This window comes from Canis lupus, chromosome 7 (assembly GCF_048164855.1).
Source record: "Canis lupus baileyi chromosome 7, mCanLup2.hap1, whole genome shotgun sequence".
NCBI lineage: Eukaryota > Metazoa > Chordata > Mammalia > Carnivora > Canidae > Canis > Canis lupus.
In genome coordinates this window covers 22,813,334-22,957,512 of record NC_132844.1, presented here as the reverse complement: position 1 = coordinate 22,957,512, position 144,179 = coordinate 22,813,334, and the positions used below count along the sequence as shown (strand labels likewise).

Sequence of the window (144,179 nt, the reverse complement as noted above, 5' to 3'; positions counted from 1 at the left end):
ACACTTCAGAGTATATACCTGTTAGCAAGTTACAGACCGCCTGCTTGTGCACGGGTGTCCAGAACCTGAATTCCCCTGGCTCATTTTAGGACAACTCAGGTGAGTTACAGAGCACCATATGGCTTAAAGCTTTTTTTGGACAAGGTCATCTGGATTTCAGAAGGGCTGTGCAGATGTAGTAGGACTCCTAAGGATCCAGTGGCCGTTGCCTGTCTGGCTTAGGCTTGGGGCTTTTTGCATCTCTCCCATTTCCCCCTTCTCTCTCTCTCTCTGGCAGTCTGAAAGGGAGTCCACTCTGTCTAGTGGATAAGCAGCAGGCTCAGAGGAGGCAGTCAATGAGAGGCTGAAGACAGAGAACTCCGGAGGCTGCAAGCAGCCACAGAGGACAGGAATGGGAGAAGCCGGCTGCTGGAGGACAGGCCAGGTCTAAATGCAGGTCCCTCAGAAGATGAAGACTGTCTGATGTTTGCAAGCCCACATCCCCCCCCCCCTCCTGAAGACATTGGGCTCTTGCAGAAATACATACTTACCCATTTTTGAAAGGTTGATGGGTCTTCCCAGAGTTTGAAGGGATGTCTCTGTTGTTCAAAAGGTATGAGTTAAATTGTGAACACATTTGGTTCAAGTTTAGTCTTGAAAACGTTTCCTCTACAGCTTCTCATGTCCTATTAGCTGATAGCACTCCTGAGCACAAACATTTCTGTGCTGCTGCCCTTTCAGTGGTGGATGTTGGAAAAAATACAGAGTGCTAATCCCACACACCTGCTTTCAATTCTGCCCACATGGGTTTGGAGTAGGAGGTCTGTTCACTCCGAATATTTCTACAGTTTTCAAAACCTGCATTTTTCCATGCTAACACATCTCTGCTTGTCGGCACCTAATTGAACACACACACCCACCCACCCCATGTGTTCACATGCCTACCATTTAGGTCCTCAGGGAGGAGTCTGTGCGTGTGTGCCAGGATGACCACTGGGTGGCAGTATATGACGCACTCCCGTGTGCTCAGGGGAAGGAAGTTTTAGGACTACCCAGAACTGGGGTTCCCAGATTTTAATCTGTAAATTTTTTTTTCAAAAGAAAAAGAAAAGGGGAGCGCTGGATAGGCTTGTTAAATTATTTTTCTAGGAACATCATTAAGATACAAATCAATTTCCATTGTTTCCTATGAGAAACATTTTAACCATAAAGAAATAGGGGTGCCTGGGTGGCTCAGCAGGTTAAGCGTCTGCCTTTGGCTCAGGTCATGATCTTGGGATCCTGGGATTGAGCCCTGCGTCAGGCGGTCTGCTAGGCAGAGTCTGCTTCTCCCTCCCACTGTTTTCTGTGTCTCTCATATAAATAAAATCTAAGAAAAAAAAAAAAAAGGAAAGAATCTAAACATTAGGGATCATAAATCTAATAGGATCTAAATCTAATAAATGTAGCTACATGAAAACTGACCATATGGTCTTTTTGTTTTCATTTTGATGCCAATCAAGGAAAGAGTCATCATGGACAAACGTTTGGGAAATCAACCTTGAGGGAGATTCGCAATTCCAGGATTGTTTCCATGAGTGAAATCACGATACTTGGGCTTGCACTATCTTATCTCCAAATTGACCCTAAGACTTAAGGATTTCCATCCAGGGCCACAAAAGAGAAGTGGTGACTGCCACTTGATCAAACTGGATTTCATAAAACCCACTAAGACGCGTGCATCCAGATGAGTACATGGGAATACCTGTGCACATGCTGGCTGTGTTGTGGAACCACCAGCCCGAGCATCTGGACTACCTCAGTCTTCCTGTGCTGGTCAGGATCAAAATGGATCACTGCTAAGCCTCCCTGGCCTATGGGATGAGCCCAGTTACGTGAACCTCTGCTGAGATTGGCCTGCGGAAACTTCACGCCTGTCCCAGGTTGCTGAGTGGGGCAGTCCCAGTCCGGGCCCTCTATCCTGGCATCTTGCTCTTACTCACCAAAGGATTTAGCACTAGAACACGGGGCCCCACTGGCATGCCTCCATTCTGTGGCAGAGGCAGGGTGAGACACCATGTGCTGCTAAAGGATGTGCTAAACACAACTCTGGGGAGACAGAGCATAGGCTTTCAATCAGAGAGACCTAGATTCTAACTCTAGGGCGTGGGCAACTCACTTCACTTCTCTGACCCTCATGGTCCTGGAGCTCGGGTAGTAATAGTGTACACCTCTTAGTCACAGATTAAGTGTGTAATACAGTCCTTACCATGTGCTCAATATGCATTAATAAATATTAATCATATAATTAATTTTAGTGCTGAGCGCTCCTTTCTAGAGGCAGACAGGCTGGTTCACCCCAAAAGATGCCCTTCTTTGCCATGTGAGTGCTACACACAATGTGTTGGAAGAAATTTGCTCCCAGTAAATTGCCACTGCTGAGTCTCTGATTCCTTTCAACAGCGCTTCGTCTGTAGCTGGTCACGTCACTGAAAGTGGCTGGGACGTTAAGAAGTCTGAGGGTTTGGTTCTGCAGCGCAGTGCAGGAGACCTGGGGTGTCTTCCAGGATCCCAGGCAGCCCTGCTTACTCACAGGGATGGCAACTACTGGGTATTCAAAGGGTGGGGAGCCTGCTGAAGCTTTTCCCTCATTCACTGTACTTAATCCAGTAGAAAGTCCCATAGCTGGTGTCACCCCCAGCAAAACTATGCAGCCTCTAGTAAGGTTAGAGAGCTCAGAGAAAACTCCAGATAACCAAACACACTGAAACTGATACCACGACACTGGAGTTGTGGGTTGACTAAGCAGAGCCGACTAGGAAAGCCCTCGCTTGCCATTGCTGCAGATAGTGGATGCTGAGGGGTCCCTGGAAGGCTGTGCTTGTATTGCCACCTAGTGGTTACAAAAAACTAGACCCTGGTCTGGGGAGGACTCGGGACCTAAATGTCACCCAGCTGTGCAGTTACTCCCAAGAACCGGTATCTTCCTCACGGAAATTTTGTAAGATGAACACAGTACTCACAGCTTTGCAAGCTATTCCCCTGATTTACTTTAATGACATCAACCCCCCCCCCACCCCGGCCCAAGCACTGAAACATTGAGATTCAAGGTAGAACCAAAAGACCAGCCTGGGAGTCTAGAGGTTCATTTGTCACTAGCTCATCGTACAGCTTTGGAGAAGTGGCTTAAACCTTCCATTTTCTCTTATAAAAATGAAAATTAACAATACCAGGGTCTGGGGGGCTGTGAAGTTCAAGTATGAAGCCCCTTTACAAACAGCATGATGTTTTCCTGTAACATCTGGGTCCTCGACTTCACCTGGATTCTCTCTGAGCCCAGATGCCCACACCCATCCTTCAGTGAAACCAACCAGCCAACCTCCTCTTCTCTCCCAGGAAGTGGAGATCCCTCCACCTTGGTACTGGAAATAGAATATAAAAACCAAATAAAAAGTGGGGAACAGCCAGTCCAGGATGTGCTCTGGGAGAGAGTTAACAATAAAAAGAGTCAAGGGGTACACCTGCCAGTCACCCATTTCCCAGGACAAAACTTAATTTAGAGGACAAAACACATTGAGGTGGGTTGATAACAGACAGGACATACCGAGTTTATACCAAATGATGCTCCCCACCCCAAGCAGAGACGAAGGGCTCTGCTTGTCTTCCCCAGGCTCAGCCCTGGGCATTCCTGCATGACCTGGGTAGAGACATCCTCAGAACAGTTTCCTGCCTGGCTCAGCTCCTGTTTGATCTCTGAAATCTTCCCAGGATCTGAGATTCTGCAAACCTTTCAGTGCTCCCCTAAGGTCAGACCCTGCCTTTTATTCTCCGTGGGGCTGGTTGTGTTTGTGAGTCCTGTGTCCCCAGCTGACCTCCAGGGCAGAGGTCTCCCAAATTGTTTGCCTCTGCACCCCTATCTGTAAAATCATTTTAAGCAAATGCCTCACTACAAATATTTGTGTGTGTGTATCATGTATATTATAGGACATCTGCAAAAAAGATCATCTAAAAGGGTGAGAAATTTATACATAACGTTTCATCATGCATATGCTCTAGAGTGAATGCAACCCCCTTTGGGCATCAAGGGTCTGGGGTGGGCGTGGACCCTTCCTCTGTCTGTAAGAGCTACAGTCCAGGCATAGAGAGGTTATATCTCAAGAGCTGGCATTAGATAAGAGAAGCTGGACAGACAAAGCAGATCTTTTCCTGAGGCTGCCATATAAGCTCAAATTTGAGGGAGATATTTGCCAGAAAAGTGTGGGGAGGAACCACAATTCCTCTAAAATACACCCACTGTGGGGTGTCTCAGAAAAGTGTGGCCATGCATGATGGAGAACCTCAGACACAGGCCATTAACTTTCTTGCCCTGTATTACAGGATTTCCTGATTCTCCTGAAAGGACTCTTGTCATGATTCGCTGAAGTAGAGATAAACAGCTCTCCAGCATCTACTGGATATAAGCATTAATGGTTCACTTACATACATTGTATAGTTTAATCTCCAAGGCCATCCTGAGAGGTCAGTGAGCACCCTATTGCATACTGAAGTTGAGGTTGGGAGAGGGTAAGTAATGCCCTCAAGGGGCATCATCCCATGAGAAATAGGGTCTGCCTATTTGTAAACCCCCAGACTCATCATACAAGTTCAGAATAGTCAACTTTGCTAATAATATTAATATAAAATCAGTTAACATTTATGGATTGCTTAATCTTTATAAAGCCTTCACTGTTGCATTTGTTGCATAAAAGCATTATGAGTTGATTTTATTATTTATAAAGGAAACTCAAGCTTAGTGAGGTAATTTGTTCAGAGTTGCCAGTTCTAGAAGTTGTGAAAATGTGATGTCTGACCTCAAAGCTGGACATTGTAGCTTTTACTTCCTTCTCCAAGTCAGTCTGGCTCTGCTGACTGGGAAATGGGAATGTTGGACCCCAAAAGCAGCATTCAGAACTTGTTGAAAAGTTTCTCCTACCCCTGAGTATTGCCTGTACTGGGAAGGGTTTACTGGAAGGGGTTTCTGTTAAATAGAATTAGTTCTGTTTGATTCGAAGAAGGCAGGGCAGAGCCAGGACCTCAGAGTCCATGTGAATCTCTCAACTTGTTGTCTTGCTGTGACATGGAAGAGCTGGATAAAATACTCTCCAAGATCCCCTTTACTCCTGATTTCTAGAAGACAGAAAATGGACATTTTTGTGTGGATAAGGGAAAGGTCTGAGTACAAAGAAAGATACTCCTGCCATTTAACATGGAATCAATTCTGCCCCTTGCCTGGAGGGACATTACCCACCAACTGTGTTCTCCAACTTCTAAACACATACTGTTTGTTCTTTTTAATTTAACTATCATGTAAAAAAAAAAAATCAGTCCTTCATGTAACTCCTAAATTTCAAGGAAATATAAATATTTATTTATTAATACTAATATTAATAAATATTCTTTATCTCTGGAGACTTGTTAGCTTCAGAATGTGAATTAGTGGGATGCCTGGGTGGCTCAGGGGTTGAGCGTCTGCCTTCGGCTCAGGGTGTGATCCTGGGATCCAGGATGGAGTCCCACATCGGGCTTCCTGCATGGAGCCTGCTTCTCCTTCTGCCTGTGTCTCTGACTCTCTCTCTCTCTCTCTGTGTCTCTCATGAATAAATAAATAAATAAAATCTTTTTTTTTAAAAGAATGTGGATTAGCTACCTTAAGAATATCAAACAATATTCACATGGCCTTGCCACTCTGTGGGTGGTTTTCTTTTTAATTCAGCAACAATTAAACCAGAGTTTTACCCCAGAATGTGCCGAGTCCCTGAAACACAAAATTTGAAAGGTGTATTGAAGTTATAGGTTCAAAAATCCTTCCTAAGAGTCAATCTGTAAACATACTTTCAGCTAATTTTCAAAACTTATTTGTTGCGCGCTCTGCAGCAACACGATCAGGGTCCCGAGGGTAAGGGGATGAGAAAAATAAAAGAAAAGTAAAGACATGGGGACAAGAGGGACACAGTGGATGATGTCTAAGCAGTGTCAACTTTATTCAAGGTTCTTACGGTATTATATAGCACAAGCAGAACAAAAATAAAGGAATACCCACATGCATGACAGACCCTACTGACACAGGAGGGTCCTAGTTAATAGACAAACATGCTATTCTAGGTGCATACACTTTCAAAAGGACAATAGATATGATTAACAGACCAGTAAGAATAGCACAGACCCCTATTTAACTTTACCACCAGGCTAGAACACATTATATCAATTGTATTATGTGGGCGATCACGTAAAAGCGAGCTCCGGAAACCATTGCTCAAGCCCTTTCTCAAGCGTCAACCAACTATTTACCCTTTGGGCTCCCGAGCCTTATGAGTAAATGAGGGACGCAAGTCCGAGCTTGGTTTGGTTTAGTAACTCTAGCTAGTCCATGACCGTCCACATTTCCCCCTTTTTTGTTTTAAGATTGAGGAAATGTAATTGTGCATCCATGTTGAACCTGTGTTGTCTTGCCTTGGCCTGAACCACACACCATGCAAAAAATAGAATCATCACAATAGTAAATATAATTATAAACATCCAGAATGAATGTTTCAATAGATTGCCTGGATTAAATCCGTGCAGGCCATCCAAGATATGAGCCATTATTTCAGCTGGGTTTGTCATACCTCTCTGAGAATGACTGATACTGGAGATTTCCTTTTGCAATTCCAACAAATCAAGACTCATATTACTATGAAACCATATTCCTTGTAGATGTTTTTTAACTTGTCCCCATGTTACATTAGTGGCTTTCATAGGGGTGACACATATATGCTGAAACCCACCATGGCAAACCAAGGACATCTGGGTTTTCAACTGGGATAGTTGATTCCCCAGAAATTTTACCTCTTCTTCAAGCCCATCAAGACAACTGAGAATTTTTTGATCTATACGCTCCTGAGTAGACAGCGCGTAAGAGACGTTTTTTGCTAAGTTGTTAACGTATTGTGCTGTCTGTATGCCCTGGGATAAGGCCACAGAGGCTGCAGCTGCAGTAGCTATCAGAGCAACCAATGCAGCAATACCGGCTATCAACAGCCCAAGGAAGCGTTTCAATCTTTTTAATTGTAGCTGCAATTCCACAGCAAACTGATAACCATAATTAGCATACCAAGGGCCTTCAATCTCAACAGGTAATAGTAAATAAGGCGGTTGCATAGTCAAAAAGATAGTGATAGGACCTGTTTGAGGTGAGGGCAAGTGCACAGGCAAACAATTGGTTAATACACAATTTTTACATCCTAGTTCAAATAACATATCAGTTCCATTATTTTGCATAAAGGAAAAATTTGTCGTTCCATATCCTACCACCAATAGGAACGGCTTAGGGACACAGGCCTGTATAGTAAGATTGAAGTCCTTTGTGTTCGTGTAGCCGCTCTTAGCCATCTGCCTCTTGGCTGGTCCCATAGCGGTGACCAATTTCCAGAGTTCTGCGTGGTACATTTCTCCGACGGTGGAAAAAACTCCTCCGGGTATAGTCACATTATGCATTGGTCGACCAGGTGGATATGCAATATAGCGCAGAGGCTCCTTTCTTGTCATTCTCGACCAGTCTGTGATAGAAAATTCAGGGATGCCGTGAGGAGAGATGACCAAAGGTGTCTTCTGAAGGCACTCTGTCCAAATAGGACCTGAAATAGCATAGGTTAAGTTTTGAGGACAATTGGGGTACCCGGGAGGGCGCCTACCTTGTTGAGGGTCACTGGGAGGGGTGTCACCAGTGATCTCATAGACAATCCACCTTTCTAACATTATGTTAAGTCGGGATGGAGGGTTTTCATTCTTTTCCATTTCTGAGAGATATGTTACTATGTGAGGTACTGGCTGAACTACCAAGCAACCATTAACTGGTTTTTGGTCACATAGTGGTAATTGGAAGCACATGGGTACCTGAGCTGCCAGGCCCGTCCAATTGATAGAATGGTTTGCAACCTCCATGTCATCAGAACTACTCCCTCCAAAATATTCTGTCATATTGGTGTGTATTTGGGGAGTAGGATCATCCCAAGTAACCGGCCTTATAGTAGGTGGGTCGGGTAGATAGGCCCAATATACAGCCGCTTCACCAACGGGAGGGGTGGTAATAGCTAATACAGTAAGAAGGATAGTAAGTAAGGACTCATTAGGCTGTGTCTGTTCAGCCAGACTTATCGCTTGATTGATCAGTTCCCTTATCCGGGCCCAACAGTAGGATGGGAGACGTCTCCTTCTTCTTTTTTGTTGGCGAGTTATGGTTAGGTTGGCTAGTCTCCGGCGTAGGGGTGAGGAGTCGACACCATCACTCCGGGAGCCAGCGCGGGGTGTCCTCATCCTGGGGGAAAATACAAACCCACGCCCCTTGCGAAGGACAGGGTCAGGGCCCTTCCAAATGCCAGTCAGTGGATCTTTCCACCTAGCGTAAGGGAGAGGAGAAAAATCTAGATGCCAAAACCGTTCAGCTGTCGTCCGTCCTATATCATCAACATTCAAAAAATTTAAAACAAAGAGTTAGAGTTAAATGCATATGGGGAGAATATTTCACTGTGCCCTGTAGTACCTCCCCCTTTTTTAATTTTTTAAGGTAGGATTTGAGAGTACTGTTAGCTCTTTCAACTATGGCTTGACCTTGTGAGTTGTAGGGAATTCCTGTAGAGTGCTTACTTTGAAAGGTAGCACAAAGGTTCTGGAAGGCTTTGGAACTATAAGCTGAGCCATTATCAGTTTTTATGGCCTTAGGGGTTCCCTTTCGGGAGAAGGCTGAAAATAAATGATTTTGAACATCAGTAAAGGCTTCTCCAGACTGTGCAGTAGCGTGGATATACCGAGAGAAAGTATCGATAGAGACATGTATATATTGTAAGCGGCCGAAAGCAGGAAAGAGGGTAATATCCATTTGCCAAAGATGATTAGGCACCAATCCTCTGGGATTAACTGAATAAGAACAGGATGGTGGATTGGACAGGCCGGACAGTTTTTTACTATTTGGCAGGCCTCTTCTCTAGTGATGCGAAATTGTCAACGAAGAGCTGAGGCATTTTGATGAAAACTAGCATGACTCTGCGTGGCCAATTGTTTGTTGTTTATGTTTGTTATATAAGTGTGAGTAATGGTGTCAGCAATGTGGTTGCCTTCAGAGAGGGCACCAGGCAGATTAGTAAGGGCCCATATATGGGATATAAAAATAGGAGCTCGCTTGGCCCTTAATAATTGTTGAATACTAGAGAATAAGTGATATAACTCCTCATCATTTGTGAGTATATAAGCGCGTGGCAAGGCTGGAACAGCTCGAGCCACGTAGTGGCTGTCAGTGAACAGATTGCAGGGTTCAGGAAACATTCGCAAAGCCAGTTGGACAGCCTTTAGTTCAGCTCTCTGTACTGACTTAGTGGGATAATGACTTTGATAAGTTGTTTTAGCCTTAGAGGATTTCTCGTAAATTTTTTTTTGAACAAAAATATATTCCCATTCCTTACATTTTTCTTACATATCTCCTTTTCTACATACAGAGTTGCTTTCCTTATCAGTCATCAGTCTTATTTTAGCAGAGTTTTTTCATTTTTAGGAACCTTAGTGTCCAGTGAAAACTAAGGAGTAACCGATTTTTGAACACCAGAACTCTTTAGACGGCAAATTTATGAAACAGTTAACTACAAAGCATGTTCACCAATAGATTCAAATCAACGTTTTAGCACTTTTTCCTGTTCGGAAAAGACCTGGATGTCCGATGAATTTAATTCCATTTATTATCAACGTGTGACTAAGGTTTCAGGTTACCAAGGACTTTGAAAGGTATCTTAACAATTACTTATGAAAACTTGGAAACAGACAGCCATCAGTTTAGTAAATTTTTTTTTTTTTTACTAACATTGCAAAAAGATAACAGAGTTTATGTGACCTTTAGTAAACTTCAGTAGAATAAAAGTTTCAGGTTTAGTAGTGATAATTTTCAAGACCTGTTTACTATGTTCCATCTGGATTCACTTAAAGTTAATCAATTTGCTCCCCTTCGTCAATTTTTATCTGAGACACTGGTGGGGGAATCTGGAGGGGGCAGTGTTAAGTAATTGGTGGTCTTTTTGCTATCCGTTTTCTAAACTCAGGACAAGCACCTGAATTGGGTGCCCCTCCTTATTTAGGACTTTTGCTCCTTCGGGGTGGAAGCGAATTTGTGCCCCCATCTTGGTGAGCAAATCCCGACCTCCTGGTGGTGATGGTGACTCAATCATCGAATTATTTTTCTCTTTTTGTTCCTCTGAAGAGGTCTGAACATCATTTTCAGGGAGGGATTCATGAGAGGCTATAGAGATTAATGTGAAAGTATGTTGTGGATCTAAAGCCTCCCTTATTTCCTCCCAAATTTGCATGGTGCCTGGAGGACAGGCCATAGGACCACGTTTTTTAAGTTGATTTTTAATTTCCTGTCCTACCCTTTGCCAGGTGTCCAAACTGACAGTCCCTTCTTTTGGAAACCAGGGACACAAGTCTGATACAGTACAAAAGAATTGCTGCAAGGCCTTTTTAGAGACCTTGGACCCTTCTAGCTTCATAAGGGCCTACAAAGCGGTCATAAAAAAGACCTGTTCCATAGACTGCCACTGCCCCATATTTTTTTACTCCTGTTGTGGCCCTAAGTAACCGGGCTCCCCTTACCTAATTGTCAGCGACTACTCACCTATATGTGCACCTTCTCTTGCATGTGCTCAGGTCCCTGTTCGGGCGCCACTTGTTGCACGCTCTGCAGCAACACGATCAGGGGCCTGAGAGTAAGGGTGAGGAAAATAAAAGTAAAGAGTTGGGGACAGGAGGGACACAGTGGATGATGTCCAAGCAGTGACCACTTTATTCAAGGTTCTTACGGTATTATATAGCACAAGCAGAACAAAAATAAAGGAATACCCACATGCATGACAGACCCTACTGACACAGGAGGGTCCTAGTTAATAGACAAACATGCTATTCTAGGTGCATACACTTTCAAAAGGACAATAGATATGATTAACAGACCAGTAAGAATAGCACAGACCCCTATTTAACTTTACCACCAGGCTAGAACACATTATATCAATTGTATTATGTGGGCGATCACGTAAAAGCGAGCTCCGGAAACCATTGCTCAAGCCCTTTCTCAAGCGTCAACCAACTATTTACCCTTTGGGCTCCCGAGCCTTATGAGTAAATGAGGGACGCAAGTCCGAGCTTGGTTTGGTTTAGTAACTCTAGCTAGTCCACAGCCGTCCACACTTATTAAGTATTGTATATGCTCACAAGGGAATATTTACAAATACAAAAATCTAACCTGGTTCATAAACTCCCCATGATAGTTTGCTGCCTCTAACCCAGCACGGACAGTGTATTTGCATTCACCCTCTGAATGGCCCTGCCTGAAGGTTGGAGGGCACACCTCATACATCTTGTTTTTCTACAGCTATGGTTCAGTGCTGTCCCCACTTGTTGAATTGCGTGGATTTTTAGGAAAAAGGAGTTCGTAAGTTTGTTTAGTCTATCTGTTGCTGGAAAGCTTTAATAGAATGTAATTCTCCAGCACAGCTAAGACATATTTCCATGTAATGTGCTCCTCATAGGTGGGTGGATATTAGGAGAGCTCACTAAATCTTCACTCACAGACAGCAGGAGGAAAGACCAAGATTACTGGGAGCCTCTGCAAGCAAAGACTAGTTTGGTTTTGGAGACTACTCCCTCTTGCTTTTTTGGTATTACAGCAGATGCCCAAATCACACCAGCAATATGCTATAGGAACCAGCCGTACAAGAACATGTATATGCTTCCCTGACCCCATTCCATTGGTAAATGAAGTCTTTTTACACCATCTTCCACCTTTAAAGCAGGATTCATCCTGCATTTAGTCTCTGGGAGCTTGTGGTTTTCCATCTGGCAGGATATAATGGTCATTACTAGGTCCCACCGACTCTGCCATCTTTCCCACTAATCCCCTATCATATGAACTAGAAGTTTCTGCCTTTAGATTGTATTTTATACAGAGCATGTTTTAAAATGCATCATCACAAGGTAACGATAGGACCATCTATTCCTCCCTGAATGAAGTCGGGGTGGACAATGTAGAGAGCCAGGTAGGATGAGTCACGGGACAGGAGGGTTCATTGTGACTCAGGACATGGGACAGGCAAGCTCAGAAGCAGGGTGTATATCATCCATGTCTGCACTCCCAGGGCTTGGACTAGAGCTGGGACTTCACTGTGCCAAAGGAAATGGGATCCAGAGGGTGCGGTGTGCAGAGGCAGCACTCATTGCTGGGTATCAAGCAAAGAGACAGTAAAGAAAGACTGGAGAACTCTAACCAAGCTCTCCAATGAGAAGTAGAGCATCTCTGTGCCAGTTTTTCACTTTGTCTCGTCCTGGCCTTCCAAATTTATGCTGTACTTGCTGGAATGCATGACACCATTCTGGAACAGTTAACCTTTGCCCTAGTTCCTATTATATGAGGCTTAGTAATGACTTTCAACCCATTGTGAAAACATAGGCCAGCCATAGGTTAAAAGTTTTGTTTTGTTGAGTAGTCATACAGCTGGGCCATTGGAGTGTAGGATTAGAACTGGGTCTAATCTCCAGCACTTTTTGATCCTGGGTACCTCACTTAATATAAGTACCCTCATCTGTGAAATGGGACAACAGTAAGGATTCCTTGTCAGGATTGTCAAGGAGATCAAGTGAAGTAATATTTAAGACAATATGCAAAGCAGAGAGCTCCGTACAAGTGTCTGTCATTATCTTTATTGTTGTTCCTTCATTTGGCACCTCTTTCTTTTTTTTTTTAATTTTTAAAAAAAATTTATTTATGATAGTCACACAGAGAGAGAGAGAGAGTGAGAGAGGCAGAGACACAGGCAGAGGGAGAAGCAGGCTCCATGCACCAGGAGCCCGACATGGGATTCGATCCCAGGTCTCCAGGATCACGTCCTGGGCCAAAGGCAGGTGCCAAACCGCTGCGCCACCCAGGGATCCCTTGGCACCTCTTTCATAGCAATTACGGTACTGAATTCTGGGTGGCCTTCATTACCTTAGGTTCACCAGATGTATGTGTTTCCCCCCCTAGATTTATTGTGTTTAAACAATTGATGGATCTACCTAATACCCTTATTTGAAGATGATGTAGTCACAGTCTATGTGGTTTTTGTGAGCCAGCGAAGAATAGTTTAATGGTTCAATTAGCTCCTTGAGGAGATACATGGTGCTTGAGATATGCCAAATAAGCAGCATGCAACCTCTGTGGGGAGAAAAGAAGTCAGCCGACTTCTTGTGAAGACACAGCTTCCTGCAGAGCCAGATGTAGTTCGCATTTTCCTCTTGCTTTTTCCCAATAGCAGTGCTCAGGGGGGATAAACTTTACTTAACCTAATTAATTTTAATCACAGCTTTCAAATCTCATACTGTGAAAAGAATTACAAATTGGAATACATTAATAGAAGCCATAGTTTATGCTGTAAGCTAATCATGAAATGTGCATTTACATTTTCTGCATGAGTTTGCAATTACCATTAAAATAAAATTCCGTTATGTCCTTTTAAATTACCAAAATGTGAAGAGCAGGTTGAGCCAGGCCCACTTTTGTGCTAAATTACTAGCAGAATGTCTAAATTTCCAAGAATTAGACAGCTTCCTTCATTGGAGTTGCAGCAAGAAATGATTTCCAGACATCAGCTTCAAGCTATTCCTGTTTTTTTTTTAAATTTCTGTTTTTAAATAATAATCTTTTAGACTAATTGTGCAAATGTCTCACCTGCTTCAACAAATGGTCCTCTGAGTTGAGTACAGAGGAGAAACTACATATCTATACCTAGATATAGAAACATATGTGTCTGTATGCACACATACATGTATCTATTAATACCTATAGGTGTATTTAGATCTATACGTGTAATTTTGCTTTTAGGTTCCACGTAGACTTTTATTGTATGGACATATGTATGCAAGTAAATGCTTTCTGGTTCCGCAAAGGATCTGAGGCAGTTTAGAGGAAACTCAGAGGGTATAGTAATAAGATTTTAATAAAGAATAAGTTCCCAAATTAAAATAGAATGGCAAGACATCTGTGGACTAATGTCATTGCTTCTGTGTGTGGAGGGCTCAGCAGGTTTTTTTAGCTCCTTTCACAGATTTCCTCCCACTTGGTCCAAAGGTAGAAAGTATGAGGGGGAGGGGGCTGGTTCCATTTTACACGTGAGGAGACTGAACACGGAAATGAGGAGCAGAGAGGGTCTTCCAACTCCAGTCTGAGGCTGTTTGTATAGGAAGGCTCCTGGCATCTAGAAACACAACTTTTGAACTGCGAGATGGAGGAGGAACAAGCGGGCGTAAGCAGCAACCAAGTGTCAACGGCATCCTGATTTCTGCATGTTAGTGATGCACGACGTGGTGAGGCACATGCTCCTCCAGAGTACTTTATGAAGGTTCCGGTGGTTTGTTTGGCCACTTTGCTGGACTCATTTAGGCTTTGGTTTCCTGAGAATATTTTATATTGAATTATGCCTGGGAATGTTCCAAGAATGTTGCTGGCTGGTTCTCTAGCAAGGCATGGGCATAGCACCCCATGACAACAACAATAATAGTAATAGCAGCTCCCAATCACTGATTGCTTACTATGTTCAAGGCACTTTGTCATATTATATAGTCTTCCCATTTAGTGCTCTGTCTCCTTTTTTTCTCAGGGAGATATTCCATTTCTGCCAAAGTTTCTGTTGGAGATGGCTTTAAGATGCCCACCAACCAGTTTGTCTACCTGGGCACATGCTCAGACCATGAGAGTTCTTACCCTTGGCTGGTCTACATGGAGGCAGGTGAACTTCAGGACCAAGAGGGCCAGGACTCTTTTTCCAAGAGTAGTCCAGTTCCAGATACCAGGTGTCCTTCAGATGACAGCTTCTCCTGACCCACTTCCTCGTGGCCTAGTGCTTCCTTTATTCGTGGCTGACATTACTTGCTTTGGATTCAAGTATCAAGAGTCCCTACCCTAGGATACCTCAGGCCCAGGCCCAGAGCCTGGCTATCATTCCTCATTATAAAGGACAGTGGACAGTGTGTGGTACTGGAAAGCCTTGGGCTTTCAGATCATGCAGACTTGGATGTGACTGTGGCTCTACTGTGTGTCTGCTGCGACGCTGGGTGATTTACTGAATTGTTCTGCACTTCAAGCTCCTCATTTGTTAGCAGGGATTTATAGTCTGTTTTGCAAAGACTTTGGATGAAGATGAAATGTGACTTCTGTGTAAAGCATAAATTCAGTCCCTGGCACACAGTTAGTGCTAAGCACCCCGACTCTGAGGCTCCACCTGGGCCCTTGCCTGAGCTCTTGGTTCCTTTTTTGTGCCCGTTAGTATCTCACTTAATCCCTGTCACACGAGGTATCTGGGCCCATTTCTAAGCACGTGTCAGCCCCAAACCACCATTTCTACCTCTTTCTTCCCCAAGACCCCCCTTCACTTCTAGGAGTGTGGAGCCAAACCTGAGGGCCTGGACTCCGGCTGGAGGGGACCCTGTGTCCCAGGTGTGTGGAGGATCCAAACACGGTTCTCTGGCAGACTCTGTACCATTGACTAGTGATTCAAGGGTAGTGAATCCCCTATGGTCTGTCTGGGTTGGCAAGTGATCAAGACTGTGACAAGTGCATTGAATCTTGATACTCAAAAGTGCTCTGTGGATGGCAGCATTGGCATCACCTGGGAGCTTGTTACAAATGCAGAATCCTAGGCCATGAACCAGAATCTGCATCTTAACAAGATCTCCAGTGATTCATAGGGACATCAAGCCTTGAGAAGTCCTGGATGGGCCACCAGAAGACAAAGGCCCCACACATCATTTCTGCAGGAGGCCTTAGGTTCTTCATTCCGAGGGTGAGCACTGGTTTCCACAGAGCCTCCAATAAGTGTGTTCAAAACATCCATTAAAGTCAAATTGGTCTGTGTAGGAGTCAGTTTTGTCTTCTTTCTAGGTTATCTAAAGCAAACCTTTAAATCCCTCCATGATAGGAAAGGCTGAAGTAGGTATGGTCTGGGGACCTAACAGAAAGGCAATGAGGACAAGCATGTTGATCTGAAGCAAGCTAGCAGCACCCTGGATTTTTTGTGGGTCTTGGAAACTCGATCACACACAAAGAGGCAGGCACACATACATGGATGCATACATGAACATACATCACACACATGCATACACACACACCGGGTGCCATGCCATTTCCTACTCCTGGATCTGAGCTTGTGCAGTTCTTTCTGCCTGGGATGGCTTCATGCATTGATTTTTCTGGATTTTAGTCTTCCTTTAAGTTTCATTTAAAGTGGCAGCTCAGGGGTGCCTGGCTGACTCAGTTGGTGGAGGAGCACTTAACCCTTGGTCCTGGGGTTGTGAGTTTGAGCCCCACATTAGGTATAGAGATTACTTAAAAATAAAATCTTTAAAAATAAAAAAGTGCCAGTTCAGCTAGTGCCGCCATTTTGCTCTCAAAAGGCCCTTTATACAATAGCTATGTGATGACATCTCTATTGTCAACTGTTTATGGTTTGATCATGTCCTGGAAACACTGAACCCAGCGAGCACAGTATCTCCAACACCTAACACAACGTCATGTACATTGCAGATGCCCTGAAAATGCTTATTGCATAAGAGAAGTGGTAAAAGGATTGTTCTAGCAGCTTAGCATTTTGTCCTTTGAAGTTTAATCAGAATGAAATAAAATTACTGCAGACTCAAAGCGTTTGGGGAAAATTCTGTAAAACCTTGCAACCCAAGTGGAAAAAGCAGATCAAAGGGAAATTAGATGGCAATTTGTTTTTTAAAAAATTCTGCAGCGGCGTTTTAATTAGAGAATATTCTTCTCATTGAAATTAAGAACTCCCAGGGAAATACTTGGTATGTTCGAGCATCCCTCCTCATACTTTTACACCTGCTACTGCAGGACCTGCTGAGCTGCCTTTGTGAGGGAGAGCTCCGAGGAGGACAGGACGCAGCACAATAACATGCTCAGCACTGACACAGCATTCTGCACTTAACACAATTAAGCCTTTCACCACTCCATGCACTGTGGGGAGAATGTGGAAGAACTGACAGGATTTGATGGCTGAGATAAGAGACTCTGAGCATAAGTGACCTGCTTGATGCATACAACTGGACTGTCACAGGCAGGATTCAGCGTTCTGGATCCTCCTCTCATGTCAGTCTTTCCCCCTAGTTCAGCATGTCATACCTTTTGACAAACATATGTCAAAACACAAGGTTCTTTGTAAGGAGGCAGTCGGGGCTAGATCAGTGTTTCCTAGACTTTGGGACATCACAGATCAGTAAAATTGTTGAATCTAAGGTTAAGGACGACTAAGTTTAGAATTGCCAGATTTGTTTTGCTCATTAGAAACGCTAAGAAAAAAAAAAAGAAAGAAAGAAAGAAACGCTAAGAAAATCTATGATCAGGGCAGCCCGGGTGGCTCAAGCAGTTTAGCGCCGCCATCTGCCCAGGGCCTGATCCTGGAGACCCGGGATCAAGTCCCACGTCAGGCTCCTTGCATGGTGCCTGCTTCTCCCTCTGCCTTTGTCTCTGCTTCTCTCTCTCCTCTCTGTGTATTCTCAGAAATAAATAAAATCTTAAAAAAAAAAAAAAGAAAATCTATGGTCAGAATTATGTCATAAAAGAAAATAAATGTTGACATTTAAAAAATGATCCCAGAAGAAAGTCTAGCTTTTAAAAAATTAAATACATTTAACTTTATGAAACACTCATCACCTTTTCACTATTTTTTTTTTTTCTCATTTCACAGCAGGCCAGTGACAACAAGTGATAGTTTGGAGCAGTGTTTGGGAGATATGGGTTTGCCAATCTTTAATATACTAGCTCCATGTATTTGTCGAAATCCCAAAGCCAAGTTTTTGTAGCAGGAAAGTGAGTGAAAGCTTGCATGCTGGCATTCTACACCTGGCCAGTCACTGGCTTGATCCTTTTATAACTGTGGCCAGAAGCACAGCTCACTCATGCCATTACTTTTCCAGGGTCAGTGTGTTATGTCTCTGCTTTATGTTCATTAAAAAAGATGGAGGACTTGAAACTCTGGTGTGATTTGTCTAGGGAGTTCGAGGTAGGATTAGGCTAAGCTAAAGTTTTGAGCTGAGCACAAGAAAAATAAAGAAGATAACTTATTTTGGGGATGTGAACTTGGGGGCTTATATGCTAAGGGAAAATAAAAAAGAACACAAAACTCTGTGTACATTATAAGAAAACTATGGAGTAAAAAAGATGAAAAAATAGTAACAGTGATTGGTTGAAGGAGGGGGATTGTGGATAGATTTTTCTGTCATGTTTTCCAAGTTCTATATTTATATTATTTTTAGAATTTAAAGTAATTTTGTAATTATAAATAAGTGAGAAAAATTGAAGAATTACATCTTTAGGGACTTTTAGAGATGCCACGGAAATGCTGTAAAAGCAAGTTGCAAACTAATGAATGTGTTGTGGCAGACTGTATTTTTCAAAGATGGCCACAACAACACTGTCCCTCCACAGACTCCTCTTTCAAAGGACCTAACATTTCTCCCACTGAGCAGTTCCCCTTGAACCTGGCCAGATTTTTGTAATGTCCTCAACCAACTGAGGACAGTATAGTAGGGGATGTAATGTGACGTTTGAAGCTAGATTATAAAAATATCATATAGGGGATCCCTGAGTGGCTCAGTGGTTTAGCGCCTGCCTTCAGCCCAGGGTGTGATTCTGGGGTCCTGGGACTGAGTACTCCATCGGGCTCCCTGCATGGAGTCTGCTTCTCCCTCTGCCTGTGTCTCTGCCTCTCTCTGTGTGTGTCTCTCATGAATAAAGAAATAAAATCTTAAAAAAAATTAAAATATTATATACTTACTCTGTTTTCTTGGGATAGATACCATCCCTTGAATTCAGTAGCCATGTTATGATGAAGTTCAAGGAAGCAACCCACATAGAGAGTCCCCATGTAGATGCTTTGGATAACAATCCAAATGAGGACCCAATATCAACTGCCAGATATGTAAGTGAAGAAGCCTCCAGATGATCCAATCTTCAGGCTTTGACTCTTTCCAGAGGCCTCAGATACCATGGAGAAGAGATGGCTGTCCCTTCTGTGCATGGGTTAAATTCCTGATATTCATTGCATCCCTAAATCTAAGCACAATTAAATGACCACTTTATATTATTAAGGTTTGGGGTTTGTTACATAAAGAATACGTGTGTAGTATAATTCTTTTTTAGGAAAAGTAAGCAATCAAGAGCAAAAATGAAATTTCTGTATTCCCATATCTCTCCGTATAAAACATCTATACAGTTGACCTTTTGAACAATGTAGGGAGTTAGGGATGCGACCTCACCCGCTACACAGTTGAAAATCCATATATAATTTTTGCCTCCCTCAAAACTTAACTACTTAGATATTAATAGCCTACTGATGATCAGAAGTCTTACCGATAACACAGTTGATTAACACATACTTTTTATGTTTTATATATATATAATATACTGTATTCTTATAAAAAATTCTTATAAAAAATTAAGCTAGAGAAAGGAAGTGTTAAGAAAAATCATAAAAAAGAGAAAATACATTTACAGGACTGTATTGATTGAACCATTTTAACCATTTTTAAATGTATAGTTCTATGGCATTAAATATATTCACATTGCGTTACAATCATTACCACCATCCATCTCCAAAACTTTTTCCATCTTCCCAAACTGGAACTGTACTCAGTTAACACTAACTTCCACTCCCACCTCCCCTCAGCCCCTAACAGCCACCTTTCTACATTCTGTCTCTATTAATTTAACTATTCTGGGCACCACCCATAAGTGGAACCATATAATACAGGTCCTCTTATGACTGACTCACATCACTTAGAATAATTTCTTATAGGTTCAACCATACTGTAGCATGTGTCAGCATTTCCTTCCTTTTTTTTTTTTTAAGATTTATTTATTTATTTATTTATTTATTTATTTATTTATTTATTTATTATGATAGACATAGAGAGAGAGAGAAGCAGAGACACAGGAGGGAGGAGCAGGCTCCAAGCTGGGAGCCCGATGCGGGACTCAATCCCGGGACTCCAGGATCGCGCCCTGGGCCAAAGGCAGGCACCAAACCGCTGAACCCAGGGATCCCCAGCATTTCCTTCCTTTTAAGGGGTATGTTTTGTTTATCTATTCATCTGTCAGTGGACACTTGGGTTGCTTCTACCTATTGTAAATAATGCCATTGTAGTGTAATATGGACTTGTTGAATCACTATGATGTACACCTGAAACTAAGGTAACACTGTGTCAGGTACATTTCAATTAAAAAAAAAAAAGATAATAATGTGATTGTAAATAATGTTCCTAAGAACATAAGTGTGCAAATATCTATTCAAATTCCTGTTTTCAATTCTTTGGGGTACATACACAGAAGTGGAATCTGGGGATCATATGGTAATTGTTGCTAATTTTTGTTCTTGTTGTTAATTTTCTGAGGAAGTATCATACTCTTTTTCATAGAGACTGTACCATTTTACATTCCCACCAACAGTGCATAAGTGTTCCAATATCTCCACATCAATACTTATTTTGTAATTTTTTTATATATAACAGCTATCCTAACAGGTATAAAGTGGTATATCTCATTATGATTACTCATTTTCATTTTCCTAATTATTAATATTGTTGGAGCACCTTTTCATGTGCTTGTCATTTGTATATTTTCTTTGGAGAAATAAATATTTAAGTTCTTTGTCCATTTTTAATGGGTTATTTGGGCCTTTTGTTTGTATATAATCTTTTAAATGTATTTATACATGAACAAGGCAGAGGCAGAGAAAAATGGCCAAATAAGAGTGTTACCTTAGAGTCTGTGTGGAGAATAAGGGAACCAGGAAAAGGGAAGCCTCTTTGCCTTTTGTGTTATGTATTGCCAGTTTCCACTTGTCACCAACATGTGTCACTAATTGAAGAAAGAAAAAAATGTAAAGAAACTATCAATAAAATGTCATTTTGCTTATGTATCTTAAAATATCTAACCCGAGTATTTTTTGAGGATTTTTTTTTTTAATAGTACAGCCAAGAAAATGAAATAGTCTTGAGCTGACTGACCCTCCAAGCAAATTTCATAGGTAAGATTTCAATAATGAGAAGAAAACTTCATTGTTCTCGTTGAAGATCCTTGGCCTGCCTTTCCCTCCTCTCTCCCCTCCTCCCTTCTGGAAAGAGCTCAGACTAAGAGAGGAGCCTGTCTCTCTTTAAAGAGAGTATTTGTTTCCATGGTAACTTGCCTTCTTCATCTTCAGAGTTGTAAAGTGGGAAATTCTATTACAGGCTTATCCAGGCAGTTGCTTTTGAAATGGTGTCTGATATTAGCTGTTTGTTTCATTCACCTTTGCTGCTCAGGAGTCTTTTGAATTTGGTGATTCTGTTTTGATCAAATGGAGGAAGTAAAATAAAACAATATGAAGCTGATTATAATCAGTCTGATTGGGCCTGCTGTGCACTTTTGCCAGGAACTGTTGTGGGCTGTTGGAGCCCCCCAGGTGATGGAGTGATGTGTGAGGTCCAGTCCCACCTCTGCACTGATCCAAGGCAGTGGAGCCCAGCACACAGAGCTGCTTGGAGATGCCATGTGAGGTCAGCTGAAGAGGAAACAGAAACTACTTCTGCTGTCAAAAATGACTTATTGTTAATAGATTTCATGCCTTATCTATGAGATTCTGATGTGGGCAGGTGGAGTTATTATATCCCTGCTGTGAAAGCAACTGTAGTTCAAATAGGTGCAAATAAAGCAAGCAACCAAATTACCAGAGGCTGGTGATTTTCATTTTCCCACTAGCATCTATGCTTGTAAAAGCTTCATTTATTGACTCTTGGAATAAAAGGTTTTGAAAGTTTTTATTGACCACAGTGATTGGTATGCATGAAATCTATATGGTTTTTAATCCTTCTGAACCCTCAAACAAATGACATTTAAATCAATTTATATATATAGAAAATCTCTCAAAAGTACCTTTTCTACTCAAGAAATTTGGCTACTTTATTTCATATGAAAGCAACTTCATGTGATCATAGTGGAAAAATAAAATTCTATTGGTTTTCTTTTTTTAAAAAAAGCTAATTGCTAATCAACAGTTTACCTTCAAATTCTAAACAGATTTCTTAGGCAAAATATTAGTATTTAAAAATATTTAGATTGGGTTGATGAAAAAGTTCTGGAGCTGGATGGTGGTAAGTTTGTTTAACAATGTGAATGTACTTAATGGTACTGACTGTAGGCTTAAAAGTGGTAAAACGGTTAAAATGGTAGACTTCACGTTATATGTATTTTACCACAATGAAAATAGTACTTAGAATTTTCCAATTGGAAAATACAAAAGTTTCTGCAATTGCTAAAGAAAAGCATATTAAGCAAAACACAATTATCAAAGAATCTTAGGCTCCTAGCTTTTTTCCCCAACTTTTTTGAGTATAATTGAAAGATAAAAAAAATTGTATATATTTAAGGAATAAAACTTGAGGTTTTGATACATGTGTATATTGTGAAATGATTAGCATAATCAAGCTAATTAAGATATCTACCACCACATAGTTGTCATCTCCTTTTATTGGTGTGGTGAGAACTCTTAAGATCTACCCTCTTAGTAAATTTTAAGTACCTGAGAGATGTACCCTTTAACCCAACTCTCCTCATTTCCTCCATTTCTCCTAAGGTGCTGGCAACCACAGTCCTACTTTCTGCATCTATGAGTTTGACTATTTTAGATTCCACATACAAGTGAGATCATGAAGTATTTGTCAGTGTCTTGCTTATTCTACTTAGCATAATGTTCTTCAGGTTCATCTATGTTGTTGCAAGTGGTAATTTCCTTCTTTTTCAAGGCTGAATAATATTCAATTTTACATATACACTCCCCCACCCCCCTATTTTCTTTATCCATTCATCTGTCCACAGACATTTAGGTTGTCTCCATGCTTTGGTTACTGTGAATAATGATGTGATGCAATGAACATGTGAGTACAGATATCTTTTTGAGTATCGGGCTCCTAGCTTTCTATGAAGCTTTCCTTCATCCTTAGACTCTCAAGAAAATTCCAAATTTCACTTTCATCAGCTTCAGTTTTGAAGCATTTAAAATGCTTCCCTTTCCCCATGAAAGATGATACAAGTACTGTGTTCAATAACCGTTACCTTTAGAGATGTACTTGTATTACTTCGTTCCCAATTTGTGCCTTGGAGGAGTTTGCTGTCTCACAAGGATAAGCAAAGAACACAAATTATCCCGGAATTGCAAGGGATCTCTGTGGCCGACTCCTTTGTTGTCCTACCAAAGTAGGTTCCCCTCTCTAGTATCTCCGACAGGTGGACATTCAGTGTTTGCCTGATTAATTCCAGTGATGAGTAGCTCTCCACCTTCCAGGTTGCCCACACCACCTTTGTTCAGTCTCATACTACACATTCAGTCAATAGTGTGTCTTGGCTCTGTGTCCAGCACTGGAGATGCCAAAGGAACAATATGGATGTGGTCCTGCTCTCCTAATGTCTATGTTAGGATGTTGTTCTTTTAGGCCAAAATCTTCTTTCTTTACCTTACGCTCATTTGTTCTAATTATGCCTGCAGTCATAAAGAGTGCATGATGCCATTAGTGCATGCCTGCCACGGGCAGCCTGGTGCCAAGAACCTTAATGGCTTCATTTCTTTTCCTCTTCACAGGAATCCTATGAGGCAGAGACCATCACTGTCTCCATTTAACCATTGAAACTAAGACTTTAAGTATCTTGCCTAAGATCATATAGTTACTATTTGCTTCTCCATTCATATTCATCCATTCATTTATCAAACGCTGGTGGAGAATCTACTGTGTAACTAATTGGCAATGGAGAAAAACGTGGTGATGGCTGTCGTAAAGAACTCACCAACAAATGAGTTTGTTGGTGACAGACAAGTATAATGCAGTGTGCTGGGCTGTGCTCTGGCAGTGATGACAACTTGGAGGAAGGTCTCTCATCTGGTCTGTGGGTCCAGTCAGGCTCCTGATTATGCAGCCAGCTCCAGCTGCTTTCTGTCACACATCTGATCCCTCTCATCCATCCATTACCTGCATCCTGAGTGGTCTTGTCACATTCATGCATTTCCTTGTTCAGCCAACAAATATCTTTTGAGTGCGTACTTTGCAAGCCTTTGGGGACACAACAGTACATAAATCAGATGTGGTCAGGACATTTACAGAGTTTGTAAGGTAGGTAAGAAAAAGACACAGAGAGATAAACAGCGTCTTAAAAAAAAAAGCACACAGCCACTGTGGAAAACAGTTTGACAGTTTCTCAAAAAGTTAAGCATAGGAGCACCAGAGTGGCACAGTGTTTGAGTGACTGCCTTTGGCTCAGGGCATGATCTCAGGGTTGTGGGATCGAGTCCCACATCAGGCTCCCTTTGGGGAGCCTGCTTCTCCCTCTGCCTGTGTCTCTGCCTCTCTCTCTCTTTTTCTCTCTCTCTCTCTCTCTGCGTCACTCATGAATAAATAAAATTAAAAAAGAAAAGTTAAACACAAAATTACCACATGACCAGCAACTCCACTCATTAGATATATATCCAAAGGAATTGAAAACAGGTACTCAAATACCTGTACACAACTGTTCATAGCAGCATTAATCACAATAGCCAAAAGACAGAAACAACTGAAACATTCATCAGTGGAGGAATGGAGAAATGAAACTTGGTGGTATCTATGCAGTAGAAAGTTATTTAGTCATACAAAGGAGCTGAACGGAAGCAAGGCACAAAATGTTACATATCATACAATTCTTTTTATGTGAAAAATCTAGAATAGATAAATGGATAGTCAGAAAACGGATGGTTGCCTGCAGTCAGGAGGGAAGAATAGGGAGTAACTGATGGGTTCAGGATTTCCTTGTGGGATGATGAAGATTTTGAAACTAGAGGTGAAAAAAAAAAAAAAGAAACTAGAGGTGGTGGTTGTGCAACATTGTGAATGTAAATGCCACTGAACTGTGTACTTAAAAATTATTAATTTTCTGTTATGTGAATTTCATCTAAAAAAACCCCCAAAAGGCATAGCAAAGGAGCCTATTTTAAAATGAGATCAAGCAAGGATTCTCTGAGGAAGCACAGTTTAAGCTGAAACCTAAAGGTTAGCGAAAGTTAGCTAGGAGTAGGTTGTTGAGAACATGCCATTGACAAGAAGTGGCTGTGGATGAAGTTGAAGGAGAAGGCAGTGGCAGGATGAGGTAAGGATTTGTAAGCATGTAAAGTATCTCAGATTTTATCACAAATGCCATGGGAAATCTGAAGAGTTTCCAGCCAGGTATAGTCATAGTAGCCTACAGGTTATCACTTTTGTTTTGTTTTAAAGATTTATTTATTTATTTATGAGAGACACAGAGAGAGAGGCAGAGACATAGGCAGAGGGAGATGCTGGCTCCCTGCGGGGAGTCTGATATGGGACTTGCTCCTGGATCCTGGCATCATGCCCTGAGCTGAAGGCAGACGCTCAACCGCTGAGCCACCCAGGCGTCCCAACATTATCACTTTTGAATTCTGCAGGAATGGATGGCAGAGGAAAGAGAGCAGAGCAGGGACGCAGGAAGAATGCAATGCACAACAGTGACTTGGACTAAAGTCCCTGAGACAGGCAATTTGGTTCATACCCTCCAGGGTCACACCTGTCATCATGACCTTGTCCCCTCCCAGTTCCCCTGGCTCACGTCAACTTCCTCAGCTCTTAGCCTCTGCTCCAGCCATAAGGAATGGCAGGCACTCAGTACTCAGGAGTTCAAGAGGTACCGCAGTCTCTTTCACTCCAGGCCACTGGACATTGTGCTCCTATCCTGAAACATTTCCACATAATATTTGCCTGGCCAACTTCTCTTCAACCTGTGACATGCAGCTAAGGCTGATGTGGCTCTGGCCCCAGGCTCCTATAGGGCTCCCCTTAGGAGCTCCCTCCAGCACTCTGGAGGGATTGGGTGGCCTTTGCTGTTTTACCCCCTTGGTTTTTTCCATTAACTCATAAATGCCTCCAGGCAGGAATTCCTTTGTCTTGCTGCCTTGCATTATACACCGAGGTAGATGAATTCCTTCAAGAGACGGAGTCAGAACTCAAGGTGCCTTTCTTTGAAATCTGCTTTGAGTTCTTGGTTAGCATCATTTCTTTTGGGATGCCTGGGTGGCGCAGTGGTTGAGTGCCTGCCTTTGGCTGAGGGCATGATCCTAGGGCCCAAGATCGAGTCCCACATTGGGCTCCTTGTGGGGAGCTTGCTTCTCCTTCTGCCTATGTCTCTGCCTCTCTCTCTCTCTCATGAATAAATAAATAAAATCTTAAAAAAAACCAAACCTGAGTAACTCAGTTGGTTGAGCGTCTGCCTTTCGCTCAGGTCATGATCCCGGGGGCCTGGGATTGAGCCCCATGTCTGGCTCCCTGCTCAGCAGAGTTTGCTTCTCCCTCTCCCTCCGCCTCTCCCCATGCTTGTGCTCTCTCTCTCAATAAATAAATAAAATCTTAAAAAAACCCAACCCACATCATTTCTTTTTTCACTGAAGATCTCCATTCCACCCTCCCACAGATACTGTCCCTTATTGAAATGCTTGGCTCTTTCCACCTTTCAGTGTCTCCATCCTTCGACAATATTAATCACATTTAGTTCTGCCGTCTTCTCATGGTGAACGACCCTCTCACTGTTCCTTTTGTTCATAATGCCAACAATACTTTTCAGTAGGTTATTTTCCTTCCTTTTTCATGACACTTCTAGCTCTTTAATCTGAAGACTAGCAATTCATAAATGATTAATAAATAAAGACCTATTGTTCTAATGGCCATTTAACCCTTGAGTTGCAAGTATTGGTCAAGTTTTTACTCTTGAAGACCCAATTTTAAAAATATATTCATTTCATTGTTATTCAGGACATTATCCATTTCCCGAAGACATTCATCTATTATCACCCAGATGGTGTTTAGGCTTCAGCATAGTGTTGGAGCCCAAGCAGCTTATACTGAATGCCACCTCTGCCATGCACTAGCAGGGTAACCTCAAGCAGATTATTCCTCATCCCCATGCTTTTGTGCTCTCCTTTGTAAACTGGAGATGATAATGGTACCCACCTTGGAGCTTTTGTGAACACTGGACAAGTTAATATTTATAATACTCTCAGAGCAGTGGCTGGAGTTGGCAACAGCCACAAATACCTTCTGAGGAAGGGGAAACAGAGGGGAGTTGCTGTGTGTGCTAAAGCAGCTGGGACTCCTGTCCCCACAATTCCACCTGCACCTTTCTCCTTTATGTAGAGTGATGACAGGCTGCAGACAGCTGGCTTGGGAAGACTGCTGCCGCCTGCGTAGCAATACATCCAGCAATATACCCAACGGCAAAACACATCTTCCTGAAGCCACAACAGCCTAAGGACTTTGGTCTGGTTGTCATGGTACCCTCCTCCTATTTATCAAACTGATAAAAAAAAAATTCTTTTCAGTGCCTGGACTGAAAGATCATCCCCTACCAAAAGAAAAAAGAAATAACATTCCTGACAACATAGCTTTAACTTAATTTTCATATTAAAGACTTTACTGATAAGAAAAAGCTAAAATCTAAGACAGTGTAAGGAAAACTGAAATGGAAAATACTTCTTTGCTTAGCTAAAGAAAAATGACTTTTTTTCTTTGAGCAAAATCAACGTGACTGAGCCATTGCTACATTTTGACTCTATCAACTTTCTGAATAACCTTTAGTGAGCGTTTATCTGCTGTTTGCCTCAAAAAGTAGAAGTAGTTCATAACTTCAATACCATGGGTAACAGAATCAATGATTAAAATGCAAAGTAGCCACCATGCGGAGGATGTGTAGATGGCCTAGATGTCATCTACTTGGCACATGTGATACTCAGGGGCAGGACATGGAACCAGACACCCCCTTGGGGTTGGGCAAGGATTGGGAGAGGAAGGATCAGCAAACTCCAGTGAATGTCCGAAAGGTGTTTCAATCAGGTAGGTAAAGCTTGGTGCCCAGAGAGGAAGGTGATCAGTGAAGGTAACTGGCCATTCAGGTAAGTAGCTGACCTTTGAAAGTTCTAGCAGGGTATCATGGGCTACAAAATAGGACATCTGGGAACAGACCATATTTGGATGTCAGATAGCCAGGGAATTGCACAATCTGAGTTAGATCACCTGCTAACATATTTGATGATGATATTAATGGAATTAGGGCCTACAATGGGCAAGATCAAGGTAGAACCCAGCCCTAAAGGGAAGCTGTCATCCTGTGAGGGCATAAGCTCAGCCAGATGAGTAGTAAGGGGAACGTTATGTTTCTGAGTGGCCCACACTCCCAGTGTCTGGACAGGGTTGAGTCAAGTCACATGGAGCATCATGACAGGGATGTGGTAGTAGGAAAAGGCTCTCCTTGACTGGTTCTATCAGTTAGGTAAGCTATCTGCTGCAAGTGGCTGAAAATCCAAGTTGCTGTGGCTTTCTGTGTAGGAACACTTACTGGTTATTAATAAGAAGTCTGGAAATTGTGATCTCAGGGTTGGTGGGGCAGCTTGTCAAGGTCATTCCCATCCTTTGCCCCAACACCCTTACCTGTGGGCTTTTTGTCACCATCATCATATGAAGGTTCCACGTACTAGTGGAGGGGTCTTAAGCAGGAAGGACAGATGGGAGCAAAAGCCTGCTTCCTTTTAGGCCAGTCTGGAAAAAAGGCTTTTTCAGGAGCCCTCCCAGCAGTCTTCCCCCTACTAACAATATGTAGGTTATTCAGCCACTCCAGCCTGTAACAGAAGCTCGAAATGCAAATCTCTTGTTTCCAGCCTCCACAGAGGCAAGACAGAAGGTGGTAAAGATAATGACTGCTGGAAATCTAGTTTTTATTTTTTTTTTATTTTTTTAATTTTTTTTTAAATTTATTTATGATAGTCACAGAGAGAGAGAGAGAGAGAGAGAGAGGCAGAGACACAGGCAGAGGGAGAAGCAGGCTCCATGCACCGGGAGCCCGACGTGGGATTCAATCCCGGGTCTCCAGGATCGCGCCCTGGGCCAAAGGCAGGCGCCAAACCGCTGCGCCACTCAGGGATCCCTAAATCTTCCCCCACCCCGCCCTTTTCCCCTTAATTTGAGCACCCCAGATGCCCCTTCCCTCTCCCTTTTCAGAAGAATATTAAATTGCTTTGGCTCCTTTTAGGAAAAAAATGGTATTGGTTTTCTCAAAGACAGTTTATTCTTCTCTGTAAAACTGATCAATCCTTATCCTTCACAGTGAGGTGTTAGAGCACATAAGTCTTGCACCACAACTCATGGTACTAACAGCTGGACAGATGGCAGCCAGAGAAAATACTACCCTATGTTGCTTGTCTTGTAATACTGCCAAACTCTTACGGGCCAAGGAGAGTCAACTTTGAGGCAGTTGAGTTTTCACTTAGGACTTCTGCCTCTCCTCATCCCAATCTATGTCCTTGGACAGAAAAGGCCTAAGGATAGAATAATTTAAAATAAACATATAGAGTTGCCTGGGTGGCTCAGGGCATGGCCCTGGAGTCCTGGATTGAGTCCCATATTGGGCTCCCTGCATGGAGCCTGCTTCTCCCTCTGCCTGTGTGTCTGCTTCTCTCTCTCTCTCTGTGTCTCTCATGAATGAACAAAATCTTAAAAAAAAAAGAAAAAGAAAAAAGAAAAAAATATATAGCAGGTATTTCCTTATATGATAAAAGGGAAGAGACTTGAAAACTGAAAAGATCAGTTTTCTTAGTCTAAAATGGTCTAGAAAACAGTTGAGCAAGGCCATTTTAGGATCCTCTGAGGTGGTGGTGCTCGGGCTTCAGGGGACAAACATATGACAGAACTGAGTACACCTCTGGGAGAAGTGTAGGGGTCACTAGGCATCTAGAGTAGAATAAAGATATGTTCAGACAAAGTAATGTATCAAAAAGTTTACCACACTGGTGCCTTTTCTGAAGAAGCTGCTGGATGACACACTTTAGCAAAATGAGTAAACCACAAAAGAAGACATGAAGTCCAGGAAGTAAGGATCTGGCCCAAGAAAGCAGCAAAGGTAAGTCACTGGATGACAGCTCAGCAATGGCCTGAGAGTACCAAGTCTGTATGGGAGCTCAGGGAATTGTAGTGGATATCTGCAGAATGATGGCTCCAGAAATGGATCCACAACAGTGTTTGAGAATATGAAAAATTAATAGGTGTGGGTGATAAATCTGTTGGAGCATTTTTTTTAAAGGTTATAAATCTAGCTCTTCCTTGGCACTGCCTGCGGAGGTGGCAGCCATCTCCTACCTGGCATAATGGCTGCCTTCAGACCTCTGGTGAAGCCCAAAGTTGTTAAAGAGGACCAAGAAGTTCATCCAGCACCAGTGAGTATTATATCAGAATCAAGCACAAATGACAGAAATCCAGAGGCAGAAGATTCAAGAGCCAGATTGTGATGCCCAACATTGGTTATGGGAGCTATAAGAAAACAAGCACATGCTGCCCAGTGGCTTCTGGGACTCCCTAGTCCATGATGTCAAGGAGCCTGAAATGCTGCTGATGTGCAAAAGTCTTACTGTACAGAGACTGCTCACAATGTCCCCTCCAAGAACCCTAAAGCTACTGGGGAAAGAACAGCTCAGCTGGCCATCAGTCCTCAATCCCAATACCAGGTTTCTAGTGAAGAAAATGAATAGACAGCTTCTGTGCATGTCATATCTGTGTTAATAAAATCATAAAATGCCGAAAAAAGGTGATAAATCTATAGACAAATGAGAAAGGTACTAGGAGAAACAAATGGTTTTAAGAGAAAGACCATATAATGATAGTCATACATCACTTGGCTCACCTGTGAACACTAGTTATATAGTCATAATAATGCAATATGGACTGATTTAATCTAAAAATGTGATCTAACTATATTGGGATGAAAGGGTAGAGAAAATGGGACAGGTAACTGGTTAAATCCTCTACTACCATAATATGAAGTCAAAATTTTGGTATGCAAAATTCATAAATAAATAGCAGTATAAACATATTATTTACAAGTATGGAGATAAAAAGAAACAACAGGCCCCAAATGGAGTCACCTGTGCTAATCCCCATTCCAGCAGACTAAGATCTAATACCTAACCTAATCAAAGTTTCAGTCTCTCCCAGGAATGCCATTTGGAACTATCTGTCTGAAATTTCATGATCAACATTATTGAGTTAATCAGCATGATAGACTCCTGCTCTTCCCCCAAAGGAAAGCAGCTGGGGTGCCTGGGATGCTCAGTCACCTGAGCATCCAACTCTTGATTTTGACTCAGGTCATGATCTCAGGGTCCTGGGATTGAGCCCTGAGTCAGACTCCCTGCTTGTCAGGGAGTCCGCTTGAGAATTTCTCTCCTCCCCATGCCCCTCCCACGGCTTATGCTCTAAAATAGATAAATAAACCTTAAAAAAAAGAGGGAAAAAAAGGAAAGTGACCTTGCCTGAAATAATCCCCCTCCCCCCTTTTTAAAATGACTTCCTTGCCCATACCCCCTTCTGGCTATAAAAGCCTTCCATTTTGTACAGTTCCTCAGAGCTCCTTTCTACTTCTAGATGTGATGTTGCTCAATTCATGAATTGCTGAATAAAGCCAATTAGATCTTCAAACCTACTCAGTTGAAAATGGTTTATAACAGGGTAAATAGAAGAAGTGGTCTGAGAGCAAGAGGCAGGGCATAAATTGCTCATTTTGCTAGAAGATACATTGATTTTAAAACTAGGTGCAAATATCACCTTAAAAAATCAAAATGGATCTTTAAAATGCATATAAAAAGTCAGGCAAATTGTTAATTTACTTACTGAGGTGTATTCTCCTCCTTTGCTCTGAAACTTCTCCCCACCAGCCTGTGATCAGGCCATCATGGATGTGCTATACAATCAAGACCCCTAATGAGCTGATCCAGCAGGCAGAAGTAGAGGAGGCATCAGCATTTCAGGGTTTGGCCACTCTAGATTCATCCATGTTGTTCCAAATGACAAGACTTCATTCTTTTTTATGGCTGAGTAATGTTCCATTATATATTTATAACATTTATAACATATATAATGGAATGGAATATATATACACACACGCACACCCCCCCTCACATCTTTTTTATCCATTCATATCAATGGACACTTAGGTTGCTTCTGTATCTTGGCTATTGCAAATAATGATGCATTAAACACAGGGTGCATATTATCTTTTTGAATTAATGTTTTCATTTTCTCTGGGTAAATACCCAGTAGTAGAATTACTGAATTATAGGGGCATTCTATTTTTAATTTTTTAAGGAACCTCCATACTGTTTTCCATAGTAGCTGTATCAGTTTGCATTCTCACTAACTGTGCACAAGGGTTCCTTTTTCTCCATATCCTCAATACTTGTTATTTCTTGTTTTGTTATACTTATTCCAGAGCATTCTGGGAGTGTCTATGAAAAGTGAAATCATGTTCTTAGATAGAACATTCCCACTTTGAGGAATCTACAGGATTAAGAGCACCTGTATAGAAGGATATAAGGGCCAAGAAGTTAAATACTGCATTATAACCAAAAAATATATTTTTAAAATTTTATTTATTTACTCATGAGAGACATAGAAAGAGAGAGACAGAGACATAGGCAGAGGGAGAAGCAGGCCCCATGAGGAAGCCTGATGTGGGACTTGATCCCGGAACTCCAGGATCATGCCCTGAGCTGAAGGCAGATGCTCAATCGCTGGGACACCCAGGCGTCCCCCCAAAATATTTTTTAATTAAAAAAATATACTCTAAATCTCAAAAATGTCTATTGATAGGGAAAAGATTAAATTATGGTAAATGATGCAGTTTTTTTTTAAAGGACTGAATTAAGTCTATATATGTTGATCTTGATTGATTCTGTGATCTACTATGACATGAAAATAGGACACTGAAGAGTAGATATATGATGCTGTTTTGGTAAAAAAAAAAAAAAAAGTTAAACCAAACAAAAAGCCTGCATGTATAATATGACATGCATATGAATATTGAAAATAGTCAGGAAGGATACTCTTAACAAATTATTACCTTTTTAAATGTAATTGTGAATTGTTTGGCATGTTTGATGAGCACAGATAACTGTGCAATTTAAAAATCTACGTTTGAAGAAGGAGGGAGAAGCAGAGAAGGAACAGTGAGAAGTCAGGTATTGAAGGTGTGGTGGTCTATGGGGACACAGGTTGCTGTTGGAGAGTGGGAATTACAGGAGATTTCTATTTGTGTATTTTGTAATCGATTCTGCAACAAGAATATGAATTTCTTGGTTTACAAAAAAAGTGATTTACATTTTTGAAATAAATGTTTTAAATTATAGTAATTTAAAAGTAGTTGTATCAGATGAATAAAGCTTCATAAAATGTATTTATAGGGATTTATAACATATATAATGTAATCAACCTAATGAAGGCCTGCAAAGATAATGGTTTTTAGATAATCAAGAATATTCTTTTCTTTTTAAAAGTGATCTTCTGTAATAACCAGTCTGTAAATAGTGACAGACTCTAATAATAAATGAGGTGAGAAGGAGGGAAAATACAAGAGCACAGCATAATGAACTGGCCTATAACCATCTAGAAGAGAACAAATTGCAACTAGCAGCTTTTCAGAGTACATCTGCAGCCACATATATCATGAATCATAAATCTCTCTGCACCCCAATGTTTTTGATCTGAAGCACCCAAGGAAAGCTTCAAGAAGTTGAATTGTCTCCCTTCTGGGAAAGAAATGAAGGTGAATTCATAAGTCAATGACAAACAAATTCCAATCTCACTGAAACCCTCAGCTTATATAGAGTTGCGAGCAGATTCCCATGGACAGAATATACGTGCAGACAGAAAATTTGCATAGACAAAGCAAAACCCCTTTGCGTCTATGTGACCAGATCTGAAACCAGGAACCAAAGAAGCAGGGTCCTTTTCATGAACACATACCTTTACTAGCACCGAAATGTCCTTTAACTTTGGTTACTCATTCTTTTTAAGAGGATGGGGGTGCGGGGGTAGGTTTCCTGCTGTGCTTCCGCGGAGGCCCTGCCAATATTGTCAACCATTTGGGGGCTGACAAAAGACTAGAGAAAAATACTGAAGAGAGATACTTTAGTTTTAAAGCTACTTTAGTTTATTCTCAGAAAGCATTAGATGGGTCTCCTTTTTCCAATATTAGCTAGGCCAACTATCACAGTTAAAACAACATGCTAACAAAAGTGACTTTTTCTTTCTTTCTTTCTCTTTTTCTTTCTTTCTAGAGGGGGAGAGAGAGATAGGAGAGGGGAGGAGGGCAGAGGGAGAAGGAGAGAGAGAATCTTAAGGCAGGCTCCATGCCCAGTGCAGAGCCAGACGCGGGCTTGACTTCACAACTCTGAGAACATGACCTGAGCTGAAATCAAGAGTCAGACACTTAACCGACTGAGCCACCCAGGTACCCCCATAAGTGACTATTTGAAAAGAACAGAAAGAAAGCATGTACTCTTTGGGTAGGTTGATAAATTGAAAAATACAAGAAATCAGCTTTTATATTTTTCCTTGCCTCAACAAGCTAGTACCTGAGCCAGTTTTGCTGCCTGAAATGTTTAAACATTGCTATAATTGTTCCTTAGAACTTCATTTAGGATCTGAACAACCTGCCATTTCCCTTAAATAACAACCTGTCATAGTGACATATGCGGAGGTGGTTGGTCCGCAATGCAAAAGTAGTGTGTTTCAGCAGACTGTTCCACGTATGAACAAGAGGCAGGTTCATTAAAATGAAAGAATAAAATTTGCCCCTACTGAGACACAGTGCTTTGGTTATTTTGGGGGAAAATGTCTTATTTTATACTTAAAAATAGTCAAATGGGGGCTTAGAAGTATTAAATATTTGTTACTTAAAAGATTTCCTTTACTACCTTTGTTCCAAGTTCTCTTATTCTGTTGGCTGGCAGGAATGGAGCATTTTATTATCTATTAGAATGTGACATTTCATAAGACTGTCCCCTACAAACTGATTTCAAGAACATATGGAAATACTTCACGTTTTCTTTGGTGAATAGCCGTCTTTTTAGTGATTTTTTTTTTTTAATATAAAGAAAAAGAAAGGAACCATACTAGTGAGGACAAGGTCAGACTATTCACTGACATGACAATCTCCAGTTTTTATTATTTGTAATTCCAAGCTAGGCATGCCATCTACAGATGTAATGGTAACAAGTACATTTCCGTTTTCCCCTAGATTGGCATTCATTAAATTGCTCCTGGCTGTGGGGAAGGAGGTGCAGTCATCAAATGAGCTTTGCTTGGAGTCTGAAAACGAGAGGGTTATAGCTGACTGGTGAAGGAACAGTAATTTCCTGGAGGAAAAAGACCTTGGAGGCAGACTGGTTCTGGGCCTGGCTAGATGCCACCTTGCTGTTGGGAGTCAGGAGGCCTAGCCAGTTTCCACGCCAAGGACACAGGGTGGCCTGGAGCCAATCCTAAATGCTTGTAATCTCAGTGTTGTTAATTTACCCTCCCCATTTTCTACTATGGCAAATTCATTTCTTCTGTTACAGATATACTTAAGGTGTTGATGAGCAAGAATGTATCAAAATGCTGGGAGGGGAAACCGAATTGAATGTCTATTTGTTGATTCCTCATTTCAGAAAAGATTCTAAGTCCTTTCATTTACACTAACACCGTTAACATAAATTCTTTATATAGTGCCTTTAAAAATGTTACCTTGATTTAGGAATCTGTAAATGTTCTGTGAACGAATATAATAGTCAAACTCCCCATAGATCTTTAGGTCTGTCAGAAGAGTCTGGATTTGGGCCAGATTATTGCTCCTCTGCACAAGGGATGTACTTGCAAGACCAGCATAATGGAAAGAGCCTTTCTCTGGTAAAATGGCAGGGTAGCATTCCCAGATACAACAACATATGACCCATTCTACGTCTTGCTGTGTTAAACCTGAGGGACACCGAGAGAAACAGCTGCTTCCAAACATAAGTGGAAAGTGAACTTAATACTTTAATCACCATAAATTGTAGTGATTATTTGTGTAAAACCGTAAGTGTATGCTATGACTAAATGAGTCATTTACAGAATATCCTTTCAGTTGTTAACTTGGCATAAATACTAATCCCTGAAGATTAAGTTGAACGCTAATCACTTTGAACATTCAAAGACCTTTCTTAATCCCGAGTTTCTTATTTACATATGATAATTTCCCTGGTGGTAGCTGAGTATGGCTGATCATTGCTATGTAAGCAGTAATGTATGACAAGGCAAGCTGGGACAAGGGATGGGGTTTTCTTCTCTCAATCCCTCCCAGTTCTTCATTCCCAATTTGAGTTTAATTAAAACTCCTCAGAACTTGGCTCTGATAACTAGAGGGCCAAACAAACCCTGAAATGCTGACGCCTCCTCTACTTCTGCCTGCTGGGTCAGCTCATTAGGGGTCTTGATTGTAGAGCATCCTTGGTGGCCTGACCACAGGCTGGGTGGGGAGAAGTTTCAGAGCAAAGGAGAATACACCTCAGCAAGTAAATTAACAATTTGTCTGACTTTTTATATGCATTTTAAAGATCCACTTTAATCTTTTAAAGTAATATTTGCACCTAGTCTTATTTTAAAGATGCTATTTATTTATTCATGAGAGACAGAGAGAGGCAATGACACAGGCAGAGGGAGAAGCAGGCTCCATGCGGGGAGCCTGATCTGGGACTCGATCCAGGGACTCCAGGATCACACACTGAGCCGAAGGCAGATGCTTAACCTAAGCTGAGCCACCCAGGGGTCCCTGCACCTAGTTTTAAAATCAAATGTATCGTCTAGCAAAATGAGCAACGTACGCTGTACCTCTTGCTCTCAGACCACTTCTATTTACCCTGTTATAAACCATTTTCAACTGAGTAGATTTGAAGACCTAATTGACTTTACTCACTAGATGTGATTGAGCAACATCACATCTAGTAAGTAGAAAGGAACTCTGAGGAACTGTACAAAATGGAAGGCTTTGATAGCCAGAAGGGTGTATGGAGAAGAAAGTCATTAAAAAAAGGGATTATTTCAGGCAAGGTCACTTTCCTTTGGGGGAAGGGAAGGGGTCTATCATGCAGATTAGATTTCACCTAGAAAGTGTTATGCTAAGTGAAATTAAGTCACAGAAAGACAAATACCCTATGATTTTACTCATATGTGGAATTTAAGAAACAAAATAAATGAATAAAGAAAAATAAAGACAACAAAAAGACTCTTAAATATAGAAAATAACTGGTGGTTGCCAGAGGGGAGACGGGAGACAGAATGAGTGAAATAGGTAAAGGGGATTAGGAGTACACTTATCTTGATGAGCACTAAGGAATGTACAGAATTGTTCAATCATTATATCGTACACCTGAAACTAAAATGTAACATTGTATGTTAATTACACTTAAATAAAGACTATTAAAAAAAGAATTTCATAGGAAAAAATAAAAGCTTTTTCTCTTTGACAAATATGATTAAGAAAATGAAAAAGGCAAGCCAGACTGGGACAAAACATTAACAAAAATATCACAAAAAAACTGTAACAAGAGTATATAGAAATCTTACAGCTCAATATTAAGAGAAATAGCCCAATTAAAAAATGGGCAAAGGGGCAGCCCCGGTGGCTCAGCGGTTTAGTGCCATCTTCTGCTCAGGGCGTGATCCTGGAGACTGGGGATCGAGTCCCACGTTGGGCTCCATGTGTGGAGCCTGCTCCCTCTGCCGGTGTCTCTGCCTCTCTCTCTCGAATAAATAAATAAAATCTTTTAAAAAAAATGGGCAAAGGATTTTTAACAGACACTATACAAAATATATTATATGAAAGCCCAATAAGCACATGCCAATACACTGGAAATCATTAGTTGTCAGGGAAATACTCAAATTAAAGCCGCTGTAGGTTACCACTACACATCTATAAGGGTAGCTAAAATTAAAAAGACTGATCATCCCAAATGTTGACAAGGATGTGGAGAAACTGTAAATTCTGATACTGCTCTAGTACTGCTGTTGGGAACATAGAATTAGCTACTCTGGAGAAGTCTGGCAGTTTCTTAACAAGTTAAATATATACCTACCATAAAACTCAGCTGTTCCACTTCTAAGTACCCCACAGAAATGAAAACACACGTCTATGTGAAGACTTGTACACCAATGTTCATAGGAGCATTATTTGTTAAGAGTCCAAACTGGAAACCCAAGGCAGCCTGGGTGGCTCAGTTTAGCGCCGCCTTCAGCCCAGGGAGTGATCCTGGGGACCCGGGATCCAGTCCCACGTTGGGCTCCCTGCATGGAGCCTGCTTCTCCCTCTGCCTGTGTCTCTGCCTCTCTCTCTCTCTTTGTGTTTCTCATGAATAAATAAAATCTTAAAACAAAAAAACTAGAAACCCAAAATATCCATCAGTAGTTGTGTGTATGAACAAACTGCTGCATCTATACAAGGAACCCTGCTGAAAAATAATAAAGGGACAAACTAGTCATATATGCAGCTACTTAGGTGAATAGCAAAACATTATGCTGAGTGACAAGCCAGCCAAAAGAGACTATATTCCTTTTTTTTTTTTAAGATTTTATTTATTTATTCATGAGAGACAGAGAGAGAGAGAGAGAGAGAGAGAGAGAGGGGCAGAGACAGGCAGAGAGAGAAGCAGGCTCCATGCAGGGAGCCCGACGTGGAACTCGATCCCAGGTCTCCAGGATCACACCCTGGGCTGCAGGCAGCGCTAAACCGCTGCGCCACTGGGGCTGCCCATGAGACTATATTCCATAGGATTAAATTCTAGAAAATAATTAGTTATAGGAAGCAGATTAGTGGTTGTCTGGGAAAGAGGGAAGAGGAGGGATGGATTATCAAGGGGTACAAGGAAGCTTTTGGAATTGGGGAAATTCTCAGTATCTTGACTGTGGTGGTTTCACAGATGTATACATGTTGTAAAACTTATCAAATTGTACACCTAAATATTTGCAATTTGTATGAAAATTATACCTTAACTATTGAGCATTTGTTTCCTAAATCACTTTCTCCAGTTTAAAACAAATCTATTCCCAACTCCACTGGGCTTCTGACTGAAATTACATTAAACAAAAAATCTATACAATTTTTATGATATCGTTTTCTCATTTAGGAAAATGCTAAGTTCATGTCTTATTTTATATTATTTATTAAGGCTATAGTGTTCATCAGTCCTATTTCCTGTTAGATGTTTTCTCTGATATTTTATAGTGTTATTGCCATTGGCAGTAGGAGTAAGAGAAAAATCTCATTTCTACTTCTGATTATTGTTATTATAGAGAAAAAACTAATTTTGATACATACCAGATATAGTTACTCTAGCAAAGTCTCAAATTTTTAGAATTTAAGTAGAGTCTTGTGGGCTTTCAATATAATTTTATATCCTGCAAGTAATGATAATCTTCCCATTGTTTACACTAATTATTTTATTTTGGGGTCTTTTCATTAGCTAAAACTTAAAAAAAAATGCCGAATGGCAGTGTATCTTTGCTTTGTTTCAGATTTAATGAAAATAATAGTTATTTAATCAGTATGCTGTTGGTCTAGATGTGTGATCTTTATCAAGTTTGGGAAACTCCACTTTAATCCTTCTTTTATTGTAAATATTATCAAATGTCCCCTAGGCATCTCTTTATTTAAATGATGAATGACACTGAGGATTTAAAAAAAAATGTTGCAGTTTTGTTATAAATACTTCTTCATATGTCAATCTTTTAATATTTTGAAGCACTCAACTTGGACAGATTTGTCCATTGCAGAACTATATCACATTGTCAACCTTAAAAAAGTTATTTTAACAGCAAAACGGATTTGGAAATAGCAGAGGAATTACAATCTGAAACATATAAACTATGGCAAACCATAACCAAGTCAGATAGAAGGAGAGGAATGGTACTTGATGGAGAAAAGGAGGAAGTTGGGAGGGGCTTTTTTGAACCAAAGTCTATTGAATCAAAGTGAGAGGTCAGGGTGGTGAGGGTTTCTCATTGGCTGAGTGTGGTATTTTCTTATTGGTTGCGCTAATTGCACGCAGAAATTCTTCCTGTTGGAGTAGTTTAGGAGGCTTCTTTCTATTGGAAAAGCAAGGTATGTCTCTTCCTGCTGGGGTCTGCATTAATGATGAGTGGTAGTACACAAAAACTGCCCCCTCTGGCCTCCCAACTCCATTTTATTTTATTTTTTTAAAGATTTTTATTTGCAGTAATCTCTACACCCAACATGGGGCTCAAACTCACAACCCTGAGATCAAGAGTTGCATGCTCCACCGACTGAACCTGCCAAGTGCCCCTCCCATTTTAAATAAGGTTTCCTTTATTCAGTTTTACAATACTTGGTGTAGAGCTACTATAATTTACTTAACACCGATCAATGGCTATTTAGATTGCTTTTCAAAAACTCAATGCTGGGACATCTGGGTGGCTCGGTTGAATGTCTGACTCTTGGCTTTGACTCTGGTCATCATCTTGGGGTCTTGGGATCAAGCCCTGTGTCAAGCCCACTGGGCTCCACACTCAGCTAGGAGTCTGCTTGTCCCTTACCCTCTGCTCCTCCCCTGACTGGCTTTCAAATAAATAAAATCTTGAAACAAAACAAAACAGTGAAATGCTGTGATAAACACAATTGTGTAACAATGTACCTCTAAATGATTTCTGATTTCACCTTTATTTTCTATGCTTCCTCCATAGAGATGGAAGTGGTAGAAAAGACAAGGTTCATATATTCAAAACTTCTTGAATTTCTGATGTTCAGGCATCACTACTTATACAGAAAGGTGGATTTCTCCCCCAGGCTCCACTTACCTAAAGACATTCTGAGTTGCCCTTCTATATTTTTGAAGCTCTATCTCTGCATCTTCTCGAATCTTACCTCCATGGTCCTATGTTTGGTGAATATCAGGGACACAGCAGGTTTTATCTTTCACTGACTCATTCAAGCATTCATGACCCTGACTCCAAGTATGTGTGGGCGTTTCCCCCATACCAAATCATTCGACACCAGCTGGGTGTCTTATAGTTCAACTCAATTCCAACATTATCTACTCAGTGTAAGATTCCACAGGTTAAGGGTTCAGTCCTACAAGACTACCTCCTGCCCCCATTTCAGGAACTAATTGCAAGTCCAAGTTGTAATCTGTGCCTCTGACCTCACTGGCTATATAAATCAGAGGTCCCAACAATCTTTTCCTTGGATTTGATTAATTTGCTGGAGTGGCTCAGAGATCTTAGAGAAACATTTTACTTACTAGATCATCAGTTTGTTATAAAAAGATATAAACCAGGAACAGCCAGATGGAGATGTACAGGGTAAGGTATTTGGAAATGGTGTAGAGCTTCCATGCTTTCTGTGTGCATCATTCTCCTCCAACCTTTGAGTGTTTACCAACCCAGGAGCAGTCTGAACCCTGGTCTTTTGGGGTTTTTATGGGGGCGCCATTACACAGGCACGACTAATTAAAATACTGGCTTTTGGTGACTGAATTGCATCTCTAACCTTCTTCCTTCCCTGAAGTGGAGGAGGGAATAAGAATTCCTATCTTCTAATCCAGTGGTTGGTCTTCCAGACAACTAGCTCCTATACCCACCTAGGGGCTTTCCAAAAAACTGCCTCATTAACAAAGCAAGACCTCTTTATTGTTCTCACCAACTAATAAATTTCAGCTGTGTGCCAGAACACTTGAAAGAAGACCAAATATAGATTTCTTATTATACATCACAATATCATACTCCTCCTCTTAGTTTATACAACACTGGATGGGTTAGAATATAGAAAATTTACAATGGCAATAGCCCTGTCTGCTCTATGGTGTTAGGTAATTCTCAAAACTGTCAATGTAAAGGAATTACTTTGGGAAAAAAGTTTATATGCCTGAATAATAGCCTGTCATGTAAAGCAGGAATTAAGAGGCTGGGGTCCCTAGAATGTGCGGTAATAATAATAACCATCATCATCATCATCTTCAAGACATTAAAGTTCTGATTTAGGGTAGCTCCGGTGGCGCAGCGGTTTAGCGCTGCCTGCAGCCCAGGGCGTGATCCTGGAAACCCTGGATCGAGTCCCGCGTCGGGCTCTCTGCATGGAGCCTGCTTCTCCTTCTGCCTGTGTCTCTGCCTCTCTCTCTCTGTCTCTATGAGTAAATAAATAAAAAATCTTAAAAAAAAAAAGTTCTGATTTATGTTTTTTTGCTCCTCTTGTTGAGACTGTGCTTCATCCTCACCAAAATCCATGGGAGGACCTTTGCCATCCCCTCCCTTTGGGTCTACCTCTACCTGCAGGGATCCAGGCTGGGACCAGCAGCAGAAGGGAAGTTCTTGCCCCTGTGGGATTCGTGCAAGGGCTCCAATGGTTATGCCCAAGGCAAAGGGCCCCGAGTTCCTGCCAAAGAAACATGGTTAGAGTGATATGTAAGGTTGTGTTCTCCTGATTTTAATTTTTACTGTGCAGAAAACAATAAAAAGGTAAAGAACTTTTAAAAAGGAAAAATTACTACAGTGTCTATACCCGAAGACAACAACCACGTCATTTTTCCATTTTCTCTCACACCTTTGTTGGAACTGTTCCATTCAATGGCATTATTTCATTTCCATTAAGGACTAAATACACTTCTATAAATAGACTTAGGAACCTAGTTCTCCCATTTATTAAGTCTGTAAGAAAATGTATTCCAAATTCTAAACTAATTAAAAATGAATTTTTCTGAGCCTTGAAGCTAAGAAAGACCTGGATGTGAACTGCAGTTCATTATTTACTAGCTGGGCAAGTTTTTGAACACCTCTGTTCTTCATTTTATTTCTAAAACAAGAGTAAAAAGTACAAAATGCCTAATACATGGTATATACTTAGTAAATACCAGTTCTTTTTTTTCTTTACAATATCTCCGAGTCTGTTAAAATTTTTTTTCCTTTTATGGCTATTTTTTATTTTCTCATCAATAATGATTTGTTCTGACATTTCTATTTTCTTTCTTTCTTTCTCTTTCTTTCTTTCTTTCTTTCTTTCTTTCTTTCTTTCTTTCTTTCTTTCTTAAGATTTTGTTTATTTGAGAGAAAGAGAGAGAGAGAGAGAGAGAGAGAGGCAGAGACACAGGCAGAGGGAGAAGCAGGCTTCATGCAGGAAGACCCATGTGGGACTCGATCCTGGGACTCTAGGATCATGCCCTGGGCCGAAGGCAGACGCTGAACCGTTTGGCCACTCAGGCGTCCCTCTATTTACTCTTTCATTCGAGATACAACTTAACGTTTCTTTTCTAAGGTGGATTGTCTGTTATCAAATATCTAAATTACTTCAAGTCTGATTTCCAATTAGTGTTCCAACTAAAGTGCTCTAATTTCACATTTTGAAGTTTTATTTTTCTAAGCTGCACCAATTAAAAAATACAGGGAACTCTTTTAAATATTGTACACCATACTGGTTGGATTCTGACACTACTATGCATTCTTCTGCTTTGCCTACTTTCCATATGGAGAGAGGGGACAGAGGAAGTAGAGGCGGCAGTGGTCTAGTTTCCTTTCCAAGACTGTGGTGAAGGGTACTCATTGTCCTCTGAATCTTTTTGATCCTTCTGTTAGGCATTGGCTGCCCATTTGTACAGACATTTCCAGCCTCCCTGCAGGTAAGGTAAATGCATATAACTAAGTTCTGGCAAATGGATGTGAGCATAAGTGACCTGCACCTTTGCTGCTCTTGCCCTTTTTCTCTCCTCTTTGGCTAGGATGCAAATGAGCAAAACTACCACATTACTTTAGACTTTTTCTGGTAGAAAGAAAAAAAGTGCTATCTTGTTTAAACTATTATTTTGGGCAGCAGCCAAACTCGTGTTCTTATGAATCACAGGGTACATGGGGCACAGAGACTAGAGAATTTGCTGATATGGCTGCCAAAGAAAGTGAAATGGGAAGAAATACTCAGCTTAGGCCAAGGAACTTTGTACCACTTCCTCAAGTCTCTTGTATATAAGGTGTGGAATCATGAATGGGAAGACAGAATTATGTAGTCAGATATTGAGTTTTAGTATGAATTTTTAAGTAAGACTATTGTCCAACAGCAATGTACTAATATGTAATCGCCCAAGTGTACTGAAACAGATCACTTGTTCAGCATATAAATTATCATTTCCATATTTATCTAGGGGAATAAAGACATATTTCCAATCCTCAAAGAAATCTGTTAAAAGGCTCTCATGGAGGGCACCTGGGTGGCTTGGTGGTTGAGCGTCTACCTTCCACTCAGGTCACGATCCCGGGGTCCTGGGATCGAGTCCCACATCAGGCTCCCCTCAGGGAGCCTGCTTCTCTCTCTGCCTATGTCTCTGCCTCTCTGTGTGTTTCATGAATAAATAAATAAAATCTTAAAAAAAAAAAAAAAGGTTCTCATGGTACATTCAAAGGAAAGAAGTGTGGTACAGATTTTTCCAAGTAATATGCTCATGACATTTTACACGGATTTTAAGTAGTATCTTTACAGGTAATGGATTAAAAGTCAAAAAGGCATGTGAGGTAATATTACCATTTTTTCTTCAACCATAAAAAAGTTACACCCATTTTCAGATTTCTTCAGTCTCTAATTTGAATTTAGCAAATTTATCATCAATGATCAATGCAGATTTTCCTATAATAACTTAAAGAAGAGGTACCCACAAGGAGAAACAAAAAAGTCTGAGCAGGAACTGCATTTTGTACATTACTTTTGCTTTTCAGAAGATAAATATCCAGCATTTGCTCAGTGATTTCTGGTATTCAAAGCAATTATCTTGATAATGCCATATGGCATCTATAAGGTATCACTGACCATTAAACTACAGGATAAAAAATACATTTCATTACTTGGAAATATAAAAAGCACCATGGAGGTGACTGGGTGGGTCAGTCGGTTAAGCCTCTGCCTTTGGCTCAGGTCATGATCCCAAGGTTCTGGGATTGAGGTCTGCAGTGGGCTCTCTGCTCAGCATGGAGTCTGCTTCTCCTTCTCCCTCGGTCCCTCTTCCTTTCCACCTCTTTCGTGCTCTCTCTCTCTCTCTCAAATAATAAAACCTTTATAGATATGTGTATCTATAAAGGCACCATGAAACTAGGGAAAGTTAAATAAGCATTTGATTCTCAAAAAGACTTTGCTGAAAATGACATGAAGGACAGTTCATTTCACAAACTCAGTTTAGGTGGGACCTCATGGCAGTAGAGATGAGAAGCTGAGAGCAGGTATTAATTACTGGTGGAATAGGAAGGTCCTGGGAGTAAGCAGTGCATGATTTACCAGGGTAATCCTATTATTTATGTCTATGGGCACCTCTACAGCATACAGGACCACCAACAGTATGGGTATGAGATATCCATATCAAATACTATATACAGAAGACTGTTTGTTATTTAAAATATTATTTCCCAGGTTTCTGAGCAAGCAAAACAGCAACTGTAATCTAAACGAAAATGAAAAGAAGAATTTGTAAAAAGTTACACTTATCAACCATATTTGCTGAAAACTACCATGTACCTACTAATATGCTACTGTCCATGTCTGCATTGCATTCTAACACCTAAATACAGTGGTCAACATGCTTACTTTAACAAACAATATGAAGGATTTTGTGAGCAAAGTATTAAGGTTCTGTAAAAATGTAAAACTAAAGTGATCTTAAATGTTTCAGAAGGCAACACTACATGACCAAGTTGGCCACAATGGATGCATCTATTTCTTCTTAAAACCTGTTTTCTCTACTGATACTGGAAGGTTTCCAAGTATCACTAAGAATGGTTTAATTAAAATTTCCTGTCAAAGGAATTAAAACAACTATTCAAGAGGGGGAAAAAGCTTAAAAAGCAGAGTACATATTGAATGATTATATTTATGTAAAATTCTAGAACATGCAAATTTATATTTTTAGAAAGCACTGTGCCCAGGGCCTGGAGTAAAGGCAGGGAAGGACCCCAAAGGGGCATGGGAGACCCGGGGGTGGGAGGAAGGAAATGTTCATTATCTTGCTTGTTGGATGGCTTCCCAAGCATATGTACATGTCAAAACTCAGTAAACTGTACTCATTAAATGGATGCAGTTTCTTGTATAAAAATTAAATCTCAATTAAAAACAAAATGGTGAAAACAAAAAAACATAACAAACCAAAAATGAAAAAGCCTAGATTAAGCCTTTCCTGAGAGTGGAGGACAACTCTTCTTTTTAGATCAAGCCTCACAATATCATTATTTGTATTTCCATTTTTAGTACAGCTTTCAGTTGAGGGAAGGAAGAATGAAGACACCCCACTCACTGAATAAATGAACATGAAAGCCGAAGCACTCAGCAAGTTTTAAATTACAGTACAGCGAAGTGGTTTAGAGCGCAGACTTGGGTTTACAAGACACATGTGGGTCTCAGTGCTGGCTTTGTTGTGATCTATAGAGTGGTCACAAAGTCTGTGCCTATGAGGTAACTATGTAAGTTACCTCATATTCGCCCCCCATCATTTGCATTTCTCATGTTCTTCTTCACATCATGAGCTGATGGTTACCAGAGTCCCCTTGCATGAGATTCTGCCTAAAACAGACAATGGGGGAAAAGCAGACTCAGGAACAAGTCTTAAACTTTAGGAGCCTAGTTTTCCATCAGAGAAATGGGAATATGATCTAACTACCATGGGATCAAAGAGAACATGTGATTTGGCATTAGCCATAAGCTTCACTTTTAATAGGTGCTCAATAAATATTTGTTAAAGGAAGGAATGAATGATGAATGAGCTGATTTATTAAAATGAGGGTCAAGTTTGTAAGAGTGTGTGTACATATGTGATGGTTGGGAGGCTAAGAGGTTGATCAAGGAATGAAATAATGTAACGTAGACACACTACAGGAAATCAATTTTCTAATGAGAAGAATCACTCAGTAATGTATATACTATGCTGTATTTCACATAAATCGTGATTTAATGAAATTGTGAAGAGCACCGATTTAACAAAAAATCTGAAATGTTATAGATGGGTATGTTAGCTGGCCAATCAGCCTCTCAAAAATCATGATTACGTTAAAACCATGTTGAGTATTTTAAGAATACTCACTTTTTGGTTTTTATTCAATTTTGTGTTGGTAAACACACTGCTAGAGCAGAACACCTCACAGCTCATTTGCTGATAATAAATCATTAATCACTTTTATAAACAGGTTTAGAGTAACAATCTCTATTTTATTATAAACAAAAATAAATCGAAAAGCTTCCTTCAAGTATACAGTATGCACAAGGATTTCTGCATTACACTGTTTTACATAAAATGTTCTGAATGACAGAAGTAGAACTTCCTACCATTTGAAGGAGAGAGGAGTCAACTGCTAAAAAACCACACACTTACAGAAAGAAAAAAGTTTCAGACAAGACCTGTGATCTCTGGCTACAGGCAGGAGCTGAAACTAGGAACACAGAAGAAACTTGGGAGGAAAAAAACACATTAAACACTCTAAACCGGTTCAGCAAAAAGAGTGAGACATATGTAAACAACTTTTAAGCAAATCTCTTCAATTTGTGGTGTTGTTATAAAGTAAATAATTTTAAATGATTTTCATTTGACTCAAAAAAAGTTGATTTTAATTTTGCAGTTTCTGTTTTCTTTCCCTCGAGGAAAGAATGAAATGTAATTAGGGATTGTTCAGGGATTGTCTGTGAATTTCCTACATGGGGACCTTTATGCCACTTGCTTGTCTGTTCGCCATTTCCAACCAAAAATGAGGCTTCGAATAAAAAGTGAAACCAGAATCATAAAATATTTGGCTCCTTGTTAAAATTTCTTTAAAGGTTTGATGGGTGAGGATGCTGGTTAAAACTGGCGGTGGATTTTAATGATCCCTGCTGTCCTTTTCTCCCATCAAGGACAATCAAGGACTTATAAAAAGTATGAGCTTTGCAACACAACTACTTTAGGCTGAACTACTCTCAGCATCTAGGGCAATTACAGTGTGAGAATCCCTAGGAACTTACTGTAAACAAACAAGCAAGTGTTCAACAACCTTTTTTTGCACTTGGCACCATGACTTAACATTACTATTTTCTTCCATTTTCCTATTTGAGATTTTTATGAAGTGATTACATGTGATAACAATTAAATTTCCCTTTAAGTATGTAATATAGAGCAAAAACACATTCATGACTTGAAATAAAAGCTGAAATCTATAGTGCTAAATCCTAATGGAAAGGTCAAGCATTAGCATCCACACTTGAATATTTCATGCTCTGAGATAATCAGAAAAGTCTCTGAACACTGACTAGGTCCCTTTTGGTGGAGTGACACACATATATCAACAAGCAGCAATGCTATGAAAGAGTTCTACTTTTCCTTAGTCTATAGTTATTTTCTGTGCCAATTTTATTTTACTATTAATGTGTTGAGACCAGTATCACTTTTAGCTAGGCAATCAAATTATTTGGGAATGATAGCCCTTCTTTTTTTTTTTTTTTAAAGTAATGGTAGACATCTACTTACTGGAAACTTTCTAACAATAGATTTTGAGGAAGCTAAAAAGGACACAGTTTAGTACAAACTGTCTTTTACCTTTATTGCTTGTATACACAGGAATACATTATAAAACTCAGTGGGAGGAGGAAAAAAATAACAGAAGAAAAAGTTACCTGCTTTAGCATTTTTAAGAATAGTTTTGATAACTTCTTAGATCAACTTGCTTATCTGAAACAGAGCAAAACTACAATACAATCATGATATAATTCTAATAATCACAGCAATTATGCTTTCATTTTTAATTTTCTCTTCATAAAACATTAATGCTATAAAAATGAGGTTGATGACATCATTGTTTAAAAGACACCTTGTACTGGTACCAAAATGTGATTTATTTTAATACCAACTGAAAAAATAGAGCTTATATAGTCTATTATTTCAATGAAGTTCTTTAATTACTTTTATTTTCAAAGTTGGTAGCAAAGTTATTGTTAACAATATAAATTTTCTCTTTATAAGTGTCGAAATTCCCTTAAAACTGTTGAAAGGCAGCAGGCATTCTAGGATGGGCTTGCAAGGAAAATCAATTATTCCAATGTTGATAAATAGTATACTTGATGAATTTTATATTGACTTCTTTAGTTTCCTTACTAACTTCTCCTGATTTGCCAGGTTTTTTACCCCTTTTGGTTTCATAAAAGGAATCTAAGCCCAAGCCTTTTGGCTGGAGCAATTATTTCCATTTTCCACTATTTCTCTTTATTTTTTCAAATATACACTAAAACAATCCAATAATCATTGCAGGAAGGAATGATCATTTAAGATGGATCGTGTTCATTTACCTTTTAATTTCATTTAAGAGATATTAATATTAGAGTCATAAAATCTTTACAGTTTCAACACACATACACGCAATCACAAATTAAAAATCTTTATATCTTAAAAAAAAGGGTTCCATTTTGTTCAATGTATCATAGTCAAATTTTAGTCCAATGAAATATGGTTTTATTACATACAGCAGCCGCCACTTACCTTTAAATATTTTATGGGTGGAACTAAGCTCAGCATTGACTGCAGGATGCTGGCGTCAGAGCCCTTACCTGCAACTGTCCCTAAAGATTCTGCATTTCTATAATGTACCACCAATTATTCTAGATTTATAATACCCTGTCTTCAACTTGGCATATACCATCTTTTGGAAAAAAAAATTGTTTTCTGAGATGAGATACAAGAACAAAATCATTCTTGAGGTTCCACCTCGAAAAAAAGACGATGTTTGCACATAGCAGCTAGTTTGATAACCCCTGTTTTTGTTAGGCTAGCCTTCACACAATGAGCATGCATGTACAGCCATGGTTCACTGCATCTGTTTTGAAGTTGAGAACTGCTGCTTATTCAAGTCACAGATGCCCCCATGTTATGTAAGGAGACAGTTGAATTGTATGTCCACCATGAAAAGAAGAAAATAAACGATGAAACAAAATGCAGCAAATATAGGCAGTTGGCATTCAGAACACGCCCAAAGCTAACACTCATGAATTGTCATTATAAGGGCTTTTCTTTCCTTAAAAAAAAAAAAAAAAAAGAAGTCTGTCTTTGCATATTTTAAAATTTAAAGGTCCCAGAGAATCATGAAGTGCCTTGTCGTTTTTGCTGCTGACTTCTGATGACCTCTAGTTGTTTCTTGCATTGCTGGTAGTAAGTGGAAAGGCTTTTGTTTTCATCTAAAAGCTTTTTATGTTCCTGTACCAGACGAGATGTATTTTGCTGGTCCTTTTCATCCTGGTCCAGTTCTGCAACTAGTTCTTGCCTAAAAACAAATACCACATAATAAAATATTGTACATCTTGTACATGATAAAAAATCCATACTTAGTAACTGATGAGCTTGGCTTGTTAGGGCTTTCTGTATTGACTGTTACACATTTTAGGTACACTACTCAAATATAATTGTAGGCTAGAATGGAAACTATTACCCACTCTTCTGGTGTACCCACACGAACACCACACCACGATCCTTTTGTAAGTAACTGCACTTAGATAATTAATGAACGCAGATAAAATGGCATAACAAAAGTTTCAAAACATTTTACTTGGTATCCCCTTTGTGTAAGAAGAAGAAAAAAGGCTGGGGAAGGGCTCTAGGCACAGGAAAATAACATGTTTTATCATTCACATTCCACTTTTACACTCGTGAACTTTTATTTATGTTTGAAGTTACATCTTATTTAACTACAGTACAAAGTGGGGGCTCATAAAACATTGGCAAGCTAATTAAAATAGATGCTATCAACTTAAATCTATTTCCTACTTTAAAAGTGAGAACAATACAAAGTACCAATTTCGAATGAGTTACTTTTACAAACATTTTCAGGAAGACCATTAGAGACTTTTACAGCCTGATAAACTTTTTAAAGACCCCTTTATTTGGGAGATGTTCAATTTTAACTCCTAAAGTGAAGTTATAAGTGATTAATTAATGATATAAATGAATAATTAATGAAGAGCCTCCAGATGATTTTCTTGTAGTATTTCTCAAAGTATTTAAATAAAATTGATTAAAATTGTCATAGTTTTCGCATTCCCTCAATCTATCATTTCTTTTTCCAGCACAGAACCAACTCCTCGTTCAAATGAATAAAAAAGGAAAAAAGTATAGACTAAATATGTAAAGTAAGAGGTTTTTTTTAAAAAACATAAAGTGTCAACAGTTCTACAATTAGCTCCACAATTTGCAGACTCAAATATTTATTTCCTATAGAGCCTTTAAGGTAGAGTTGAAATCATTTAACAATAAGTTGTGATAGAGCTATTTTTTCTTTTTTTTTTGAAGTACAAACGGAAACTTTCCACAAATTACTTCAGGAAGCAAGAAATTTTCACTTATTTAGATTAAAATCAATAGAGGGAATCCTATTACCATGCCATGATTTTTTCCTATAGCACTTCATTTCAGTTCCCTCTAAAATGAGGATCCATGCAGAAACTGAAGTTTTTGGTTTTTTTTTTTTAAGAATTTCAAATAAAGGAGCATGAAAATTGATTTTCTTAAAAAAGGGAGGAGAGGAAGGCAAACTCAATAACTCTCAGAAAAACATATGCGTGAGTATAAAACACCTTATAAAAACACTCATGGGTATAAAATAAAGTAATCCTACTCTCCTAAATATATACCTGGAAAGACTATATCAATAAAACATTTCTAAGATAAAGTACAGTTGAACATTAGTAAATCAAATTATTTTACCTATGTCTAAGGAAACAATAAATCATTGTAACTATAAATCTAACCAGCTTCTGGTTTCAAAATTCTTAGAACATGAAACACCAGTTTATTTTCCTTAGTTTTAATATAATACATACAGCCAATGGGTTGAGTTTTACATGAAAAACAGCCGAAAGTTCCTTCAAACTTAAAAGATGAACACATATAAAACCTCCAAATTGGAAATACAGTTGACCCTACAATGAGATGAGTCTCAACTAAATGGATCCACTTATACATGGATTTTTGTTCAGTACTGTAAATGTATTTTCTTTTCCTTATGACTTCCTTAATAAAAGTTTTTCTCTAGCTTACTTTAAGAATATAGTATATAATACATAAACATATAAAATAGGTGTTAATTGACTGCTGATGTCATTGGTAAGGATTCTAGTCAACAGTAGGCCATTAGCATTTTTGGGGAGTCAAAAGTTACACATGGATTTTTGAATGAGTGGGGGTTCAGCACCCCAACACCCAAGCCGTTCAACAGGCATCTGCATGCTTAATGATTAGTTCTAAAAATTATCAAGCTTTCATGTCTTCCAACAATATTTCATCTTAACATATTTTAAACTCAAAATACTAACGTGTTTATTCACAAAAGATAACTTACTTTCTCTGTAATAACAAAGCAATTTCTGTTTGAACTTTCATATATTCTTGTGCCATTTTACAATGCTGTTCAAACACTGCCATAGATTCTTTGGAGTTTGGGCACGGTGCTAGAGGCTGAAAATAAATCAGGACTGTTAAAACATAATTAAATCAAATCTTAATATCAAGCTGAAAGTTAAGACAGTGACTGTGACATGTTTTTATAGCACTAAAGCAATGGTCTTTTAAAAGTAAGTGTTAGACCATGGCCTAGAAAATTTCAGTGTCCTTTTGTCAGAGTTAACTCAGAACTTAAATTCACACTTGCTGTCTTAACACTTTTGTTGTTACAGAGAATCATGACTATAGAGTATCACTCGCCTCTGGTTTTACATTTCAGGTTGTCAAACCATATTATACGATAAGTTTATGGCTTTCATACTCATGAGGAGACACTGAAGTGTATTACTTATGTTTTCAGTCACTATGAACATGAGACATTGACAGTGTATCATGAAATCTATTAAGTACAAATGAGCTTATGCAAATTTTATATTACAGTACTAAAATTAGAGATCAAAAATGCTATATTCTTGGCATTTTCTTTCTTTCCTTTTTTTTTAGAGAGCAAGAGAGAGAACCTCAAGAGGCTCCATACCCAGCGCAGAGTCTGATGTGGGACTTGATCTTACAACCTTCTGATCATGACCCAAGCCAAAATCAAGAGTTAGATGCTTAACTGACTGAGTCACCCAGGCATCTCCTATTTCTTGCCATTCTTTTTTTTTTTTTAAAGATTTTTTATTTATTCATGAGAGACACAGAGAAAGAGGCAGAGAAGCAGGCTTCATGCAGGGAGCCTGACATGGGACTCGATCCTGGGTCTCCAGGATCATGCCCCGGGCTGAAGGTGGCGCTAAACCACTGAGCTACCAGGGCTGCCCTATTTCTTGCCATTCTTAAACAAAGATATGGAAGTGTTTTAAGACAATTAAATATCTTAAGAACATATGATTTTGCCAACTTCAGATTTGATTAATTTAACTGAATGAATCATTTTAACTTGATTTTAGAAAGTTTAAGTAGGCCAACTAAAAGCATAAGTAAGTGAATATATGATGACAGATATAAACACAACTGTCAGCTTTCTAGATAACTTCTCTAAACTTTCTAAGGAAATAGTAAACAGTCACTGAGAAGGCAATTCTTTACCTGTAGTTGGTGATCCAGTGTAAGATAAGCCATTGGGATAGAGTTATCTGATCCATTGGTATCTGGAATTCAAGTATGTATTTTATTTATTTTCTATCATAAATAATTATAAGGACAAAGCAAGAAAGCATGCATGAGATATTGGCATTTTTTTTTCATAAAATAAGTAATACATAAAAGTTATTACTACTGGTAATGAAGAAAGTCTATTCTGAATTCTAAAGGTAAAAGAGAACATCCAATTACCAGATAATCAAAATGCAACCATACTCTGATTCAATTTAAGTTGGCTATAAATTGTGTAACATTAAAGCTTATAAGCCCTTGTTCAATTAAAAACAAAAACATCTACCCCTGAGACTAAATACTACATTATATGTTAACCAACTTTAATTTAAACAAAATCTTAAAGGCAAATAAAAAAAAAACAGTGGTAATGGGACCTTTATACTTTATATTGTCTTCACTGACCCTACCTAATCAAACCTCATAGCTCTCTTTCCTTAATCATGCTGTGTACTATAAGGCTGTGTCAATTCCCTGAATACTAGTGTTCTTTTTTTTTTTTAAGACTTATTTATTTATTTATTCAGAGAGAGAGAGAGAGAGAGAGAGAGAGGGAGAGAGGCAGAGACATAGGCAGAGGGAGAAGCAGGCTCCATGCAGGAAGCCTGACGTGGGACTTGATTCCGGGTCTCCAGGATCACACCCCGGGCTGCAGGCGGTGCTAAACCGCTGAGCCACCGGGGCTGCCCTGAATACTCGTGTTCTTTAATGAAAAAAGGGGGAAAACAAGAGACACATTCTCTTCCAGTAGATTATCTTCTATTTATACAGATTCTAGCATGAACCCCCTCCCACTTCTCCTAATAAGAATCACTGTAGAAAATGGAAGATGTTTTTGATGGGAGTATGAACAGTATGGAAATTATAGCTCAATGTCATGCACAAAACAGCTGAATGGGTTAAATCCAACAACCAGTCGATTTTACCAAAGTATTTTGAACAGACAGCTTTTGTTTGTATTTCAAAAGAGGTAAACTGTCATAACAACTTGCATGAGTCACATGGGATTAACATTTATGCCTCCAGAAGCAGGCAGGATAACTGTGAAGTAATAGGATCTTTTTATTTCAGAAGTAGTTGCTTTCCCACTGTTAGGAGAGAGTAAATGAGTTAAACAAGTGAACTGTTCAGCCCTTTCCCTGAGAAGTAACTCCTTGAAAGAGTGGTGCAGATAAAGACAAGGTTGGGCTGACAGCAATGCACTGCATGCAATGCAATAAAAAAATAGGACAGTCTGATGGTTCAGTAACTTCAATAATTTATTATTGACTGATATTCTAGTTTTCTTTTTCAAAGCCATCGTGAATGTGCTTACAAGTAACTCCAAAAGCTAAGCTAAATCAAATGAAGTAAGATAATGCATGTAAGAAATACCATGCAATGCTAACCTATATGGTAAGCACTCAACATATGGTGGTTATTATTACTGTTATTGCTGTTGTTATTTATACTAAATGGAGAATTAGGAAGGAAGAGTAATTTTATATACTCAAGTTTGTATTTCAGTTTGAAAAAACATTCAGTAATGTTTACTAAATACTGGACAGCAATAAAGAAAGAGTAACAGTGTATTGCCTAGTAGTCTTATCTGCCCAAAAATCATATACTAACTGAAATGGCTGAACAAGAAATACACTTAACTTGTTATTTCTCTGACCAACTCTTTCCCCACCCACATCAACAGTTTCAAACTATGTAATCTCTAACAAGATTACAACTGATTAAAGATTATTTGCCCCTGACTTTATAGGAAAAATTAGTCTCTTGAACTCTTTCAACGTTTCTATTCCTATTACTCTTTCTTAAATCTTTCATACTTGATATATCTTATTAAATAAATACTCTGTGTCTGATATGTATTTTAAAATTAAGTATACCAGTGTTTCACAGTACTCAGGGAATGGGGAAAAAAAAATTCAAGGATTGTGCTATTAACTATTAAAACACTCAGCTTTGTGCTGAAAATTTAGTAGTGTCTTAAATTTATTAAATAAAGTATGATGATTTTTTAAAAATTTTTAATGTGCCAGAATTATGACTCTAAGATTGCAAGCAGTGGGCCATGTATTATACTTCCATCTTTGCAAATAAGAAAAATTCCTCAGTGGGTTTTTCCCCCTCTGTGGCTCCCTCTACTGTGTCTAGTCATTTCTCTCACTAACTGCTCTTGGGTATACATGTCTTTCTCTATATCTAATATATTATAAATAGAAATCCAAGAGCACTCAGTATGTGCTATGATTATTAAATTGATAAGCTTTTTAATTTTTTCCAAAAATGCATAAAAATCCCCCCTTAAAAAAAAAACCTAATTAATTAGGTTATTTAAACCTATGTATGTACTTCTAATTTTTTCCTGAATCAGGGGGACTTCAAAGAAAAAGTCTTCACCAATATGTCTTCCCTGTAATTTACTGATTAGCTTGATTATCAATACTTTTTCTCAGAAATTGTGAAAAGCTGAACTTCATTAAATATAAGCTTAAACCAGTATCAACTTCTAAAATTACATACAAAATTATCTAAAAATGATAACCACAAGCTTGCCGTATTTCAAGGCAAAGCCAAAATCTAGGTCAATTTTGGACCTTCGCATGATTTCTAGTTATTGGTATTTTAGGTCACAGAAAAGAAAAACATGAGATTGGGGTTGAAAGGCTGGAAGAACAGATGAAAGTGAGAGAAGCAAAGAAGAATTTTTATTTTACTTTCATGAATTTAGTCATGTTGACTGGTATGGCCAGATTAGTCTAGGCTGAAGTCAGGAGGCCTTGCCAAGGTGAGCGCTAGGTCTTGTCAAATGTTGTAATGTCAGGGCAACCCTCACCAGGAGGTTGAAGAACCAAAAAGAACTAATATTACCTGAATGTTAATGATCAAATTGGTCGAGACATTTCCCTATCTACCTCTGAGGAGAGGCACATAGTGATGAATTCTGCACATGTGCTGAGGTGAGCAGTGAATGATCTGGACAATCCTAGGTTGGGCTATGCTAGGGGTTAAACACAGAGGAGTTTTTGCCACTACTAAATTTAAGCTTACTAAAACTAGAGAGTACACCCCTGGCTAAACATAGTTGTATCTTACATGAAACAGAAAAGCTATTCGGTTAATTTTTTAAATTAAATTGTGAACTTCACTAAATCATGCCAAAAATCTATAAATACTTATAGTAGTGTTTTAGCTTGTAAAAGCAGAAAGCTGACTTTTTAATTTCAATTTAATTGCCACTATTAATAACATAGTTGATCTTACATAAAATCCCAAATGGTTTCATTTTCCAAGGTTTAAGGGATCATCTTTCCCTCTCTGACATAATAAAATATAAATAATAAATTTTCATAGAATGATACTACTGAGTATTTATCAGGGAATTCTCTTAATGCTAAGGAAAAGTTAATTTCACCATGACACATAATTTCCTGCTTGCCCATAATAAAAGTATTCCATCATTAGATTTTAATACTAGTATTTTGACCAGTTAGTCATTCATATTAGGGAGTTTTAATTAACTCTTAAAAGGCTTTTTAAAAGGTCTAGTTAACAGAAATTTTGTAACTGAAATCAAATCCTCCCTACCATTTAAAAATGATTCAAAAAGTCAATGGTCAGAAAATTTTTTTCTCACTGACATACATGGTATCTTTTATGTTTAAAACAAATGACTAAGACGAAGATGATTATTTTTATCATTCTGCTGATTTTAGTTATTTAAAAGATAATGGACTTTACTACTATCATCCAGTAGGATGGATCAAAAATAGGAAAATCACGGACGGACTTAAGTATCAGGAATATAGTATCTTCCTCTCTGTAGTGACCCCAAACCAAAACATCTTCAATATACATTTTTTAGTATCCAGGGAAAAAAAATGCAGAAGGCAAGACAATTTATCTCAGTACTTAAAAACTCATCTTTAAGTTTATTGCTAAATATTTGATTTTATTAATATGAAAATCTAAACTACTGTAAAATGCCTGGCTTTATGAAGATCAGAATCATGATATAAATAAATAAAAACAAATGCGATGAATTCAACTTCTTAAGTATAATGAAGAAATACATTGGTCACCTGTGGAATCATCAGGAGTCCAGGGATGACTTCGAGTTGGCTTTTCTGAGGTTGGTCCTGAGGTAGTGATCATTCTGACGCTAGGACTGGATGACCTACTGCTTACCTATAGGAAGAAGTGACAGAAGGAACAAAATATGATTTATATGTGGAAAAAAAAAAGATAAGAAAAAATTTTTTATTATAAAGCAAAGGATAGACTTCCATTTCTATCATGAGGTCCTGAAATACTCTTGCAAAAAATAAATCCTCTAAGATTTTACACACACACACACACACACACACACATACACACGTATATACACAAACATAAAAAATTTATATGCACTCATGTATGATATCTCTTAAAATTGATGAGTCTTCAAAAAAGTAAGAGAAATGCTCTGAGACCAGAAATGAAGCAGAATCAGGAGTCCGGTAAGTATTTAAAGCTGTTAGCCCCGGGAATTTCAATTGAATACCAATGATGTAGAGCTTTTGTATTGACTACCTTCTACACTCACAGGAATAGGCATTATGTCTTGGGCCTTTCCAGGAAGGGAGTAAGACTGGAGAACTACTGTGCTTAAAGCTAAAACCCAAGAAAAGCTTCAGTCTTGGGGAAAGAGTAAACTAAGAAGAAAGATCTATCCTACAAAAGCAGAGAGCAAATAAATTTGTCTGTGTTGGGAGTGGCTCTGGATGGAGGGGAGAAAATGTATCCAATGTGAATTCACAAACTATTTCCATAATTTGTGGATGATACAAATCCCAACCACAACCAAACCCAAGCAGATAAAATAACAGAAAAACTACAATAATGAATTAAACATGGGTCATTTGTAGTCAAGTTCTAGAAAACAAAGACAAATAGAAGATAGCAGAGAACAGCCTCTGAGACAGATTATTTACAAACCATACCAGTGAGATTCTCAATAACAAAAAGGAAGCTAGAAGAGTGTGGAATATCTTCAATAACTACCAACCTAGAATTGTTTAGCCAACAAAAATGTAAAGAATGAGGTCAAAATAACATTCTTAAACAAGCAAAAATGGACTCTATTATCCGTAGGCTCTTATCATAACAATTTTTAAACCATGTACTTCAGGGATAAGAGAATTTTTCCCTGACAGAAAGGCCAAGTTGCTATCAGGAATACTGCTAAACAGAAGGATGAATCTATACACAGAAAATATTAAACATTGGAAATATGACTAATTTACAAAATTACCAAGCAAACAAATAAATAAGACAGTACTAAAACCTGAATAAAACAGTATAAGCAAGAGAAGCACTGATTTAAAAATCCTTATGTTGGGGATCCCTGGGTGGCTCAGCGGTTTGACGCCTGCCTTTGGCCCAGGGCGCGATCTTGGAGTCCCGGGATTGAGTCCTGCGTTGGGCTCCTGGCATGGAGCCTGCTTCTCCCTCCTCCTGTGTCTCTGCCTCTCTCTCTCTCTCTATCATAAATAAATAAACCTTAAAAAAAAATCCTTATATTGAGGATAAGGGTAAAGCTATTAACGTTAGGTTGAGTATGAGTGTTAGAATTCCACAGGTAGTTACTAAAGTAATAATAATATATGGGATTCCCAAATTACAAAGACAAGTAACGGAATGAGAAATATATTTGTTCAATTCAAAGGAAAGCAAAAAGGAGCCAAAAAGGGAAGTTAAGAGAAAGCATTAAATAGAAGGAGCAAATTTAGCAGTAACCATAATATAAATGCATTAAAATCTTCAGTTATTTAAAAAAATCAAACTGTCGGGTGGATTAAATGCTCTTTATAAGAGATATATCCAGGAATCCCTGGGTGGCTCAGCGGTTTGGCGTCTGCCTTCGGTCCAGGCATGATCCTGGAGTCCCGGGATCAAGTCCCACATTGGGCTCCCTGCATGGAGCCTGCTTCTGTCTCTGCCTCTCTCTCTGTGTCTATCGTGAATAAATAAATAAAATCTTTTTTTTTTAAAAAGAGATATATGCAATTCACAGAGTAGAGAAAACAGGAAGTTAAAGGATGAAAAAAGATAATCAGGCAAACCTACCCAAGAAAAGTTATGTAGCTAAATTAATGAGAGAGAATACATCTGAGGGTTTAAAAAAATTACTAGACAAAGAAATAAAATGATTAGTGAGTCAATTCATTATATAACAATTCAAAATTTATATGCTCTACCTATTATAAGATATACCATATCCATACATAGCTTCCAAATGGACACAGTAATAAAACTGAAGAAGGGACATATTCACCACAGTGAGATATTTGAACACTCCTCTGCAAACCATTTATAAAAGCAGACCAAAAAACAAAGTACAACATCAGTAAAACCTGAACTCCATAAAAAACAAGCTTGATCTAATCATATAAATGAATCATGTATCGAAAAACTAGAGAATATGCATTCTTTCTGAGCACCACGGAATATTTATAAAAACGGGTCATGTACTAAGCTGTAAGGCAAATTTCAAAATTCCAAATTTTTAGATGAAGTAAACTAGAAGCAGTGACTAGGGATTTAATTTACAAAGACAAGAACAAAATTAGAAAAAGAACAAAATCATCAACCTTCCCTCAAAAGTTACAAAATAAGAATGAGAGAATATAATTTGGTGCTTAGTAAATTAAAGATAAAACAAAAAATCTGGGGATCCCTGGGTGGCTCAGTGGCTTAGCTCCTGCTTTTGGCCCAGGACGTGATCCTGGAGTCCCGGGATCCAGTCCCACATTGGGCTCCCTGCGTGGAGCCTGCTTTTCCCTCTGCCTGTGTCTCTGCCCCTCTCTCTCTCTCTGTCTCTCATGAGTAAATAAATTCTTAAACAACAACAACAACAACAACAACAAAAAAAACCACTCATAAAGTGAATACTCAAGTTTCTATACATTTTAGAAAATACCAAGCCCAGAGGATTTATAGTTGAGTTCTATCAAACATTTTCCATCTTAAAGAAATTATTCTAGAAAAAAGACAGTTCCTCATTTATTGTTAAGTCAGTAAACCTGACTAAGAAACAAAGACAGAATAAAAAACTGCTAGCCAACTTCACTGATGAAAATAGGTACAAAAGTCAAAAGTCCTAAAAATTACATTAGCAAATGGAATTTGGCAGTGTAAAAACAGTAATAATAAAAATCTTTTGAGAAGTTGAGGTTATCCTACAAATGCAAAGGTCACCTGATGCTAGGAATTCTATTAATCCAATTAATCATATTAACAGATTAAAGAAGATAAATCTCATTAAATGCAAAAAAAGCATTTGACAAAATTTAATAGCCATTTATGAAACTACATTTAACAACTTGAATCTCATTTAAGAGAACATAGTTTCTTAGCCAGAGAAGTGGTATTTATAAAAAGTCTAGAAATATGGTAGCACAGAAAATGGCACTGTGGGCTGGTGGATGACACAGGCTGGTGCTCACAGGCAAGGAGCACACAGGAAGACTCATGGGAATCGATCATGTTCCATTTCTTAAGTTGGGTGGTGGATTCATGAGCATCCATTTTATTATCAGGCTTCAGAACTTACATATTACATGTACTCTTATTTATGTATTAGTGTTATATATATTAAAAATTCTCAAAGGACATATAAGCTAAAAATGGATTTTATAAGAATCTTTTTTTAAAAAAAGCACCTTTTTTTTTTTTTTTTCTTAAAGCGTTACTGAATACTCTGTAGGAGACTCAAAAAAAGAGTAAGGAGTTATACAAAGTAGAACATAAAAAAGTACATAAATACAAAAGAAACTTCAACAGAAACACTCAAAGATTCCAACAAGTAAAATGACTCTCTACTACTACTATAGAAATTAGCAGATGTGAGTTCTAACCATGGTGCAATGTCTGATTTAGTTTACTTCAAGAAGTCTTAGCTTCTTTATCTAGAGAGGGAGTGGGGTTGGGTAAAGGATGTGGCAACTTTTAGTATTTTACCCACTGCTAAAGTTCTATTATTTTAAGACTTAAAAACTCACAATGAATTGAGGATAATAAAAATTAATTAAAAGGCACTTTTATAACAATTTCAGAAATAAATCACAAAATAATTTTGCAAAGATTGGGCAGCCCCGGTGGTGCAGCGGTTTAGCGCCGCCTGCAGCCTAGGGCGTGACCCTGGAGACCCTGGATCAAGTCCCATGTCAGGCTCTCTGCATGGTGCCTGCTTCTCCCTCTGCCTGTGTCTCTGCCCACCCCCTCCCCCCGTGTCTCTATGAATAAATAAATAAATAATCTTAAAAAAATAAATAATAAAATTACAGAAAAGGAAGATTAAAAAAATTTTTTGCAAAGATTGATGGACTATTACTTTCATCTTGGGTACCTATTGAAATTGCTTCAGAAATTCCAAAAAGCTTTTCTACACCATAAACAATTTTTAACTCCACATCAGACTGGTCTTTCAAAAACCTTAGTTTATTCATCCCACATTTACAAAGATGCCCTGAACAATGTTCTTTCTGTTTTTCCCTCCTCCTTGCTAATTCTTCTTCATCCTATAGGGCCCAGCTGAGGTTCCCTACATTAAATGCTCATTCTTGCCACATCCTTGGTTTTCTGCACACAAAAGCAGACCCTGTGTTTGAAGACTGCTTTGTTCTAGCAGTGTGTGGAATACAAAATCTTTATTTACTGGTTGTTAATGATCAATTCTGGAATTCTCACCCTGGCATTTCTGACCCTCCAATGACGGATTTTACTTTCCCTATCCAGATCATCTCCCCTTTGACAATTCCTTATGTCCCTCTTTCTCTTTCTACTTTTAATCTGGACCCCATATTCATTCAAGGAGTATCTGGTCTAATGCAAAGAACAAATGTGACAACTGAACTATATGAAACTGACACCTTTACACATCAAAACAGTTAAATACCAGCAAATTCACATGACTGTCTAAAACTTTGTGGAGACTTAAACTCAAGTGTGAACTTGAATAAGTAACTCAGTCTTTCGGAGCCATCATGAGCTAAATTTACATCCATAAATTAGTTAACTAAGTCTTTATATTTCAAGAAATTAGTTTTTTGATGAATCACAATATGCTGAAATGTTCATATTAAAAAAACTAAAGAAATATTTAAAAACAAGCCATAACTGTATTTCTTTAACACCTGAAAAATATAAGGTATAAATAAGAGGATCAGGTAACATTTGAGAATTTAAAAAAGTTGAGCTAGTTTATGGATTAAATTTATGTTACTATTTGCAAACTACTAAGAAGTCTTACTTTATAGTAGCTACTTAAAAAAAAAATCATTGGTCAAATTCTTATGGTCATGTATGCTCTCAAACTATCAAAACTCATTTGAGTTGCTCCTTTCTTCAAGACATTTACAATTACTTTATTCTATTCTTATACAAATTGTAAAGTTTAAGAGAGACAGAGAAACTTGACTTACCACAAGGATTGGATATGAAAATGGTTACAAGAGTACAGAATGCCACACTGCAATTTAAGGCAGCAAAAGAATACGAAGCCAAATTTAAACCAGAGGGCAAATTACAACCAGTAGACATGAAGCAGAATTGGACTTTGCACAGAACTTTATCTCTGTATTTATAAAAAGGAATTGGGAGTTATTTTACAGACAAAAATAAAGCTTTGCTTTTTATATCTCACCTGAATGGGAAAATATTTTCATAAGTCAAAAATTCATGGCCAGTGCTACTATTTAGACTGACATTTAAGAGCTATTTAAAGCCCTCAGTTGCTAAATTTATACAAGCACAAAACACAGAGATTAAATGTTGATTTGATAATTCTGCTGAAGTAACATCTGAATAATAGCATTAAAAAGAAATGGGTATCAAGTTGGTGATGTGGATTTACAAGAGCACTTCCTCCATTAGGACAGTCACAGATAATTCAATTAAATCTATACATGACAGATAATATTGAAAACATCTGTATTACAATCTGAAGGTATAGGATCAAACTAATTTTAGCTTCACTATAGTTCATTATAAGGAAATTTTGGAACTTTATTATTCTTATTCCTTACCTTCTAAATTCTTGGAAATTTATTATTCTTACTACATAAGCCTCTGATTTAGAGCTTTAATAGAAAATTATTTGCACTGAAGGAGGTACAGACTGAGGACAGATAAAAGAGGTAGTATAAAAAATTATATTCCTTAAATAAGTAACAACTGATATGTGATAAAAGGCCTTTAAGGCAAATACTTTCTATGACCCCTAACACAAATTTCTTTTACAATATAAAAGAACTGAATGCCAATGGGATTTTACTTCTTTCCCAGTGGTATTTTTGTTTTCTGGATAGCAATATACTATACTGAGAGCAAGGAAGTGGTAAGAACCTTGGCAGGTACATTATAGGGAAGCAGGTATACATAATTAAGCATCTACAGTGTGTCTGTAAGAACCCCAAGAGGTGGGTGTTATGGTCCCCACTGGTACGTAAGATTGCTGAAGCTCGGGGAAATTAAAGAACTTATCTAGTGTCACATATCTAATAAAAGTATATTCTAAAGTCCATATAAAAATACAGTATTCTCGTTCTCTAAACAATAATAATTGCATCATTTATGGTCATGATTTTCACTGACTGGTGTCCTCACCAAGAGACTTCCAGAAAACAGATCTATATTGGATAAAACTCCAGAAAGGGCATGCAGACATGCACAAAAAATGTGTAATTTTAGTGAAACATAGAAAGGCTCATCCAGATATATAATAAATAACTCTGTGTAGACATCTGCAGGAATTTATTATCAAGGTGAATTTGCCTTGCTCAATAATATAATACAAGCTAAAACTTGTCATCACTGAAAACTATTTAAATAATGATAATGCAGACTATCAGAAGTCAAAACACTTGAAATTGGAGAGATGTAGGACTACTTTAGCATGCAATACATTCAATTCTACATGCAAGACAGAATGACAGAGTGTAGTTTGTGTGTTTTGGAATCAGGTCTGGATTCATAACCTGGTTATAGCAATTACTGGTAGTACAAGGGAAGAGACTTTGGAAAGTTTCTCTAATTTTCAGTTTATTCATCTGCAAAATGAGGAAAATAAAAGTATGAAATTTTCAGGGTTACAACTTAAATAACATGTATTAAAGGCCTGACTGGCGGGGTGCTTGCTTCTTTCACCATTCCACTCTAGCAATGGCAGTATAAAAAAATATCTAATTTTAATTTACAGATGTAAAGTCTAAAGGACTTTAAGGTCAGTCTTGAATCAAGAGCCAAAGTATAAACTCCAATCAGTTCACTCTCCTCTAATGAGATATAATATTAAACTTTATTAATAAGTCTTCTCTCTTCCTCTGATGATTGTACTAGGTGGGCAAATATTTTTCTTCATGTTCTTTATCAATCCCATGGCTAAAACCAACCAACCAACCAACAAAAAACCACCATGCATCTGTTTTATCACTGTTAAGCCAGACTTTTTAAAGAACCATACTGGGCAGCGCGGGTGGCTCAGTGGTTTAGCGCCGCCTTCAGCCCAGGGCGTGATCCTGGAGACCCGGGATCGAGTCCCATATTGGTCTCCCTGTGTGGAGCCTGCTTCTCCCTCTGCCTGTGTCTTTGCCTCTCTCTCTCTCTCTCTGTGTGTCTCTCATGAATGAATAAATAAAATCTTAAAAAAAAAAGAACTATACTTTTAATTTTGAAAAATCCATAATGTGCATGATTTTTTTTCAAATAATTAATGCTATTTTCATGAGTAATTAAAAATATTTAATGGTCATTTATCCTAACACTTCAGAAGAAAATGTTTTCACAGTGCATTAGAATTACTATTTGCCAGCCTCATCCCAAACTAGCATTTTAAGTTTATAATACTTAATTTTGAAAGAATGGATCAATGTAAAAACTGGCTACATAATGGTTATATATCATCTGTTTTAGAACAGGTTGTACTACCACACCAAATTCCCCCTCACTCCAAATCTTTTGTAGTAGTCCATGACAATTCATGCAATGATTGTCACACAACCACAGTCTGCCTCAGTTCTAGTGTTTTCCTACTGAAGGTATGAAAGGGTAGCAATCAAAATCTCAATTAATATAGAACCTGTGATGAAATAAGGAAGCTTTGGTATGGTGAGGTCAGTCCTCAATTACAGTGATGCTTTTAGTATAGAGTACAGAGAAAAGCACTTGCGTTAGCAGATGCTCCTGAACTGCCTTAGAACAGGCTTTGCATTCTCAGTCAAAGGGAGAATACTTGGCTAGAGTTTCTCATAACTGGAATATCAATGGCAATAGTAAACAAAGTTAAAAAGGCTGAGCTCATCAAGCCTCTAAGGAATCAAAGCAAATACCAGATGCCAAACTATCTGTTACTAAATGCCCTCATTAATACTTGAAGTATTTGAGGGTGAGAAAGTGCGAAATTTCATTCAAAAGTTTTGGGGTTTTACAAAAGTAAATATAATGAAAAAACCCATTAAATAAATGAAATAAAATGCCTGTATTCATCCATAATACTTTCAGATTTAGGGTTACTTAATATCATATAAAAATAATTTAATATATATGTATAATGTGTCTGTGTATATATGCATGTTTGAGTATATGTATAGGTATTGTAAGAAATAGAAATATTTCCAGATATAAAGAATAAAGAATAAAGATATTTACCATAAATATCTCAAGTGCTTTTGTTAGTTAAGTTGATGGCCATAAAGGGCTTTCAAATTTTTAATGACTACAAAGATTCTTTAAAATTTAAAATATTTATAAAAATTAAATAATAATAAAACACTTTTCTAGAATGAAAAGTACTTGTGCATTTTACCATAAATTAAATCACTTTGTTTATAATATATAATCCTATAATTTTACCTGATACAATGTGATATTTTTATTACTTCAGATGTATGCTGTACTAACATTCATTTCAACACAAGTGAAAATAAATAAAAATACTTCATAATTAGTTCTCATTCATTTTAAAAATATCATATTATATATGTCCAGTATATTGATCTGAATAACAGAAAAAATAATGACCGAAATGCTATTTGTATATACTTGTTGGTTAAAACTCTGTGCTAGTCAGTAACGGCTTAAATTAGAACAGTGTTTGGATCATTTAGAAAGAAAGTGATAAAGAGATAAGAGGAGTTTAGAAGAAAGTCCAGAAATACAAGAGGAAGAAAACCTTAGCAACTGCGATGAAAGCCTTTCTGGAATTTATCCATCTGCTTAGGAATGTCTTAAGCATACTTCACAAAAATATAAATCCAGTAGACAAAACAAATTAAAAGATATTAGAGTCATCTAGATCTGTCAGTGTCTTATGTGATGCCACAAGAGTGACATTTTCTTGAGGAAATATTCACTAGTAAATATTAATAATTAGTAAAAATATTTTTTTTCACCTCATAAAAAGGAGACTGCACTAATGATTAACTTTTGAGGACAAGGATAACAAGAAACTGTTAAATTACAAGGCTGATACTTCCTTATTAAATCATATATAGAAACCATGTAATGCACATGGAGCACTATTGAATTAACCTACCATGATAAATTATCCCTCATGTTAAACTAATAATGGCATATATACTTTTTTTCCAAAGTATTTAAATTCAAGTGCCAATGAACGTCTCTACTACGATTTTAGGTCAACTCAGGAAACTAATTCTGCAGAGTGTATACATTATAGTTAACTCTTTATCTCTGCTCATTATTATTCTTCAAAGATAGAAGGTTCAAATGTTAGGTCTTACCTGACCAGGTTCTGTCCCAGTAACAGTCAAGTCTTGGATGGATCTACGTCTTGGCTGTCCGTTGCCTTTTAAAGGATTAAAAAAAAAAAAAAAAAAGTAGAATACTGAGATCTATTCAAACAGATAACAAGGTTGTTACTGCTACAGTAGGAAGTTGAAATTTGTTGCTCCGTGGATCTACACAAAATGTTTGTAGAAAAAATAATTAAGTTAGTTTATTGTTAAAAAAAAAAAAAAAAGAAGAGAATGTTGTAAGGAAAAGAAGAGAAACAGCTGCAGAGTTTTAACTCAAAAGTTGCTGGTCTACGGCAAAGTAGGTCCTAATACAATTAACCACTCCTACTCCACATGAATAGCTACTGAACTCTCTTGCACCATCTTCTGTCATGTATTTAAATAGATGAATGCTTGTGGGCTGGGGCTGATGATGGCATCTATTTCAAGGGCCTTACGTTACAGTTTCTACAGCAAGACAGCTAGCCAGGAAGTTGTATGACATGACTGCCTTTAACCAACAACAGTACCTTGTTCTTCAGGGCCTACAAGGATGTTTAGGCTTAAATTTATTATACTGAGGCACACTTACTTAATCCCATTAATCTTTGTAAGAATCTAGTAGTTCATTTTTGGTGAATAACTTTTAATTTTCTACTGAAGATGAATGACCCTCATTCCATTCTCAAATATACAGCGTTTTTTGAGATGGCTATTGTGTTAATCCTGCTTTAGGAACTTCCACGCTAATAATAACTTAACCTAAAAAGCAGTTATGAAAAAATGTTACAAACATAAACATAATGAATTAAGCAACAGTTTCACTTGGTACTTTTATTTGGGAATAGAGCTTTTTATATGGTATCTTCTAAGATGAGAGATCAGCTGTCTAAAAGGAAACACCAAAATATTGTGAGAAACAGCTGATAAAATACTCAGAATTCTTTTAACTCTGAAAGCTCTATTATATAATTTCTCAACTAGTAGGCAGCACTCAACATGCACTCTAAAAATTTTGGCCCAACTAGCAGACAGAATTTGTTCTTAAAATTTTATATTTCTAGGGCTGCCCAGGTGGCTCAGCGGTTTAGCGCCTGCCTTCAGCTCAGGGCATGATCCTGGAGACCTGGAATCGAGTCCCACGTTGGGCTCCCTACATGGAGCCTGCTTCTCCCTCTGTTGGTGTCTCTGCCTCTCTCTCTGTGTCTCTCATGAATAAATAAATAAAAATCTTTAAAAAAATTTATATTTCTATAATCCTAAGAATCTTATTTTAAAAACAATCAGCAATATAATTTAACATCTTAATCTGATTATTTTGCATGTAAACTAAAGGGACCTTACAACAGAATGAAGTTTAATGAAGTAATATGTGTAGTAAATATAAGAACTCAAGTTTATAGCCACACTCAAATTTATAAGATATCATCACTTTTTTTCATTTTAAACTATGTTTTAGAATTCTCTGCAGAATTTTAGCTCAAATTTACTTGAAATTTCATTTCATTCCAAGTTCCAACTTTTGGATACAAATTAAAATAACATAAATAACAGTACATTTGTTCAATCAGGCACACTAAGATACTTTTGTGAAAAATTTTAACTATTCCTGCTTCCTGAGGACAGAAAGATTGCCACCACCATGACTAATAAGCAATTTTAGACACATTTCATTCAACACAATCATTCTAAAATTAGCTGAGATGAGACAGGCTTGTAAAAGTGTCTGGAATTCTCTTTTCAGATTAGCAACATTTGTGAATCTGGGGAACCACCCAGCACATGTGTCTAAAAATCATTACATCACCACTGCAATAACAACAAAAGCAAACTCAAATCTAAGTGGGGTAGTAGAAGGAAGGGGAATAAAAACTTTTAAGGAAGTAGGGTAAATAAGAAGTGACACAGTTAACAAATGCCATAAAATGAGAAATCTTCAAGCTACAACATGAGTCAAAGCAAGCAATATTAGGCAATGCATTTTAATTAGCATAACCATGGCAGAAAACCATCTGGCAAATAGTTTAGACAAAGCAAAAAAGGACTGCAATCAACAAATACTTATTGCTCCAATATTAAATTTTAAGTCATAATTTAGAAATGTGAATGTAAAAAAAAAATAAAACTATTATTGCAAATGAAAATTAGAGTATGTTCTCAGTAAATTTAGCTTGATTCTGAACTTTTTTTTGCAACTAAATACTAATTTAGAAACTCACTCATTTTACATTTTTTCGTAGTTCTTTATCATATGCATACCTATATTACACATGGTAGTATAAATGAAAAAAGTAGAATCAAAGGCCAATATGTCTACAGATGCCTGATGGAGGAATACGAAACCTGCAAAAGCATCCTGAGTATTTCATTTTGTAATAAATTCTGGAACTTTTAGGACTTATGACAGGGAATAAGTGACATTTTTTTTAGAACAACTTTTCTAAGTAAGAGCACCAATATACTATATCCCTAGCTCATCATAATTCCCCAGCCACCCCCACCCCCGCCCATAATCCCTTTCCCCCCTAAAAGAAAGGGTGGTTGAGATAGCGGGTTACAGGCCAATTTAACTGTTTTTTATAATATCACAAAAACAGAATTCATCTCTTCAAAAAGCTGCTCTTTTAAGTACAACTTATTTCCTAAACTGATTTGAACAGAGTCCACCTTCCCAGTCACTCTTGTGTCTTTTCCAATTGGTTTAAGTAAGCTCATTGTTTTCCTTACCTTAACTACTCTTAATTTTCTATTTTCCAAACTTCCTGAAGGCTCTTTTCATGTAAAATTCAATGCTACATTTTCCTGGAGACATCTCTTCACTAAATGTTGGAAATTTTGAGATTCATAAGTTTTGAATATTAAAATTGTGGGACACTGTTCTCTTCATCTGTAAAATACATAAGATTTAAAAAATTTTGTATAGCACTATATACACTGTAGTATTATATCACCACTTCATGGTAAACTATGCAATTTAGAAATATATGTTCTCATTTAGGCTGCCACAAATTTCATATTCTTTTATTTATTTCAATAAATTCTGTGTCATTCCTTAGAAGGCCCTTCAGGGTGGGTTTTTTTTTTTTCCTTCTATCAAAGGAAAGTAATTATTATTGATGTTTTGCTTTCTAACACACTAGCTTTTATTAGGTAAGAGTTCAATTTTTTGATTACAAAAAGTGATCCTGATAGGCTAAAATACATAAAGAGACTACTAAACATTCTCTTTAATATTGGTTAGATGAACTTCCCTATTTAATTAGCCACAAATACAGAATTTTATTGAAGGTGATGTGGCTACAACACATGACAGAAGCAGATATATTTCAGCATAGCTCTCCTTGAGCCTCAGAGTCCCTAATCCAAAGATTTATAGCTGCTAATGACACTATGTGTCCAAGGTAGGAACTTGCCAAATCTAGTAAAGTCTACTTCTTATCTCACTGTCTCTTCACATCAGCACTGCACTATTTGGGGGGGAGAAAATGAACCAATAATTTATGTACTTGAAGTAATGTTTATAAAACATTAGTATGTACTGGTTCTTGAACCAAATATAGTATTAAAAGGTTATATTCTTAAAAAAAAAAAATAAAAAAAATAAAAGGTTATATTCTTGTCCTGATGGGAGAAAGCAAAATAGTGCCCAAGTGTCTCTGAATAGTATTACAGCCTCCAGCTATCCAGCATTCTACAAAGCCCTCAGTGCACTGTCCTCCACCAGTCCAATCCATCTGCCAACTCCCTAAGATAGCTGAAACTTCTGAAGCAGGAAAAGGTGTAAGTATGAGACATTGAGCTACCATTTATTTTTGTTAAATATGCCTGGGATCTCCCATACTCTACTTATTCTATTTAACTACTCATCATACTCTTGAAAACAACTAATGTAGACCTAAACGTGTCTGACTGAAATTAAATGTAAGTATTCATTAAATTTTTCTCAGTAAGTATATCTAAATGCAGCTGAAATTATAAGGATACCTGAAGTTTCTTTCAGCTTTAAGAACTGTATTACAAACAAGAATATCAGTTAAGTTCAGGTTCTTCAGGGTCCTGGGCAAAAATATTTTACATGACTTTTAAAAATTTTGCATATTCAATCTTCATTATTTCTTATATCCTTAAGTACAGTATATAAGATGGAGTACCATCTTTGGTCAAAGCATACTATGATTCTAAAATGCTATGCCATGTTATTTTAGCCTTGCAAAAGGTATACTGAAGCACCACTATTCAAGGATCTCAAATTGAAGTACATTAAAGCTATTCTTATCTACAGAATAAATGAGAATTTTCAAGTGTTTTAAATCAACTCAAGCATTATAATTTAGTCTGAACAAAGAAATTCAGTACCACTGGGTATAAATATAAATATCCTATAAAACTTTATGGTTTACTTTTTTAAAGATATATTCAAAATTCCGGTAGTCACACAGTATCAGTATTTGGAAAAATTTACTTTTGCAATATTTGGAAATACAGATCATTTTAGGATAGCAATCTGGTATAAACTCTGTATAAGGAATTTCATATTAGAAGAGAAGAAGTATAGAAGATAAATGTTTCAATTAAATCTTTTGTATGTACTTAAATAGTACCTTTTTTTCAGTGGATTTCAAAATACATTATTACTGCAGTTGATTTCCTTACGTGCTGTAACTATTCACTCAAGGACACAGGAGCAGAACTGCTGACTTTTTTCAACCACTCAAACTAAAGCCATGAACAAAATCATGACTTAACTACTCAAGTCTCTTACTCCATGCTTTAAATGGGAAAAGTTTGTTGCTCCTGTTTTGTTAATTTTTTTTTGGACATTTTACCTGTTTATCTCTGGCATCTGCATCTTTGAAAGAAATGCAAAATTTAGGTATTCTAACACCAGTAAATGTTATTATCAAAACGTATTATATAGTTTCACAATTCATAATCCCTATTTCATTTGAGTATATGAAATAAAGATTGGGGGAGGGAATAGAACCTTGGAAGCTTGGAGAGTAACAAAAATGAATGTGGGAAAGTAAAAAAATCAAGTGGAAAAACCCAATAAATAAAAAATCATATTCTTATTAAAATCTTGGGAGGAAAAAAAATTAGTAAATTTAAAGCAATCTAATAACATGCCAGTCATTCACCTTTTCTTCAAATAAAAGTAATACAAGTTAAAATGTACCGGCTAAACGGGAGAAATGATTATGTTTTTAAAATTTCCAAGTTTTAGAAGACATTTAAGAAAGGCTATTTCCTCTTCTCAAAGTTCATTTCAGCTTATCATTTTGTAATGTTCAATAAACGAATAGATTAGAAAATGGTAGGTCAAATAGTTTAAATCCTGAGCAAGAAACTTCTACACTTATATTTACTTTGCTTATATTTATTCATAACAGATAAGATAAAAAATATAGTTATATTTTAAAAAAGTGCTTACAATTGGGATCCAATATTAATAAATACCAGTTTGGGTATTATCAAGAGGTATTTAATACCACAGAACTTATGGGAAACAGACTTTCAGGAAAAAAACTGCACAAGGTACCAAGAAATTCTGGCAATTAAGTATCCCTCTTTGTAATTTAAAATGGCCATGTAAGACATCTGAAGTACTCCCAAAGCATGGGTTATATTTTTATATTTAATTTAAAAATACAACCTAAGAATACATTAATATCTCGCTCTTATGTCCAATTGTTATAAGTCCAGTGCTTGTATTAATCTTTTATTAAAGAAAGTAAAAACTGATTAGGTTACTGTTTAGATATCTGGGGGAAAAAAAGTCACCAAGAATATTTAATAAAATGTGTTATTGAATACTATTTCTATGTGAACAGCATTGTTGCTCTGGCAATTAAGAGCAGAATTATAGTTTCCTGACTCTATAAGGACATAGTGTCAAAAGAGGGTCTGTTAGCCAAAAAGGTCTCTTTAATGTGGACACTAAAAAGGAGCAAGACAATTTTTCTGTCTTCTCCTCCTCAAACAAAAGAGGAGAAAATGGATGTGATTGGAATCAGATCTAGTTTGGGATCCTGGCTATGTGGCTCTGAGAAAACCACTCAAAATTCATTAGATTAAGTTCCTCATTTATAAAACAGCTGTTAATTTTATCTGGTAACCTAGTTATTAAGACTGCTATAGAGGTCAATTGAGATAATGTACCTTAAACTACTTTATAGGCCACACAAGAACATTTAAGCAGGGTTTCTCAGCCTTGGCAGGTTGACCAAGTGTCATATTAGGCTGGATAATTCTTGGCTTGTGGAACACTGTTTGATACATTGTAGGGTGTTTAGCAGCATCCCGGGGTCCTTCCCACTATTTGCCACCTGCCACTTGTGACAACCAAAAATGTTACCAGATGTTGCCAAATATCCCCTGGAGGGCATATTCATCCTGGTTGAGAACCATCAAAACTCTTCTTTCTCTTTTCTCTCCCTCATTATTTTGTACAGTACTGGCTACACTGTTCACTACATGAGTTTGTATATATTATTAGTGCTTACTCATAAGACATGGATTAAGACTATATTGCCATATGCCTAAATACTCCTGATTCAAACATTTAAAGTAATCACAGCTTCATAGTATGTATGTCTAAATGTTGCTACTTCTTTAGTCAAAATAATATGCCCCTAAACACAGTACCTTTCAGTATGGAGGTGAAATAATCTCAAGTACTCTGTTAATTATGCATGCAGGCCATGACTCAATTAACGAAATTGCTATGTGAGAAATAGGTTAAACTCTTTTCCCTGAACAGCAATAATGATGATGTTATAAAATAAATCACTTTGAAAAAATAAAAATTAATCTAATATAAAGTGGTTTTATACAAAGTACCTAAGAATTATGTTTTATGCATATTTATAGTTTATACAGATTTTATATGTATCCTAGTTCCTAGCCATGGGAGGTCAATAATAGTTGGTTCATTTAACAGGCACATATTTATTAAATACTGCGCATGAGGCCCAGTGCCAGATAGCTGCTGATACAATCAATAATATATAATGAAGACATGGTCTGTATTCTGTTTTCACTTTATTGGAGGAGAAAATGACCTGTAGGTATTAAACTACGAAACAAAACTATTTTAAAAGCACAATCACGGGCAATGCATAGCCCTGAGGAATTTACCCAAAACATACCCATAAATGTGTGTGGGAAAACTGTGTATTTCTTTACGGGGAAGAGGTAGAGGAAAACCCAAAGCAGACAGAGTAATAAATGATTAATTTTGATGACACACGTTTGTTGTCTGTCAAAAACGGTGATTGAGATTTATCTATGAAATTATCACCATAACAAATAAATGCAATTTACCAATTTAAGACATTGAAGTACCATGTGCTAGTTAGGTATAAAAACATGTAGTTTGCAAGAAGATTCTCTTGATAACATACAAGAATCAGAACTGACCATGATTCTTTGGCAAGATACCATGCAAAACAGCAAATCTCTTTTACTTTGTTTCTATTTTCTAGGTTAAGGCAAAATGTTATTTAGCAATTCTCTTTTCTTAACTTCAAATTTCACTTGCTACCAACAGAAAGAGGCTTAGATAGGAAGTCTAAAAGGAACCCCAAAAGTAGAAACTAAGGAAGGAAAGGAGCCAAGAACAGTAAATATTTTAAACAGTTGTTTCCTTTTTCTGCTGGGTGCAAATAAAGTCTTGGTTTAGCTCACCTCACTTAAAAGCAGGGAGGAAGCTGATAAAATTCTAGGCTGGTATTCTCCCCTTCTGAGAAAAGGTTTATTTTGCCTTCTATGCTACCCTCATTTTTGGAGATTTAAGGTATCCTGTCAAGTCTGCTTCAGTATATATAAATGTATTACCTTTCAGTCTGTCTCCCTAATCACTGCATGCAAGGTATCTATTTTTATGTCCTATAACAATTGGAGCAAGAAGCATTTTATAAGTACCAGGGATCATTATTCCGGTCCCACAGCTATTAGACCAACTCAGGTGGTCTATGATACCTGATATGACGATCTCAGGGACATCCAGAATGTTGCCAAATGAAGCAGTTTTACGGTGGCCCCGTTTAGGCTTGGAATAGGCTGCAAAAACATATATATACAGTATACATGCAAACAACCACAAACAGTAACACAGAAAACGATTAACTACAAAAACAGAATAATTTTCAAATAGTTATGTTAATACTTCATGCAGAATGGCATGCAGAACTATCTAACTTTTCATTCATGCTAAGAAAAGGCATGATTTAGGAGAAAACAAACTATCAATAAAGATTTTCACATACTGGTTTTAATTAGCAGGGGGAAAAAAAAAAGGACAGAGACAAAGCTGCACAGTAGTGAGGAAGCTAAATTTCAAACATGGGAAACAATCTACCTAAGTGGAATCACTGATAAGCGATGGAGGGCTAGGATGAAAGTGGGAAGGGAGACAGGAGTTAAAAAGAAATAAGCCACCATATTTGTTTTAATTACACAAACAAAGGAATATATGTTCAAATTAGATGTTTCTTGAAGTTGCTATAAAGTGAAATTTGTGATTAAATGGTAATTATTGAATCAAAGTACAAAACATATATGCTTTTGTAAATAAATATTTACATACACTTCTATTCAGCTGAATATTTGCTGTAGTTTCCAAAGGTCAAAGTACATTCCCATTAAATGTGAACAGTGTTAAAAGCTGGAGAATATGAATCTTTCAAAGTAAGACAATTCATTAAAAAAATCTGAACTGTATAAAATTCAGTGGATGTTCAACATCTGTTCCACATTTAGAGGGTAGGATAATTTAAATATATGTGGTTGTTTTTAACCTACTGAAGTATCACTTCTGTACAGAATAATTATAAACCAGTACCTGACCAGAAAAGATATAAATTATAACACCACTTTAGAGCAGTAATTATTATTTAGCAGATCTAACTTGAATGACATCTCTAAAGTGAAAGGTTTCCCAAGTGTGAAGATGTGTCACTGTATACACTATTCATCTAATGCTATACTGAGATGCCCTCACTCCACAGAAGAACACTTGTGACTCAGAGAGTAGGAGAGCTTGTTAGTGGCTGGTAAGCTCCATTCAATTTGATCATTTATGAAGATCCATCTGTGTGGCAAAGATTGCTAGTCCCCTGCCAATCTCTATTCTTCCCCTCTTTCTTAGCAACAGCACACTGACTTTACCCAGGACAGCAATGTTCCTACATAAAAGATCACAGATCCGTTTTTTCCTTGCAGCCCCATGTAGCCATCTATTACTATGGCCAAAGGCATCTCTATGGAAGTAGATAGGGGAAACTTCTGGTAAAGATCCTTGAAAGAACTTGGGCATGTATCCTATGGCCTTCTAATTTTCCCCTCTTGCTGCCTGGATTGTGGGTGTGATGACTGAAATTATGATAGCTATTCTAGAGCACAAAATAACCTTGAAGATGGAAGCCACACAATAGAATTGTGGCCCAGAGACAGAGGAGCTCAGCTGTCTAAGATCATAGAGCAAATTTCAAATTTCTCTATGTATGAAAAACAAAGCTTATGTGTTAAAGACACTGCTATTTTGAATATTCTGTTGTAGCTAGCTGATTCTAATGCTAATATAATCAGTGTTCATTATTAGATGAAGACAAGTACAATATGATGGTCTTCTGGGAAACTTCTTTCTGAAAAGAGCTCCACAAAAAATGACAACATTCTATTTAGAAGAAAAAAAAAAACAAATGAGAAAAAAAGACCTAAAAAAACTCCAAAGAAACCTGGTTAGCTAAGTTAAGAAATATACATACTAATATGCATGAAAATACACATGTATACATACATACGGTTAAAAGACTAGAAGTAAAGACACAAAATTGTTAAGAGTTTATCTCTTAGGGGGACAGTTAAGGAAAACTGGTTTTTGGTTGTTTTTATTTCCACATTTTCCACAAAAGAAATGTATTTACTTTTATAATTAGCTTTCCTCTACCCCTGGAAGAACTGGAACGAAAACAAATTAAACCAGCATTACCTAGCTAAAAACTGGTAATTCACTCAGGTAATAAAATATATACAACTGACCATTGAACAACATGGGTTTCAATTGCGAGGGTCCAATTATACATGGTTAAAAAAAATACAATATAGTGTTATTAATGTATTTTCCTTACATTTTTAAAAAGATTTTATTTGACAGAGAGAGGGAGGGAAAGGGAGGGATTACAAGAAGTGGAAACAACAGAGAGAGAGGGAGAAGCAGACTTCATGCTGAGCAGGCTCGATCCCAGAACCCTGGGATCATGACCTGAGTCAAAGGCAGATGCCCAACTCACTGAGCCACCCAGGTGCCCCTATTCTCCTTATAATATTCTTAAGTTCTGGGGGAGTCATAAGTTACATATGGATTTTCTTTTTTAAAAAGATTTATTTATTTTTTAGATTTTATTTATTCATTTAGAAAGCAAGAGAGAGTGAGTGGAGAAGGGACAGATGGAGAGGGAGAGAATCTTAAGAAGACTTCGTGTCAGATGCTCAACTGACTGAGCCACCCAGGCACATGTGGATTTTCAACTGCAAGGCAGGTTGATATCCCTAACCCCTGTGATGTTCAAGGGTCAACTGTAATTGTTTTTGTGAAAACCAGTCCTTCAGTAATTAATCATTAATCATTTAAGTGAAAAAATGGAATTCAAATACTAGCTTTTCCAGGATTGAATAAAATTACCATGATCTTTTAGATAACAATTAAAAGAATTATCTATACCAACTTGGCTATTCTTGCTACTGGAAGGAAGAGGAACACACAGTATGGCCAAATCATATTTGGATCTAGAGTACATTTTTCTGCTAATTTCAAAACAAAATATTTGCTATTATTTGAAGTCAGCACAATTTCTAGTATAATCACTAAAAATCTGCTGAAACATTCTAATTTTGGCAAGATTTCAATTTCCTACTTAAATTTTGACCTCATGGTTGAGGTGAAAGATTTATATTTAATAAAAATATATTTTATGATCCAAATAATTTTGTAAGTCATACTTGCCTTATTTGGAATTGGAGAAAAACATACAAATTATGGCTAGAAACTTAGAAAGTATAGTGTAAGCCTACTTCCTGCTTGAAAAAAATTTATGACACAAAAAACCTGACATTCCCACTACTGAAACAATTAAAACTTTTATTTCCACTTCTCTTTAGGTTTTTGTTTCCTTTTTACCTGTGGTTGCAGCAATTCTGGCTTCTATTTCAGACATGTCAGCACTCATCCTCTTGCCCTCGGAGGTTGGGGGCAAGCTCTCCACGCTGCTTCCACGGGAAGCTCCCAAGCTTAAACGTCCCGATTCACTCTGTTAAAATTACAAGAATTACTGAAGCTCTTTAAATTTAAAACTCCTGGGCAGCCTAGGAGGAGGAAGATATCACCTAAGATTCTTATGGATTCTGTTCTGTTCTGAAAGAAAGTTTTAAGGGAGAAGAAATTGCAGGGGTTAAGGGAGAGCAAGCTACAGATGGCTGCTTTTAAGAAAGGGCAGTCCCTGGAGTTGGGAGTTAGAGGCTACAATTATTAGTTAACCTAAATGCCTCAGGTAAGATAAATAAAATTACTACCTAAAATACTTTTTAACCAACAACACAAAAAGATAATAAATCTGAACAATATGAAATGATAGATTTAGGACAAATTCCTTTAACTGGGTAGCAGAACCGGTTTTTTTTTAGCACTTTACATTTTTAATCAACCATTAAAGCTAGGGAACATCACAGGGAGGGAGTTGCACTATTGGCAAAGGCAGCAATCATCAGAAGGGAAAACAATTTGATTGTGATAAATGGTAGGAGAATCTCATTTTATGTCTCTATGGTTATCTGCTTCAGGAACAAGATTCAGCATTTGTATAATGGAAGATGACAAATAGTTTCAGTCAGTATAAAGTTATGACTACTAGTAAAGTCATCATATGATTTTACTTTTAGTAACAAAACAAACCTGTTGCTTTGCCTGGTTTTTCAACAATTTTGATTCTAAGCGTTTAATAGTATCATTTGTGGCAGGAACTTGCTCCATATTAGTGTCACTTTTATTACTGGTATTTGTAGAAGCGATGTCCATGAATGAGCCTAGGAAAGCAGAAATATTTATGATTACAAATTGGGAATTATACAGATGCTTTGTTCAATAATATGTAATTTAAATTCTTTTCTAAACTAACAAGATATGAATCGAAACTAAGACTTTTCAAGCCAATGAAGATATCCACACCCTTTATTTATGTATGTATTTATTTATTTAAAGATTTTACTTATTTATTCATGAGAGACACACACAGAGAGAGAGGCAGAGAGAAGCAGGCTCCATGCAGGGAGCTCGACGTGGGACTCGATCCTGGGTCTCTAGGATCATGCCCCAGGCTGAAGGTGGTGCTAAACCACTGAGCCACCCGGGCTGCCCTCCAAACCCATTTTAAATGAAACTTAAGGATAGCAGAAACAGGGAACCAAAATGCTTAGTCTTCTAAAGTCAAGGGTGACTGTAAGGTTCTTAGTCTGAGCTAGTAAATCAAAGTGGCTATTAATCAAGATGGGGAAGACCATGGGAAAACTAAATTTGAAGGGTATATCAGGAGCTTAGTTTGGAATATGTTAAGTTTGAGTTCCTGGGCAGCCCGGGTGGCTCAGCGGTTTAGCGCCGCCTTCAGCCCAGGGCATGATCCTGGGGACCCGGGATCGAGTTCCACGTCAGGCTCCCTGCATGGAGCCTGCTTCTCCCTCTGCCTCTGTCTGTGCCTTTTTCTCTCTGTGTGTTTCTCATGAATAAATAAAAAATCTTAAAAAAAAAAAAAAGTTTGAGTTCCTATTAGATATCAAGTAGCTGGATATAGGAGTATGAAGTTCAGGCCAGGGATGAAGCAAAACATCAGCAAATAGATGGTATATAAAACTATGATACTGGATGAGATTACTGAGGAAATGAGGGTAGAGAGATAAACAAAAGAGCCTTAATGACTGAGCGCTAGGCATGGTGACATGTATAGGTTGGGAAGATAAAAAGTTACCAGCATAGGAAACCATCAGAGAAAGTGGCCAGAGATAGAAGATGGAAACCCAGGCTCATATGGTAACCTGTGGACTAACTAAAGAAAATGCTCTATATAAGGAGAAGGTAATGAACTGTGTTAAATGTTACTGAAAGCCAAAAAAGATGAGAACTAGGAGCACTTGGGTGGCACAGTTGGTTAAGCATCTGATTCTTGGTTTTGGCTCAGGTCATGATCTCAGGTCTCAGGTCATAAGAACCCAGGTCAGGGCAGCCTGGGTGGCTCAGCAGTTTAGCACCACCTTCGGGTTAGGGTGTGATCCTGGAGACCTGGGATCGAGTCCCACTTCCCACGTCGGGTTCCCAGCATGGAGCCTGCTTCTCCCTCTGCCTGTGTCTCTGCCTCTGTGTATGTGTGTCTCTCATGAATAAATAAATAAAATCTTAAAAAAAAACAAAAACCAAAACGACCCAGGTCAGGTCCCTGCTCAGGAGGAAGTCTGCTTAAGATTCTCTTTCTCCCTCTCCCCCTGCCCTTGCTGTACATGGTCTCTCTCCTTCTTGCTTATTTAAATAAATAAATCTTTTTTTTTTTTTTTTTTTTAAAGAAACAATGAGAAGTGAAAATCATTTCAATTTAGTCATGTGGAGACAACTAGTAACATTGACAGGGGTAATTCTGGAGTAGTAGTATATAAAAGCCTAAATGGACTGGGCACTAGAGAGAATGGGAAGAGAGAAGCTAAGAGGATGCAAATACAGACTATATATGCCCTGGGAATGAATGATTCCAGTAGAAAGGCTAAAACTGATGATGCAAAAGACCGAGGGAAGAACTGCTGGGAAGAGCAGATGGGATACACTGCCTAAGTAGACAAGCTTGCCTCTGGTGAGGAGCTCAGCCATGGTAACAGAAAAGAATGTAGAGCAGATGGGCACAGATACCGGCCGGTGGGCAGATGTAGTGGGGGAGCTTCTGGAAGCTACCTTTTGATCAATCCAATTTTTCAAAGAAATAGAAAATAAGATCAGCTGAAAGTGAGGAGTGAAGAGGAGATTATTTGACATTTGAGGAGACAGGTTAAAGTATAAAGTTAAGTCACCTAAGTGAGAGGAGACAGACTAAATTATAGGACAGCCATGTAGCATCACTAAATCACTAAGGTGTTTGAAGACAGTAAATACGTGTTGTCTCCAGCCATGTGCACCCATACTGGCAGAGGCAAGCAAAAGCAATCGTCAGATTTTTTTTTTTTTAAGATTTTATTTATTTATTCATGAGAGACAGAGAGAGAGAGGCAGAGACACAGGCAGAGGGAGAAGCAGGCTCCATGCAGGGAACCTGACGTGGGATTCCATCCCAGGTCTCCAGGATCACACCCTGGGCTGAAGGCAAATGCTCAACTGCTGAGCCACCCAGGCTGCCCTGCAAGTGTCAGATTTAACCACTTGTGGTTAATAGCCAAACAAGCCTGAGACAAGAAATTAAAATAACTGGAATTAAGTGAAAGGAAGGCTCTGAGAGAACTGGAGCTCAGTGAAAAGATGGAAAGATCAAAGGACTGAAGGTCACAGTACTTAAACAGGGAGAGAGTCTGGAGGTGGTGGCAGAAACAAATCATGGAATTTCAGAGAAGTTCACTTTAGAATTCAGAGCAACTTACAGATTTTCAGTAAAGATGGAATTTGGTAATAACTATTAAGCCAGCTTAAAGTAAACGTAATTATTTTCGAGGTTGGGGAAACAGATCAGTAAAAATAAAATCTTAATAAAAATACTTAAAAGGCCATATATTTTGAAAAGCACAATTTTTCTAAGAGAGTTATCTCTACTGTCTTTTTTGATGTTCACATACTACGGATCCCACTATTACCTTGTATTTAGAAAACTAAGGAACTTTGAACTAAAAACAAGAGTTCTTAAATAAGAGTTTCTACAGGCTTTTCTACAAAGTAGGGTGAAATACGAAGAAGAAATACACTGATTTTTACATTTACAATGATTTCTAATATTATTTGATCAAGCCGTTATCTGTGTAAAAATGATTTTCTTTCAAATAAAGAATGACATTCCCAGCAATACAATATTCCATATTTTTATATTTAACTATGCAAGAATTCTAATACTTGGAAGCAGATCTTTAGTAACTCTTTAATCTGGATACCTTCATGAAGAATGATGCACCTGGAAACCCAAATTGCAGTCAATCATATGAAACGAAGAAATTAAAATGCAAATGGAGACATCATTCATTACCTCTTGATTATAATTTCATGGGAACAGAGACAAAAAAATTAGGTTATTACTCTTCCAATCTATCCATTTACCTGTACTGGTGGCAGAGTTGCTCTGTCCTTCATCTGAATACTGACAAGGATACTGTAATGGTTCATCTGCTCCTGGAAAGTACTATATATGAAAAAGTAAATCACAATTTAAAATTTCTTTAACGTAAAATAAATCCTGTGAAAATTAATTTGAAGAATACACATTATTTCCTTGTCCTGAGATGTGAAAGTAGCAAAGATACTGCTTCATTTTCTCTAAGGCATATATTGAATTTGTGGATACATATACTCAGTATATGCCTTAGGTTTTTGGTTTTACAAAGATGATGATAATGTGCTACTCTTTTGTATTTCACCTGTGATCAATGCCATGTATGTACTTAAGTATCTATTTTACACAGAGCCTAGACAGTTCTAAAGAACACAGCTATATTTTTCTAGAGGAACATAGGTAATATAATAGTATCATTCCTTATAATTATATAAAATGTATTTTTTTATAATTATATAAAATGTATTTATGTTCTGCTGATACAAACTTCCAAACTGTTGAAATTTCTGTCAGTCTGACAGTTGAGCTTGGTATGCCATAGAATAATTGTCAGAACTAATATTTTGAATATCAAAAATAGATTATGGCTGTTCCTCTATAAACTGGAGATATAATATTGGAAATTTTTGCTGGGCAAACATTAGAAATTAGGGGAGAAAAGGAAAGGTTTTCTTTTCAAATCAGACAAAGCACATGTAAGTACAACAACAATCTGAACAATTTTTATATCCCAATGTTTTAAGGTATCTCACTATGGAGACGAAGTAGATTTCTTATGAATGTATCTTTAGGGCCTAGGATCCTATGTATAGCTGGAATTCACATATGATGGTAAGTTTTAATCAGATTACTTCAAGCTTGGTTTGCCTAAATCATTTTCAATAGAATAAACAAATCTCTAGCCATTTAGAAAATCTATATGTAAGGAGATTGAAGGGTTCTTCTATTGAGCAAACTGTTCTGAAATTCAGGCACTTTCATAAGTATGTGAACTTTTCAAGTCAAAGTACCACTCGATAGATTTTATTAGTGCACCCAAAACTAAAGGCCTAAAATTATTCAAATAATTCTCAAACTGTTTGTTTATAGACTAAGAAATTTTGATAATCATTTGAAAGGGTTCCTCTAAATTAAAAAATCCTATCTATAAATCCTAGAAGTTTAACATTTTAATGGCAAATGAAAAGCTAAAACTGTGCAATGAAACACCAGAAGGTAAAAATCATTTAAACAAATGTGCCTGGGTATACAACTGTTCTATTGCCCTGCATAAATAACTCCTTGATGAAGATCTGTACTCAAGAAAATTTAAAATTTAGTTTGGCAAGTATTAGAGTCAGAAAATACCTAAGTCCTATCAAGACAAACGCATTTGTCCACTAAGTTAAGCAAGAGGAAAAAGCAAGTTCAGAAACCAAGTCTAGTTATCTTTCCATTATAAAGAACTCGATTTTTTCCCCAAAATGATGTTTCCTCCTCTGAATATGAGTAATAAATGCCCATTCGAAACTGGACAAAACAGAAAAGTATAAAGCAGAAAATAGCAATAATGTCTCTTCACATTAAACCCCATCCAAACTCAGTATCTATCAAATTCCCCTAAATCCAAAGCCCCTCAAAAGAAGGATTATACCCGCATCAAGTGAGTCATTATTTTCACAATTTCCTCCATTGAAGGGCGCTGAGAAGGATCTTTAGACCAACAACGAGTCATCAGGCTCTCAATGGGCTTAGGTAAATTTTTGATCAGTGGTGGTCGAGTACCTAGAATTGAAAATTAGAGGAGGGGGAAGAATGTATTTATCCAAAAGAATGGTATAAAATTTTTATATGTATTTCCAACACAGTACTTATTTTATAGATCTTGTAATTTAAGATTTTGGAATAGTGAAGTACTTTTTTTTCTGTTAACATTGTATTTTCATAAAGGGGAAGCTACACCTTTTGCAAAGTTAAAATAAAATTTTTATGTGCATTATAGTAAGAGTAAGATAGAAATATTCTTTTTTTTTTTTTAAAGATTTCATTTATTTATTCATGAGAGACAGAGAGAGAGAGAGAGGCAGAGACACAGGCAGAGGGAGAAGCAGGCTCCATGCAGGGAGCCTGACATGGGACTTGATCCTGGGTCTCCAGGATCAGGCCCTGGATGGAAGGTGGCGCTAAACCGCTGAGCCACCAGGGCTGCCCCCTATCTCATTTATTCTAAACTTTTTCCTGTAACAAATAATAATGGCTTAGTGGGCACTTCATTAAAAAAAAATTAAATGGTGGTTTTAAGTAATCTTACCTGAACTATATTTTCAGATTCACTGTAAAACTTTCAAATGTGTTTGAAAAATCCTCTTTCATATCAGGAAAGTCATCAACTATGGTGTTATACTCAGTGACCTCTAAATAACTCTTTTGTCAGTGGCAGACCTTTTTGGCTGCTGTGAATCCATCATTTCACAGCCAGAAAACTGTCAACTTTTGTGTAAATACTATAGTGAGGTCCCTAACTTAAAAAAAGCCTTTAATATTATGAAGTCTTTGTAATTTTACCAACAAGTTAGCTCTTTTATTCCTTACTTTACCGAGTTGATAATTTACTGACAATTGACAGAAAAACACAACAAATTGTCTTAGTCATTACTCTAGCATTCTCTACAATGACATTAAAGGTAGTAAAATGAAAAGTAGTACAGGAAACCAATAAAAACACTTAGGATTACTCAGATAATGATACTGTTTGACAAGTCTATGATACTTAGTTAGGTAAGTATTTTATGATCTGTGGAACAGTGTATTAAAATGCCAAAAAAATTAAAATGCCATAATCACAATGATTATAACCAATTGATAGAAATTAAATAATAGTGAAATAAAAATTAGGAAGGTTAAGCAATTTCCCTTCATGAAGAGTTTATTTTCCCAAATCAAATGTGAAGTAACTTGATTAATGAAGAACATGTATTCTAACATCCTGAGTGGTTAGAAATATCACAATTACATGTCTGAAAGGAGCAGGAGGGATATAAGGATACTGAATTCATAAATCAATATAACCTAAAAATATGGGCATTGGGAGTCAGAAAGATATGGATGTGAATCCCAGCAATACCACTTACTAATCTGGTGACCTTGGGCAACTTCCTTTCCCTCTCTAGGTCTCGGTCTCTGTAAAATTGTAAAATGAAGCAATAATAGTACTCCCCTTATAAGGGTGAATGAGAAGATTTTAAAAAGAAAGCATATGTGAAGCGCTATGTTCTGCCTAATAAGTAACAACTCTTATTATCTTTTACTCCCTCAAAAGAAAAGGTTATATCTCCTCAATTATCTGAACCTTGAGAAAGATTTTATTAATTTAATTTAAAAATTTTATTTTCTTCACAGAGTCCAATCTGATGCTTCTCTATCCCCTGGAGAAAGCCAACCTAGGTACTTGGCTCTGGCTGTCTACTGATGGCTCTTCCCTAATCAGCAGAATCAGCAGACCTCCTCAGCCTTGGGCAAAGGATGGGACCACTCTCACCTCTGCCCTCCTTGATTTTGGGGGAGAGTAGGAGACTGATGAGAGCAAAGTATTCTGGTAACAAAGAACTGGATATTTTAATATTTGGGATAAACGTTCTTCTTTTTTTTTTTTTTTTTGATAAATGGTCTTCTTTAAGGTAGACGCAATTTTCCAGACAGAAAATATACAAAATATATTAAAGAAAAACTTCGTTTTACTAACCGTTATGAACAGCCCACATGATACGGAAAGCTGGGCCACCAATCTCATCAAAGGGTTTCCGACGTGTTATCACTTCCCAAAGGATAATACCCCAGCTGAAGACATCACATTTTTCACTGTAATTGCTACCTAGAGAAAAAGGTGGTATAATTTCAAGATTCTTTTTCTACATGACTTACAGAAACAACTGCTTTCATAAATTTTTAACAGCACTGTGTACAAAAACAGGAGGACACAACACACAGAGCTGGGAAATTACTCTTTCCTAAGTACCTTATGTCTCTGCAACAAAACATTTACTTATGAATTAAGTATTAATAATGCACTAAAAAAACACTTTAGAAAGCTGGACACTTCATACCTTTTCACTGAGAGGCACAGGATTTATTTTTTATTTACTCAGACTTATACTTTCTCTAAGGTAGAGAATAAAGCATTTGTACTTTCCTTTCTGTAACTTTTTAATCTTAAATTTTCTTTCCCCATTCATTCTCTTGATGGAACTACTCTATCAAGGCAGAAGAAATTTCTAATTTAATGTTATGACTTTCTTCTAAATATCTGGCAAGATAAAATTCTTAATTTGTAAACTTAACAGTTGTAAGCAGTGAAAATTATAGATAACAAATTTATAGTAAGCAGATTATGCTGAAAAATTTATAGGATCACTAAATTGGGTGAATCAGCCCAATAAACAGCCAAAAACCCCCAAAAAACCCACTGTAAGAATGAACAATGATTACAGTGATAATTACATTTGTATGTAGCGTGTGTACTTCACATGCACTAAGCAATCTACTGTAAGCATTAAAATGATATTACAATCTAATTTTGGTTTTAGGTGCTGACATCTTTCAGAAATGAAGAAATCTATATAGCCTCATAGTATGAATTTTGCTACTCTAAATACTAAAAATAACTTATTTCTTGCCTCTTTTGTATAAATAAATCTTTTTGCTTTTCACACTATAGTAAAACTATGCTAACTCACAGGAAAACATTTTAAATGAATAGTTTTAAGCCAGTGTATTCTACACATGAACTTAAAAAAGAGACATTATTTGGTTAATTGTATAATTTAACATTTGCTAGTTCATTCACTTTTTAATTGAATTTTATGGCAAAATAGCTCTACTCAAGTGACCAACTGCACGGTAAATTTCTCTCTCAGGTGGCTAGAAACAAAGAAACAAAATACTTTAAATTTGCCAAAAAGAAAATAAATAGGCCATAATCAGAATCTGATTACTAAACATATCTGAATCTTCTGGACAGCCATACTTCCTAACATACAAATCCCACATCTTTAATCAACTTTTCTCATTTAAAATATAACTTAATATTTTCATACAGAAACCTGTTATGAAACTTGCAGATCTCTTTTATAACTTGAGGTACAGAGATGTAAAAGAAATTAAACAAGTTTATCAGTTACTTGCCTTTCTTAGTATTATATTTAAACCAAATTACCTGCATTCCTTCTAAGGCATGCTCATTTAAACTTAGGCTGTCAATTTTTAATTGCTAGGAAACTAATACAAAGCACAGTTGATTCTTGTTATTCTTGGTCTTTATGTTCTATACAGTTTGTGACGACTGGACTAGTGACTGCTGAATCATTGCTCGTAGGTGCAGTCAGGGTTAGGTTCCTATGAACCTTAGTGTCAACTGATCAATATATAACCTTGTTTTATTATGTGTTTCTGTTTAAGATACTTTATTTAATATATATTGGACATTCATTAACATTGAACTCATGGAACAGCACTATAAATCATGCCTGAATAAAGATTAGCCAGCACATGTATTTTCTAAGACATGTCACAGCCTTGTTATAAATAGGAACACTAGAAAGCACTTCAATGCTGCTTCTGGAGGCCATCTTAAACAGTGAAATCACCAACAAAAAGCACATAAAAAAATAGGAAAAAAAAGCACTAAGTAGAGAGCAAAATAAGAAGGCAGTGTGTTGTCTTATTCCTCAGTTAGGAACATGTGTTGATGACTCAAAATTTTTCCCTGCTCTGTATATGGCTGCAAATAACCATGAAAGCACCAAGAATACTGGTTTTAGGGTTAAAAATAGTCAGGTTTTTATAACTGCAATTGGTGGAATATGAAAATGAGGACTGACTGTATATATACTTGAACTTGCATAGAACAGTGCTAGACAATACAAATTGCTATTAAGATCTAGGGCTATATTTGTTTACTAACTCCTTAGACTTTACTACAGTTGACCTGTGAATACTGGTTTGAATTACAGAGGTCCACTTAAATGCGTATCTTTTTTTTTTCTTTTTTGGATAAATACAGTACAATACTATAAATGTATTTCTCTTACTATTTTCTTTTCTCAAATTTATTTTAAGGATACAGTATATAATACATATATAAAGTAGGTGATAAACAACTGTTTATGTTATGACTAATGCTTCTGGTCACTTAGTAGTTAAATTTGGGGGAGCCAAAAGTTACATGTGTATTTCCAACTGTGTGGGATGGTCAGTGCCACTAACTTCTGCATTGTTCAAGGGTCAACTGTATATGCTTTATAATATGTACTATGCAGAAATAAAACTGTGGAAACAGCATAAAGCCATAAACACACACCGGATGTACATGGAGTAAGAAGGCAGATTATTAATCGCAATATGATTTTGTCATTTACCTTCAAAAACTTCAGGTGCCATCCAAGCAGCACTCCCCTTGTTATTGGTCATGTGTGTCTGAATGTCACAGGCTGTACCAAAGTCACAGATTTTTAAAACTGTCCCCCCTGCAACCAGCAGTAAGCTGTTTACAAAAAATCAAAAATAAAGGTTGTAAGACCAATACTTGATTCCTACAATAAAAGAAGAGACATTTGTGGTAATAGAAATGGTTAAGCACAATGTCATCATTCAACTTCCAACCAGTTTCCTGGTCACTCTAAGAGCTTAATGGTTCAGACGAATATTTGTAAAAATTAAATGACCCTAACCTAGTTCTCTTGGGACCAAGACTGCTAGGCCAAAAGTTTGATGTCTCCATCTCTATCTCCATAATCTTTACTGATTATACATCTCTCTGGGAGAAAATAAAACATAGGGTTTAAAAAAAGTCCTATCAGGTAAACATTATATGTCCTGAAAGGGAAGTAGGTGGATATCAATACCTTTGTAAATCACTTGCCCCCTAAACTTAATCTACCTATTGCAGTGTTTTTTAAGCTACAGGCAGAAACCTACTCATAAAATCTAAATCTTAAAAATCTGTATTTTTAAAAGATTTTATTTATTAATGAGAGAGAGAGAGAGAGAGAGAGAGAGGCAGAGACACAGGCAGAGGGAGAAGCAGGCTCCATGCAGGGAGCCCGATGTAGGTCTCAATCCCAGGACTCCAGGATCACACCCTGGGCTACCCTGGGCTGAAGGCAGATGCTCAACTGCTGAGCCACCCAGGAGGGATCCTCTAAATCATAAAAATCTATATCAGAGATCTGGAAACCTAGGTCACAAAATTGATTCAGTAGACTATAAAAGCATTTAAAAAAATAGAATAGAAAATATCAAAGTACATCACAACTAGTAAAATGAAATACTGTTTGATGTATGTTGTTTTAGTCTTATACACATTAGTATGTAAACATGATAGACTGTGAAGTATCTCTTATTATGGATCATTGTCCAAATGTTTATAAACTATTTTATTTTTATTAACCTTATGGTGAACAGAAATGAGTTGTTAGATTAACCTAATGTTGCCAGACTGGTTAGCTGCTCACTGACCCCATTTCCTTTCCCTCCTGGACATAAAAGATTTTCTTTTTTAAAGATTTTACTTATTTATTCATGAGAGACACAGAGAGAGAGAGAGGCAGAGACAGGCAGAGGGAGAAGCAGGCTCCATGCTGGGAGCCTGACATGGGACTCGATCCCCGGTCTCCAGGATCAGGCCCTGGGTCGAAGGAGGCGCTAAACCGCTGAGCCACCCGGGCTGCCCAGAGGTTACATTTTCTAGACTTGAGTAGTTAGGTGTGGCTATATGACCATTCTAGTCAATGGGTTGTAGATGGAAATGTACTTTGCTTTCAAGCCTGGCCATAAAAATCTCTCACATACATATATTCCTTTTCCTTTCCTCATATGCCACTGAATGCAGAGGCTTTTGAACTACAAGACAGAAGGAGCCTGGGATCTTGAGCCACCAATGTGAAAACTGCTCACTAATCAAAAACATTTCTTTTGGACATCATATGAGTAAAAAAAAAAACAAAACAAAAAACTTGTACTTTGTAAAGCCATGATATTTCAGAGCTTATTATAACAGTGCCACTCTAACCAATATAAGAAAATGGTATAGAAATGGATGTAGCTATCACAAAAATCTAATATATTTGATATTAGCCTAGCACTAAGCAGCAAAAAAAGCTAAAACTGGAAAAGACAGAGATTCATTAGTGACATGGTAAAACATTTGGTAAAATTTGTCTCCTATGACAAATTTGTGGCCTTAAAGGACTGGAAAAGCTGGCTGCTTCTAGACTCCAAATAGCAGGAAAGAAGACTGACAAAGGCCCATTAAGACTCAGTACTGCAGCAAAGAATAAATTAAGAGAAAGTATTTCCCACTAAAACTTGACGGCTTCAAGGTGCCTCTACTCAGTTGAGAAAAAGCAGTGTGGCCAGAAATTAAATAAACCAGGTTCAAGATTCTGTCTAAAAGGAATTATAGTAATAGTTACAGGTACATGAAACGGACAGGAACCAAGGAGATCAAAAGCCTACTTTTGAGGAAATTAAACTGCCAAAGGAACCACAAATTCCTAATTAAAAGTTTTTGATTGTTTTGAGTCTTACAACAATCCTCAGGACCCCAGATCTACATAAGCAAGGTGCGGGTTGTGAAAACTGTACAAACTCTGAGGAGAGTATATGCCAATACCCACATCTGACATTGTATGAAGAATGCATTAAGAAGGAATTTACTAAAGGGTGAAGCTTGGAGTCATGACCAATGGATAAGGGAGTTCCTTTCCAAGGGCTGAAGCAAGGTTTGATCAAGACCCCGTTCACAAATCCTGGGCAGAGGGACTAGACAATGCCAAGACTTCATCCCTATAGACGAGTTACTGTGGTATGCTTCCACGCTTTCCTTTTCCCAGTGGAAACTTTTACTGATTATCCTGTCTTTCTGTTATTATGTATTGTGTGAGTTGGAGAGGGCGAGGTGACAGATAACTTGTCCTTTTAATTCATTTGTTTCTAAACTATGGGAGGCTACATCTAGACCAGCTGGAGGACCACATGTCATCTTGAAATGCTCATCCTGGACAGTGAATTGGATGGTGACTGGAAGAGCCTTTGGGATGTTTAACTGGCAACAGTAAGTGGTTCTAACCTGTGGTTAGAGGAGTAAATACTCTGGGTAACTGGGACTGGCCAGCTGCTCATAAAAGCCATCTCCTTCTTCCTCTGGGGGCATACAAGACATTTCCTAACCCCTCTAGGAAGTTACAGTTCTAAGATTGAATTGTGGCCACTGATATGTGATTAAAGGGAGGGTCATTTCTAGACCTGGCTCAAAAAACCTCTCATGTGATCTCCATTCTCTTTATCTGCTGGCTAAATGATTAAGTTGCCAAAGCCCTGGAGGATGGCAGAAGTACAAGATGGAGGAAGCATAACTCGGTCCTTGAATGACAATACGGAAGATCATCTGCCAAACAGGAACAACTGTTTTGGATTTCACATGCACAAGCAATAAATTTCTACTGTGATAAGCCCAGTATTAGCTACAGCAGCTGGTGTTAAAACAACTAATATTCTTAGCTATTATGATTCCTTTAAAGAAACTGATACTCAGAGTCTTAGGTTTTTTAATATCCCAATGTAACTTATTACTACTATAGAGACTGAAATCAACATAAGAAAGTATTAAAAGAACTATAAAAGTAAAAGACAATTTTTATTAGCTTATTAAAAGAGTTAAACATTTAAAAATAAATATGTAACTCACTTTCTGTATCATTACCTAAAAGGCTTACAGTCCTCAGGGTTATTCTGTAAACTAGTAGAAATAATTATTTATTTTAAATCCCCTTTAACCACCTTCTCTTACATGCATAAATGTATTTTTGTTTTATACAGTCAACTTTTATTTTAATGTGTTTCACCATTCCTTCTTGAATCTTATATTTGTCCTATGCAATCATTTTCTTTCTTCCCAAATACCTTCAATTAAGGTCCATTTATAGTAAATTCTCTCAGGTTTTGTTTCAAAACATCTTGAATTTGCACCCTTCTCCTTAAAAAATAATTTAGGGCAGGTACACTTTTTTTTCTTAGCTCTGTGAAGTTATAATTCCAGTTTTCCAGCTTCCACTAATGGTGCTGGAATATACCCTTCCGTCTGTCAATCCTTTGTAGGTAATCTCTTTCCTGATTAGCTGATTTAAAAATCTCCCTTTTGTTTCTGTTGTTCTGTAGCCTCACTAACATGTGTTATAGGGTAGATTTCATTTATCCCTGTTTAGAAATCATCTTTGTCCAGAAAATTCCTGGTCAGTCCCTCCTGAATTATACTCTCTCCATCTTATTTTCTACTGTAGTTCTGTATTGTTAGTCCTGTCTTTCCTTTCTCTGTTCCTTAATCTATCATTTTTCTCCTTTACTTATTTGGTTGTGTTGCATTCTGGGTAACTGCAGATATATCTTATAGCTTGCCAATTCTCTTGTCATGTATTTCAGATCCCCTATTTAAAATTTTTAATTATTCCTAAATGTTGTATTTAGTCCTTTTGGCCATTTTGAGTAATTTATTCCTTGCATATTTTAATTCTTTTTTTGGGTAAATAATATAGGCATATTTACATCATATTTCAAATATTTGAAGTCTAAATATTTGAGAGCTTAATTCTGCTTTGTGTTATTTCTGCTGACTTTTACTCATGGTAACTTGGACCCTTATGGGTGTGGTAATTTTTACTGTGGCTTCATATTTGATTAATTTTAATCTGGAATAATTAAAGGCCTGGACTGAAGGCACAGGACTTTTAAATGGGAGCTTCATTACTATCAGATGCCCTGGGACACTACCAATCCCAAAACACTTTTATTGTCTTGTTGGGATTTTCTTAAGTGTGCAAGTAGGGCAAATCCAAATTCACAACAAGAGGGGAGATCTCTGTTAAGAAATAAAAGTTTGCTTAAGTAAGAAAACTGGTATTTTTTTCTAGCCTACTTTTAAGTTGTTCCCTCTGGGAATACTAAATTTATGGAGAGATCTCAGTTCTGCTATTTTACCTGGTACAGAACAAAAGACTTATCTCCAATTACACAAGAGCCATTAAAACCGGGGCTTTATATTTTTGATACTGACAGAAGCTCACATACAGTCCCTTAGCTTTCATGCTTGGATTATATTCTTTTAGGATTCTGTTCTTTCCATTTTTTGCCCTGATGATTTCCCTTATTTTCTTGTAAGATCACCTATGTATGTAAAAGGATGTTTGTTGTAATATGCAGTATCTCTGGGTGTTTGTTGTAGGACGGTTTTTCAGTTGATCTAGTTTGCCATATTGCTGGAATGTCAAAATTCTTATTATGTGAGCATTAAGAATCAAGCCACATTTCCATATAATCTCTATCACAGGTTGTTAGGATTTAAATACATAGATATTGTGGCTTAACTTTATGTGCTTTGTAAACTAGGGTATGAAACCTTGTCACTATACCAGTCAGTGTGTGCCAAGGTAAGTGGCAGGGAGCCTACAGAGCCCCAGGTTAAAACTAGCACTTCTCCTTAGACCATCGTTTTTACTCAGTCTTAAGTATTTTTAACATCTGAACATTGACTTTAAAACAAATTACATAATATATGAAGTTGAATGCAAAATTTGCATGCAAAATCCAAAAAAGATGATTATTTGGGCTCTCTCTCCCTACTCTTAAAACTACTGAGGTTGTATTTTATCATAACTTTGTTCAGGGGCGGGGAGAGGAATTTGAGAAGCACCAACTTAGGGCATTAAAAACTTTGCAGAATCTCAAAACATCAAATAATTCAGTAGCAGTATATTTTCTAAAAACAGCCATAAAAATCAAGTCTTCCAAGTCTAAGATTATTTATAAGATCAAGAATAGTTTCGAGTATTTACCAAGAGTAACAGGGAATATTATTTATTAAAAATAGAACGGTAAATATCTGAATATAGTGATATGAAAAGATGTCCATGTAAGTGAAAAAAGCAACATTATATAAAGTATAAATCATACATGATTAAAAAAACAAAATAGTGGTTACCTTTGAGGAGTAGAAACAGGAAGCAGGAAAGACTCGCTTTATATTCTTCTATTTGCATTTGTTTTTAATCATGAACATATATTATTTGAAAATAACTACATATTTATTTATTCATCTATTTTAAAGAGTTTATTTATCTGGGAGAGAGAGAGAGAGTGAGAGAGAGGGAGTGTGTACGTGCACACAAGTGGGGTGATGAGAAGAGGGAGAAACAGATTCCTGAGCAGGGAGCCCAATGATGCAGGGCTTGATCCTGGAGGCATTCCGGGATCATGCCTGGAGGCAAAGGCAGCCACTCAACTTGACTGAGCCATTCTGGTGTCCCAAATAGATATAATTTAATTAAAAAGGTAAAATAAACGTATACAGGAGAAGGAAAAAATGGTCCTGATTTTAAATGTCCTTATTTATTTTTTTAAAAGATTTTATTTATTTATTCACAGAGATACAGGGAGAGGGAGAAGCAGGCTCTATGCAGGGAGCCTGATGTGGGACTCTATCCCGGGTCTCCAGGATCACGCCCTGGCCTGAAGGTGGCACTAAACCACTGCGTCACTGGGGCTCCCCAAATGTCTTTATTTTTAAGATACTTCTAAAAATGTTTAATCTCAAAACTGTTTCTTATGTTCGAAGTGTGTGTGTGTGGGAGGAGCATAACTTTATTACAGTTAAAATAACTTAATGAAGGGCGCCTAGGTGGCTCAGTGGTTGAGCATCTGCCTTGGGCTCAGGTGGTGATCCCAGGGTCCTAGGATTGAGCCCCCCTCAGGCTCCTTGCAGGGAGCCTGCTTCACCCTCTGCCTATGTCTTTGTCTCTCTCTCTCAGGAATAAATAAATAAAATCTTTAAATAATAAAGTAACTTAATGGAAGGTTTCCAGTAAATTTTCTGAACTTAAGATTCTGATTTTCCTAGGTGCTATACCATCCAAGTTCAATCACCAAGTAGTATATACCCTTACTTAGGTTTTCCTTTGGATGACAAACAGAAATAAGGATAATTTGTACTATCACACTGTAGTAATATTCAACAGCAGTATTTGGGGGGGGGGTGTTCATGGAAATTACAGTTTTTATAAATTCTTTGTATATAATTTTATATTAAAATTCTAACTAGAAAGATTATTCAGAAATCAGTTTCTTTTTAGTCCAAATGACTAGGATAAATAAACCAGATAAACAACTATACAGATCTCATGTCAAAAATACTTCTATGAAAACTGAAGTGGAAAGAATGCTAAATGCAATTTACTTTTATATGCATTTCAACAAAAAATTGCCTGTTTTATTGTTCTTGTTCCAGCTCTAACTATTCTTTACCCAGAAAAGAACTGTAAAACTGGTTTTCCTCGTTTTATTACCTAGTAGATTCAAGTTAATTTTTTCTGAATGACTTTTATATTAATGTTATTATAATTAGTACTCCTTCACTCATAAGATTTTAATAGGTCACCAGCAATGAACATGACATTCAAGACTCACTGAAATATGAACCTAAATTATCTTTGTAGGCTTACATTCACACAGCTGGGACCAAAACCACATTTTTATTTTTGGAGTACATGCAAACAAACCTGCAAAAGATGAATAAAATAGGGGCACAAACACAAGTTGAAATTATATAAAATACCTAATCAAATCATCACGTGCCTTCTTTATACACCATTCTCTGGAACACTCTTCCTTAATACAGAATCCACAGGTTTTCCACTGACAGTAATATAGTATGTGTGCTTGTGTATACAATTTATATATGAAAGCATAGCCATTCCAAAGACTTTTCTTTTTTCCAGTACATTCTGAGAAATCAATTCTAACTCTAAAGCCCAAAGTGTATACTGGGTGTCCTAAAAACAATCTGCAATACTATAGAACGAGTACAACCATAAGGATGCCTAAGAGGAATGAATGACCTACGCTAGACTTCCTACAACTATACTGATGGTATCTATTAGCAAAAGGAAGAGTCTGTATCTACAAATGATTTAAGTAGGACATATCTAAGTAGGTTGGTTAAATAAATCTAACATTTATGGACTTATGGCATATGGGTAGATGGAGAATGAAGGTAGTCATTTCAGTTGTATAATTATGGAATAGAAAAGATGTTGGAAAACTGAAATGACTTCCTTTTGTGAGGTATTTTCATGTATATTGTTTAACAATAGTCAGTTATTCCAAAACCAAAATATGACCTAATGCAGAAGAAACAAGATACTTTTGGGAGTTCCATCTGATGGTTTCTGGCTCTTCCAAGAAAAAGATGCCTGATGCTTGCCTGTATCCTCTGAATCATTAGTCAATTTGTGGCTGGATAAGAGCTATGATTCTCATGAATTTGTTTTGATAATTCAGCTGTATATTAATTAAGAGGAGCAAAAGATGATTCAATCTTCGTAAACAGGAAAAAAAGATGAAATGATTTCTTCTTCATTGGCCAAGATAGGTAGCTACGGCAATAGCCTCAAGGAGTCAAGTAAAAAAATAAAAGAATCATGAATCTGAGTCTTAAACATTATTTGACCAGGGACCTAGGGAAACAGAAATCAGTTTATTTTTTTTTTTTTTAGAAATCAGTTTAAGTCTGAGAGTAGGAATAATGTACACTAGTGAGAACAGCCATTGCAAGAGCTGAAAGCTATGTAGAACGTATTAGATTAGACATAAGAGTGACAAGTTGTACCCAGACAGGACACTTTAATGCTTTAAACCTGTATCAAGAGAATGGAATACTTGAGACTGATTTCCTAGGGGAAACCTCTTATATGAGGACTGATGTAGTGGCGGGGGTGGGGAGTGAGAGAATGGCATGTGGACTTTTTTTTACTATCACAAGTGGATAAAGAAAAAAAAAATAGAGAGGAAAGGGGAAAATACCACATGTATGTTTTCTTTATTTAAGTACCTATGCAAACAAAAAACCCCCAAAGTATTAGCCTGTTAATGTACTTATTTAGGGGAGTTTTAAAGTCCTATGATCCTTAATAAGGAGAAATCCAGAATATTTTCAGGTTCTACCCAGATGCCAGACACGTCCATTTTCCTTCCTCTAAAATGGCAAATAATAACCACTCTGTAAAATATTGTAGAATGTCTATTATATATGGACATTGTACTAGTTATTAGGAATATAGTGGGGAATAATATAAACTTGGGGACTGTCTAGGGGCAACAATAGATACAGCAGGCACAAAATAAGATTTACAGGCTAACCAATTATAGAAGTATGCCAATCAATGGCAAGAGTTATTAAAATATAACAAAAATATGACTAAAATTAAAATCCTACTAAAGACAGTATTTTAAAATGCAAGCTTAGATAAATGACTAAATAACAAAGGTGAGTTAAAAATAAACTCTTTCAAACTAGCCAAAAGGGAGGAGAAAAGAGAAAGTCAAGTGCAACAATTAGCTTGAATTAGGAAGTGGGCAGGGGTTGGGGCAAGATAGACAGAGAGAGAGAGATGGAGACAGACATCACACTATTAGAACTTACTTTGGTGGTTTCAGGTCCCTGTGAATTAGAGCTTTGGGTTGCATGCTGTGAAGATAAGCCACTCCTTGGGAACACTGTAAACACCAACTCATTGCATGGGCAGCAGTATAATATGGCAATGGTTCAGCACCATGCAGCACTGCAAAAGAAAGGCACAAACTAAAAAGAACTTTATTGCATATAACAAAAGACACAAGGTGAATGAGAGCACTATTGGGACACAGGACTGGGTATTTTTCTACACATGCTCCCATCAGTCCTGCTTTTAATTCTTTTCTAAATATAAAGATGGAAATATCTAATAATTTCAAATAGAGAACTACCACACAAGTATCTAAAATGTAATAGTACCTCTATCAAATGTTATACACACTCTCTAGCAAAATTAATATGAATTACTGCACTTTTCCGGCTTAAAAGATGGTCTTTCATAATAATATAAATTATAGGCAATGTGATAGCACTGAGATACAGAGTAGTATGGAAGGAAATAAAACAATGTGCATCAAGATGTATATAATTATGCTTTCTACAATAGCTAAAAACTAGAAATAGTTCAACCAAATAAGACAACCAAGTGTTAGAGATACCCATTAACTATGATGAACACATGGGCATTAAATATAAATGAAAATTTAAATAAACCGTTAATTAAAAAAATAAAATGCAACAATTTATTTTATATAAATGCAATCATTAATATATTTACTATATGGCTGGTGTCTCTTAAGAGTGAAAAATCTCTGTTCTATAAAAATAACTAAATGACCTTGTTTCTTTGTTATAATTAAAATGTTTTGTGAAGTGCGTTTTCGCAATTTTATTTTTTGTAAAGAGAGCAAATTAAGTAGTAAGAGAGGGAAGAAAGTACAGTTAAAGAGTTCTCAAATAAGGAGGCTCAAAGATAAGAGTGGGCAAATGAAAAACATGAAAAGTATGAAGATATTTTAAAATCTATTTAAAAAGCAAATTTTACTTTACTTAAATGCTTTTAACATTATGAAAAGTACCATCAATTGAAAAGATTGATAGGCTTCTAAATTTCACATACTAATGTTGCAGCATCTTATCTTTTCGTTTCTAATCTTTAACAGATTTTTCTTTTAAATTACCTCCTTTTGAGATTCTGAAGGTAGTAAACTGTGAAGAACATTAAGTAACTAACAATGTATATTAAAAGCTTTTCAATGATTTTACTCTACTATATAAAGACAGGTCTAATGACACTCACCATTATATAAAGAGCCCCCTTCAGCATATTCCATCACAAGACACACCTAAAAGAAACATGTCAGTATAATTAACCACAGGGCTATAGCATCTTAGATGACTTGAGAGAACTTAGTTCAATCTGTAATTTTATAAATGCATTAAAAATTATTCTTTTGGTCCCCACTATGTAAATGGTACTAATGGAAAAAGAAGGCCCTATGATCTAAGGCCTTGTCTTGTAGGGGCCCACTACAAAATTAGTATGTAATAAATAACATAATAGATATTATAATATATAATAAGAGTGGAGGTGAATGTAAAAACAATCGCAAAACCTTTGAGAACTTTCAGTGCTGAGTAGACTCTGTCAAGGAATGTCATAAACCTCATAAGATGAGGTTAGTGGACAGGACCATCCAAGATAATGCCTCCAACATACTATGTTGCTAACAGACAGAAACAAATAAAGTGTAATTTTTTTGGAAATAATATAACAGGTCAAAATAGGTTCATAAGCTACACACCTGCAAACATTTACCATGTCAATATTTATAGGTAGGTGACAATGAAAAAATGACAAACTTACTGGATTCAAGCAGGCTCCATATAGCTTTACAATATTAGGATGGTTCACACGGGATAACTGTCGAAGCTGTAACAAATTAAAGTTTCTTTTAAAAGATGCTAACTTTTGAGAATTGATTTCATAGCATCATTACAATTTTAGGGTGTACAAAACATTAGTTTAACCATTCAACAATCATTATTCACTATGTAGCAGGCACTGTGGTCATAAATGCCTACCCAGAATGACAAAGATTCCCTGTCCTAGAGCTCTCATGCTTTACTTGGGAGACAGACGTAAACAATTAAGGCAAAGTGCAAAGTACTATAACAGGAGTATTGAACAAGCCATGGTAAGTACAAATAAAAAAAATAAACTTCAACTAAAAACGTTAGGACACCATCCCAAAGATGGCACTGAGCTTAGTTATCCAAAGCAGAAGAAGCTATGTTACCGTCACCACCTTCATAGCTATGGCTGATCAGTCTACCAAACTCTGTGCCAGGCCCTGGTCAGCACTTTATACATACTGTATAATTCTCACATTATTATTATTAAATGCTTAAATAATAATACAGTCTGAATTACCTGTACGTATTAACTTTGATAAAAATTTTTTTTATCCTAGCTATCTTTCTAACTCCTAATTCCTAGCATTTAATACATATGCTTTTAGCTAGTTTTGTGAAAGTGCCAATGCACTCTTAGACCTTTACCTAAATCATAAACAAAAATCATGAATAAGGCAAGGCTGAGGCCACTCTTGGAGTATACTACTAGAGATCATCTTTTCTTCATGAGGACCCCAAACTATCAGCATTTCTTTCTTTCTTTCTTTTTTTTTTTTTTAATTTATTTATTCATGAGAGACACAAAGAGAGAGAGAGGCAGAGACACAGGCAGAGGGAGAAGCAGGCTCCATGCAGGGATTCTGACGTGGGACTCGATCCCAGGTCTCCAGGATCACACCCTGGACTGAAGGCAGGCGCTAAACCGCTGAGCCACCCAGGCTGCCCACTGTCAGCATTTCTTAACTCATTCAATTAATTACAAAAATCCACTTCATCAAATCCCAACTCACTTCTCATTCTCCATGTTATACATTTAAAAATACCATAAAGTATATTTTCAAATTATAATTAAATTTAATCACATATAAATTTAGAAAGGTCTGTAAGGTAAAGAACACTTACCCATTGGCCAATGAGAAAAAAAGTGATAAAACCACTAATTTAAGGAACTACTGCGATCTAATATACAAAATAGTACAAAATTAATAAAGAATAAATCTGATAATTACTATTGATTACTGAATTCATGATTGTTGAATTCTCCATCATCAAATCTGTAAGAGAACAGTTGTAGATTTTCATGCTAAATGAGAAAAAAAAATCAAATTTGAAATTATTTCCCTGTAAAGTGATCTCATTTGAATTTCTAAAAATATTCAGCCAAAAATGAATGCATAAAATTTTCCTTCTTAATTTTAGATAACAGGAAAGAATACTATTTCTTTTCTATTTTAAAATTTAAATCCTATGCCTTGAAATAGATCTGAATTACATAGATGAGACTGTATTTTAATTCAGGGATGAATTCATTTATGTAGTTAAGAGTCTTTGCCCCAATTTTTAATCAGAATTAAGAGTGTGAATGAAAAATGTTTCTACGGCATTATCTTTGGTTCAATAAAATTGCTTAGGCTCAAGTACAGAGAAATTATAATTGGGAAACAACTTTTTCATATTAAATCCATAGAGTATCGTAGGTAAATAATTACACATTGGAAACATCTCAACTTACCTCTACAATAAAAGCTTTCCTCTCAGATTCACTTTCTATTTGTTTAATAGCAACATCTTTTGCTCTCCACTTAGCTTTGCAAACTACTCCAAAGGCTCCTCTTCCAACAACCTGAGTTAAAACAAAACAAATAAACAAACACCCATGATAATTAGAAATAAACAGATCTAGCCCAACATACAACACGGAAGCCTACTTCAAAGACTTATTGAAAGGTTTTAGAAATCATCACTATCTGGATTTGCCACTGAGCAAGTGTAAAGTTCTTAAAGTGAGGAAATGATGAACTTATCTCTATCTTTGAAAGTTTATAGAATAGACAGCTCTTCACTATCAGATAAAACCAAAACATCAAACAACAAAGACTCCCTGGAGCAAGAAAACAAATTAAAACAGGCAAGATGAATGGCAGAGGATAGAAAGATGATGTTTGGGAAAACAAATATAAAAAGAACTTACTATCAATGTTTTAAGCTATCATATCATGAAATTAAAAATAGCTTTTGAATAATTCAGTAGGGGTATGAAATGGAGGGAAAAGTATAAAAATATAGATGCTATAAGACTGGCCATCGTGAAGGCAGACAAAACATGTATTACCTATACAATGGAATACATTCATCAAGAGAAAAAAATGAACTAATTGATACATGTTACAATATGGATGAGCCTCAAACACACTATGCTAACTAGACACAAGAAATCACATGCTGTATGATTCCACTGATATGAAATATCCAGAAATCCACAGATAGGAGATGAGTAGTTGCTTGGAATGGAGTAAAAACTGGGATTAAGGGCAGCCCTGGTGGCTCAGTGGTTTAGCACCACTTCAGCCCGGGGTGTGATCCTGGAGACCTGGGATCAAGTCCCACATGGGCTCCGTGCATGGAGCCTGCTTCTCCCACTGTGTCTCTGCCTCTCTCTGTGTGTCTCTCATGAATAAATAAAATCTTAAAAAAAAAAAACAAAACTGGGATTAACTGTAAATGGGTATAACTCAATGTCAAGGGGATGAAAATATCTGAAAACATATTTATGGTGATGGTTGTATAACTTGGCAAATTTGTACAAATGACTAAACAGTCCAAATGGGTGAATTTTATGATATGTAAAATATCTCATTAAAGTTGTTTTTGCAAGTTATAAAATGAAGATTGGCCATCTACTGTTGACAGCTAAGTGATGGGTACCTTATGGGTTCACTGCTTTCTCACACTATACTTTCTACTTTTACCAATGTTTGAAATTTGCCATGATATAAAATCAACAAAAGAATAGCTTTTGATACCTGTAAAACAAAATCATTAGATGTTTATCATTGTAAAGGACCTTAGTTAAGTGCCATCTACTCCAATTTTTCAGCTTCCAATGTATCTAAGTACTTTGTGTCACAAAGCTTTTTGCTTAAGTGAAATATCTACCTCTCTGTACATCTCTCGTTTATGATGTACTTTCTGTGTAGTGCTTTACATACATTACCTCATTTACACAACTACAAGAGACAGGTACTAATGCTATTCTTATTTTACTGTAAAGCACCTAGTATTAAAGAAGTAAACTGCCCAAGGCTACATTAGTAAAGACTTAGTGCAGTTTGATGCCAGAGACTTTAACACCAGAATGTTAGGAATCCTAATATATGTACACATATATTTCTATTCTATGTCAGAAAGGTAACAGTTATCTTTCCTTGGAGGAGGAGTTTTCACTTCAGATAAACTTACAAGAACAAATCCCTGGGCACAAAGCTCTTTTGTAACAAAGCTAGCTATGGCTAAGGTGATCAGATAACTTATTATTTTCATCGGAATGCTTTCTAGCATAAGAAGGAAGTGCTAATTACCAGGACAGTAGCTGTAAACTGGGATGTATGGCCACTCTAGCCATAGTTCAAATTCTTTTTTTTTTTTTTTTAAGATTTTATTTATTTGTTCATGAGAGAGACACAGAGAAATGCAAAGACATAGGCAGAGGGAGAAGCAGACTCCCTATGGAGAGCCTAATGCAGGACTCAATCCCAGGACCCTGGGATCATGACCTGAGCCCAAAGCAGATGCTCAACTGAGATACCCAGGTGCCCCACAGCTCAAATTCTACTTCATACATTACACAAAGTAGTATAGACATTTTTCATGTTAAATAATGCATAAAATCACCCAAATGGTTAACCATGTGCCATTTATTGAATGTTTACCATGTGCCAAGTACTAGTCTATGTGCTAATCATGCATTAACACATTTAATTCTCTTCCATTTTATTTTATTTTAATTTTATTTTATTATCTCTAAGTATTTTTTAAAAGATTTTATTTATTTGTTCATTAGAGAGAGAGAAAGAGCGAGAGCGAGAGCGAGAGGCAGAGACATAGGCAGATTGAGAAGCAGGCTCCATGCAGAGAGACTGATGTGGGACTTGATCCCGGGACCATGGGATCGTGCCCTGGGCTGAAGGCGGTGCTAAACCGCTAAACCACCTAGGCCGCCCTATCTCTAAGTATTTTTTATTAAGTTTTTAATTTTAATTCCAGAATAGTTTACACAGTATATTACTTTCAGGTATATAATATAGTGATTCAAAAACTATACATTATTCAGTGCTCATCACTCTTTAATCCCCATTATCTACTTCACCAATCCCATCTCCCACCTCCCCTCTACTAACCATCAGTTTGTTCCCTAGAGTTAAGAGTCTGTTTATCTTTTTATTTTCCCTTGGTTCATTTGTTTTGTTTCTTAGGTTTCACATATCAATATGTGAAACCATATGGTATTTGTCTTTGACTTATTTTGTTTGGCATAATACTCTAGCTCCATCTAGGTTGCTGAAAATGGCAAGATTTCATTCTTTTTTATGGCTGAATAATATTTCAGTGTGTGTGTGTGTGTGTGTGTGTGTACATGACATCATCTTTATCCATTCATCAGTCGATGGACACTTGGGCTGCTTCCATATCTTGGCTACTGTAAATAATGCTGCAATAAATGTAAGGAGGCCCATGGATCCCTTGGAATTAGTGTTTTCATTTTTTTGGTAAATAGTAGTACAATTACTGGATCATAGGGTAGTTCTATTTTTAACTTCTTAAGGAACTTCCATACTGTTTTCCACAGTGGTTATAACAGTTTGCATTCCCACCAACAATGCATGAGGGTTCCTTTTTCTCCATATACTCCCCAATACTTGTTTCTTGTTTTTGATTTTAGCCACTCTGACAGATGATGTGAGGTGATCTCATTACAGTTTTGAATTGCATTCTCTGATGATGAATAATGTTGAGCATCTTTCCATGTGTCTGTTTGGCCATCTGTATGTCTTCTTTGGAAAAATGTCTGTTCATGTCTTTGACCCATTTTTTAATTGGGTTGTTCTTGAGCACTGAGTTGTATCTCTCATAAGAGAAAGAAACCCCATCAGTCATTTGAACTAGTCATCCAGCTATTTTAACATGAATGGTTATTGGCTAACCCTGGCAACATCAGAGTATGGGAAAGAGTACACACAGGCTCTAAAACTCAACAGACTTGAGTTTGAATATAGGTTCTGTCTACCTATTAGCTATTAATGCTGGGGAGATTAACATCTTTGCACTTCTGTGTTTTTCAACAGTGTTCTCAGTGATATCTACAGGGTTCTTAAGTGAGCCAAAGCCACACGTTTTCTTAAGTCCTACAAAAGAAAAACTGTGTAGATTTGGGTATGAATAAGTGTAAGAGAGCTGTACTAATCATTTCTCTCACAATTAACCATGATAAATAGCAAACAGGTCCTGAGACAAATTTCAACTTTATGGCAACATTAGGCTAAGAAGGTAGGGATGGAGACCAGACTATTGATAAAACTATGAAATAATGACTATGAATTTAAAATATTCTTCAACCATGTATTTAAAAATACCTCAAAGCAACTGGTACTTAGTAGGTCTCCTCCTGTTTCATTTTCCTATTCTCAGGAATGTCCATGCAGGGATTCCAAACATTACATTTGTGGATCATTCACTTGTCAGAAAAACTGTTAGGTGTTGTATGACTAGTTGTGATGCACAAGTGCCATCTAGTGCCGAGATAATGGCTGAGTCTGAGTTTTCAATTTAAAATCATGGGAACAAAATGCAGACAAGTGAGGACACAATAAATTTTCTTCCATTTGCTTAAGAAAGCAATTTTTGGGAATACTTTGAACTATAAAACAAGCATATTCATGTAAGGTAAAAGCCCATGGCTTTAAAAAGCATCCACTCATGTTAGAGCCATAAGATATTTCACATATATAGTGAAACAACAGATACAAAATGATAGTAAAGAAAGTATAAGATGCCTAAGGTTGTACACCGAAACTGAAATGCATGATAAAAAAAATTGCTACGAATTCAAAGGAGAGGTTAGAAACACAGAGTTAATGCTTAAAGAATTAAATTTCTGGGGGTGTCTGGGTGCCTCAGTAGGTTAAGCATCTGCCTTCAGCTCAGGTCATGATCCTGGGTCCTGGGACCAAGCCCCACATCGGGTTCCTTGCTCAGTAGGGAGCCCCTCTCCTTTCTTCTCCCTCTCCCTGCTACTCCCCCGCTTGTGCACATGCTGTCAAATAAATAAATAAAATCTTAAAAAAAATAAAAAGAAATTTTCTCCACACCAACAAGCAATGCTCAGATACCAGCTTGGTGTCTTATAATTCAGTTCAATTCTGACACTATCTATTTGGATAGTGTAGCATCAGATCTTACAGGTTAAGATCTCATTTCTATAAGACTGCCTCTTCTCCCACAACTTCGGATGCCAGTCACAAGCCCAGGTGTCACTTGTGCTTCTGACCAATGGCTTCAGACTGTGGAGGTCCAATGACTCCCTGCTTGGGTTCAATTAATTTGCTAGAGTGGCTCACAAAACTCAAACAATTTACTTACTAGATCACCAGTTTATTATAAAAGGATATAACCCAGGAACCACCAGATGGAAGAGAACCAGAGGGTAAGGTATGCAGAAAGTGTGCAGATCTTTGATGACCTCTCCAGGCAAGCTACTCTCCTTGCACCTACCTCTACCTATTCACCAAGCTGAAAGTTCTCCAAACACTATCCTTTTGGGTTTTTATAGATGCTTCATTAGACAAGTATGATTGATTAAATCTTTGGTTATTGCCAAGTGATCTGACCTCTGGCTCCTCTCCTTTCTTCTCCTCTCCTGTCCTTGAAGGTCAGGAGGCTGAAACTGAAGTTCCAAACTTCTCATCACAAAGTAGGTTCTCCTAGCAGGAGCCCCATCCTTTGGTAGGCATCAAAAGTAACCTCATTACCATAACAAAACACACATATGCGACATACAGGAGAAAGAAGGGGAGGAGGAGAAAGATTTTTGTATCTCTCTTCACTTAGGAACTACTGAGGGTTTTTGTATCTCTCTTCACTTAGGAACAACTGAGGGTATCTCTCTTCACTTAGGAACTCTGAGTCAGAAACTGTGGACAAAAGTCAAATATATATACGAAATATACATCTGGTCATTCAGATTGCAATATCAAAAAAAACCTCCCATTTTCCAAATAGCATAACTATAGAGACATTAACAGGAAAAAAGATACAGAATTGACCCTTGTGAGGTAGAGAAACAACTCAAGACAAAATAACACTGTTAAAATAATTTTTTAAATACCAGCTGAAGTGAGCCAAAGGTGAGTCTATGAGGGTGCCTAAAGAAACACCCCATCCCCTTCAGTGATAGGTTCAGGGATTCAGGATAGGTTAGGGATTTGAGGGCAAAAAGGACTTACCCTTCCCATTTCTCAAAGAGATCCCTAAGAGAGGGTAGCCTCACACAGCTTAGCCCACAAGGGAAGCTGCAGATGATTAAGAATGCAAGGGAGATAAACAAAGGGAGGCCCTACTCAGGTTCTCTCAGCCCCAAAAGAACATGGAAATGATACAAAAACCTCTTGCCAAGAGAAAAGTGAGGCAACTGAAAATTAGAGTCTTCTGAACTGTTGGAAGGAGGCTGTTGCAGGGCAAATTGCTGGAACCTATATCACAGGCAGTGAGATGGCAGACAACTCAAGTACAGGGAGCTAAGTGTAGAGCTTGGCTACATTTTGGAGAATCAGTGAAATCATCCTCCTGACCTTTAAGGACAGGAGAGGAGAAGAAAGGAGAGGAGCTGGAGGTCAGATCACTTGCCAATGACCAAAGATTTAATCAATCATACTGTCTAATGAAGCATCTGTAAATTTTGGAGAATCAGCTAGAATCTTACCAAAGGGTAAGACCTAGTCAGTAAGCAAGGGAGAAATAAATCATTTCTCCTTTCAAAGCGGTAAAGGTGAGGTTCATGTCAAGAAAATAATGAACTTCATTTGTTTACTCCTTAAAATAGTAGTTTTTGGTCTACTATATCTAGCTACCATTTAGGATACCAGAGATAGAGCAATAAATAAGACAAAGGCCTTGATCTACATGGAATGTGCTTTCATTTGGGGCTGGGGAGCAGACAACAGACAAAACGATGAATGAGAAAAATACCAGATTGCAAAAAAAAAAAAAGTCATGTAGAAAACAAAAAAGGAAGATGATAGAACAAAGAGACTAATGGAAATTTTGGGATGGATAGTATGGTAAGGCCATCTGATGAGGTTACTACCCTGATACTTGAATAATACAAGGAACCAACCAAAGAAGAATAAACAAGTAATGTGATGGCCCTAAGAGGGGGAAAAAAACCCCATTCCCTATTCAACAATATTTGAACGCTGTCTACAGACTAGGTGGTATTCTAGACCCTCAAGATATAGAAGTGAACGAAATAAACCATAATCCTTTTTCCTACTGCTTATATTCTTGTGGAGAGACAAATGAAGCAAGACATACAAGAAAACACATTTTAGTAAATAACAAGCGTGCTAAGAGGTAAAGGAGCAAACTCTTGTGTGTACACACACAAATGCACTACCCCCGCCCCCACCACACCGCCAATTTTAAACAGGGAAGTCCTGTAAAGCTGCACTGAGAAAGGTGACATTTTAGTGATGACCTAAAGAAATATTTGGAGTGTTTGATGTGGGTGGTGCACAGTGGAAAAAGGGAAGAGTGATGCCAGATAAGGCTGGAGAGACAGGCAGAGTCTGGATCCTGAATGGCTCTCTGCATCATGAAAAGGATTTTGGATTTCACTCTAAGTGCAATGGGAAGCATATTAAAAAAAAAAAAAAATCATTCTAGCTCTTACATGAAAAATGGATTGTAGGGAAGCTAGACTATATAGAGAGACCAAAGAGGCTATTTCAACAGTTTAAGCAAGAGAGAATAGCTTAGGACAAGGTTGATGGTAGAGCAGAAAAACAGGCAGATTTGGGGTATGTTTTATTATAAGTTTAAAAGAGTTTGCAGGGGTGCCTGGGTGGCAGTCTGTTATGTGTCTGATTCTGGTCATTTCAGGATTTTGGGATTGAGCCCCCCACTGGGCTCCCTGCTCAGTGGGGAGTCTGCTCTTCTCTCTCCTTCTGTCCCTCCCTCCCTACTTTTCTCTCTCTCTCTCTGCCTCAAATAAATAAATAAAATCTTTAAAAAAAAAAAAAAAAAGAGCTTGTTGATGGTCTGCATGCAGGCAGGATGGGCAGAAAGAAAATAGATGAATTAAGGATAATGTCTAGATTAGGCAACAGCTTAATGAAGGAAAACAAAGAGAGTAGGCAGATTTTTATAAATAACACATTTAGCAACTAAATAACAGCATTTAGTTGTTTCTAGTGAATCAACTGGATGAGATTACCAAAAAAGTAGTCTCTAAATACTTGGGCCCCAGAACTGAGTTCTGAAGAACTTTAACATCTTGAAAAGAGAGGAGAATAAAACAGCAAAAACTAGGAAGGAACGGTCAATAATGTAGCAGGCAAATCAGATTAGTGTCATAAGAACCCAAGGGAAGACTTCCAAAAAGAAACCAAATGCAAAACCAGCAAAAGCATTAATTCAATGGCTCTCAAATTGTGGTTTCTGGATCCAAAGCATCAGTATCACCTGGAAATTTGTGAGAAATATAAATTCTCAGGTTCCAACTCAGAAGTACTGAGTCTGAGGGTAGGGTCTAGCAATCTATGTTTTAACAAGCTCTTTAGGTGATTCTGGTTTGAGAATGATAATACTAGGTTATATTAAAAACATAATTAACAGAGAAACAAGATACTCTGGTGGAAGCTATCACATAGACCAGGGAGTCCTCTCCTGTTGTTGATATTATTTATGAAAGTTTTCCAGAGCACTAAGATGCCAACTTGGGCGGGAAGAAAGGAGAAAAAGGGAATTTTTGTGAACAATCCAGTATTTTTCCTTATACACAGTAGATGAGTAGAAATGAGTGGCACACATGGCAAATTGAGACACATTTGCAACTAAGGTAAACAATGAAAAATCCAACATTCAAACTACAAAACAAGGAAAGAAAGTCACTTTTTACTTACTACTAAATTTTTAATTCAAGTTCACAAATCAAATATGCTTTTTGGATAGAATTCCTATCTGAACATAAGTTTCTCTGACACATTATCATTAACAATTATTTTGAATGACAGCTTTCTCCAAAGATCAATTTTCAGCAAGGGTGTAAAAAAGGGCACATATCCAAATTACAAGTATCTCTCCCCATCACACACGTCCATACAAAATGGCAAACTCAGAAATAAATACTAGATATTTTTCACAATCCCTCATCTGTAAAAACAGAAAAACAAAAGGAATGCAAAGAGGACTTTGGCTTTAAAAGGGAAGTCAACTTAGAAATATTTCCTCCTAAATTTATGAATTCATTCTAAATTAAAATGTTGTTAGATTAATTCTCTTATGACATGCATCTACCCCCCCCCCCCCCATGGTGTAGTCTTCTTGGTTTTGGGTCCACAACTTTAGTTTCATATAGTAAAGCAGATTTAAATGTAATTTTTAAATGTAATTTTTTAAAAATTCTTTATTTATTTATTCATGAGACACGCACACAGAGAGGCAGAGACATGGGCAGAGGGAGAAGCAGGCTCCACTCAGGAAGCCTGATGTGGGACTCAATTCTAGGACTCCAGGATCACACCCTGAGCCAAAGGCAGACGCTCAACCACTGAGCCACCCAGGCGTCCCTTAAATGTCATTTAAAAAAAAAAAAGAAAAGAAGAATGAGAGTGCAAAGACTATTATCAAGCAATTGATATTAAAAAGCACAAATATCAAAATCAGGATTCATTCTGTTATGTGTTTAAAGAAAGCAACTCCTTTAAAAACGAATTTCTTTAGGATGGAAGACTATTCCTTTATCCAAGTCATGTTACTAAAAACAAATGGACAAACAAAAAAACCCACTTAAACTATACTAAATGGAAAAGGATGTCTTTGTGCTCTTAATTTACTATGAAATATTATTCTTAATTGTCCCCAATTCATGTTATTTTTAGTTCAGTGATTTTAGTTGTCACATCAACTTGGCCCTGCTCTATGGACTATGTGAATGGACCCTGGCTATGCTGCCACTGCTCTGGCTAGAAATACGGAACATGACAGAACAAGCACAGATCTTACATTAATGTGTTAGAACTTAGAGCTTCCAACTATTTCAGAACTCAGAACTTCAATATCTATTAATAAACTGTGGCAGAGTAGAACTGCCATCTGCTGACAAGACAGTCTTGAAAACATAGAAGTAAAGCTTTGATTATTCAAACTTATTTTTGAATTTTCATGCAGTTTTTTAAAACCTGCCACAGACATCTGACACAGTTAGTAGGCCTTTCTTTCAAATTATATGCCCATGTCATCTTTTAAGCTAAACACACACAATATAAAAGTTATCATGTACCTATCTTCACTGTGATAACAATTCCAGATTTCAAATGAAACCAATGATCATAAAGTTTCACATGGAAGAGGGCAGCCCGGGTGGCTTAGTGGTTTAGCGCCTGCCTTTGGCCCTGGGTGTGATCCTGGAGACCTGAGATCGAGTCCCACGTCAGGCTCCCTGCATGGAGCCTGCTTCTCCCTCTGCCTGTGTCTGCCTCTCTCTCTCTCTCTCTCTCTCTCTCTGTATGTCTTCATGAATAAATAAATAAAATCTTAAAAAAAAAAAGTTTCACATGGAAGAGTTTATTAGTAATTTTTGATACCCACAATTAAATACTAACAAATCTAGAGACTCCGTTTTTTCAGGTCGCTATAAACAAAGTTTTTTCCCATTATCAGTTGTCTATAAACATCTAAACTACAAAATAAACATCACTACCAAAAGTTCTTTCTATATTTCCCTTTAAAACAAAACCTTTGGGTCTCTATAACAAAGTTTAAGAACATGTAAGTACTGTAGTGATTATATGTGCCTTGCTTATTATATTATACTTGAGGTCAACACTGTGGGTCTCCCTTTTAAAAAGCAACTATACCAAATAGGGTCTTCTTAGGATTTTAGTAATAACTCACTAGTGGTTTACTTACAGCATCTGACCCTTCACGGCGTTTTTAAAACCCCTGCTAAACCAAAGTATTTGCTAGGTATAATGGAGTATAATGGAATCAACATTTGGATAGAGAATCAGATTGCACTTCTAAGTGTAAATGCTGCCTTAGCCAAATCACAAACTCATCACAACCTCTGGTTTGTATCACATACAATAAAGAACTGGATGAGCACTAAATCCTCATGATTATGCTGTGATAACTTCAACTACTCCTTCAACAAATATTTACAGAAAAAATAGGTGCTACACATTGGTGTTACAAGTGTGAATAAGGCACCTTATATTTTGCTGGGGGGATACACAATTTTGCTTACTGGTTAAGTGCCACAAAGGATAATAAAACTGACAAAGATCTAGGTTGCTTAGGCAAAGTATCCCTAAGGAATAAACATTTGAAGTGGCACCTGAATGGGAAAGCAGTCAGCCATGTGAAGTTCTTGGGGGAAGAGAATTTTAGGCAGAGGAACAACTGCAAAGACAATTCACGTTTGTGCCTTTCCCAGTCTATAATGCTTACTTTATTCAAAACTGAGTTTCAGATTACTTTCTATTCACCTAAGTCTTCTGTGATTAACTCTACTTTCAAATTATGCCTTCAGTGCTCAGTTTATAGCCACAGTTTTAAATTTGTGGTTCTGAAAATGTTAATTATTAACTGTTCTGTGTTTATTCTAGCCTGACAATAAGTCAAAAATTTCAAGGAGAGAATCTAGAATTCTTCTATTCATCTTCCACAGTACCTTAGCAGTATTGTATACAGAAAAGAATGTTCATTAAATGCATAGGACCAATCACTGTAGGAAAGGAAATCAGTATTGTTTCTCCACTTTCAGAATAAGGTTTGGTCAGAGTGCTTCATAAAGAACTAAAGTAACACTGTAAATATAGTAGAAAGAACAATTGACACGAGTGAGAAATCTCAAATTCAATTTCCAGCTCTACCACTTACTTAGACATAAGGCTTCTAGTAAATCAAACCCTATGACCATTTGTCAATATAAAATGGGGATATCTGTCCTGTCTAATCAGGGTTGGTTGTCACCAACTATATTCCACAAGAGATCATGTAAAGCTTACTGTGGAAACATACCAAAATACTGGAAATAACAAATGTGTTTTCACTTTAGAACTGGAAGACACTTTAAATACCACGTTCAATTCTTCATTTTACCTGAGAAGTCAGAGACCCAGAAAATTGAGGTTACCTGCTCAAGGTTACTGAAATATATTTTGGCAAAATCAGTATGACATCCAATTTTTAAAAATACCCAGCCCAGTACACTTTTTACCACACCACATTGTCTTTACCACTTCTTGCAACTTAGTCTTCAATGTGCATACCTCTAATTTATTCTGATATTCTCTTCACTCAGATCCAGAATGGTAACAACTAGATGGCTTAAAAAAAGGACAAGGTACCTACCTATGTAAGTTTCTGAGGCTGAGACCTCCTATAATTTGGTATCAGAACTGAATTGAGGAAGTGCCACCCTGATATTACTGAGTCACAAGATTAGGAATGTAAGGATTATAATCAGCTGATGCCTTAAAAATATGCATCTACTAAATGACTGCATATTTGGCCTGTGGCTGGAGTATTTTTCTTACATAGTTTCTAACTGAATCAATATAATTCTGCTTCAATTGCATTGCTTTTTTTTTTAAATATTTTATTTATTTATTCATGAGAGACACAGACTGAGAGAGAGAGAGAGGCAGAGACACAGGCAGAGGGAGAAGCAGGCTCCATGCAGGGAGCCTGATGTGGGACTCGATCCCGGGACTCCAGGACCACACCCTGGATCGCGCCAAACCGCTGAGCCACCCAGGGATCCCCTTCAATCGCATTGTTATTTGAGAAATACAGAACAGGATTTTATTTATAGGCAATATATTTGTACTATATAAAATACTGAAAGCAATGTAAAATACTTTTTTTTTTTTCTGGTCATCTTTCTTCAGTCTCTTATTTATGATTTTAATCTAGAAGCAAAATCTAAATTGAGAAATAGTTATTCACTGAGTGCCTATAGTACACTATGGATTATATAACACTGTTTTAACATGTGCAAATGAATGTAATGGGAACTATGTAATAGTTTTAATTTTAGAAAGGTCCAAATTCAATCTTTAAAGTGAAAATAAACTGAGTATTAAAAAATGAAAATTAAATTAGATAACCAGGGGTAGGCCAAGTGGCTCAGCGGTTTAGCGCTGCCTTCAACCCAGCGTGTGATCCTGGAGACCAGAGATCGAGTTCCACGTCCGGCTCCCTGCATGGAGCCTGCTTCTCCCTCTGCCTGTGTCTCTGCCTCTCTCTCTCTCATGAATAAATAAATAAAATATTTTTAAAAATAAATAAGATAACAAGCTAATATTAGAAATTTTCATCTGAAAACAAAAATGTACTCCTCAGGAATGTCCTAAATATAATAAAGAAAAGGTTCAAACAATATCTAAGTCAAAAGAAGAATCTTTAGAAACTTAAAACCTTATCAGAAGTTAAATGGCTCTCTGGGAAGAGCAGTAATATGAAATGATGTCTCCTCAGTAACTTCCATTCTTCCAAGAAGCAATAATGTAAAATGCTTTAGAAAGTAGTGTGACAATATAAAGGCTGTAAGAATCAAATGATGTTTAAATCTGTGAAAGCAGTTGGTAGACCATGAAGTACAAGTTATTATTATATAACAATTTGTAGTCTACCAGCACAGTTTGCCACAGAGTAGACGTAAATGCTTATTTAAAAACTGCAATTCTTTTATACTGACTCATTGAATTTTTATTCTTAAAAAAGAAAGTTAGCCATGAAAGCTGGATCAACTATCCACTTCTGAAAAAGGAATTTATCATAGCCTCAATAGAAATCACCCCCCCACACACACACAAATAAATTCCTCCCTCTTTTCAAAATATGGGTCCTTCTTTTAGCCATGTGACCTTAAAGAGGGTCACTGTTCCTCTCAGGAACTCAGTTTCCTAGTAGTAAGTGTCAGGTACCCTGTTGGGTTTTGATTATATTGCCTAACAGGATGTTATACAGATAAAATTAAATAAAAATTATTATCCCTGTTTTATATTTATAGTTAAGAGATAAAGCTATAATGCTCAAAGTGTTTATGAAACTTGCTTCAAATCACACAGCTAATAAATGGTATACCTGATATACTGAACATTCTTCTAACTCCAAAGGCCTTGCTTACGCTCTCTTGTAAAATGAGGCTGTTCTCCATGATTACTTTATGCAATAAAAAGACATGCTTAAAGAATCCATTATTCTTCCAAAACATGCCATAGGAAAAAAAAAAAAAAGATTATTTGTTGAGTGAAAATTATCTCACCACTTTACCCTGCCACTGCCTAAAAATAATTTTGGATTTTTAAAGTAGAGGTAACTCCTTGAAGTCTGTGACACAGAACACACAGTGTTCTTTAAGGACTATGTACTGCGAAGTACTTAATAAATTTTAAAAATGAAGAATACATGGTAACTGATAGATACTATTTTCAACTAAAGTTTTAACACTTTCTAAAGTGTGTCTTTAAACTATACATTGTTTTCACTTTTCTAAATTGTGTGGTCCGATCTACTTTATTTATTTTTTAAAAGATTTTATGTATTTATTCATGAGAGACACACAGAGAGAGAGGCGCAGAGACACAGGCAGAGGGAGAAGCAGGCCCCATGCAGGGAGCCCGACGCGGGACTCGATCCCGGGGCCCCAGGATCACGCCCTGGGCTGCAGGCAGGCCCCAAACCGCTGCGCCACCCGGGCGCCCCGATCCAATCTACTTTATATATTTGAAAAGAAACGACATGTTAAAAGCACCTAACTGCCTTTCTCTAAAATAACTTCTTACAGAATAAAGGACGGATTTGGGTTTTCAAACAGCGATTTCTGGTTTGGTGTTAAACTGTGGTTGTCACTGAAATCATTGAGTTAGCTCTTCGGAATATGCCACCTTGAGACATCGTTTCACCGTAGTCTACATTACTGATGCTAAAATTTGTCCAGGCTAGTCCAACAGAGGACAGAACGTTTATTATTAGGTCTACTGCTCTATCGAATAGGCCAAAATGAGAATCATTCGGTAGCTGGGGAAACGCTGTATACGACAGGATGACAGATTCCTTTACCAAGCGTTCGTACTAGGTACGGAGCTATATACGTCAGACGTAATACAACCCTCGGCCCTTAAGAGCACCAAGTCTCGGGGAACCGAAACTCCAAAACGGCCGTGGTCTTTGATGAATCTGCTACCTATGTATTTAGGAACCGGTGGACCACACCATCTCACCAGTCCGTCCTGCTGTTTGAGGTGATCGAACTCCAGACCCCGGACCCAGAAGAGGAGGGCAGCAGTGAAGAAGAAAGCAAGCTTCCCCAGGGCATTTGAAGGCAAAGTCCTCTCTCCACCTGGCCTGGGTAGGTAGGGACTCCCGGGTGGACCCGGCGGGGCCCTGAGAACCGCAGGGGCCCGAGGAGCCCCCTGAAGAGCTGGGACCAGGCAAGGCCGGTTCGGGTGCCTCCATGCCGAGCCTCACTCACCTCTTCCACTTCGATCTCCTTGTAATCGATCTCTTCAAAGTTGAGGACTTGGGAGGGGGCTTCGATCATCTCACCGGCCGAAGACGAGGAAGAGGAGGAAGCGGCGGAGGCTGTAGACATGATCCCTCGCGGAGCCCGGGGGGCCCGGGGAGGCTGCCACCCGGACACTCCGGGGGAGACCCGTGCCCACCCGCCTCCGGACCGACCTTCAGCCTGAAGCCACGGCGATCCGTGGCGGGGGACAGGGGCAGCGGCCACAGCCGAGTCCCGGCCCCGGCTCCGCTGCGTTTTCCGCCGCCGGGCCCCGCCCACTGGACTTCCGGTTCCGGCCTGAAATCGGAAACTGGAGGAGGGCTGCGAGCTCTAGAAAGGGGAGGGGGGAGTTTTGTGACTGAGACGGGGAAAGGAAGGGCCGGTTGGGGGTGGGGTCGGGGCAGAGCGAGAGGCGAGCTTAGAGCTGCAGGACAAATTTCGCGAGATCTTTATTGAAGGGCGCCCCCCCCCAACATCGGATGATACCGCGAGAGCTGATGCGGTGACGCAATTAAAGTGCGCGAACGGAAGTGGCGCGGAGCCTGACGGACTATCAGTGCGGTTGGTCGTTCAGAGACTGGCGGGAAAGATAAAAAGTAAGGTTTCAACTCTGCTCCGTCAGCTGTGTTATGGCGCGGGTCCCTTTAATCTCAGAGACCTGCGGACAGATGGGGTAGTGTTGGACTGAGTTTTTGTGACGGAGCTTTTTTCAGTTTCACCCGTAAGGGAAACTGAGCTATTTCTTTAAGAATCCTTGGGAGATGTTTTCTCTCAATGCGATGTATGGAAGGAAGCAGTTGCCCTGATGTTACGAGGGATTCTAAAGAAAATGGTACAGAGCGAGCCAGCCAGCACGTGTAACCTGAATAACACTATGTAGGCTGAGTGCGCAGGAACAGACCTTAATATTAGGTAAGGTAGATATTTATGACTTGTATTCATCTGAAGTTATGGATTGCATTAATAGTCCTTGTCGAATGCGGAGCACTCAGGTGCTTTAACGTTTATAATGTAATCATCAGTAACATCAAATATTTTGGCTGCCGTTTTTAAAGACCTTAGAAAATAGGCTCAAAGAGATGCAAAAATTAGGAGCTTCACGGGCTAGTAGAAGCTCGGTCGTTGTAGCTCCAAGGTGGATAGTGGTGCCTGTGTGGTGCTATCCACAGAACTTATAGTTTTAAACTAGACTTTAGTCGATGTGACCTGAAGCCTAACTGGAAAAAATTGTGGAGTTCGAGATGAAGGCTGAAGGACCAAGGATGAAACCTTAACACATGTCAAATTCTGAGACTCAGTAAAGGTAAAAGACAAAAGGAACAATTCAGAAAGGGGAAAGTGAGGGGAATGGAGAAGAGTTTTCCAATTAAAGAATAGCCGGCCCAATAAATGCTGTACAGAAAAGTAAGTTAAACACATTTGGGATAGCAAATAGGTCATTGGAATTGGCAATTAAGAAATTATGAAGAAATTATGAACTGAAAACGATCTGTCATTTTTTATAGTTCCGGTAATACTCAATGATAGCTTGGTGAATAGCATAAAAAAGAATGAAATAATTCCTTCTTGTTACACACTCTGAATGATACACAGTGTCTTGAATATCTACACCACTTTTATGACCACTCCCAATCTCCCAGGCTCAAATATTACCTGAATTCCCGGACTATTGAACATCTCTGTTTAGGTTTACCATAAACAGCTAAACTTCAAGATTCCAAAAGCAAATGCAAAAGTTACCCCCCGCAAATATGTTTTCCTGTGTACATTTTCTAAGTCCATAAAGGATACCATCCATCTACTCCTTTGTACAAGTGAGAAATCAGGACTTTATTTCTACATTTAAAGTGATGCTTAGGGGTAGCCCGGGTGGCTCAGCGTTTTAGCGCAACCTTCAGCCCAGGGCCTGATCCCGGGTTCTGGGATCGAGTCCCACATCAGGTTCACTGCATGGCGCCGGCTTCTCCCTGCCTGTGTCTCTGCCTCTCTCTCTCTGTGTCTCTCATTAATAAAAATAAATAAATAAATAAAATGATGCTTAGTGCACTAATAACTAAGTAGAAGCAGATTAAGTCCATGGGATAACCATTTTCACCTGTCATTTCTGGATTTCCGAAATTAGGATTATATCATATGATAATTCTACCTGCAGGTCATTAATGATTTCTATTTAACACCTTGATTCTAATTCAGTGGATCTACCAAGTGGAAGCACAAGAAATGTTTGGTCAATGTTCTAGCCGAATGACTAGCTTTTGCTAGTTCCCCCTTTGCCAGGCGTGTAAGGTCTGTTTTCTGTACCTTCGGTTTAGAACTAGAATCCTGCTGAAAAGATATTAATCATTCTAGCCATGATGCTATTCTCCTGCTTGATTTCCTCTCCCCACCCCAACATATTTACTATATCAAACATACAAAAAAAATTGAAAGAATTTTACAGTGAACTCCTATATACTTACCATCAAGATTCTAACAACATTTTACGATACTTGCTTTATCCTATATTTGTCCATCTACTCACCCATGCACATGTATTTCTACCATTTCTTCTGTTGGATGCATTTCAAAGTGAACTTCCTACTGATTCTGAAATCCACTCCAGAATTTCTGCTTCTATATTTTATCCACTGATTTGGACTTAGATACTGATACTAGTCTAAAGTCAATTCTGTGTGCTTGTAGACTGTGGGTGGGGGGGGGGCAGGGGATGGGCAGGTAGGTTCCAGTGCCTGGAACATTTTCACTAGCTTATGATAAAGTCCTGCCACTGTTCATGTGTGGATCCAGTCATCCCCTAGATCAAAGTTCACCTCTCCTGTGATTTGATTATGTGGGTGGTAAATCCCCATTTTTCATTTAAGCTGAGTCAGGTTGTATTTTTGTCACTGGCAATCAGTGTCCTGAGTAATACAGTTTGAATCCAGAGAAATGAGGAAGGAGGGGCTGAACTTCCCTTAATTCACCTCAATTTTTATTTTGTGTTCCCTTTAACTTTCATGAGTTAAGAATAGAAGGTTGGACCTCACAATTTCAACTTCAGATTCCTGTCTGTTGTGTCTACACAAATTTCCAGAGATAAATACAAGGTTATTAAAGGGCCTTCTTGAAGTCCCTCGAAATTTGAGCACTCTCCACCAACCACCCTCATGTCAATGTCCTGATAACTACTCTTTAACCTTCAACCCTGTCTTCAATTTTAACTCTGTGCTATCGATGGGATGAGGATTAAGAGTTTTGAAATTCATTTCCCACTATCTCTTTGCATGGTTTAAGTGGGATTCTTATCTTACTTAGCTCATTTTGGATATGAGGATATCTGGCGCCTATTTTCATGGAGACTTAGCAGAAACAGACTAAAATAGTTCCACTTTAATATTCTTTTGCATTGACATGTATAATACATCAGATAAAGAATTCCATACTTTGTCAGTTAATATATTTGTTATGAATAACAAGAGACTCACCTCAAAATGGCTTAAACAATAAAGGGAACTTATTTTCTTACTTAAATGGAAAGTCAAGAGCTAGAATAGGTTTTAGATGTCATAAACTTAATGATAGCATTAATAATTTAATTTCCATTATTGTCTTCTCCTTTTTGTGGTATTTGCCATTGCTCTAGAACAGTGTTTCTCAACCTTTTTTTCTTTATTGCTCCCCTAAAGAGCCTTTTAAGATTTTTTTCTCAATGCTTCCCCCTGCCAAGTTTTAATATCACAGTTATAGTGCATGTCTGTTTATGGACTGTATGCCTGTTTTATGATTTGTGCATAAAAAGAATAAGATTTTTTCTTCTCAGTTTTTACCCCCACTGAGAATGTAGGCTCTAAGGAGTTTTGCTTTTCATACGACGTACACACTCTACAGTACAATGACAGAGAGTGTCTCTTTTGGTAGCTCTTTCAGAAGAGCAGGGAACTTCTTTTTCAAAAAGCCCTTGGCAACTGTACCCTTGAGTGAGCAATAGAGGACAGGTGGTTTGAGGTTGAAAATATCTGGGATAACTTAGGCTGAGGACTCATGGGATCATGGGCTTTGAGAGGGAGGAGCTCCTAACCAGAAGAAAAATCTGAAGACTCCTAGGAGGCAAAGCAGGGAATGGTTGTTTGGTTTGCAACCAACAAATGTTCATTATTAATATGTCTATTCAGATGGAGCTCTATATCTAGAAAGTGTATCTTTACTGCCTGTTCTAGAACCAAACTAGCCCAAACTGATCAACTATTATTCTTTCCAGGAAGCTCACAAATAGTTTTCTGTTGTACTTATTCAAAACTTCAATACACAGAGGATAGCCAGCTCCTTAGCAATTCAGTGACACTGCTGGAGAGCGGCTCTCCAAATTCGTGCATTTCTCAAATATTTGAGTGTATTCCACATTTTCTAACTCCCCACATCTTTATCCTAGGTCTTTCACAGCCCATGGAGTTGCAGAAAGGGTTTGTGTTTCAGATGCCCACAGCGTGGATGGTAAAGGCCTGTGAGGCGGGGAGTAGAGACAGGTGCAATTCCAAAGCATTCTCGACATTATGTATAACAGACATTTCTGTTTGCAGCTAACTAATGTTTTATTTTTCACTCCCTCAGCTAAGCTGGCTGTAAGGCAACTGCTTTGACGGTGCCTTTATGTCCTACAGATGAAATCTCCATTGTTTTTGAAATATTTGATAAGAAAAAGTTCAACTGGTTTCAAAATCCATTCATATTATCACAAGGAATTTGAATATTACATTTGTATTTTTTTACATTTGCATTTATTTTTTGAACATTACATTTGCATTTAAAGAAAAGCTGTTAGAGTCTTAAATATGATTTCAACTTTTGCAAATTTTAAAATGGTTCTAAAAACTTTTGAACACTTTTTTCATTTCTTTGTATAAACAAAGTTCCTCTTTGGTGATGACTATCAAGAATTTGAAGGGAACATCCTTAAAGGTCTCCATCAGGAATTGATAGTAAGCAGTTTAAGCAGAAAATCTTATATTAAAAAGTGAAATTTATGAAGGAAAGCATATTAAAAATTACTATTAAAATTTTGAAAAATATATTTGATATTTATATAAACTCAATGCTTAACATTGTTTCTAATGTTTTGTGTTTATTTTTTAAAATAACATAGTATGAGAAAAGCAATTATATTCTTTTATTAAGCCCCACCCAGATAGATACCTTAAAATCCTTCACAGTTCATCTCAGAGTATCTTACAATATCATTCTCTATGTGAAAAACTTTAAGAAGCACTAAGCTGTTGTAGTAATCAAGGCAAGAAATAATAGTGTTTTTAACAATGTAGATAGTGGTCATAGAAGTTATAGATAAATGGATAGATTTGAGAGATACTGAGGAAATGAAATCGGTGGAATTAGAGATTTACTGGATGTGGAGGGAGGAGGGAAAGAAAAGAGCAATATAAAGAATAATTTCCAAAATTCTCACTTGTGCAACTTAGATACGAAGGGTGCTATGTACAGAAGCAAAGACTGGAACAAGATTGAGGGAGAAAAGAATAAAGATACCAGTTTTAGACACTTTGAGCTAGAGGTACCTGAGAGACTTCCAAGTATAATTATCAGTCTTAGGGAAAAACACTGTGCTAGGGAGACAGGTACTGATCTGCTGACAATAATTTAAGTTGTGGAAATAAAGAGGTCATCTAGGGAAAATGTGTCAAGTGAGAAAGAATAGGACTTAAAACGAGCCTTAAGGGATCCCTGGGTGGCGCAGCGGTTTAGCTCCTGCCTTTGGCCCAGGGCACGATCCTGGAGACCCGGGATCGAATCCCACGTCGGGCTCCCGGTGCATGGAGCCTGCTTCTCCCTCTGCCTGTGTCTCTGCCTCTCTCTCTCTCACTGTGTGCCTATCATAAATAAATAAAAAAATTAAAAAAAAAAAAACGAGCCTTAATAAAATATTTAAGGCATGAGTGGATGCAGAGGAATTGCTAAAGAAATCTGTGGAAAACTAAAAATTAAGATGTGGGAACCAGGATAAAAGTGTGTTTCAGTGTTCAATACTTCCAAGGAGTTAAACATGAGGTATCCACATGTGGGTGTTTAAGGTTCCTTGCAGTATAGACTTGAGTTCAAAATAGGAGAAGAGGGGTCTAGGTCAGAAGCTGAAGGCAGGCTTTGCTCATACTACCACATTCTGGTGAAGGTAATGTCATCAAGGTAGGAGGATGGAATATATTTCCTTTACCAGCTTGTTATCTTGAGTTGGAACTTATGTAGACATGTAGTATGTGAGCCTTTATTTGTATTCTTGCCCTGGGCCCACAAATATTAGGAGTTCTGTTTTTTATGTGTTAGGATTCTGTTCCTGCATACTAGTGGTCTACAGGTAAGCTGTTCTCAACTTGGATTTGCAATTTCCCGCAGATGTCTCAGCTCAGTCACCATTCCAGAGGTAGTGATGTTAGCCCCCCCTTCATCAACATACCCCTTCACTTTCCATTCATTACTCAGTTTTATTTCTAGCCCTTTACCTATCTTACATCATCTTATTTAATTATTTGCTTCCTTGTTTATTTTCTGCTCTTCCAAGCCTCCCTACTCCTACTCATTGGATATTCGTTAGTTCCACAGCACAGGGATTATAAGCATTGTGCTCATCACTGTCTCAGGATTTAGAACAGCATCTGAAATGTAGTAGACATTTAATAATTTTCTAAACTGTAAATGAGTATCTTTACTTCTAAGTAAATACTGTTTAATTTATTTCAGGCATAAGGAATAAATCACATTTTCTATAGTATCATTGAGAGAAGATTTAATAAATGGCTGAATTAATATATAAGTAGCGTATCAATTGTTTATCCTGGAGATTTCTTAAGTATTTGAGAGTTTCAAAAATGCTTTGTTCTCCTGGGCAATTTAAATCTTTCACCTATCTTAAAATTACTAATTTTTGAGATATTTCTCTTTCTAGATTTTGCAAGGATAAACTTCAGTTCCTCTTCTTTCCAAATACTCAGTACTATTTAATGCATTTAAATTGCTTATTGAGATTGAAATGTTACTGTGGTGCTAATGATTGATTTCAGAAATAACTGATATTTTAACTAAAATAGATAAAATCACAGGTGCCTGGCTGACTCAGTCGGTAGAGCATGAGACTCTTGATCTCAGGGTCCTGAGTTCAAGTCCTATGTTGGATGTAGACCTTACTTAAAAAAGTAAATGAAATAGGTGGAGAATCAAACAAAACAGATTTTTATTGTTTGAGCTTCTGAGGCAAGCTTAAACATCATGATATACTTCAGCATTAGTTTTTAAAAGCAAAAACTTAAATAAGAACATACTTCATAAATAAAAATAATCTTCATAGAAATAGCACTCTTCACTACAAAAGTACATTCATTAAATGTTTTATTTCATGAACTAATATGTCAAATCAGTTTCTTAGATGGTCTATTTCAGAAGAAATTCCAGAAGCAATTTGGCTTCATTTACGGGAATAAATAAGGGTGTTTTATTTCACACTGCCTCAGGGAATCACAAATTAAAACTTTCCACTAAAATGGATGCCATCTACTATTCATTATTTCAATAAACAAACCACTCCACTCTGCTGAAGTTGCAATCAGGGTAAGGGATATATAATGCTTGAAACCTGCAAGGCTGAGAGGGCCTAGTTTGCATTCTTATTCCTAAGCAGCCCATTTCACGTCTTCCTTTGAGTTCCCCAGCACCCCACAGAGCTACTCTCAGTGGTGCAAAGCTCCATTAAGTAAATAGAGGCTCCATATTTAGAAACCATCTCTGGGAATTCAAAGTGTGCTGAGAGGGAAATTGGTACTATCAAGATTAAGGTATTAATGAAAAGTTCTGTTAAATTTCTGTTGGGATGCTAATTAATCTTCTAAAAATTGTTAATCAATTCAATTATGTAACACACTTAAACTTTAACACATGGTACAGGAAAGAAAACAGGGTCTTTCATTTATGCCCAGAGGCATTCAGAAAGTTAAGGGAAATAGTCTAAATGAAAATCATCCCCCGGTGGTGTTTTAGCTTGATCTTCAATACTCACTTGTTCTGTCATATTTGATAAGTTTGGGAAATCAATATTTAAAGCTCAGATAGTTGAAGAAATACTGGAAGTATTAGAAGAGTTCAGGAAATGGAATTATGACAATTTAGATGGAATCTCCTACTTGTAGTGTGGAAGACAATTTTAGCATGGAATATTAAATTCATGCCTGTAGCTTTAGCTTGAGTTGTTATAGAAATAATCCAATAATTTTTTAATATTTGAAGCCTGACTGACCACACTGTCAGTATTGAGCTAAATGAGTTACACTGGAAGTTATGCTATATTCCTGTTAATATTACAATATTTTGTGTTGTTAGGAATATGAATCATATCAAAGTTGTTAAATATTAAAATGTCAATCCATCTCTAAATCTTAATGTATATGAAACAGTGTGAAAGTATATAGTACAATTCCTAGGAAACATGTGGTGTTCAGAAATGTTAATATGAATTGAATACTAGATAGAGGAACAGAAGTGAATGACATATGACAACAAAAGTTAGCCACAGCCTATAGTTCTGTCAGTAAGTATTACTCCTAGAGAATCTGATCAGGTAGGTCTAAAATGTGACTGAGGCAGCCTTGGTTTCTATTTCATAGCCTGGTAAGAGTTGAGAACTGTTAAGATCACATATAGGTAGTAGCATATATTTTAACAAATAATTCTAATAATTCATTTTGAAGAACTAAAAATTATACAACTTTAATCTTGGGCCTATTTTTTTTTTTTAAGATTTTATTTATTTATTCATGAAAGACAGAGAGAGAGGCAGACACACAGGCAGAGGGAGAAACAGGCTCCATGCAGGGAGGCCGACGTGGGACTCCATCCTGGGTCTCCGTGATCACACCCTGGACTCAAGGTGGCGCTAAACCGCTGAGCCACCTGGGCTGCCCCTGCGCCTATTTTTCTATTGTTTAAAAGAAGAAAGTTGATGTTAGTGATTCTCTTCTGATTTTTTTTATAAGTTTTTTTTTTCAAATTTTTATTTATTTATGATAGTCACAGAGAGAGAGAGAGAGAGAGAGAGAGAGGCAGAGACACAGGAAGAGGGAGAAGCAGGCTCCATGCACCAGGAGCCCGACGTGGGATTCGATTCCGGGTCTCCAGTATCGCGCCCTGGGCCAAAGGCAGGCGCCAAACCGCTGCGCCACCCAGGGATCCCTCTCTTCTGATTTGTAATACTTTTTTTTTTTAATACATTTTTTTTGGCCACAGTTGAAGACTGTTCCCAGTAGCATCTATGGAACAATTCATGTGAGGACACATTGATCTTGGCTGTAATCTTTGGTTATATAAATTCAATAACTCAGTTTTATTGGTTCATTCAAAGGATGATTAGGCTTTAGATTTCTGCTTATCAAAACCACTAGTGACCATAAGAACTAAAAGCTGCTACTATATACTAGTGCTTCTGAGTGAGGGACTGGAGAAAAGGAGCCTAGTTAAAGCAGGGGACTACTATAATAGAGTAGATTAAGAAAAGGAGGCTTGAGAGGGGTGGTGTTTTTAAAGATTACGGTGCAGTTGCGATGAACTCACCAGTGTCCTATAAAATCATTTTACCAACATTCTCTGAATACTTTTGTAAAGACAATAATTAGCGTTGTAACCGTAAAAAGATGTCTCATTTTAATGGCCATTGAGGTTCTTTGTAAAATCACCAAAACCTATTTATCTGAAAGCTTAGAGCCAGATTACTACTCCTAGCTTCTATCGAGCTATTAAATTAGATCCTACTACCAGTTGTAGCTGCTAACAATCCAGTTCTAGACTTTTGCATATTGGACTGTCAGATGATCAAATTGCTTTGAAGTATATTGAGGTTCCTTAAGAAAAATAGATTAATTGTAACCTTATTTGTTTGCAGGATGTTTTTTTTTTGAATATGGGCCTTTCCTGGAAAAACATGGAGCCTTTTTTATTTATTTATTTGATGAGATAATTATATTTTAGGATTACATCATTGTGATTTTCTTAATAGTATTTCCTTTCTTTTCTTATTTGATCACTAACTATGGATTTAAGGCCAATTATGCTTAAAACTTGGGGGTGGTGTGGTGAGATTCTTTGGTTTCAGGGAGAAGAAATTAAAGTTGAAATTTAAGCAGAGTAAAACATTTTAAAGAATGCAAGGTCAATTAATCATTAAGAATAAATCTTCAGGGATGTTTAGGAATATGATCATGCTGTAATAAGTGTATCAAATATAATGTACTGCATGGTACATTATATTTGGGGATGATGAAGAATATTCAGTTTATGTTACAGTTTTAAATCTCCATTTTTTTTTTTTTTAATTTTCTTAGTAAATACTTGTATTTCCTTGATAAATGGCACTTGCTTAACGTTAGTAGTCATTATCCTGGTCAAACTGGGTTCCCAGCCTAAAGGGAAATTTCATTCTGAGATCAAATTAAGCAATTCTTGGTCAATCTAAATGAGAGTAAGTTTTACACTTCCTTGTATATCCAGACACTTCAAAAGTTTATTAATCAATATAAGCTATCTTCATTAAAAGAGAAGCAATAGCATATTTGAATTGATGTGTTTATTAAACTAACAAAAATGGAGTTGTCTTTGGTTTTAATTTCATATAATATTGCTTACCTTTCTTGCTCAGAATTGATCTCTGTTTTTTCTAAAGGACTCATTATCAACTTTAATAAACCTCAGATTGGGGATCCCTGGGTGGCGCAGCGGTTTGGCGCCTGCCTTTGGCCTAGGGCGCGATCCTGGAGACCCAGGATCGAATCCCACGTCGGGCTCCCGGTGCATGGAGCCTGCTTCTCCCTCTGCCTGTGTCTCTGCCTCTCTCTCTCTCTCTGTGACTATCATAAATAAAATTAAAAAAAAAAATAAACCTCAGATTGATCCCCTTTGGAAAACAAATAATACATTATTTCCTGTGTCTCTAGCTTAATTTACACACAAAAATGCATATCCTCAGAATTGATTATTCACCTCCAATTGAAGCATATTGGGCTGACATACAAAAGATTTCTGAAAGCAGCAAAATTTAGCTGTAGGACTATAATATGTGAAATCTCACTTAAAAATTTGAAATGCCTTTAGATTTTGAGAAAGAATGTGGAAGATTAGGATACGTAGAGAATAAGTTAAATGACTACACTTCTTTCAGAATGCTTTTTCACTTTAAAAGAATGCTTTTTAACTTTAGATTTTTAATTGACTATGTAATTGTGTTTATATTAGGAGAAATTGTTGGGATTTAATCTATTATTTTTATTTTTGATGTTTTATGGCTAAGACAGTGTATATAACTATCTCTTAGAAAAAGTCCTACATCAGAGCCATTCCCTCATAGCTAGATTGTGAAAAGAAAACATTAAAAAATAAAATTGAGAGTTCAGTGTGAGTGAGCTCCTGTATCTGTTCCAGAATAGCTCAGTCGTAAATAGGTTATCCACTCCTCCATTTACTGGGTGATTTACTGAGTGTAGACAGTAGTAGCTACTATACTATAGTGCCCTTAGAGGCTATTGAGCATGGTGCTATGAAGTAAGAGTTTTATTTTCATATTCTCTCTTTTAAACTCTACAGCCTTTTCAGTTACACATACCAATTGCCATTTCTTACCTGTTATAGCAGACACTATGAGTGTCATACCCATAACCCTCTCAGATTCTTTTAGTATTTCCAAGCATGCCAGCTTGATTTTTGTTGGGGAGCTAACTTTGGTTACCAAAACTCACTTTGTCAACATGCTTGGGTGGTCTGAAAATGCATGAAAAGTAATGGCTCTTATCCAGTGGTCATTGGTATAGGAGGTATAAATACCAGGCTCTTTACCCCTTTACTGGAATAATTCTAGAGCTTCCCTGTGGTGTCCACAGTGGTAGTTGGCTTGTGCACCATGTATTACCTGCCTTTCCTCTTCTGTATTTTCATTACCCTGTTAAGGTCACTATCTCAAATAAACCAGGTGCATGCAATCCATATCTCAGGATTTGCCTTTAGGGGAACCCAGCTAAGAACTTGGTATTCTCTAAACAATAAAGAGAGAATCTTGGTTGTAGCCAAGCAAGTCTACAAAATACAAATAGTAGGTACAATTTTTGTTACTTTTTAAGGCCTGAAAACTTTAATACTCTAACATATGACTGGCAAAGTCTTACTGGATATATCTGATTGTAAGTTCACATTTACGTGTATGCTGTTTTGGATTCACCAAATGATCCACCAAATTGTTCCCTTTAAATAATAGGAGTAACTGGTTAGAGTGATTACATATGCCATTTTTTAAAATTGAACAAAACATACTGAACATCCACCACGTACTAGGTACTATTCTAGGCTTTAGAGATACAGCAATTAACAAGACTATTGATTACTTAGTCTTAACTCTCCACCCTTTTATGGAAGTTTAAGGTTGACTTTATTTTATTGTTTTCAGCTATATTTACATACTATTTTTGCAAATCTTAATAAATTATTGGTTTTACTCGATGTGTTTAATACTTTTCCCTAGTACTTGTATTGTAAAACTCAAAGTTATACATTTCCTCTGTTATGCTTTTCCATGTTGATTGCAGCTTACTGATGTTGTATATCTGGTAGGTCTACTTAATCAGTTCTTTTTTTTCCTCTTCAGTTTCAGACATTCTCTCTTTCAAGACTGCTTTTTCAAGAATGACTTCATTATTGCAGAATTTGTTTTGAGGTCTACTTTATTATTCCAGTAATATCTTACTGCAATTAGCATTTTTCAATGTTATATTTGATTCAGCCGTATTTACACATAAGATTTTTTTGAGTTTTTGATTAAGTATAAAAATGCTCACAACTGAATACATTTTTTATTAAGTAAAAAGGGGTCTTAAACACAAGTAATTCTTAATACTATGTAAAATAGTACATAGCATTTTGAAATAAGCATCACATTTAGCTTTTCACATTCTAACAATTTTCAGCTTAATTTAGAAAATATTAAGTTAAAACTTAGAAATGCATAAAATTCTTGTAAATGGTTATTGCCTTCCTGTCACGTGTCAGGATTAACCTAAATTAAAAGCTGTGTTTTTTTTTCAAATGGATGCATTGATTGGAATGTTCACCGGAATTTGAACTCAGCTGAAACTTGAGGAAATAGCAGGGAGTTTATACATATAGAATCTGTTAAAGTTTTGTATTCATATGATCTGTGTGTTCCTTTGGGAAAAAAAAAGTTATTCTCTGCCTTTAATATTTTTTACACATAGAAATGATTCTTAACACTCTGTAGTTGGCTTTTTATTCATCTAATATTCAGTGTCCTTTCTTCTGGCATTAGCATCTTGGTTTTCCTTTCGAATAATCCCTCTCTGTACTTGGGTTTCAGGTGAAGTTGACTGCTCCCTCCCTTTCAGTGGCGAAAACCAAGTGTGGCCAAGAAGCGTAGTACCTTCCTTTGGGTCAGGAGTGATTGGTTCAGGAGTAGATATATAAACCAAGTCAGGCCAATCAGAGCCAATAGACTAGCTACAACTATGAGAAAGAGGCATTCTCTTTCTGCCAGGGTTGCTAGACTGGTAGGTAGTCTGTATACCCAGAGCTACTACTAGGTGTTCTTATGCCTATTAGGGGAGACCTTGCTTGAGAACAAAGCATGTAAGGGAATTGGAGCATGGATGGAAAGAGACAGGATCCTAAAGACAATGCCTAAGCATCCGGGTTCAGAGGTGCCTGGAGACTCCCCCTGAACTATTATTTGCATGACCCATTAAGTTCCAACTGTTCCACCAAATAGTCTCCCACTACCCCTTCACAATTTTATGAGACTTGTTCTCCTATCCCAATAAGACTTTTGTGATCAAAACGCCAAATAAGTAGACTTCTATTTTAAAATCTTTTGGCTCTTGGGATATATGCAAGAGAATTAAGCTTTCTTTTATGTGAGGCAATAAGAGGAGTCTATGATGTTGAAACCATAGTTAGTTGCTTAGAGGAAAGCAGAGCCATTGAAACTGAGTATGACCTGAATCTATATGACCTGAATCTACAATAATAAAGAAGATCTGTGGGGTACCTGGGTGGCTCAGTGTTGAGCATCTGCTTTTGGCTCAGGTCGTGATCCTGGGGTCCTGGGATAGAGTCCTACATCAGGCCTCCGCAGGGAACCTACTTCTCTCTCTCTCTCTGCCTATGTCTCTGCCTCTCTCTGTGTGTCTCTCATGAATAAACAAATAAAATCTTTATAAAAAAAAATAAAGACCTATTGTCCTTTGAGATACACTGTTGATTCAAGAAATGTATGCCAAGTTCCTGTTACTTTAGGCATGGGAATAGAGTAGTAAGTAATACAGATAAAAATCTCTGAACTCTTGGAGCTGACATTCTTGTGTTATTCCAGAAGACTTGGTACCCAGAACTGGAGCCATTTTGGGGGGGGGGGGGGCAGGGAGCACTCAGGAAGACTTAATTCCTCTGCCTGAAACCCAGTGGTTTCCCACTGTACTTAAAATCCCAAGGCCTTAGCAAGCTTACCAGTACTGCATGGATCTGGCCCATGTTCACTTGTCTAAAACCTTGTCCAAGAACTTACACTCTCCTTACTCAAGCTGCTCCAGGCAAATAAACTTTCTTTCCTTTCTTGAACATTCATCTGTCTCACAAACATTCATATCTCTGCATCTTGTCTATCTCTTCCCCTGACACTTCATGTGGTCACAGTTTAAATGACACTCCCGTCAGAGAGACATTCCCTCCCCACCCAATTAAAGTGGATCTCCTTAATATTTGATCTCTTTTTTTCCATAGTACTTATAGTAAATTTAATATGCATATATATTTATTTATATTGTTTTTTAATGTTTATTTACTACCTCTCCCTCTCTGTGAGGTCAGCGACTATATTTGTTTTGTTCACCGCTGAATTACTCAGTGCCTGGCATAGTGCCTAACACATTGTAGGGACTTAAATATATTTTTGCATAAATATGTGGCTTGACCTCAACCTTTTTAGAAGCAGCTTCTACTGTCTTAACCTTTTTTTTGAGCTTCATGCTTTCTAAGTCAAGGACCCTGTATTTACCTCTTCTTTAAGCTGCTTATCCTAGAGGTCATTCTGGTACAGCAGTCATCGTCTATTTATGTGATAGGCTGGGCTGCAGGCACCAAACTGGGAGAGTGACCACAGAAACCTGATGAGCTAACTGAAACCAAAACAGAAACTCTGCCCTTTGAACTAGAGCTTTTCAGAGCTGGAATTGAAAGGAGCAGGGTAATCCTGAAAACCCGTTGGTCATTATGGGAACATAGAATCCCAAACCTAACTGTGGGCTAAAGAGGCTCAGGCAAAACATGGAAGCCAGTGATGAGACTGGGAATATGGGCAAGTATGTCAGCTTCTAAGTTTGTTTGGAGTGTGATGTTTGTGTGAGTTGGAAGTGGGTGGTATAGTGGACAGCTATAACTATTTACATACTAACTGCCTGACACACAGAAAGGCTGGATTACCAGGCAAAGGTAGACCCTCCAGGTGGGAGAATCAACATAATCTGAGGTGGTGGGGGAATTGGAGGCGGTGGAAATGAGATGAATCAACATACTGCTCTTTCCTATTCCCATCCCATACTTTATTATTTTAATATTTTATTTATTATTTTAATCCCAGTTAATCCCTTTATATAATAATCCCTTTATTATTTTAATCCCAGTTCGTTATTTGTTTTAGATGGGGTGTAAACAGATCCTATCAGCCTACTCTGATCCCTTTTAGATATCAAGCCTTCTTAGAGCCAAGGTATTAATTTTTCTCCCAGATGTTTCATTATGAAGTTTTCAAATGTACAGCAAAGTTGACAATATTTTACTGTGAAACCCAAATATTTACTACCTCGAGTCTAACATTAACATTTTTATTTTCCTTGTTTTATTACTTCTCCATCTATTTAGCTCTTTATCCACCTCTTAATATATCTTAACTTTTGATGTATTCATTGATGAAGGTAATTGTAGACATTGCTACATTTTTCTTTAAGTGCTTCATCATTCATATCATTTACAAAAGTTCAGCATTTTTTACATTTTTTTCTTTCTAGTAAGTTTTACATATCATAAATGTACAAATCTTTAGTATCCATTTGCTAGGTTTTGGCAAGTGGATACCCCTACATAATCCGAACTATTAAGGTATGAAACATTGGCATCATCTGTATAAATTCCCTTATACTGCTTACCAATTGATTTCTGCTTCAACCCTCAAAGGCCAGGGCTGTTCTGTTTTTTGGGTTTTGTTTGTTTTTTATTTTTTCCCTATTTAGTTTGAAGACATCAATTTATACAAGTTAAGGTCATTAATAAGCCCTTAAATAGCCTTTTTTTGGTAATTGTTCTTCTCATGATTCAAATAAAAACTGCTTCCAAAATGAAAAATCAATCAAAATTTAAAAGGTAGAACTTGGCACAGGGTCTGCTTCGTAATGAATTTCTCAAGTTAGGTAGAGCCTAGTGTTGTATTATCTCACTCACATTTTCTTAGGGTGCACTAGATTACAAGTTCACTTTAACAGGAAGGAAACAGTATTTCTATGGTTATCACCCCCCCCCCCCCCTTATCTTACCGCCCCTTCCAGGCCACTCTAAGGTCATTCTGGTGTCTTAAATTCTTACCAGTGCTTTTAAGAAGTCATGCATATCATATAATCTTGCTAACATGACCAAAATCATCCCTCTGTGTTAACAGTAGCTTGTTACCCTTACTTGGGTTAAATTGGTACTCCTAAAGTCTCTGCTAACCTAAGGATGTGTTTCCCAGGAACATCCTTGGTCTCTTTTAGAAATACTCTGATATGTCTGGATTTTCTGTGGGTTTGTAGCTTAGCTTCATCTTGGTGTCTGTTGCTACTATTACAAATGACATCCTTGAAAACTAAACCACTGGGACGCCTGGGTTGCTCAGCAGTTGAGTGTCTGCCTTCGGCTCAGGGCGTGATCCCGGAGCCTCAGAATTGAATTCCGCACTGGGCTCCTTGCATGGAGCCTGCTTCTCCCTCTGCCAGTGTCTGCCTCTCTCTCTGTCTCTCATGAATAAATAAATAAAATCTATTAAAAAAAAAAAAAGAGAACTAAACCACTGATGAGGGCCATTCCTTTTTTCTAGCTGTTACTCCTCCAATACCATGGGAAACACTGTTTTCTGTTGGCCTTTAGCTTTCATACATTCCTTTTCATGTCTTAAAGTGAAGACTTAATACATTTAAACATTGACACACCTGCACAGCCTTCTGCACATTGAATTTGGGCTCCTATACACCATCTTATTAGCAATGATTTAGAAATCATGCAACCAAATCATTAGCTTCACCTATCTCCTTGGGTTTATCCAAGTAGCAGTATTTATTTAATAGTTGAATATCCAATTGTATTTTATCCTTATTTGAAAAATGAATTAACAGTAGAAAAATGAATGGTCTAGTGGGAAACAAAGGACAAAGTATCTTATTAATAAATTTAGGACAAGGACTACAATCATTCAATGTGCTGAAAGCAGTGACATCAATTTCAATCAAAAGTCCATTAGACTTAAGAGTGGCTTTTCTGCATGTTCAGATATATTTTTTTAAAAAGAAAACATATGTGGGATGCTTTAGAAATATACCACCAAAGATTGGGTTTAAAAGGTAAAGAAGAATGAGAGGTTTTATAACATTTTGCAGCTTTTTGAGAAGAAAACCCAATGTGAAAATAGTTTATCATAATGTAATTTTCATATTAGTATTTATTGAAATTAGTAATGACAAACATACTATGTCATTATTTACCCAGTGTAGATTTATCCCAATATCCTATAATCTCCCTGGATTTTTTTCCCCTTCCTCTTTTAACCATTCTTTCATGAGAACCTAGCAAATGACTAGCACTTACATGGTTTTAATAAATGTTGCATGAATTAACAAATTTGTGTGAGTATTCCTATAGAAAAGCTATTGTGCTGTTGGGTTGAAAGATATGCACATTTTAAATATTGATAGATGCAGCCAAATTGCTCAATCCCATTCTTGAGGTAGTAGGAAAATCCAAAAAGGATGTAGGTTTATTGTTTTCATGTGAAGAACTTAATGTGCTTTTAAAAATCCTATATTATTGTGTTTAAAATGTTCAGGTAGAGAAGTATATTGGATTGAGAAACTATGTTTTAAAATTTTGAAATTGTTGTTTCTTAGAGTTTGGTAGTATGGTTACTCTGGGGTAACAAAAACCTGAAACTTGTATGTGTAGGTGTTGGCTGGGTGGAGAGTAGGCAATGTATTTTGGATACAGGGACAAGCAAGTGCAAATACAATATATACAAACAAAAATCCAAATATTCAACATTTGAGATGAAATTAAGTACATTATATACATCCATACCTTGGATGATAATATGGAGTCAATTACAAGAAATGAAGTGGTTCTGTAGGTACTGACACAAAGATATTCTTTATTATATTATTTAGGGAGAAAATACAGATGATAAAATCCTGTTTGTTTTTTAAACAAACTATGTGTGTGTCTGTGTGTGTATCCACATACATTTGTATCTGTGCTCACAGAAACAAAGTTCTGGGAGAGTACAAACCAAATTGTTAATTGTGTTATTCCTGGGAAGTGAGTGGGTCATGGCAGTGATACAAAGATTTTTTTAAAATTTAATATACTTATGTTTTAATTTTTTCGATTTTTAATTAATTTTAAAAGATTTTATTTATTTATTCATGAGAGAGACAAAGAGAGAAAGAGAGAGGCAGAGACATAGGCAGAGGGAGAAGCAGCCTCCCTGCAAGGAGCCCGTTGTGGGACTCGATCCTGGATCCCTGGCTCACATGCTTAGCCGAAGGCAGATGCTCAACCGCTGAGCCACCCAAGGGTCCTGAGTTTTTTTTTTTTTTTAAACAGCCAAACTGTGTACATTTTGTAATGGACTATTTTTTAAAGAAAAAGAATGTTTTATATGGAAACATGTGGGCTTCTCCTAAAATGCATTTGTTAATAAGTACATAGGAAGCATCAAGACATTTCTTGTGGCAATTCTTTACTAATCTTTTACAAAATAGGCTAGGTTAGATTAGTGGTTTTCTAACATTTTTAAAGCCATGGAACCTGTTGTTTAAACTCAATACTAGTGGGATTACTGTATCTGAAACTGATGAAATCAGTTAGTTGGTGGAACCTGGGAGTGAGGGGCTTCTGTTGGTGTTCCCCTCCCCTTATAATCTTTTGACAGACCCTAGGGCTTGCTGAACACAGTTTGAAATACACTGTTCTCTTCCCAGGATGCTTTTGATTTAGTCCTTCCTGAAGGTCAGAGGGAGATACTAGCTCTGTGATTCTAAAGCACAGAGAATAAAGAATGCCTACAGGTAACCCCAGAATTCTCTCTTGCCTTGCAGAAAACACATTTAAAAGCAAGAGACATTCATGTCATGTAAGATAGTTCCAGATGTACAATAGCAGAGGCACAGTTTTTATTTTTCATTTCTTGGCTTTGGAGTCTTATAATCTTAAAATGCAAGTTTTATGATCTGTGCCCTTTTTATATTCACAAAATGACTAGAACAGTTGTTAAACTAACAAATATAGGTTCTATACACATCTATACATGTCTGGCTTCTCTGCCAATCTTAAATGTAATGAAACAAACAGCTTTAAAAAGTAAAACATTATTTTGTATTTGTCTAAAAATATTCATCTTTCAAGTCCAAGCAACTGAACAAAGAAATTAAATTTAAAAGGCATAAACACTAATAGTGAAATTTAAACCAATTTTGAAGGAATTTCTTTTCTTTTGGGATGTGTACATAATTTTATATTTAGTGTTTCATGCCTAACATTTGATTTTTGGGATGAGTATTAGAAGCAAAATTTCTTAATGCCGTATATTGTTAGGATAGTTAATAAAACTTGTTTTGACATAAATATGCTTGTGTGTTTAAAATAGAGAAGGCGTATTATCATAATTTATTCACGTAGACCCAAGTTTTTCTTCTCTGCCTTAAATGGTTTTATTTTTATTTAAAATGTGTGTGTGTGTGCGCACCGCAAGCACGCATGACCAGCTAGTGGAAGGAAATAAAACAGCCATAAAACAGATGAAAAAAACTCAGTTCCCCACAAGGTGGTACTGTGGTTCTTTCACTCTTTCAAAAATCTAAGCACAGAATTGGTATTTCTCCACTTGTCTTCCTTCCCCCCAACATTTTACAGGTGATCTACAATTAGATTCTAGTAAAAATGAGAAATAATTTCAAGGGAAACTTGGTACTTTTAGGATGGAGGTAAATGGCAACTAAAAATTCTCTATTTCGACCTTTTTAGAAGAGTTTTTTTCCCCCTTAACTTTTTGCTTCTTTTTATATACAAACTTTGGTTGTAGTTTTTGGTATTGTATTTATACTTTTTATAGTATCTATACTATGTGTATGTAGTAGCAGCTTTTGTTGTTACAAAAAATAGCATTATCAGACATCTTTAAAATGTTTCAATAAATGAGCACAAATGTAACTTCTCATTTTTAGGCAATTCAACTTTCTCCCTCTTCTAATCAATCTCAGTGAAGAACTTGATCTAAACTTCAGTTCTATAGGTAAAAATTACACAGCATGGCTTAGAAAAAGACAACAAAACACTTGAGTAGATCTTGTGCTATGTTTTTAAAAAAGATTTTATTTATTTATTCATGAGAGACACAGAGAGGCAGAGACCTAGACAGGAGGCTGCAGGCTTCCAGAATCACGCCCAGGGCGGAAGGCAGGCGCTAAGCCGCTGAGCCACCCTGGCGTCCCCGCGCTATTTCTTCTTACACTTTATCTTTCAGCTTATTTGAAGATTCGAAAAATTTGTTCACGTGTGAATATGGAACATCACATACAAGTTCGTTTTTCTCTGTAGTAGGGAATCAAGGCAAATCGTCGCAAGACTGGGTTCCAGGATCAGTTTCTGGGTTCTGCCGGCTGGTAGCTTGCGACGCCTGCGCTCTTGCGTAGAATTCAGGGCCTGGCCGAGGGGACACAATGACAAGGGTAGCGGTAGTCTCAGGGGTCCTGCATAGCAGAAAATTACCGGTCGGAAGTGGGGCGAGGGCCCGTGTGTCTTGCGACCGCGTTTACATAGTAAGCAGAGCTCTTCCTTGACTGACTGACTGGGGTGGCCCGGGGAGCGGCCCCACGGATGTGGTAGGGATTTGCCTTGGCAATCCTAGAGTCTAGGAAGTGGAAACACATCTTTGATGAATTTGTTGGCTTACAGTAATGAACATGGAAAGAAAACGGCGAAATGGACCAAAAAAAATAATAAATAAATAAATAATAAAAAAAGAAGAAGTAAAAGGATTCTGGGAGAGATTGGGGAGACAAAACCAAGGGAAAAACCCAGGATCAGAAATGACCATAAAAGCCAGGGAAGAGAGGACAATATAGGGGAGGAAGCAGCACAACTGAAGGAAGACGGGGCAGGGCCCTAGGAGCTCGAGGCTGGGCTCCCGTCCTCTCCTGTCATCCCCCGGGGAGCCGGCGGAGACGGCGTCTTCGGTCCCGTTTAACGGGTGGGAAACGTCGACCCTAAGGGGTTAGAGAGCAGCTCAAGGTCGCCGAGCTAAGTTCCAGAGCCGGGATGCTCGCCCTGCTGGCCCCGACCCGGGGTCCGGCGGGATCGCGCCAGCCCTGCCCAGGGCGGAGGGCGTGCAGGGCGGGCGGAGCGCAGGACCCCCCGACTGGAGTGCGGCTCCGGGGCGCCGCGGGGGCCGGGAGCGGGGCGCTCGGCACATCCCCAACCGGGCCGTCCGGCGGCGGCGCGCAGGCTGCGGGCGTCTCTGTCCTCCCGGCCCGAGTCGGGCCGAGCAGCGAGGGCGAGCGGCGCTGGGCTCCTGCAAGGGCGGGGGCATCCCAGGTGTTCCCGCTCGGCGCCGGGGTCCCCCAGGGAAGCCGTCGCGGTGTCCCCGCTCCCCCTGGGCCGCGTGCGCCGTCACCCCCGCCCCCGCCCGCGGACGCGCCCACGCGGTAGGTGCCGCTTAACCGCGCGCCCCGGGCGGGCTCGTGCTCTGGCGGAGCGTACCTGCCAGTGAGCGCGCCATCAGGCACAGGGAAGCCGAGGGCATCTGCTAACCTCCGGTAACTTACGCGAGTGTACACAAATACGTAAGAGTGGAGACGTGTGCGCCTACAGGAGGTAAAAACAAAACCATCACCGGGAAGAAGAATGCCCAGGTTGCGAGTCCGTGCGGTTGCGTGTCAAGAGCACCCCCGTTCGACGAATAGCTCCTGCCAATGCTTAGTGATTGTTCGATGATTATTAATTGACGAGACACCTTTCACCTGAAAATGGCTTGTCTCCGTTGTCTTTCTTCGCAGAGAACTGCGAATTAAAGTTTCTTTGTTAGGGAGAACAAAGAAGAACCCACATTATTTTAAGGAGGCTTTAGCATTTGACTTGGCAAACCGTTTTGCTAAAAGATCAACCTTCGCTCTCTGATTCGCCCCCTCCCTGTCACAGCCTCAGTGCTGGCTTGTCTTTGCAACAAGGCTAATGCTCCCCGTTGGCTTGGGGGCCCCTCTCTTTCAGAGTTTTAGCAGTTTAGAAGTAAGAGGAGATTTAGAAGCCGCTGAGCACATTCTACCTCTTTCTTTCACGCAGGAGGTAAAAGAGGCCTGCAGAAGTCAAGGTCACCTTGCAAGTTTGTGCCAAAGCATGGGACCAACACCAGGTCCCCACCCTCGTGCTCTGCTTGTTTGTTGGAGTAGTGGTCAACTGTTGCCATGGTCTCCCTTCACTTGGCCCCCCCACCCTATGCTCATCCTTCCTCTTGGGAGCCCACTAAAAACTCCCTTCTTGGAAGTTTGTCAAGAAGGCAATGTCTTCTTCCTTTTCATCTTAAAAATTATTTTCTTTTGCTGTCAGATTCATTCTGACATAGATCAGGGGTGGAAAAGTGTGTGGTATAGAATAGAGTCATTAGTAAATCCATCTCGTTTTTTGTTTCATTTGACAGCAACACATTAAATTAATCCCTGTCCAAAAGAATCACATTAAGGGAGCTGTCAATGCTAATCCCCAGCTCATTGTTGCTACCTAGCTCAGGGTTGACTTTAATAGGTCGCGCTGACATTTGTTTCTTCAGAGACACATCGGTGACTTCATCCAGACCCAAATCTGTTCTCATCAAAAAGTGGAGGCACTGGCAATTTATACAGACCCCGAATTTTTTTGGGTTCCTAGCTTGGGGTTTGGGCGCTTGTTGGAAACAGCGATTCATACTTACACATTTAACTGAGTAACGATGCTTATAACAATAAAAAGAAAATAGGTAGAATTTTTCAGAAAAACAAAAAACTGATTTACAAAAAATTTAAAGCTAGAATGATAACTTTTGTTCTTATACTACAAATGTAGCATCCTCTTATTAGCTGCTATCGTTATCTATAGATCTGATTGCACAAATACTGGATTTAAGATGAGAAAAAAATGAGAAATAAAATGAGAGAAGAATAGATTATGTGGACTAATGAAAAGGGGGAAAGAAGCAAGGATGAGAAAATCTGGACAAACATAAAAGATCTATAGAAAAAATGGAAAAAGGGGGGAATTTACTAGCAAGGAAAAATAAGATTTAATCAGTAATTTAGATAGAATTTGGGCAGTGTAGAAAGTAGGAAAAATACATTATAATACGATAAAATGTTCCTTTAACCAATCTTTAGAAATTATGGTTATGGAATGTTTTCTTCAAATGTAATGTCTCCCTCTCTATCCTGTTTTCCACACCTTCCCCCAACCCCTGCATACTGATATGGATTATCCAGCTTTGTGCTTATGACATTTATGGATTCCAGATCTGACAATCATATATTAGTCTTTGTCTGGGTAGCTAAGAAGAAGCAGAGGACTAATCCAATCTTAAATCATTTAACCTGTTCTTAAAATATGCCTCTCACCTGGTTATTATTATTGAATGCTAAAACTCCAGATACACCAATGCTTTGTACTCAGCACAATGTTTTGTACATAGTAGGCATTCAATGAATAATTTTACATCAATAATGAATGTTTGTGTAACACATTATTATTGTAGATATTTGGCAAATTTTTTTTTTTTTACAGGCCCCACTCAGAAAAGAATGCACCAAACACATTCGCATTTATTTTTTTTAAGCAAATGACAAAGACCCAGTTTACCAGCTTTAGTTTTTTTTAAACCTAAGCTTAACATTACATATTTAAACAATTGTCAAATCTTACTAAGTTGCCAGCGTTCATGCACAACTAGAAAAACATCCTCAATTTATATTAAACGAGAAATGTATTACCATTAATGCATTAATATCTCTCACTACTAAATACTGAAAAAATTTGAAATTATTTTTGTGGAAGATTCATCCTGGCAATGTTAATTTCACAGCAGGCTGACTCTACTTGGCTCACATTTCAAACACAATGGAAAAGCAGGTCCGTGCTGGTGTTAGTGTACGAAAGAGTCACGGCCACCTTGGATTATGTTTAATAAAAAAGCAAAGTGCATACAGAGATTTACAACAATTTTTAAAGACAAAAAAAAAAAACAAAACAAAAACAAAAACAAAACAAAACAAAAAAACCCCCAAACAATGGTCCTATTATGTGGTCCCAACAATAAACTCAAAAGTCTATGACAAATAGGGCTCCGATGAGCTGTGTATAAATACTTCAGATTAGGTACAGTTATACTGAAAGTTGAGTTCGTTTGAAATCTTCAAAAAAAAGCGTTCCTGTCAGTCCTCAATGGTGCCCGTTACAGCTAACATTTCTGCTACACGCGTGCGTTGTTACTTGTTATCCAAGCGTAGCAGCTGCTCCTTACCATTTATCGTTAAGGACTTTAACTGGCCGTTCTCTTCAACTTCTACTCTTTCTTCACCATTCTCTACAATTCTCTTTGTAGTGATTTTTCTGCCATTAACCATTTTAGTAGAAGTGGATATAGATTTGAACTTGCCCATCCCACTACCACCAAATGTCGTGGAAGAGAACGAAGTGAGGCCCCCGTGACCTGGCGATGCGAAGGAAGTAAATCCTGTATCAAAAGAAGAAAACCCTCCTCCAAAAGACGGAAATCCACCGAAGGCGGAGAAGAACGACCCCGTGCCTCGGTTCCTGCCCCCACGGGGGCCTCTTCGGCTCCCAAAGAAGTCCTCAAATGGGTCTTCAAAGAAGTCAAAGGAAAACGGGTCCCTTCCACCAAAAAATTCCCTGAAGACATCATCTGGGTTACGGAATGTGAAGCCAAACTCAAATGGAGTGTCAAAATGAAGTCCACCTCCACCTCCACCATTTAGTCCTCCTTTGCCGTATCTGTCATAGATGTCCCGTTTTTTTGCATCTGATAACACCTCATACGCCTCAGCTATTTGGCAAAATATTTTTGTTTTGTTTTTATTGACGTTTGATTTGCCAACATACAGTATAACACCCAGTGCTCATCCCATCAAGTGCCCTCTTCAGTGCCCATCACCCAGTTATCCCAATCCCCCGCCCACCTCCCCTTCTGCAACCCTTTGTTCTTTTCCCAGATGGCAAAGTTTTGAAGATGAAGTGGGAGCTAAAAATTAAGAAGATGGGCATCCATTATTTAACAAACTTATATTGAGTAAATACTGCACATTTGCTATATCCACATACCAAAAAAAAGCATATATATATTTTATTTTTACTAACTGAATCATACTTTATTCATATTGGAAAGTGATACTGTAAATCTTTTGTCAAGTGAAAACTCACCTCTGCTTCAGTTTTTTCCCCTTAAGATCTGTATTTTTTTTTAAATTTTTATTTATTTATGATAGTCACACACACACAGAGAGGCAGAGACATAGGCAGAGGGAGAAGCAAGCTCCATGCACCGGGAGCCCGACGTGGGACTCGATCCGGGTCTCCAGGATCGCGCCCTGGGCCAAAGGCAGGCGCCAAACCGCTGCGCCACCCAGGGATCCCCAAGATCTGTATTTTCAAGTAAACATGGCACACTTATACCTCTTACTTTCACGATTTCAGTTATTTTTATTTTATTTTACTTTTATTATGGTTTTCATCTCCTTTTGCTCCCTCTGTCTCCTCAGAATCACCTCTGAACATAACCATTTAAAAAGTTACTCTTACATAATATCTGTAAAACACAGAACTACCTATCAAAGGCAATTTCATATATTTGAGTGATTGAACAACTGAGGTTCATTCTCACAAAAACGGGGTAGGGTTTTTGTGGTCTACATAATAAGACTACCAAGGATCAGTAATAAAAGAACTATGCATGCATTCAACAATGTCTAGACAAATGCCAGGAGCATGAGGAATAAAAACTTAGGTTCATATTGCACCAGTGGACTAAGACCTAGTTGACATTTTAGAAATTGGTGGGCTACAGCAGACATGAATAGAATGCTTAAACTCCAGATACTCCAATGCTTTGTACTCAGCACAATGTCTTGTACGTAGTAGGCATTCAATGAATAATTTTTACATCAATAATGGGTGTTTGTGTAACACATGTGTGCAGGAGGTAATGTAGGACAGATTTGAATACAGATAGGAAACAGAAAAGAGAAGGCCAGTGGGGTGGTAGAGTTGGACATTGTTAGTTGTAGAAGTGGGCGTAATTGGTGGTACTTTTCTGGGTTACAATGACTAAGGAACTTGCTCTAGGAATTAAAGCAGAGGGTAAAGCCAGTAGGCAATAATGCAGAGGATATATGAGTACTTAACCTTTGGAAATGTATACATATGGACTGATCACTTTATTCATGCTCAGATAAGAGCTTTGCCTTCAAAGAATATGTATTTTAAAGGAATAGCATATGTTTTCAAATTTAAATAATCCACTGTGTATAATGATGTATCAGGAAATAACGTTCAGTGATTGAACTTCAGTGTGTACCTCATGGTTCTGTGCAGTTAGGAAAAGCTCCTCTCTTCTCTGTTGGATGGTGGAAGCAGGGAATTCCCTAATGTCAACCTATTGGTGGTAGATCTCAAGGCCACTAGTGGAAGCTGGGATGGGGCTTGGGGGAATCTTATCAGTTTGGTGGTGGCTGTAGTGGCAGTGGGGTTTTAGGGTGGGAAACTTTTTAGTAGAGTAAACCTCCAGTCACTCTCCAGAACCTCAAGACCATTTCCTAATACCCCTCCCATCCACTAATCCTCCTACTATTATTTTCTTTACTGGCCCATGGGTTGGTCTGCCTGTTTTCCTTTTTCTACAACTGTTTCCTATGGTTTTCATGTGGGTTTTTCTTCATCCTATGGTGGAATAGAGATTCACTGCTTTTGCCCTATCACTCATCTGACCTTGAAGCAAATACAGCATTTTTTAAAAAAGGGATTGTTTTTATTAGTAATGATGCAAAAGGAGGGGACAGATAGAAGTGTAAGGGT

General features: G+C 37.6%; 2 protein-coding genes across 5 annotated transcripts in view; both read right to left on the bottom strand.

The window, feature by feature from the left end:
• Positions 1-40,602: 40,602 nt before the first annotated feature.
• Positions 40,603-117,209, bottom strand: MAP3K7 (mitogen-activated protein kinase kinase kinase 7). 4 transcript variants are annotated; one of them, XR_012033864.1, is made up of 20 exons: positions 116,733-117,182; positions 101,709-101,819; positions 99,927-99,992; positions 99,360-99,405; positions 98,129-98,267; positions 89,019-89,143; positions 86,348-86,476; positions 84,260-84,390; positions 82,614-82,695; positions 79,239-79,369; positions 78,468-78,597; positions 75,269-75,349; positions 67,295-67,359; positions 57,596-57,701; positions 53,457-53,518; positions 52,264-52,379; positions 48,557-50,193; positions 46,390-46,480; positions 42,226-42,331; positions 40,603-42,083 (listed from the first exon to the last, which is right to left on the bottom strand). XR_012033864.1 is itself a non-coding variant. In XM_072832047.1 (17 exons), exons 1-17 carry the CDS (start codon positions 116,850-116,852, stop codon positions 50,013-50,015), a joined length of 1,821 nt encoding a protein of 606 aa, XP_072688148.1. In that variant the 5' UTR covers positions 116,853-117,182; the 3' UTR covers positions 48,458-50,012. The 4 variants fall into 4 exon arrangements, 2 of the variants coding, with proteins under 2 accessions (XP_072688148.1, XP_072688149.1); XR_012033865.1 differs by lacking the exon at positions 46,390-46,480; XM_072832047.1 differs by lacking the exons at positions 40,603-42,083; positions 42,226-42,331; positions 46,390-46,480 and having other exon boundaries at positions 48,458-50,193.
• Positions 117,210-140,890: 23,681 nt separating this feature from the next.
• The window catches only part of LOC140636380 (dnaJ homolog subfamily B member 6-like), a 5,553-nt gene continuing 2,264 nt past the window's right edge, over positions 140,891-144,179 (bottom strand). Inside the window, exon 2 of the mRNA XM_072831615.1 lies at positions 140,891-142,227. Within this exon, the coding sequence (XP_072687716.1) occupies positions 141,578-142,227 (650 nt within the window). The 3' untranslated portion in view covers positions 140,891-141,577. The remainder of the gene's footprint in view (positions 142,228-144,179) is intronic.

Bases quoted from the DNA above. Each gene is read 5' to 3' on its own strand.
- MAP3K7 (XM_072832047.1), bottom strand. From the start codon at position 116,852: ATGTCTACAGCCTCCGCCGCTTCCTCCTCTTCCTCGTCTTCGGCCGGT. The intron at 98,268-99,359 runs GTGAGTGTCATT...TTTCTTTTGCAG, and splicing joins AGGGGGCTCTTTATATAATG to TGCTGCATGGTGCTGAACCA. The intron at 75,350-78,467 runs GTAAAAAGGAAA...ATGTTTTTGCAG, and splicing joins CAGAATTGCTGCAACCACAG to CCTATTCCAAGCCTAAACGG.